Genomic DNA, 116,210 nt, shown 5'->3' with positions numbered 1-116,210 from the left:
ATATATGGTTTAATTTTTAGGTAGTCCTGTGTGGAGACAGAAGGTATGCTCGATGATCCTTCTGTGGTTCCTTCTAACTTGGAATATTCTGTGATTCTGTGATTCTAAACCATGCCATTGATCCAGGAACATTTCAGAAGTGGTGCAGTCCATCCTGGGGAAGACAGAGCTGCCATTTAGAGGTATCTAAACAAGCTGAAGGAATTGGTCAACAGGGATCTTACAAAATTCAACACACTAAAATGATCAGGAAGAGGGACACATGATGTACAAGGTGGAACTGGTTTATTCAGCCTGGAGGTTTTTTCAGCCTGGAGGTGTCAGTGAGTATCAAACTTCTGTCTTCAGCTACCTGAAAGGCGGATCATAATGGAGACTCAACTCCACAGATGCACAGCAAAAACACTAGAAGCAGCTCACAAAGGTTGCGATAATGGAAAGTATGATTGCACGTAGGAAAAGTATTGTTCATGAAGAGGACATCAGCCACTGGTGGAGGTGGCCAGGGCTGGTATAGTCTTCAGAGAGTTCCAAAATTTGACTGGACAAGACCAGTTAGATCTGCTCTATCTTTGAAGTTAGTTCTGTTCAGATCAGAAGGCGGGATGAAGTGACCTCTAGAGATACACGCCAGCTTAAGTCTTTCTGAGATTCTGTTATAAGATCCAAATGCCATAAGCATCAGAGGTCCAGTTGTATGCCTAATTCTTTATTAAATCCAACATTTTTGGATATATGCCATCAGGCATTCCATCCTGTTTTGCTGTGATGGCAGGTGTTAACTGAAAGAGTAAAAACAAGGTATAGGAAGGAGCTTAGGGTAATTCTGTTTGGAGAGGATCAGATGTCCTGAATAAGGGCAACATGATTTTTCATACACACTTCTTAACACTCTGTGGGGCAGAGGTGAAGTTCTGTGAGATCTGCATCACTCAAAGACAAGGATCCATTGATCATTAACCCAGCCACATGAGCCTCCTTGGCAGACTTTCATACAAATGGACCTTGTGGAGATGTACTTAGTGCAAGCCTGAAAAAGGCTTTTCAGGACATATCCAGGTGGTGACTTAGTATCCAAACTGTGATGCATGAGACAATCTGCAGAGGCTCTCTGAGGAAAGGAGGATTTTTCCTCACTTCTGACTTTGAATAGTGCAGCCCCTTTGACTTAAAAGAAAAGAGGATTGGGTGGGACATTTAATAGTCTCTGGAGGCAACACATTCTCTATGCTGCAGAAGCAGTACAGGCTGAAGAAAGAAGCAATAGAAAAAGAGAGTGCAATAAGGTGTTAACAGATGGGCAGAATGTATGTGCTAACGGGAACAGAAGAATGAGCAATCCAGCGTGTGTGACTGTGCTGCAAACCTTAATTCCATTCTTTTCCCGCAATACATGTACCATTTTCCATTCCAATTCCATTCCTACACAGATCTGTGTGACTCAAGACCTGTTTTGATACCTTTGTCAAGGTAGAGTTTTGCATGTATTTCAGACAGTTCCCATTTAGGACAAACACACTTCTCATATGCACCTGAATAGTCCCCTGAAAAGCAGGCCCTCAAAGTGCAGAATTCCCTGAGAACCGCCTTGGCTCTCAGGGCCGCTAGCTGGCCCTCTGCATAGTGATCTCAGATTCCTCCTTTTCCACATCTTCCTATTCCCATTTTGGGTGGGTCCTACCTAGATCAGCCCCTTCACAGTCTCTCCATCACCAGGCACTGAAAGGAAATGCTTCAGAGAAGACTATCAAAGGAGATGGTTACCCACATTCACCCTTGAAGAGCTACACTAGGCATGTATGTCCAGCTTGCCACCTCCCCTTCTACCTTCACTGACACACTATGGGTGAGCTCCTTTGCCTACCTTGCAGTTCCTCTACAGCTCTCCATCTTTTCCAGCTTCAGTATTAATTTTCAACTATAGCAAGTATTTTAGTGACGCTATTTACCATAAAATCAAATAGCGGATGATTTGGGTTCAGACAACTAATTTCTCTGAGATGCAGATGTCAACAGATGGGCAGCATGTGGGACCTGGTATAGGAAGGAGCTAAGAGAGATGCCTTCATACTGTTTTTTCTCCTAGAGTTACTCACCTATGATGTGGTGTCCCTACATGCCACCCCTCAGGCTGTTGCCTTGGAGCAGCAGGCAGACTCCAGGGGTGCTCTGGCTGCATACACTGAGGCTTAAACTTCCCCCAAGCTGATATGGGGAACCTTACCTCCTCCCCCTCCCTAGCCTCCCAATGCCCTATAACAACACTCAGTGGACTCACAGACCCCCCCACCTCTGACCCAGACCCCTGATCTCCATCAGTGTCCCCAAGAGCATCAACCTTTATCATCAGTGATCCTGTGGAGGTGTCTTTGTGTCTCCTTGGGCTGTGGGGTAGGCTGTACCTGGGGTTTACTCCTATGGGATGTTAATGAGATGGAAAAGCCCAACACAAAGGACACAAGGTTGTTGAGGAGAAGCAGCATTCTAAGATGGGATGTAGGGTCCAAGCTCAGCCCCGCACCAAGGTGTGGGTGAGATTTCGAGTCTTCTGATGTATTTAGAGAACTTTCACAGCTAGATATTTTTCATGGGAGGGTGGTCTCCTGGTTATGTTAACCGAAGGCGTGGAGCAGAAAGAACAAGCCACAATGTGTGGCATATCCAGAGCTACCCAGGCCTTATTTCTGATAACTCTGTAGTAGTGCTTAGCAAGATGTCTCCTGGCACTACTGCTGTAGTATGCTCTGGATTTAGCTCCAAATGCCTCTCTTTTTTCTTATCAAGGGAGAACAAGAGATTAGCCCTCTTCACAGCACATCGTGAGACTCGCCCACCTGTGGAAAGCATTTTGGACTCCTTGGACTCACATCACTTTTTTCGTATTTAATCAATGAGCTTTACAGTCAGTAAGACTTGTTGTTTTTGTTTGTTTGTTGTTATTTTTTAATTTATTTGAAATGTTTTTCATCAATGCAGCTCTAAAAGCTAACCAGGTTCACTGGAACACTCAAAGCAAGGGGAGAAAAAGGTTCCTAAAAGTCTAAAGGAGATCAATGTTCCTTGAGATGTCTCTGCTGCCAGGAGAAAAAAAAAAAAAAAAAAAAAAGCGAATGTTTTGGGAATGGTGCTTGGTGTTTCAAATGACTTAAAAACACAAACATGGATCACTGTGCTCATATTAGAGCTTGGCACAGTATGCCTTAATTTGTTTATATTTTCTTTGGTAAAACTGGAAGCTTGGGGGGGGAGGGGCAGAAAGTCTTTAAAGAGGTTCATCTAAAAGGACAATAAATATGTGGAACAGTGAAACAAACTCTGGGCAATTCAAAAAACATTCCACTTGACCTCAAATAAACTGTTTGCTTTTGAAATATTGGTAACGAATTCAGAAGCAATGATGAGCTGAGTTCTTACAACTGCTTAATAGTCCATGTTTTTAGGGGAGCTTGTGGTCTCTTGTTTCTTCATGAGAGACGTTGATTTTTCTCCATGTGTTATCATCTAAAGGGTTACCCAGCCTGCGAGTGTAATGAGATTGCAATAGTGTGTTCATAGGATTGATTCTGTAATGCACAAGAACACAGAGGTTTTATTTTCTAAAATTTCTATTTATTAAAGATTATCACATAGCATCACTAGCAAATATACTATGACTAAAAGGCAAATGTGTACAGAGAACAGGCTATTACCAGGAAGCAAATATATACATGTAGTAGATATTGAGAGGATAGCACTAATTAATAGTAGCAGCAATTAGAACTAGTAGGAAAGCAATTGGATGTAGTAAAAGTCAGTAATATAACTGCAAATACAGATTAGTATTGTAGGTTCAACAAGCATCAATGCTATGTCAGTGAATACATGTTATGGATTACAAAACTTATCAATACTAAAACAATCAATATGCTTATGATACTTACCAAGACTATACTCATGACAGATTATGAAAAATATTATAAAATTACTAGTACTAAGTGCATCAAAACAATACCAGAAAACGTGTGTGTCAAATCACCCTAAAAAGTGTCTAATTAAGACACTTAATTACCACTCTCCATCACCTTTGAAAGGTCATGGAGAACAGGGGAGATGCCTGAGGACTGGAAGAAAGCCAATGTCACTCCAGCCTTCAAAAAGGGCAGTAAGAAGTATCCAGGCAACTATGGGCCAGTCAGCCTCACTTCCATCCCTGGAAAGGTGTTGGAGACGCTCATCCTGGAGGTCATCTCCGAGCGTGTGGAGGATAAGAAGGTGATCAGGAGTAATCAGCATGGATTCAGCAAGGGGAAATCATGCTTAACCAATCTGATAGCCTTCTCTGATGGGATGACTGGCTGGTTAGATGAGGGGAGAGCAGTGGATATTGTCTACCTTGACTTCAGGAAGGCTTTCAACGCTGTCTCCAATAACATCCTCATAGACAAGCTCAGGCAGTGTGTATTAGATGAGTGAGCAGTGAGATGGACTGAGAACTGGCAGACTTCAAAGCGTTGTGTTCAGTGGTGCAGTCTAGTAGGAGGCCTGCAGCTAGCAGTGCCCCCCAGGCGGTCAGTACTGGGTCTGGCCTTGTTCAACTTATTCATCAGTGACCTGGATGATGGAATGGAGTACACCCTCAGCAAGTCTGCAGATGGCACAAAACTGGGAGGAGTGTCTGATACAACAGAGAGAGGGCTGTATTGTCATTCAGAGGGACCTGGAGAGCCTGGAGAGCTGGGTGGTGAGGAACCTCATGAAGTTCAAAAAACACAAGTCCAGGGTCCTTCACCTAGGGAGGAATAACCCCATAACCAATACAAGTTGGGAGCTGACCTCCTGGAAAGCAGCTCTGCGGAAAAGGGCCTGGGAATCCTCGTGGACAGCAGGTTAACCATGAGCCAGTGATGGGTCCTTGTGGCCAAGAGGGCCAAAGGTAATTTCTATGTTTCAGCTGAGACAAACAATAGATGATGATGTTCTATTCTCTCTGACAAAATTTTACTCTCCAGACTATTTTCTCCTTTGCAGACAATAAGCTGTTACAGTTCTTTCATTTTACCCTTATCGATGTTATCTTCAGGTTTTTAGGTACACATCTACACCTAGGAAGAGCTATGCCTTTCAAGGATGCTCTTGACTCATAGGCCTGGTTCCCAGGCTGCAGTTCCCAGACTGGCATGCATTTGCTTCTGTCAGTGTTTTAGCAGACATTTTTGAAGACATTTTCTGACAGTTTTTCCCATTCTATCCAGGTTACCTTTATAGTTGCTCCCATGATCCTCTCAGAAAAGGCAAGGAGGCTTCTCATCTTCTAGTAGAAGTGATTTCCATAGTGTACGGTATTCCTCTGTGAAACAGTAGTTTTCCCTCTATCTTGTGCTAACAACATTTTTCCTGACATCCTGGAGCTTGCTGACCATCCGTTTTTATGATCAGGATGCTTTTATAATTTTGCAGGGCATGATTCTCCGAGAGTATTTCAGTAAGTACCTTTCTGGGAAGGAGATCTGGTGATAAGAAAACTTGTTGCTTTCTTGCAGAAGAGAGGTAGGCTGTCTTTGTGATACCAGTGTATTCAAGCTGAACATTTCTGTAACCCTTCTTCAGAAATCAGATATTTGAGCGCACCAAAGTTCTGTCCCTATGGATGACATCAGTATTCTGCAGGAGATATAGGTTGCTAGACAGCCTATAAAATATGAAATACTCTATACCGGGGATGCAAATCCTCAGGCACTCACTAAAGCAGATAGGATTTTCCTTCCTGGCAGAGTTGGATGACTGTGTCTCATATAGGAGGGTATGTTCTAAAAAATGGCTGCTTTGGTCCCACCCTGGTGAGCCTGTCAGAATACCCTCTCCTTCTACTTGGCAAATTCAATAGTCAAAAGCAAGTGGATCTGGTTTTAATAGCCTGTGTGAGACTGTCGGCAAAGCTGTGCCAGTTTCCACTGCGCTCTATTCCACTGTCTTCTGCCTCATGCTTGAGCTGGGCAGTTAACAAAGGCTTAAATCCCCTGTGCAAGGCTTTACCTACTTTCATTTCAGAGTGTTTACTTTCTCTAAATCTGACCTACTGGGCTCCCAGAGCACAGAACAGGGTTTGTAAGGACACAAACAAAGAATGGAAGGAAATCTGTGCCATGGTGCTGGAGATTACAGTCCTTATTTTCAAATTCAAAATATGACAAATCATGCCCCAGAGATCAGATGTGAGAATCATTTGTGGATCCTGTCAAGACCGCGACATGAAGGTTGGACTAGATGATCTTAGAAGTCTTTTCCAACCTAAATGACACCGTTTCCCACAACATTCTCCTCAAAAAACTGTCTGCTCGTGGTTTGGACTGGCGTATGCTTCGTTGGGTTAAAAAGTGGCTTGATAGCCGGGCCCAAAGAGTTGTGGTGAATGGAGTCAAATCCAGTTGGAGGCCGGTCACTAGTGGAGTCCCCCAGGGCTCAGTACTGGGGCCAGTCCTCTTTAATATCTTTATTGATGATCCGGATGAGGGGATTGAGTGCACCCTCGGTAAGTTTGCAGATGACACCAAGTTAGGTGCGCGTGTCGATCTGCTCGAGGGCAGGAAGGCTCTGCAGGAGGATCTGGATAGGCTGGACCGATGGGCTGAGGCCAACTGTATGAAGTTCGACAAGGCCAAGTGCCGGGTCCTGCACCTGGGGCGCAACAACCCCAAGCAGCGCTACAGGCTGGGAGATGAGTGGTTGGAAAGCTGCCTGGCGGAGAAGGACCTGGGAGTATTGGTTGATAATCAGCTGAATATGAGCCAGCAGTGTGCCCAGGTGGCCAAGAAGGCCAACAGCATCCTGGCTTGTATAAGAAGCAGCGTGGCCAGCAGGTCTAGGGAAGTGATTGTGCCCCTGTACTCGGCTCTGGTGAGGCCGCACCTTGAGTACTGTGTTCAGTTTTGGGCCCCTCGCTGCAAGAAGGACGTCGAGGTGCTTGAGAGAGTCCAGAGAAGGGCAACGAGGCTGGTGAGGGGTCTGGAGAACAAGTCTTACGAAGAGCGGCTGAGGGAGCTGGGGGTGTTCAGCCTGGAGAAGAGGAGGCTCAGGGGCGACCTTATCGCTCTCCACAGGTACCTTAAAGGAGGCTGTAAAGAGGTGGGGGTTGGTCTGTTCTCCCACGTGCCTGGTGACAGGACAATGGGGAATGGGCGAAAGTTGCACCAGGGGAGGTTTAGGTTGGATATTAGGAAGAACTTCTTTACCGAAAGGGTTGTTAGGCATTGGAATGGGCTGCCCAGGGAAGTGGCTGAGTCACCATCCCTGGAGGTCTTTAAGAGACGTTTAGATGTTGAGCTTAGTGATATGGTTTAGTGGAGGACTTGTTAGTGTTAGGTCAGAGGTTGGACTGGGCGATCTTGGAGGTCTCTTCCAACCTAGACAATTCTGTGATTCTGTGATTCTGTAAACGATTCTGTGGTTCTGTGAAAAACATGCTGCATTCCCATCATAGCAGATGCTGGGCAAAGTCGTGTATTACTGGCAGGAGTTGTGTAAATGGTTTTGTGCTAGTTTAGGACATATAAATGTAAGCAGTAATTTATCACTGTTAGCACCAAAAATCCATCATGATTCTCATGAATTACTGTGAGTAAGGAAAAAATGTTGTAGTCTTGTTTCCGGCCCTGTCTCTGCTCCTCTCTCTTTTTGTTCCTGACTGGACTCCAGGGATGGAGCTTGGACATAGTTCATTACTTGCTATGTCTGTGGCTGTTGGAGGACTCAGTTACAAGTTCCCAGCTCTGCTCACTGTGTTCAGACCCTGCAAGACTTCACCCTGTGAAGGCGAGGGGATGATATCTTCTGGGGCTACCCTCAGCTCCTGGCACAAGGGCCCTCAGAAAGCAACTGGTCTTTGCTGTTCCATGATGCTCTGTCCTCTCCAAAGCCTGCAACAAAGCTAGCTTAGTGAAACTGAAAGAATATCCAAATTAAGACACCACTTCAGTAGCCATTAGTGCTCTGGAGATTGTCTTCATGTTCTTGCTTCCCTTGTACCACCATTAAAAAAAAAAAAAAGTCTTTGTAAGCAAAAAGACTCTATTCTACATCTTTGTTTTAGTCTTTGCAATAACACTTCATTTGATTCTGGCTCACCAGGCAGCCAAGAAGTTGAAGAGAAATTTTGGATTGTTTTTGATCTGTGGGTGGCTAAAGTTGCCCATCCCTCTGCAGCTGGGAGAAGGAGTTAACATTGGGTGTTAGGTGCTCAGGTAGGGCAAATCATTTTTCTTTCTCCGGTTAAAATGATTTGCATCAGCCCAGAGAAACGGAAAAAAAAAAAAAAAGAAAAAAAAAAGTAGTGCTTAGAGATACCAGAACTGTAGTAAAACAAATCGAGGCTTTAGCAGGGCTACTGCCTATCATTTTTCTCAAGTATTTTAAAAACAATTTAAATGTTTGAAGATGTTGCCCACTTTTAGTCATTCAAATATACAGATTTTGTCCATCTATCCAGATGCTTCTGTCAAGTGTTGATAGGCGTGATATGTAGCATGGTAGAGAGGAGATAGGACCTAAATAAATTTCCAAAGCCATGACTGCTGGTGGTGGTGTTGGGATGCATCTTTTGACAAGACTCATCAAATCTGTTCTGTTGTTTCTCTACTCAAAAGAAGTGGTGTTGAAAGAGATCTCAGTGATCAACTATTCAGTATCAGAGCTCACAGGTGACCAGTGTCACATTGTCCTATTTTTCAAACCCTTGATCCAGCAGTGCTTTTTATCCCTGTCAATCCTACGGTAAGGCTATTCTGGACATTCACTGATCTCATGGCAGGGCACATTTGATTTCCAGGGTGAATCTATCCATGAGCTACAAATCCATTTGTTTTGAGTCATCCTTGTCTTTTAGGTTAGGTAGCTCAGCCTTTTTTTGCTTACCCATCTAACGTACCCTAAAGAAGAGCTATGATTCAGCTGCTGCTCTCTCCCTTTTCGGGCCCTGGGGTACCACATTCTCAGGATTGTGATGGCTCTTTTGAAACACAGGAAGAACTAAGCAGTGCTAACTTTGCTAATTGCTGCATTACATTTTTCTGCCCACAGGTACTGCTGCTGTCTCTGCACAGGACCTTTATGGTTTCATCTTGTCTTTGATCTTGCTCGTGGTCTGACCTTCATCTTTCTGTCTCAAAATGTTCTTTTTCATTTCCTGTTAGAGGAAGAGACTAAGTCCATTCCTGTATGTGGAAGAATCAGATATAAGTTTATTGAATCCTGTTTGCTCACAGATTGCCAGAAAGACAAATTTTAAGGAGAGAAAAGTGCCCAGTGTTTCAGCCAAAAGACTTGCCTCCATAAAAAAAGTAAGAGCCTGAGCTGAAGATGCTGTCAGATGAATTAAAAGCCCCCAGTATCTGCTACTACTGCACTCTCTGTGATGCTGCCTCTTCATTTTGTACAATATAAATACATGTTCTGCTGCCAGACTGGAAGAAGATAATGCATTATGACTAGCTGATAGATATTTTGTCTTTAGAACAGCTTGAAGTGACTTGCCAAGATGCCCCGTTATAAACACCTTTCTAGCATTTCCCAGCATTCAGCCAATATTTTGCTCTTCTACTCATACAACACAGCATGACAAAGAAAATCAATCATGCATTTCTCAGAAAACCCACCTTCCAAGGCTGAGTTCTAAAAGCTAACTCTAAACAATGCCTCTGTAATTCACGGATTTCAAGACTAGAATTTTTTTTTGATAGTTTATTTTGACTTGGCAGCAAAGTCAGAAAATGTCCTGTTGTCCCAGCTTTATCATCTCTCTCCTGAACAGACATGTTGAAGAAAAAACCAAGCGTGGTTGAGTAGTCATAGCTACTGTCAAGTGGTTCACTAGCCTTCAGTGCAAGAGAGTCTTTGGAGAGGAAACTTCTAACCCTGCTGTCCAGATCACCTTTTGTTTGTTTGTTTCCCTGTAAACTGGAATCATATTTAGCCTTCTCTTTTTTTTTTTTTTTCCAGACATGGTCCATAACTCGTGAGACAGGGTGGGCAGTGCGGTGGTTTTACCGTGCTAGGCAGCTGAACACCACAACCACTCTCTCACTCCCCCTCCTTAGAAGAGGAGGGGAACAAGTAAAGAACAACTCACGGATTGAGGTAAGGATAATATAATTAAAGGGAAAAAATAATTATTAAGGAAAGATTATTATTAACTAAACAATTTAACTAAAGGGAGAAAAGGGAAAGGGGAAAAGGGAGGGGGAAAGGGATAAAAACAAAACAAAACAAGTAAAGGCTGTGTGGAAGTGCAGAGGAAAGAAATTACTCTCTACTTCCCACAAATGAGCGATGCTTGACCACGTCCTTGAAGCAGGGCCTCAACGCACATAGCTGGTGTTCAGGAGGACAGACGTTTTCGCAACGAGAGCCCACCCCTCCCCTCTTCTTCCTTTTTCCACCTTTTATTGCTGCGAGTGACACCACATGGTATGGAATATCCCTTTGGTTGGTTTAGGTTAGCTGAAACACCCCTAGTCTTTGAATTGCAGGAAGGTAAACAATCGTTCCCTTTTTGTCTTCTCTGCAATTGTAGTCCTCTATTCATTTTTCTTCAAACCCAAAGACTGCTTATCTATTTAGCTTCCTCTCACTGCAAAAACTGTCCTTTGCCTGATTATCCTTTGTCCTGCCTTTCAAAGACCTTTTATCTGTTTGAAATAGGAGTACCAGAACTCCACCCAGCAAAGATGCATACACACGAGAGACAATGACATGCATGTAATTGCATGTTTTGTTCTCTGTTCTTCTACCAGCAATTCCAACATTTGAATTTGAGCTACAGCTGAGCACTAAGGTGTTTTTTTACAGAAAAACGCTTCCCCCCCTATCCCTGCTACATGTTAATAGATTGACAATAGATTGTCAAATGCTCACCCCAGTGTTGAGGAAGCCAGATAAAAGCTGGAAATATGCTAATTTTGTCATCCAGAGCTATACTGCACCAACTCTGGATGTCTCATGCTGCATGTATGCACTGCTCTGTGTTGTAACGGTCACATATACTTGAGCTCAACATGTTCCACCAGCTGAAATGCAGCAGGACCGAGCAACTAGCTGTTGAAGATGGTGACACATGTCCTCAGGTCAAATTTAGCTGTTTGATAAAACAAGGAAAGCTACAGCAAGAAAATGTATTTGAACTCTTCATCAAGGATGATGTTATTAGCACATGCACTAATTTCTGATGATTCATCAGGGACAATGATACTAGGAGTCATACTGAATAACGGTAAGACCAGCATTTCCTCATTGTGTCCTCCTCTGAGAAGCTCCAGAGCAGTCTCCTGTTGTGACTCATGTACTGGTCAGGCAGTGTTCCTCATGGTGGCATGCTCTTTTTTCTCACACTGACAGCGTATGTAGGAGAGCAGAAGCCTCTCTTAGTCATCTGCCAGTATTTGGTTCAACTGGTTTTTCCTTTTCCTGACAATACCTATTATTATTCATGTAGCATTTCTGGAGGGAATAATTAGCAATGCAGTCTTTGTGGGAATATTTGACTGAAGGATGGGCTGAGGCCTAGAAGTTCTGGGATTTGGGATTCATGATGTGATTCACCTCTTAAAAACGAGAAGTACAGACCTCCTCTCCCTGCAGCCTACCTCAACGTGGGACTTCGGAACCCTCTTAAACATGTAATAGAAGGAAATGTTCCAGTTAGTATTCTTGCTGTTCCAACAGCTGCATCAATCCAGACACTCCTGAAACCCTCCCCAGATGATTTTCTCAGTATCCTGTGTATGGTCTGATGATGCAGCAGAAAACTACAGAGAGGGTGCTGCTGAGCAGAGCTGTGCTGTTCCCTCTCTCTCCTCCCATACAGACCGTTGCTTCCCTTCGCAGCACTACTACTCTTCCAATCCCCAGGGAGCCAGTTCAGGCAGCTGAACTGACAAAAGTGTAATCCTATTTTGATGGTCAAATATTTTCTGCTGTTTTGGCTCCTGTGTGGCCTGTTTGCCTGTTTGGCTCCTGTGGCTCCTGTTTTGGCAAAGAGAGAGGCAGTGTCTTTGGTGGTGGCAAGAGGATTAGCTGTCCTGCCTGGAGCACCACATTGTACCCTTAGTCCAAGGGTCAGAACTGTCTTGAAGAGTGTTTCAAGGATGGGTAATAAGAGGTCCAGAAAGGCTGACTGTGTGCCATTGGTTCAGTTGCATGGAAAATACTAAGACTGGTTCTGAGTGCTACTTTATATTAAAAAAAAAACCAACAGTATATTCTTAGTTGAGCACTCATGTTTTGCATTCTTTGTCCTTTTGCATTTTCTACTTGCCAGGTTTCAATGTTCCTGTTTTGCTTATGTACTCACCGAAAGCACTCATTAGGCTGGCTTTAATTAGCACTTGGCCTGCAAATTCTGGATAGCATTTGAAACCCTAGCAAAAAATTCTGACAGTTTATTTTACCAACTGTATAGGATTGCTATAGGATCATAGGATGACAGGATAATTTTGGATGGAAGAGCCTGGAAGGGAACAGTCATAACAGTTAGCTTAGGGCTTTGGGACGTCCTGAGAGGAAAGTTCATCTATGTGGACACTCACTTAAATGACAGAGGAAACTTTTCATATATCCAAGCTAAAGTCAACAATTTTTGACACTATAACCTGCAGGGTAAATTTAAAATTAAATATTTAACTGCATTAAATTAAATTAAATATTTAACCGGTGAGTTACAGCCCAGGTAACACACGTTGCAACTATTTAAAATAACAAAACTATGCAGAGATGCCTGGAGAAGCCCTTTCTTTACTGCTTTTCCTGCACCAGTGATGTTTTCATTATTTTAATTGCTGAGTAAATTATGGACTCCAACTCAGTTGTCCCCAGAACAACTCTAGAGATTAGCAAAAGTCCCCAGGTTCCTGTTGAGGGAAACTGAAAAGCACAGCACAGTTGGATTACCTTGGCTCACAGCTTTTTTAAAAATTATTTTTATTTTATTATTTTATTATTTTTATTTTTATTTTTTCAGCTATAAAACAGGCTCAATGCTGAAGGTTTAAAAGAGGAAGCTGTAAACAGAAGTTTGGGGAACAGAGCAGACAGAATACAATGTTGCTTTTCACTTACAGGAAGGCAAAACTTGCTGGAATGTACAAATAGTCGCTTCAGAACCAAACGCTTGGAAGTCACCTGTTATCATCTATTAGAGAAGGGATCAACTTTGACATAGAGGGTAAAGTCTGCTTTGAATCAAATAGCAAAACTCCCCTGAGGACCTAATGACAGCATCCTTTCTAACCTACCTAAGAGTTTTTTTCCCTTTTGTGATGAGTCAAGTGTAAACTGACCAGACAACGAAAAAGATGGATCTGGGCAGCTGTGAAATACATGCTGATTCGGTAAGTTGTAATAGAAATATTAAGCTTTATCTGTATGAATGGAAATAATTGTGTATGAAAGCACCAGAAGAAACACCAGGGCAAGTACTAAGTGTTGTACTGATAACCAAGGGATCAAATTGGTAAACACTGAGAAAAGTGTCTTTTGGATCAAAACAGCATGCAAATGAGTTCAGCAGATCACTCACACTCCAACAATAGGAATAGCAAGAAGGTGTGGCACCTTACATATACTATTCCTCCTCCTGTTATCCTGACTGGAAGGCAGAGAGCTGCTGTAAGATAACCAAAATGAGGCAGTGCAAAGAAAGGGCAGCAACTTTGAGATATATGGAGAGTGGAGTAACCACAATGCCTGTTTACGCTTAAAGGTTGTGAAAAACGTGCCCAAAACCCAGCCCACCAAGGAGAAAGGAGAGACACGTTGAGGATATGGTAGTGTCAATTGTCTTCCAGCTCAGATGAGTGATCCTATCCAGACCACCCTGACGGATGTGTCTTGGTGCCTGTGAGTGTGTGGGTGTGAGATTTAGACTAGGTAGAGTCAACTTAGAAAAGCTAAACAAAATAAAATCCCCCTCCCCAATAAGATCTCAAGCTGAATTTTGTCACATCAATCTCCAATACAAGGAAACCATATCACCCAGTAAAATCAGAGTTAGAACAGCCAGCATCCTGGGTGGGAGCAGAGTGGTGGTGGAATTGCAGGTCATGGCTGGGAAATAGCTGCTCTCTGGGACTTCTTGGCTGCTGTCGCAAGATTACCAGATCAACTGAGAGAGATGGAGGTGATCTGGAGTCTAGGGACTACACTTCCAGTCAGACAGTGGACGTACCTGCTCCACGTTGATGGCCCTGTTACTTGTCCTGCCTTTCAGAATGCAGGCAGGACGTGCCTTCTTCCCTGCACAACAAGTGTTCACTCCTGAAACACATCTTGTGCTGGTCTCCTGTGACTGGGACATAAATGTCTATAGGTAAAGCCCCCTGGTCCTTCTGGCACCAGATTTTCTTAGTCTTTATGGGTGGCACAGAACAAATCCTATGCTCTCGTGTTCAGTATGTAGAGGTGCTCCAAGGCACCCTGCTCTGGGCAGGGCAGTGACATGTGTAACAGAGTCCCTCCTTTTCCAGCATGGTAGTTGTGCTGCTTCCCTTACATCAGGGCTCAGACTGGACACCTGAAATGAAAAAAACTAAGAAGCAAATTCTTATAGATTCTGAAGAAGAGAAAAAATGTTCCCTTGGAACAGAGCCTCAGCATGACAATTTTCCTGACATTTTGAAACAGAAGCATTTCTGACATTTTCAGAATGATGACTTTCTTTTTTTGTGTGTTTTGCCTCCAAATGATACTTTTATCTAAAAATCATTCTAAGTGAAAAGTAAATTGTGTCAAAAAAGGGGGCAAATAAGCTCCTCCCTGTGCATCCTTCCCATCCCTGACATGGAGAAGGCAAACACCATGTTTCAGATCAAACAAAATATTTTGCGTTGGTCCAAAAAGAAACATTTCTGGTTTTCATTGCTGATTAAACTAGAATACCTACATATACCTGCTGATATTTCAGTGAAAGGTGCAGGAATCTATTTACACAAGTGTTCCTATGCCAGATCAAACCACGTGTCTTCGGGTTGAACCTTGAAAGTGGGAGGATCTCTAGTGAGAGATGTACGACTTATCCTCATGAGATGCACACAGCTCCTCTCTCTATGGCTTTGCCTCAATCTTCTGCCTGCACCTGAGGAAGACACTGACAATTCCCCTCACTTGTGATGAATATCTCTGATCCATGGTGAAAGAGCCTGTGGAAGTAAGTCATGGTGTTGAAGGAGGACAGTACAGGGAGGGGATGCAACTCCCCCAGGCCATGCTGAATGAAGAGTTCAGTAGGAAAAGAGGCTGGACTGTCCAAGTGTGAAATGGGCCGTTGCACAAGTGGCCCCAGAGCTGAGCAGGGAACAGAGCTAATGAGCAGCAAACAGGGATGAACTGAGAGGCCCAAGGAAATACTTCATAGTAGGAGAGACACTGTGACACTCTGACACCAGCCTCTTCATCATCTTAGGCAGCTTTGGCACATGCTGCCTGTCTCTCCCTAATGGCTGGTGGACTAGGAATAGCTCTGGACTTTATGCAAGCAAATTCTGAAGCTGGAACAACATGGATGTGAAATGGTCCCATGGCTCCCTGAAAAGGAGAAACTATCACAGGAAGAGAGGTTGGCACCACCACTCCAGGAAAAACTGGTGCAGAGCCTGTTTTGACTCCCAGCCCACTGCTCTGCTCCCATGAAACCTCAGCCAATCTGATCCTGTGAGAGTCTTCCTGGGTGTTCATTCCTTATGTCTGCATAGGTCTACACACTCCAGAGTCTGCAAATTTGATTTCAGAGTGACTGGATATTCCTGAACTACAAAATGTCTGTTTTCTTTATTGCTAGCCAGATGGGTCTTTCTCATTGTGTGTGAAGCATTTGGTGCCTTTAAGGAGGGTAAGGCACCAGAGTCTGAGTTTGTATGGTCATATGGGATGTTCTCTGCCATAGCAGAACTTCGAGAAAGCTGGATCCTTTATAAAAGATGTCTTATCTTGCATATAAACCTGCTCACAGGCAAATAGGATACATTAAAGATGTGAAGGAGCTTGCAAATCAGCTGGTTGTAAGAGCTCCCCCAGCCTCTTGCAGTGAGTGAGTCAGAGCACATGGACTCAGGACTGTATCAGGCATCTCCAGAGAACACAGCAAGAAGTGCCGGCTAATGTTTTCTGCCCAAGAAAACTGGCACTAATAATTTGGATGCACGCCACCCAGTTTCTACTGAAAAAAAACCACAACACAAACACTCCAAAATGTGAGGAAAAAATGGGCTGTTTGGCTGGTTGGGATTTTCACAGACTTTGAAGTAGCAGGAGGCTTTGATATGAATAGCTACTTCAAGTTCCTTGCAAACTTTTAAGTCCAGTAAAAGAGCCAACAGGCTAGAACTTGCTTTCTCAAGTCTTAAACAGATAAGAGTGATTGTCTCCAGGTTTCTAGGTACCAAGTTCAGGAAAACTGTTTTCACACTGGGATTTGTCAGGCACTGGCAGAGGGGCCTAATGAGGATGTGGAGGCTCCATTCTTGAAGATATTCAGCATACAAGCTCTCAGAAACCTGATTTAATTTCAAAGTTAATACAGCTTCAAAGCTGTCCCTGCTTTAGGCAGGTTGGTTGGATCACATCCAGAAATCCCTTACAATCTACATTATTCTATAATTCTGCAATTCCCAAAAGAATAGCACAGAAAATTGTAATAAATTGGCCATTCAGGTTTTAACTGAATTCCCAAGAGTTTCCATTGCAAGAAATACAAGGCTGTGATGGATTTTACTTTGTTTGTTTGTTTGTTTGTTTTCCCCTGATAGTTCTTGCCAAAAGCGTTGCATTCATGGCTCATCTTGTGCCACAGCCCTCTCCACACAGGTCTTCCCTTGAACAGTATCTTCAATTATTGCTATACACAATTCTCTCTTCATGAAGCTTAACATATTTGACAAAATGTTGGCATGCACTTCTCCCAGTGACAAAATTTGCAGCTAGATTTTTTTTTTTGTTCTGGCATAGTGAAGAGAAGAGAAGAGTGATTAAAATACAACATTTCTGTAAATTGGTCATTGTAGAATTAGAAAATTAAGGTCAATGTATTTTTAATATAACCAATGCAGTCATCTTCATCTTTCCATTTTACAGTGGGAAGAAGACTCCAAAACCATAGGTGGAAAATAAAAGAGTTTTGAGAAATATTCAGTGAATTGGATGTTGCAAAAATTCTCCTGTATTAAACCACTACAAATCCCCCATAAAGTAACTGACTCCTCTCAGGATAAGGCAAGGACAGTTCTCCATCTACAAGCTACGCATTTCTATTTGCAGTTATGTTTCTCAAAGCGGTGAAAATCCCACCTCTCCTCTCAGACATCTGCTGATGAACTCTAAGAATAGGGGGAAATTGTAAGTCAGGTGTGGGTTAGAACAGAGCCCACTTCTCTAAAGTACTGAATCCCATGTATGTTACCAGCTGGTCTCTTGTACATATAAATGGCAGACATGTCTCCTTTTATTTCATAATAATTTTATGCCTTCATGTCTTTTGCAACCAAAATCCCTCACATTGGGATTTATGAGTCTACTACACATTCTTATGCTTCATTTTTTCCATTTCTAAAGCAGATGATTAAAGATTCTATTTTAACCTTTGGACTTGGACCTACAGATACCTCAGCCAAAGTGGCTTTAAAATGGCAACTTCCAGGACATCCCAACACCACTGACTATGTATATGTGTCTATTTCTAACAAGTAATCATAAAAGGACCTCAAATGTCTTACTCTGACAATTCCCTTGTAGAGGTTTGCAGTGAATTGAACCCACCTCTGGTACTAGGCAATGCTTACAGCCATGGAATACTTGGGTGATACAGCACTGATCTTTAAGGATATGGGTCAGCTTTGACACAGTATGAGCAGTTTCTTCCTGTCCTTTCTTCTCACTCCTGGGACAGGTAGGGACCTGCTGCTTCTGCAGAGCCAGGGGAAGGCGCGCAGCCTTGGGACCAATGCTGGCTAGTCTTCTGCAAGGTCATCTCACTACTGCCCCCATCCCTAGTCAGTGAGGCAGATCACCTAACTTCAGACAACTGTGGCAGAAACACAACACAGGCAGTCACACTTGGCATCTTTCATAGCCAGGGACAGAAACAAGCACAGTTAGGATGTGATTCATCTCTTGTATCTCAGCTATCTATGACTCATCCTCTAGATTCAGTGACTAGATTTTGACTGACAGCAAAGGAAGCATAGAATTGGTCTAGATGAGGTAAAGATGCCCCCTTTGTAGTTATTTAGACTGGATAAGATGACTTGTGTCCAATAGGAGGAAATCCTGCTGAGAGGAAAGGTAGGATATAGCATAGCTATGCCTGTGGTACCAATAAGGTGGGCTTCATATAACTGCAAAAAGGGCCCTGCTAGGTGTGCGAGAAGGACAACACTGGTGGGATACAGCCAGGGCCCTCGTAGGTGCATACTTTGCTGTGCAGTGGACTATATAGAGCAAGATCCAGGCTGGTGTGCTATCTTAGGGACAGATACTGGGAATGTCCTAAAAAGCTTTGGTGACACTGCCATTGGAAAATATCAATGTCTGTTCTATTACTGGTACATTGCAGGTTTTACTCCAGAAAAGTGAGCTGATGCATAGCACTTGCCAGAACAGCTTGGTTCAGACTACAGCTGTCTCCAAGGGGAGCAGATGATTGACAGAGCTCCTTCACTCACAAATTCTGGCCATGAGTGCTTGGTTGTTCACCTCCTGTTGCTGCATTAAGAACTCCTTTTCTGTTGACCAAGATGGGGCCTTTGGACACCTAGGATATTGATAGACTACAGTAATGAATTTATAAATAAAGCATCATTACTGATAAATACATGAGATAGGGTCATTATAATTTAGATCCACAAAGGCTCAGAAAATGCACACTTCAGGCACAACCAAAATTTGTGCTGATTGTAAGCCTTTTTTTTTTTTCCCCCCAACTCAATTCCAAAAAATAGTTACTGAAAAGGGTGCAAAATATAAAGGGTACAAGTGGCTTTACAAGAAGCATGTCTCCATGTGAGATGAACAGGTACATGGTAGGCTGGGTGATGAACTGACTCCACGGTAAGGCTCAAAAGGTCATAGTCAATCATGTTACATCTGGCTGGCAGCTGGTCACCAGCAGTGTTCCCCAAGGTTCAGTTCTAGGGCCAGTCCTGTTCAACATTTTTATCAATGATCTGGGTGCAGGAGTGGAGTGCATCCTTAGTAAATTTGCTGGTGATATTAACCTTGGAGGTGCTGTTGACTCCCTAGAGGGACAAGAGGCCTTGCACAGGGATCTAGGTAGATTGGAGCACTGGACAATCATCAACAGAATGAAGTTCAACAAAGGAAAATGACGGGTGCTGCACCTGGGGAGGCGTGAGGCCAGACACAGATACAGACTGGGAGATGAGTGGCTGGAGAGCAGCTCAGCTGAAAGGGACCTGGGGGTGCTGGCTGACAGCGGGCTCAATGGGAGCCAGCAGTGTGCCCTGGCAGCCAAGAGGGCAAACCTGATTTTGGGGTGGCATAGGGGTGGTTATGGGGTGCTATGCCTGTCACTGACTTTTAAACACAGCATAGCCAGCTGGTCAAAAGAGGTGATTCTCCTGCTATAGCTAGCATTGGTGTGGCCTCACCTTGAATATTTTACACAGTCCTGGGATCCGGAATAGAAATAGGATGTTAAGATACTCGAATGCATCCAGAGGAGGGCAACAAAGCAGGTAAAAGGGCTGGAAAGCATGTCCTGCAAGGAGAGGCTGAAGACACTGAATTTGTCAACCCTGGAGGAAAGAAGGTTGAAGAGTGACTGCATTGCTCCTGAGAAGTAGAAATGGAGAAGGAGGTGTTCATCTTTTCTCCCTGGTAGTTAGTGGTAGCAGGTGTGGGAATGGCTCAAAGCTACATTGGGTGAGGTTCAGACTAGGTGTTGGGAAAAACTTCTTTACGTCATAGAAACTTCATAAGACCCCCCGTACATGCTTCCTAGAGGTGGTTGATGTACCGTGCCTGTCCATGATTAAGAGGCACTTTGATAATTCTCTTAATGATACATTTTATCTTTTGATCAGCCCTGAGGTAGTGTGACAGTTGGATCAGATGATCTTTGTAGGTCTCTTCCAACTGTTCTGTTCTGTTCTATTCTATTCTATTTAAATAATAATGCTCTCCTGAGAAAATGCTCATGAGCAGCAGGGAGCGCATCCAGTGCCCTGGTTTAGGTGGTCATTCTGTTCGGTACAGGCCTGTTAGATCTAACTCTGACTTGCCCACACTGCATACGATGCTATGGCACCTGGATGCACCATCTGAGCAGAATTAAATGCCTAATGGAATTAGAGTGTATGGGAAGGAATCACAACCATACCTCATTTTCATTTACTTTCCTATGAAGCTTACAGGCTGATGGTTTTTGGACAAAATCCATTTTGGTTTCAGAGTGAGATGTGCTAGGGTTTGACATTTAATATGAATTGGTCTTCTCTTTTGTACCCTCTGTCAGAGCAAAGGATGGGCTTGTTGCAGGAAAACGTTTGCACTGCATATGAAATATTGACACCCCACTGCCAGTAGAATGAATCAGAAAGAATTTTGTGGGAGTGAAGCTCCAGTGCAGATTAGGGATTGAGAGCGTGTGCGGAAGAGTGATATTTTTAATGCTACTATCATAAACCTAATGAAATGTCAAATCTCTTTTTCCTATCTACTTATGGAGGAAACTCCATGAAATACATTCAGCCTTTGTGGTTTATCACCAAAGCCAGAAAAAGCAAATGTATTTATCTGATGCAGTGTTTTGATACAGGTTTATCACAAGGCTGCATGGTTCTTTTTGTCTGTTTCTCACACCACCTAAAGTAGGTGGTGTTAATCTCATGTCTTTGCTCGGGTAATTCCTGTGTAAATCTAATCTCTTTGATTACAACAGGGACAGATCAACCTCCTGTTCCTGAGAGACTGAGGCACTGTTTCTGAATGTTCAGGTAACCCCCTAAAATAAATGAAATACAGCAATCCTAGTAGTGCAGATCAGACTGAGACAACTGGCTCTTGGATGCAACAGCTAGCTGTGGTGAAACCTTCTTCTGTGCTGCCTCTCAAGATTACCATCTGGGACAGGATAAGGATCATCTGCACCACCAACAAAAGCTTCTATGGCCGGATTTGCTCTGGCACTTGGCTGAAGTGCTTAAGTTAGCAAAGACACCGCAGGGAGATGAGTACTTTCAGCTGATGATTCAGATCTCTTATCCACCCTCCCAGGAAGACAGCTGTGCTGTCATGGATGATCCTCTCTGTAATTTCCATGCTGTGTTAGTGGCAGTTCAGCAAGGACAGAGCTCACTCCACTACTTTTGATGCAAGTAGGTTTTGTTTTTTTTGAAAAAAAAAAAAGTGATCCTTGCAGGATACTATTCAGACTGGAAATGGCTTCTGGCCTTGTCCACACAGACTGAGATGAAGAAGGTACAAGGAGGTTCAGGTGGATGTTGTGCCAACTGTGCAACCAGGAGGGTGGTCTGCAGTTCAGAGGAGGGACTCTGCCATGGCCTCTCAGTTTCCATTGTGATGGTGCTCTAGGGGGCCAAGTGCCATTCAAGTCTCCTCCCAAATGGAGGCACATGGAATGAATAAGAGTGCTGACCAAGACAGACATTGCTGATAACAGCACACACTCTCTGGGTGAGATTGGAATGCAGTTGGTGAGGTTGAGAACAACCTGTCCATGCACATCCCACCAACGGGTGACCCCAGCAACCTCCAGAATCATAATCTTGGAAACGTGTGGTCACCTACCACCCAGAAATGTCAGCTGGAGGCTGGGTTGGTTTGAGTCTTCTGCAGAAACACTATTTCATCCTCTGCAGCTGATGCCTTGGGGAAGGGGCACTACACTGACTCTTCCCAGCTGAGGCTGAACTGCATTGCCTGTTCTCTGCTGAGAACGAGTTGCTATGGGAGGCTCCTTGGCTCATGTCAGTTCATGCTCCTTTGCAAGAGATTTTGCACAGAGAGCTCACACACACTTGTGGGGGTGCTGATGGTGTCTGATTTTCTTATTTTTTTTTTCTGAGAACTGTGGTTTGTGCTGCTTGAAATCCATCACGCACCCTCCCGCCCCCTGACCTTCTGAGATCTGGCCTGGAACAGTAGCCCCTTTCTTGCTCCAGAAGGATATCTGCTTTGCTCATTGATGACTCTAGAGGTTGAGAAGCCACCTCAAGGAGCAAATATTTGGGATAAATGTCAACAACTGCTCCATGCAAAAGTGTAGATAGCTTATTAGAAATTCAGTGAAATACAGAATAACATCACTTGTCTCACAAAAGTCTTGCAATGTTCTTTATCATTGCAGGAATGCTGCTCTCACTGTGGCAGTGTTTGATGCAGCAAAGACCTGTCAGTTACTTGCAGTGTCATTTACATGCCTTGTTAAGCCTTGTTCTAATTCTAATGATCATGTAACACAAAACAGATTGTTTTGTATTTTCTTGCTAATTGCTCCTCAGAGGAAGGTTTTCTTAGGCAAACACAGATGATTTTTTACAGCTAACAGTGTAATGGTGTAATTTGTCCATCCCCACAGCATCTGTGTTCTTTAAGACATCTGAAGTGACGGCACCCTGCCTTCTCAGGAAAGTGAACCTGATACACATAGCAAAGTAGCACAGCCCTTGTCTAGCAACAAGATTGCCTTGACTCTTTTCTTGTTCACATATCCATAGATTTCAGAGATGTTGAAGCTGAAAATCTCTCTGGAGTTTTCCTCCTTAATGACATAACTCCATCCTTCTTGTGCAGCACCTTGTGCAATTTTTTTTTCCCTTAAAATATCTATTCTGAAGCTGTGATTCCTTAAGATAGAGCAGAATTCTGACATGGGCATGGCTAGTTGCAGGCTCGGGTCTCTGCATGACTATGTCAGGCTACAAAGTTATGAAGACTATTTCGTACCTGTGGGGACGCTGGAAACCATAATCCACAAGGAAAGGCCTGAAAGAAGAACAGGATTCTAGCAAAGCAATTCCTACAGGTCCTTAACTCTCTGCCTTGATACTGTAAGATCATGGGTCCATTACCTGAGTGTCTAAAACAAGCTAGCTATTAGCAGTTTCATTTGCACATCTTGTTAGATTCTTTAGGTTTCACAAAGATAAACCATGAAACAAAAGAAATGTCTGAGCATGTGTAGCTCTCAGGAGGTGAAGCCTGAGTGACAGCTGTCTGTTTTCCGTCACAGCCCATTTGAGAACTAAACAGTATCATGCTTTTCACTATGGGCATTGAGAGGTGAACCAGAAGTTCCAGCAAAAACTGGATGGCAGCTCTGTGGCTCTGGGAAGGTTCTGAGTACACAAAATATTCCATTCTAAATATCCAAAGTTCTGCAGGCATAACTGCTATAAAGAGTCATGTTTAGCTGTTGTCTGGCTAGTCTCTAGGCTGTCTGTCTGAGTCCAGTTCTCACCAGGAAGTCATCTTGAAAAACACCCTAGAAATGGAGATGCTCAAAGAGACTGCAGAGCAGATATTAGATATGCATTTTATACTTGTTTTCTAGTTTCTCTAGTTGCCCGAATAATCATTTTCTACCTATTATGGTTTCAAAGTATAAAATACAGTAATTATTACGTACGGAAGTCAGCAGTCCAGCTATTTCCAATGAAGCAAATGTTAATAAGAGTGTTCAGCAGTAAGACAAAAACCCAACCAACAAAATGCTACTGAATGATTAATACAGCTTCTCTACACACAGGACAGCTACCAGGATTACACAGGATATTTTCAACAGAGCAACTACATCTGCAGTGAGAACAAGCAGGGAGAAACTGATGGGATGACATGTCCCAAATGCCTCCGTGCACTTTCTTTCCACTGATTCCTTTCTTCTCAGATGAATTGCTTCTGCTAAGGGACTGAAAACTGTCCCTGAGCTCCAGGATGGAGCCAAGTTAGCTCTGAGACTCCTGCGTTCAGGAGCTACTGGAACCTGTAGCCAAGCAAAACTTGCCCTCTTGCTCTCTCTACTCTTCCCTCCTTTTTCCATTAACTTTTTTGGGAACTGGAAGAAGTGTGTCTAGTTTGGGACAGCAGAGAAGGCAAGAAAAAATCTAGTCTGCTTCTAGACCCAATGTCAGTACAGTCAAGACACTGTGTGACAGCACTTGTTGTCCTTGCCCTTGGAGAAGGCATGGGTGAAGCCAGAATCACAACAGGGTTGCACATTTAGTAGCAGCTCTTCAGGGAAGCATAAGCAAAACAGAGGACTGGCAGATAATCTGAAAGCATCAACACCAATCATATGGTGGTGTTTGTGTCGCATATATTGGAATCATAGCATTACCATGACATCAGGAAAGAGCTCATGTTCACAGGTATCACACAGACTTTCTAACTCAATAAAACCCACGGACCAGCTCAGTTCTTCATACATGCCATTCTTTCCCTGTCAAGGAATGTCCTGGTTTCAGTTAGGACAGAGTTAATTTTCCTCCTAGTAGCTGGTAGGGTGCTATGTTTTGGATTAGGATGAGAAGAGCGCTGAGAACATGCTGATGTTCTAATTGTTGCAGAGCAGTGTTTACACCAGGCCAAGGACTTTTCGGCTTCTCGCTCTGTCCTGCCAGCGAGCAGGCTGGGGGTGCAGCAGGAGCTGGGAGGGGACAGACCCAGGACAGCTGACCCAAACCGGCCAAAGGGGTATTCCATACCATCTGACGTCATGCTAAACAATATATAGGGGTGGCTGGCCGGGGTGGGGGGCCGGCTGCTCGGGAATAGGCTGGGCATCGGTCAGCAGGTGGTGAGTAATTGCATTGTGCATCACTTGTTTCGTACACATTATTAGTAGTAGTACTATTATTATTATTATTATTATTATTATTATTATTATTATTATTATTATTATTATTATCTTCCTGTCTTAATAAACTGTCTTTATCTCAAGTCACAGGCTTCACTTTCCCGTTTCTCTCCCCCATCCCAGAGAGGGAGGGGGGAGGGTGAGTGAACAGCTGTGTGGTGTTTAGCTGCCAGCCGGGTTAAACCACAACAAGGAATCTGCTTCCATGTGCCAGAATCCCCTTCCCTTTTCTGGCCACAGCTTCAGCCCACCAGAGAGAAATTCCAGAGTTTCCTGCTTCCCATGGAAAGAAAGATAGAGGGACAATGTCTGACACAGTGACCATGGCTCCTCTCACCATAAGCATGAGAGAAAGATGGAGAAAGGGTGACTGGACTTTTTATGTCATGTAATAAGAGTATAGTGAAGGAAGCTGAGGAATGGGGTGAAAGTTGAGCTTGCCAGACGGCAGACCCCCACTCTACAGGCTGAGCAGCTTTCTGTACAGTGGTGCTCGACCTTTGTATCTCCTCACTGGATCAAGCCCTATTGCTTTGCAGTGTTTTTCTGTGGACAGTGTTGGTTTGTGGAGCTGGAGTAGAAGGACTGGGAGAAGTCCTTTTGAGGTAGCAATCCTGGCTCAATCTTCCTTTTCAATGGGACAGAGGAAGATTGGAGGGCCAGGGCCCTGGCATATCTCCTCCCTGGTACATTGCTCTTGGTTGGCACATTAAAGCAGAGTTGTGAATGCAGAGCTCCAAAGGAAGGTAGTTGGTTTTCCTGCTCTTCTGCAAGAGAGATGCTGGGGACAGCGATGCAATGGAAGATGCCCTAGTTGCACTGTGGAAGTGCTGGGCGAAGCTGAGGGTTTTGCCTGGTCCAGAGCTTCCCTTATAGTGAACATTCACAAAAAAGTGCAGTTGCCCAAACCCAAGGAAGACCTAGGTCAGATGAATCACTTCCTGGGAGAGAATCTACTTTGATCTCCAAATTTGAGAGAGAGATGGATTTGATGGGTGGACCGTCTGGTGGACAAGGAATCGGCTTGAAGGTTGCACTCAGAGAGTGGTGGTCAATGTCCAAGTGGAAGCCAGTGATGGATAGTGTCACTTGAGGGTCTGTGCTGGGACTGGTACTGTTCAATATCTTCATCAATGACATAGACAGTGGGATCGAGTGCACCCTCAGCAAGTTTGCAGATAACACCAAGCTGAGTGGTGCAGTTGATACAACAGAAAGAAGGGATGCCATTCAAAGGGACCTGGAGAAGCCTGAAAAGTGGGCCCACGTGAACCTAATGAGGTTCAACAAGTCAAAGTGCAGGGTGCTGCACCTGGGTTGGAGCAATCCCAGACACGAGTACAGACTGGGAGAAGAACTCATTGAGAGTTGCCCTGCAGAGAGAGATTTGGGGGTTCTGGTGGTTGAGAAACTTGACATGAGCCAGCAGTGCACGCCTGCAACCCAGAAGGCCAACTGTGTCCTGGGCTGCATCAAGAGAGGCATGGCCAACAGGTGGAGGAAGGTGATTGTCCCCCTCTGCTCTGCTCTTGTGAGATCCCACTTGGAGTCTTGCATCCAGGTCTGGAGCACCCAGCACAAGAAAGATGTGGGTCTTAGAGTGGGGTCCAGAGGGGGGCCACGAAGATGATCAGAGGGTTGGAGCATCTCTCCTACAAAGAAAGGCTGAGAGAGCTGGGGCTGTTCAGCCTAAAGAAAAGAAGGCTCTGGGGTGACCTCATTCCCATTTTCCAGTACTTTAAGAGAGCTTATGAGAAAATGGAGAGTGACTTTTTGCTCAATCAGAAAATGACAGGACAAGGGTAAGTGTTCTTAAACTAAAAGAGGATAGATTTATATTACAGGTTAGGAAATTTTTCACTGAACAGGTGGTGAGGCACTGGAACAGGTGATGTTGTGGATGCCCCATTCCTGGAGGTGTTCAAGACCAGCTTGTAGGGAGCCCTGGGCAACCTGATCTAGTGGGTGGCATCCGTGCCTATGGCAGGTTGGGGTTGGAACTAGATGATCTTTGAGGTCCCTTCCAACCCAAGCTATTCAATGATTCTCACTGACTTTCCAGGGTGACTCATTTGGACATCTAGAATGCAGAGGCTTAAAGCAAGTGATGTCAATCCTGCTTCATGAGAAAAGCAAAACAAGGGAAAGCAGAACAAGTAACAAGATAAACAAGAAAAAGAGGGTGAGACTTCACCCACAGTAAGGACAATGAACTGCAGGGAGTGCTGTGCTCTACACAAAGCAGTATGTAGCAACATGCCAACACTAGTTTTAAAAGGAAGACGTATGCTCTGTTCCTAGCTAGAAATAGGAATCAAAAGAGGGAAATGGAGCACCACTCCTATTTTCTTTACTTCTTGCAACTTGTAAGGAGACTGTCTATGGGAGAAATCCCTTCCAACAGCCAGGATCTTGCCATTGTGAGAACAGGTGTCTACAGACTGCTGGGTAGCAGCTGAGGAGCTTTCCTGCATCACAGAAGATCTAAAGTGATTTCAAAGTGAACTTTTTCTAGGAATATAGCATAAAGCCAACTGACACTGAATATGCATGATTGCGGCCTCAAAACCCAAAAAGAGCAAGGGATGGGTGAGTATTTGAGTCCCACAGGCAGTTATGGTGCCACTTCACTTCATCCACTTTTCCAACAAATTTCACCCTTGGTAAGATTCCAACTGTGTGCGCAAGTGTTAGAGTTGGCACAACAAATACAGGAAGGAAGTAATAATTAGAAAATATCCTTTAGAGATTCACCAGGCAGTGGTCTAACAGATACCAGCTCTACTTCATTTTGTGGATTCCACCTTGCTCTTTGGCAATATTCACAAATCAGGAGCACTGCTAGGCTAGCTTCAGCTCAGCAATTGCAGTTCTCTGGGAGCAGCACTTGGAGATCTCCTTCTGGATGAGGGTTCCCTTGTGCTTAATTCTTAAGATAAGTAATATAAGACAGTCCTTGCCTTCAGTCATATGACTTGAAATATGCAGGAAGATGAAGCTTGAAATGCAGGAAGGTGAAGCCCAGGCACAAAATGGAGAGTAATTTTCTGGAGTTAATCTTACTCTAATCAACCTAATCCAGGCCAGGCTGCCTCAGCAGGAAACATATGTGCAAATATGGGGAGTTACGTGGCATTGTTAGGGAGTGCTGTGGCTGCATGGGTCTGTGCTAGTGCTTGCCCCATTGCTGTGCTGATCCCTCCTTTTCCTAGAAGGGGCCCAGTCCCAGGGCCGTTCTGCCTGTCCAATTGCAATTTATCCCCTGACTGGTAACTAGGAAGCACAGACAGAGTACTCTGGATTTGGAGTTGGTCTGTTTTGGGGTCCACTTGTTTAGGTCAGCTTTGTCTTCAGCAACTTTTTCTCCGGTGTCTTTGGATTCTCCAAAAGGAACAGGTCTTTGACCTGCCTGTGTGCTGCTCCTCAAAGGCTGTGCAGAGACAGCTGCCATCATCACTGGGTATCACAGCCCTGTCTGTGGCGCTGTGGGCCAAGCATTTTTGTTCATAAGGAAAAATAAGAAGTATCTGCTCCTTTACTTGACATTTAAGTGTTATTTTAATGCTTAGCTCTTTTTATTTTATTTTATTTTATTATTTTTTTAACCATGATTAAATATTTCTGAGATATTTTAAACAAGAGTTACTAAAATGAACAATGTCTTTATCTGTTGAACTTCATGAGCAAAGCATTTATCTACTCTAGCTGTCTACTAGAATTTTAAAAGAAGTAAATTACTAAATTCCTTAGGTGCTAAAGCTCCATTGTGAACTGCCTCAGTATGGGCGGGGGTGCTTACTTAAACTTCTTGGGAAAAAAATGGATCAGACCCAGGGGAAACATCCAAAATACCTTACTTTAATGACAATGCCAGATACTGAAGCAATTATTCTGAAAGCACAGAATTTAAATATGATATTAAAATGAAAGTAGTTCTATAGTTATAAAAAGGGAGATAGTAATAGTAATAATAATAATAATAAAAAAGAAGAAAAAAACCACACAAAGGTTATTAACATTCATGAACAATAGAAAACAGCCCAGACTCAGATGTTATCTAACATATCGTACAAATATAACACAAAAGCTCAATAAGTAGCCTGCTGTCCTTATTGTCAACATTCACCTCACAATAAAAACAACCTAGTTGCTTTGTCTGTCTCTTTGTTCAAGGAGCTAAACAAAGCCCTTCTTACTTCTGGGTGTAAGGGCTCTAGTTGTCAGACAGCCCTCTGGTACAGATTCCCAGTGAAATAAGAGGCTGGCTGCTACATGGAAATATCATTCCTAGAGGTTACTGCTATGGCTCTGGAGGGAGCGTCACTGCTGCTAGATGTTGGTCCCACTCTGCCTGGATGTACATGTACACATGTAGTCATGCCACAGTAGTCCTGGCAGGGAAGCAACAACATTCATATATTTATTTGATCTTGAGGTAGGCCAAATCAGACCAGGAACAACCAAGGCTGCTGGGCTCACTCCTAAGACCGGACAGTCCATACTCTGCTACTGTTGGGAAGGAAAGCATCTATTTTGTCTTTGCCTTCCAGCTAACACTGACTAAGGAAACAGTTTCCCACCCTGTAAAAAACTCAAGATTTTAGCCTTTCTTCTGCATCAAGGGAATAAAAACCTGAGCCTTTTGGAGTCAAACACCCAGGAGCTGCGCCTTATAGCAATCAACAATCTAGCCATCTGTCTGTGTCCCAAGGACCTAGGGACCAGCTGCATCATAATCTTGGCTCAGACAGCTGAGGCAATTAGAAAGTTGTGAGAAAAAGGGTTGAGAAAGTCTTAGAGTTGTGCATGACAGGAAAAAAAATTAGAGAGGTAGGACTGCTGAGATGAAGAACAAGGTTTCAGTTTGATAAAACACCACCATGGAAAGGTATAAGAGATCAAGAGAACATCCAGACAGGTCAGTGTCAGCTGAACTTAGGGTCCATTCTAGTGAGCTGCAGAGGTCAACTGATGGCTGCTTGGCTGGATAATACTATTTAGTGTTGCATTAGGGTGGCAAGCAGATCATTGCTTAGCCTAACAGCTTATTATATCTCAGGTTTCTTTTGCATGCATTAGCCAATTAATAATTGCTTCGTACTTCGAAGCTGTATATCACCTGCTTGCAGCCTCTTTGCAAATGGTTAAAGGTACCCAAAGAAAATCATCCAAAAAAGAATTGTTGCATCTGTAATCTCGGGAAGAGAGAACAGAACTGATATTTTGAATAAATGATGTTCCAGACACATGATTTTCTCCTGAAAACAGATATTTTGGTTCCTATGAAATGTTGGCTTTGAAATGAACTGAAATATGCTCAGAAAAACATGCCTTTGGAAACTCTGCAGCTTTCTGCTTTGTACCTTCAAAAAGTAGGTTCAATGTGAAAAGGAATAATGCAACCAGCCATGTGAAGGTCAGATAAATGGAGGCAAAGAGAAAACTCAATAAAGCTTTTTTGTGTGTCCCACAGCCCATGGAAAAGTCCAGATCTTCTCCTAAGGTCCTCCCTCAGACAGCACCAAATTACTGCAAATGTATCTGAGCTAAACTGATGTACAGCTACAACTGCACTAAGACAGGAGTCTATAGGCTGGGCATCACCACTACACTTTTGTGACTGCCAGCCTTGCCAACACAGATATATATTTTTTCCTAGTGTTAAAATAAGGAATGGACTTGTTTCAAAGGCTTCTTTATCTGTAAATCTGCTTGTGTTACTGGTGCACATTCATACAGTCTCTGGGCATGTGCACAAATTCCCTCTCTGTGCACCAGCTCCCCACCCCTCCATGCCCCGAAAGATAACATATCTCAAAGAATAGTTGCATTATTTTTCTAAGCAGGACATTCAACACAGGATATTAAATACAGCACTGATTTTGACCTTATGAGTGAAGCGAGCTATAGCTGTTGTTAGACAAGGAAGTGTCTGGGTGATCAAAGTCAGAGGGAAAAGAAAATGGAATTTTTCTCTTCTTTTGAAAATATCTGAAAACCGTCTTGCACCTCAAAACTGTCTCATTTTCTAAGCCAGTCTAAGAAAAGTCACCAGCCAGAACCTTTTTCTGCATGGAATTCATGCTTGTGAAAAACATCTAACATCTACAGGCACTGGCACAGGAAAGCAATGATTTACAGCACGTGAATTCCCTGTTCCCACTGAGTGACTGACAGGACAGCAGCGAGACAGCTCATGATGGTCATGGACCTGTGACCAGCTTGCACTCTCTTGCAAAGCCCTGCAAGATTCCCTGGAAGTATCTCTTGCCTGAGGGTGGAATTTGTTCCTCAGGCAGAGATGTAAAAGACCAACCTCTTTCCTTGCATATCGTATCACACCAAACACATTTCCACCCACAACACCTACATTGTTTGGAAGGAAAATAAACTGAGAGGCATCTTCTCTAGACTTTCGAAGAAAAGCTATTGTAGCTACACTTGTCTTGTTCTGTCTCTAGGAAATTCTGGAGTCTCAAAAGATTCACTTCATGTCCTCTCCCTGCCTGGAAGTGAAGTGATGCTGTAGGGAGTGATTTTTATTTATTTATTTATTTTTTTGATAGTGCAGTTTGCTGATTCTAGGTGAAAGCTCTGGGTGTAAACTTCAGGTGAAAGGCTGTAGCTTTATGACTTAAACAACACAGCCTCGTCAGTGCTAAAAATGTGTTCTCAGTCCTAAATTACAAGGGAGAATAGATGAAATGTTGTTGCTCCTGGGCATAGCCAGCTATCTGAGGTGTTGAAGTAGGGACAAAACCTTTTGGAGACCATGAAATTCCTTCTAAGTCTGACCTCAGGGCAGCTACAGCAGACTTGTATTCCAAATCACAAAATTCCTGAGTACAAATGAGTTTCAGCCTGTCAAATTGAGATACTCTGGTGTAGATGACAAAGCCTGGCTATCAACAGTAGTAAGTGTTCAAAAAACATGAAATTAGCTGTTTTTTGAAAATAATCCAATATGTAAATTAGCTGTCAAAGGGAAACGGAGACAGCTGGTTGGCAGCGTCTAATTTAAAATCTGTTTAAGACCAAATGATATGGCAAAAGGGCTATGACTTTATCATTGCTGTTCCAATACCTTGGCTCTACCTGAATTGCTTTTATATAAACGCTTTGTCTAGCATGAACAAAGTTACTGCTTGTTGAAAAAGAAACAACAACCAAAACCTTTTATTTGACAGCAGAGACCAAATGCAGAAAAACAAACAAACACCTTTAACTGCATCTCTCAAAAGAGCTGGAACTAACACTCTTGGTCTCTTGACTTTGGATGTAGGAGGTCTGCACTGCTACAGCAGGGCAATGAATCCTCAGCCTGAGGCACGCAGATGTGTTTTCCACTGCAGCCGTCTACTCAAGCCCATCCAGCGAAGCATTCAAACCCATGTCTCCTCCAGGCCACGGGCTGTGCCTCTACTGCCTTGGGACATCACCATTATCTTGCCGAGGCTGTTTCCTGAAATAACCTGCTGATATAACCTGAAATTACGAGGGTCAGCGACGCTGCAGCCCGCTAGAGCGACGCTTCCCGACACAGCACCCTGGCTACGGCTCAGGCGGTGCAGTCAAGACCTGCGGGTCCAGTGTGGGGACCACCCCGCAGGAGGGAGACAAGCCCACCCTTCCCCCTCCCCGCCGTGCAGGGCAGAGCAGCCCCGGTGCCCCAGCCGTCAGCCCGGGCTGCCCCTCGCGGGCAGGCGTGGGCGCTCCACGGGGCGCCCGGGGACCGGCGCCGCCGGCAGCACCCGGCTCCCCGCTCCCCCGGCCCAGCCGCTCTAGCTGCGGCAGCGCGGGCGGCAGAGCTCCCCCAGCCCGGCCCCCGGGGCTGAGCGAGCCGCGCCGCCGCCGCCGCTGCCGCCGCGCCCGCCCGAGGAGCGGAGCCGAGCGGAGCGGCGCGGGACGCGTGGCGGTGGCGCAGCCGAGTCGAGCTGGGGCCGCCGCTATTTAGGGCGGGCACGGCGGGCGCCGCCACAGCCAGAGCGGGCGGGCGCGGGACGGCGGGGGCGGCAGGTGAGTGCCGGCCGCGGGGCGATGCCGGGGAGGCGCCGACGGGGCGGCCGCCGCCGCCGCCGCCGCGGTTTGGCCCGGCCGGGCGAGGGGGGAGCCTCCCGCGGTGCCCGGTCGAAGTTGGCTGCTGCGGCGGGAGCCCAGCGGGGACCGGGGGGACCCCTGCCGAGGGGGGTGGGACGGGAAGCGCTCCGTGGGGCTTCTCCGCCGGCGTCGCCTCCCCCCGCCCTGCCGGCCCGTCGGCTCCGGGGCCGGGCTGGCCGCCGTCCCGCGACCCCAGCGCCGGAGGCCGCCGCCGGAGGGGCTCGCGGAGCGGGGCGGGCGGAATTTGCAGGCCGGGGCCTGCGGCGGCCGCCCCCGGCCCGGTGGGAGCTGGTGTGCCCGCGTGGGCCTGCGCGCTCCCCGGCCGCGGGTGAGCGGGGAGAGCTGGCGGCCGAGGAACAGCGGCCGTGGACGTGAGCACGAGTTTATCTTTAAGGGAAGCGTTGTGCTCACAAGCAGTTTGGAGTTTTAAATGATTTACGTTTTGATATTGCAGGTCTCCTTCCCCATTTATACAGTGATATTTGGTAGATGAAGTGAACCGCTTCGGAAGTGTAATTTCTATGTGAAATGATCTGGAGGAAGCCTTGAAACACGGAAAACCGTGTCTCAGAGATCCGTCATGTTGGATTGGTCCTAATATTGACCTACGCCATCCTGATTTGTACCACGAGTGACCCAGCAGTCTGGCTTCTTCCTCTCTCCTGCTTCAGGTATGATGGCGACCAAATGTCACTGCTGTTGTGGTGCTAGCATAAAGCCAGGAGCCCCCATTGTAATGTTATACTCCTGGAGTCATCCTGTTCTTTCCATGTGCATGTACCTGCTTGGGTGTGAGCTGGGGTTTCCAGTTCAAAACTGTCACTTGGAGCCCTTGTTCTGTCACTGTATGTCACTTGTTGCTGCAAACAATGGATGTGAAACACTTTTGGGGATGAGTTTTAGTACTACAGCAAAGAGCAGGAGTTCCAGCAGAATTATAAAACAGCCAAGGACAAGGTTTGCCAGCCCTGGTGGTGGCCAGCAGTGATCATGAGGTAGTCCTAATTTTTCCAGTATACCGTGGACACCAATATGTGAGACATGACAGGGGCTTAAAGGAGAATAAAGTTTCACCAGAGAGACCTTCTCTTCCCCAGTTGTAAGCCTGATGTAAACTCCAGGGAAGAAACGTCCTTCACAAAACTAAGTGGGCAGCTGCCTTCAGAACAGCGGAAAGGTACCTTTGCCAGTAATTGTAATTTCTTTATTGTTGTACTGATGTCAATGGAGTGTTAAACAGGTCATTCCAGGAAGCAATGGCTGAGATCCATGAGGTTTCTCAGGACAGATGTGTTTTTTGTATTTACCCCAAAGTTAAGATGGTATCATAACAAAGAATTTAGCTTGTGCATCATACATTCTTCTTAAATATTAAAATGAACAAATATCACACATATTGTCAATCTGTTGTTTTTCATGTTGCCCGTAACTTTTTTCCCTTTTAATCCCAGATCCTGACTCTCAGAATAGCATCATCACCAGACATCACTCTTAGTTCTCCTGAAATCACAGATTGTTCTGTCTCCTTTGCAGCCAGTGGTCACTCCCTATATCACACTTCTCGTAGGCTAGAAGGAGATCGAAATTGAGCACATGTAATGCAGGCATGTGTGAGTAAATGGCAGAGAATCAGAAAATAGAAAAATCAAATCTGCTCTGTGGTGTGAGCAATGCTGGTTCACAGCATTTTTAGAGTTCTGCAAAGTATATTTTTAAATTCAAACATGTCAAAATGCAGGAAGATGTGATGGGCCTGGCTGCTTTCAGTGTCTTTTACAGAGAGTAAGCATGATGACAGTACACTGTCCTCACCTAAATGCAGAACAAAAATCAGTGGCAAAGTGCTCCTACCTGGCAGAGTCACGGAAATGTTCCTTCCTCCTGTTCATGCTCTGAAACAGTGAAGACTGGGAGCCCTGGTTCCCTGAGGCACCCAGTGAGAAGTTGTTATAAGCAGTTGTGTCATTCCTTACCAGTCGGTGCATCACAGTACCATAAAGCTGAGTCCTGAGCCAGTTTCAGATTTGAACTATGGTGTCCTGCAAAGCTTGCACAGTCTTGGATTTTGGTTCAAGTTTACAGTGTACTGAAATAAAAAAAAATAGTATTTGCACTGTTTTACACAGGGCAAAAGGCCCTTTCTAATCCATTTTGCTTCCCCAGTACTGGGCTGTTGGAAATCGTGTTTCAGAAAGATTGTTTAAGCTACCCTTAAAAATTTCTATGACAGAGATGTCACAGTGTCTTCAAGCAATTCTTTTAAGAGCTTCACTACCCTTACCATGTGCAAGGTCTTCTTAACAGCTCAGTTTTCCTTGGTGCAGCTAAATCCCTCTCCTTTCAGTGATATTAGTCATAGCCGTGGGGAACAGACTTTTCCTTCCTGTTCTGCAGCAGGCTTTCATGCATATGAAGTCTGTTGAACATCTCCAGCTGTGTCCTTTCTAGCCCAGACATTCCTGTTCATTCAATTTATTCTCATATATTCACTTTTCTAAAGATCCTCACTGCTTTCCTTTGAGCTCTTCCAACGCGGTCCATATCTTCTTGGGAACACAGTGCCCAAGGCTGAACACAAGGCTTCCATTTAGCTTTGTTCAAGATGAACAGATTAAGATCTATCTGAGGTCCTATTTAAGAATAGGACCAATCTACCAAAGTCTTTGCCACTTTAAAGGGGTACAATATTGCTGACACTGATGACAGTACATGTTGGTCCTACACTATGCAGAGCTGTTATCTAGCTTGTTACACTCCATCATATGCTAGGACAGCTGCTTATTTTTACCTGAACTAAATACAAATCATAGAATCATAGAAACTCAAGGTTGGAAAATATCTACAAGATCATCTAGTCCAACTGTCCTCCCATCACCAATAATACCCACTAAGCTATCAAATCATATCTCATAGCACCTCGTGCAGGTGCTTCTTGAACACCGCCCAGGACGGTGACTCCACCACCTCCCTGGGCGGGCCGTTCCAGTGCCTGACACTCTTAGAGAGAAAAAGTTTTTCCTGATATCTAATCTAAATCTCCCCAGGCACGACTTGTGGCCATTTCGAGTCCTATCATGAGTTACCTGGGAGAAGAAGCTGACCCCCTCTTCACCACAACCTCCCTTCAGGAAGTTGTAGAGGGCAATGAGGCCTCCCCTGAGCCTCCTCTTCTCCAGACTAAACAATCCCAGTGCCCTCAGCCGCTCCTCAGAGGACTTGTGTTCCAGGCCCTTCACCAGCTTTGCAGCCCTTCTCTGGACAAGGCTCCAGGTCCTCGATGTCCTTCTTGTAGTGAGGGGCCCAAAGCTGAACACAGCACTCAAGGTGCAGCCTCACCAGGGCTGAGTACAGGGGGACGATCACCTCCCTGTTCCTGCTGGCTGCACTATTCCTGACACAAGCCAGGATGCCGTTGGCCTTCTTGGCCACCTGGGCACACTGCTGGCGCATGTTCAGGTGAGCATTGGCCAACACCCCCGGATCCTTTTCCTCTGCACAGCTTTCCAGACACTCTGCCCCAAGCCTGTAGCATTGCATGGGGTCGTTGTGGCCAAAGTGCAGGACCCAGGCCTTGTTGAACCTCATCCCACTGGCCTCTGCCCATCGACCCAACCTGTCCAGGTCCCTCTGCAGGGCCACCCTACCCATCGGCAGATCGACAGTTCCCCCCAACTTGGTGTCATCTGCAAACTTATTGAGGGTAAACTCAATCCCCTCATCTAGGTCATCAATAAAAATATTAAACAGGATAGGCCCTAGTACCGACCCCTGGGGGACACTGCTTGTGACGGGACGCCAGCTGGACTTAACTCCATTAACCACAACTCTCTGGGCATGGCCCTCCTGCCAGTTCTTTATCCAGAGAAGAGTATACCTGTCCAGGCCACGGGCAGCCAGTTTCCTCAGGAGAATACTGTGGGAGACCGTGTCAAAGGCCTTGCTGAAGTCTAGGTAGACTACGTCAACATCCTTTCCCTCATCTACCAGTCTGGTCACCCGGTCATAGCAGGAGATGAGGTTGGTCAGGCAGGACTTGCCTTTCATGAACCCATGCTGTCTGGGCCTGCTCCCCTGGATGCCATGCAGTACAAATACCTTGTACTTGTTCTTATACTCAAATTTGATCTTCTTAATTTTGTTCTCTCATATGCTAAGACCTCTCCAGTGTTATATCACTGGAAGAAGCATACCATCCACTTCACTAACCAAGCCATTACTGAAAGCAGTGCCAGCTGCTGGGCCTTCTAGTTCCCATCACAGTAGAATTACATTCTGCGTGTGTGTAGGTAAACCCGTGTGCTCTCTGACACATCTGGCTGCCAGTTCTGGATGAGGTCATTCAGCCCAAGGTTGTTCCCAGTTTCTTCCTGAATTGCCTCCAGAACAGAGGGTAAGGAGGAGCAGGATAAATGAATGCTTTTTCCAGGAAGTGTAAGGCCATGTTTCTGCAAATGTGCATATTGACTTTATTTACTAGGTGGGGAAGCGCTGCATCAATGGTCACTGTCTTGCCCTCTGAAACTACCTCATTCCCTGTGTTGTCAGTAAGGGGAAAGATGGGGAGTGAAGGGCATGTGGGTGCTCTGATTAAACATATGTAGTTAGGCAGATCGATTCTACTATTGTAGCTTGTATTTTTAAGTCATGACTGTTTATTTCAGTGCAAATATCAGCACATCAACCAATGCCTTCCGAATCCCTCTACAGGCAAAGCTGCATGATACTGTGTGTTGCAGAGCTGTGCGTGGAAAAACTGTATTTCTTCTGGAGTTCTGGACTGGAAAAGAAAACAGGCAAATTAAAAATGGCTAAAGCATAAAAGTGAAACTTGGTGCATTTGGATGGCCCTGAGAAACTGTAATGGACCACTGTGCTTAGAGATGAAGTCTCATGGGAATGGCAGCATACCTTGAAACCGAGTTGAATAAAGCATCAACAGATGATCTGCAGAGCAGAGCACAGTGCAGTGCTGAACTGAGCACAATTAGTTTGGCTGGAGCCTGCAAGTATTTTTCCTTCTTTGTATCTCTTTCCAGCATCTATGATTATGGATTACAGCTGATTATAAAAGTGCCACACATCAGTGTATTATCAGTATTATTCTCATCCTAAATCCAAAACACAGCATCATACCAGGTACTAGGAAGAAAGTTAACTGTATTCCAAGCAAAATCAGGACACAGACATGCCAGGTCAGGCCTTCTGTAGCAATAAGACTGTCCAGATCAGAAACACCATCACTGTACGTGGCCTGAATCCCACTTTGCAGACACTTGGGTATGGCTGTGTTACAAAGGCACCTCTGGGCTTGTCTGCAAACCCAAATTCACTCTGTGCCTCCGCTGTGCGCAGGTCAGCTGGCACTGAGAGGCCTTCAGTGTGATGGAAGACTTGGCACAAGGCTACTTCTGGGCATGGGCTCATGCAACCTCATCTTTGCATGCCTATGTGCTGGGCTTCACAGGAACATTTAGTTGCCCATATGTGCCTAGACATCAGTCACCTACATTTGAGCTAATTTTCTGAACTTTCTTTATAGTCAGAGGAGAGAAATCAGTCCTTTTGAGATGAGATTCATCAAATTGTAAGCAACAATATGATCTTTCCTCTTGGTAGTTAACTTAGGTCAGGTGATTGACTGACATGTAGATGACATCTGTGATATATGCTGCTCAGTTGTATGAATTGCATCCGATGTGTTTAATCTCACACAACACTATATCTCATCAGCCCTTACAATTCCACTTATTGTATGGTATTGAATAATAATGGGAGAGGAAACACGAGGAAAGAAAGTCATTGGAGATGTCTGTCATATTTGTCATCAGACACTGTAAGACTGATGGAGTTTAGGTAATGCTAGAGCTAAGTGCCCTAGCTCCTTCCTCCAAAGAAATCATGGTAACATACGCTGTGCTATAGCATTTACCAGCATCACTGCTCACTAAATCCCAACCTTTCTTTTTGATAATGATAGAATCATGGGATGGGTTGGGTTGGAAGGGGCCTTTAAAGATCATCTAGTCCAGCTCCCCTATGATGGGCAGGGACATCTTTCACTAAATCAGGCTGCCCAAAGCCCCATCAGAAGTCATATTTAGTTAAAAGATATATCAGCAGTTGTGGCTTGGCAGTTAGCAATGGGCTGGATAGCTTGTACACACTGGGGGAAGAGAAAGTACTAAACATTGCCAGTACTTGCTTGCTAATTACCATAGTTGCTATTTTAAACTAGGACGTGCTTTTTATACAATTTAGCACTTAGAGTATTGTTCTCTGTATCAAAGAAACAAAATAAGCATACCTGATTTACTTTGAAATAGTCACAATAATCTTAGCATTAGAGATTTAATTGTGCTGCATGAACCGTGCTAGAGTGAACATATGAAATATCATGTATACTTCTCTGGAAACATGAACTCTTTTGTACCAGCTCCCCTTACAGTCAAGGAGGAGAGATGCTCACCCTGAAGGGTGGGTTATTCAAGCTGTCTTAGCAGCTGACCAGCTCTGACTCTCAGATGTCTAAGTGGACTGTGATGAATCCCACCTCAACTTTCTTATTTGCACATGATACATCACTGAAGTAGGGGACAAGGAGAGGAATGCTGAAAAGAGTGTTCATATTACTGAACTAATAATAATCAGTAGAAAACATTATATCCATAGCAAACAGAACTGATATATCAGTGTAGACCTAATGTAATAAAGCTAAGAAAATAAAGTTTTTGTAACAATAAGTTTAGGAAATACACATTTTAATTTGACTAGCAATATAATGCTATCAATCAACAGTTAATCTATACTTATGGTATATGAGATTTGTAATTTCCTAGTATTGGTTAGATAACTGATGAAGTGCAATAGCATGTTGAATTAAGAAATGCTGATGAAGTCATCTCATAGCAAATAAAGGTCAGGAAGGTGCAAAATAGCTATGACCGGAGTATTAAAGCTCTACTTCTGGAAATAGGTCCAAGTATTAAAAAGTTGTTTGGTGTTGATACACCTGAGATCTCACCTGAGATCTCAGAAATGTCTTGAATAATCAGAATAACAATTCTAGCCAGTAACACAGTTGTCTTGCTGCTCCCCATGAGAAATTCAGGTGCAAGGTTGTGCTCCTGTTGATTCAGCTCAGTGTCTAAAGAATTTTTAATCATTTATTCTACTAACGCACATACTTGCTACAAAGGGAATCAGGATCCTGTGAAAAACATCAGGGTGCATGTGAATAGACCTAGGTACATGTATAGATGTGATGCCTACACAGGCAAGTGCCTACACTACCTGCCTGATGGGTAGGCAGGAGGAATTCACCCTTTGTGCTGCACTGTGAGAGGCACCCATAGGGCATTGGCCAAAACGAGGCCCCGTGCTGTGTGCCCAGAGTGCACAGTCCAGCTTCATGGCTATGGGAGAGGGAGGAGAGCAGGTTGAGACCATAAGGAGTGTCTGCTCCCTCCTGCCAGCAAAAGTGGTCCTGTGCTCTGCAAAACCATGCTCAGTCCTCCAGGCAGGAGCACAAGACACCTGAGGGGAACATCACTCTGCCACACACAGTGGGGGTGAGAACAGCGGAGCAAAGAATTGATCTTGCCTTAAGTGCTGAGTGACATTACTGTGGCTTTGAGGGCTGCTGCTTCCTGCAAGTGCTTTAGGCTTTTCCCAAGAACTGTGACTTCTAGCTCTCAATCATTGCTTTAGTGAAAAACAAACGAGCAATTGCAGTTGTGCTCATTCCTCTTTCCCAGGGACAGGGCAGCTTGTCCCAAGCTAACAGGGACAGTTTTTTAGATTCCCCTTGTTTTGCTCTTAGTTTAGTTCATGTACCCAATGCTGAAATGATTTCCTCATCATATGAAGATACTTCTATTCGAGATTACTCTGTTTTCTTTTCAGGTTGCTAACAGTAAGTTCAAATGGCTCATTAGCTTGTGTGTAATGGACAGCAAATAACCACAAATAACCACCATTGCTGTTCTTAAACTTTCTCTCCAATATATTTTTTTGTTCATTTATGATAGCAATGTGGCAGTCGTTCCAGTACATGGTGCTACCTAATTCTATTTTATTGTGCAATGTACATGTGTATATTTTTTTTCTTTTCAAGCTTATTCCATCTCATCTATAGCCTTTGCAAAATGTTGTTCCTTCCCATATGTGTTTCAGACAGCTTAATCCAAAGCCAGGAATCTAGTTAGGACTATGATCACTTTTGCAGCATATCCAGTCCTTCGTACTGATACATGCAAACCTAGTCACATTCCATTTTACTGATTTTACCACCTTTTGACTTCTACACAGTCTGCATTTTCTGTGGACCTAATTTTTCAGTACAATACACTGTCACGTTACTTTGTTTTTCTCCCAGAACATGCATCTTGATTTGACTATGTTCTATGGACTGGCAAATTTCTATAGCTTCTTGAGCAAGTCTTGTCTTTGGTTTGTGTTCTGGTCTCAAAGTTGGACTCCGCAAGCACTCTAATGCTGTGTACTCGAGTCATTGTCCCTAGTATACAAGAACTTACTCAGAAACGTCTCCCTCTTTTGAGTTCTCCTATGAATGTCTTCTTCAAAAATACAAGTATTGTTAGGAGTGCCATCTGCTGTTTGCTAGGTCACACAGAGTGTGTCTTTGTTACTGGTCAAGGTTTGAGCATGACAGAATATGTAGTTTATTTAGGCAAGATAGCAGATTCTATGTTTAAATGAAAAATTAAAGCCAGTTATGAAAAGATAGGAAAGCAAATGGATTTTCATTGGTTTCCTGAAATTTAGCACCGTTCTCAGCCATCCCTGGCTGTTACCCAGCTACAAGGTAGAGCATGTACTCTCTAATTCCTCTGACTTCAGTGTGAAGTTAAAAGAAACATTTTCAATTTCTTAAAAGATATTTCATCATGTTCTCTCCTTTTTCTGCTCTATTCAGTGAAAGAGCAAATTCTGTATTTTCATTTGAATATATATATTTCTGCATATACTACTTACCTCACACCAACACAGATATTCATGGGTTCACCAAAGCATTCTCTTTGCACCTGAGCATTGTCAGAATGTGTTGTCAGCTGCATCATAAAATTGCTTTCTGCAAAAATCATCCTGATGGTAGCTGTACTCCAGAAGGGACAGGAATGTGTCCTGACTTTGTTTATGCTGTGGACTAAGTATCTTCAGAAATTTTGGGCATCTCTCCTGCCTCCTGTGCACGGGCTGCCGTTAAGTATGTTCATTGTCCACACGATGGCACTGTTATAACTATCTTTTGGTGCTGTTAACCTCATGTTTGCAAGTGTGCCTACCTTGTCACAGTTTAGAGTTTAAAATGGAGCAACATCTCTCCCTCCCTGCTTTTCCCTTTCTGTGTTACTATAACTATAGAACTGAAACACAAAGCAACTTTTCAAAGGAAGTACCTGGCTTTAGGTAAGCACCTTGGACTATGAAAACATTATTAACATTATTGATGATAACAGTGGTTATCACCAACAGCTAAAATGTGTTCTCTTTTCACACTGAATATGTGCCTTGCTTCAGCAGATCATGAACTGTGCTTTCCATTTGTCTGCTCAGTTAAACAGCAGTGCACTGTCTAAAACTGTCTCTTAATTTCAGTATTGTTTTCCTGTGGTGATGTTCTCTTTTCTTCTTTTTGATGAACTAAAGAGAACTCATCCAATCTCTCCAGGATATCAAAGCATTATTACACACATCCTGGACTTAGCCTGGAACCACTGAATGTGCAGACAGAGGACCTGACCAAAAGGTCCTTCCCCTATGCAGCCTTCAGTACTTTACTTATAAATGAGGGACACAGTCATCCCAGACCATGTCTTGGGTGAAGGAGGGAGACAGTCACAGTCCTGGTCTGTAGTGGCCCTGCATTTGGGACGTGCCACTCTCACCCCACTGGCTGCAGAGGAGACTGCTATGACAGAGCTGTTCGCTGAGGTTGTATCATCACTATGAAAGATCTTTACTTCAGGATCACTCTGTACCTTGGTTTATCCTCAACCTCACTGTATGGCTCTAAGTTTGCCTTATCCTCCCTTGACTACCAAATCTGCGTGCCATTTTGGGGACAGTAGTGTGAATAAACCAAGGACAGGTTTGGCCTCCTTTGCTCTGTGCCATTCCAGAATGCTCATGTAGCAAGACTTGCCTGCCATCATCCAACACAATCCTGGAGTTTATTCCAAGCTATCCATTATATGTCATGTGTTCTGCTATGAAAACCTCATCCTGGTAGGCTGTAATATCACCTTCAATTCATTTCGTGCAATTTGAACTGAAAAAATACCCACATCCCATGGCCAAGGGCACCAGGAGAAGCCCAAGAAGAGGAGTCAAGGACAGTGCTTATGTAGCCAACTCATTTGATAGGATTTCTATCTTGAGAACTGTGGGTGAAAACCTACAATGCATTGTCTGGTAGAGAGACCATACCAGAAAGAGCACCGTGGCCTGACGGCTTCAGCACTGCAAACATAACTTCAGGTACTGCAGCTAAGGGCCTGCAATTACCCACACTGTAGATTGCACATAGTGAAGGCAATTGTACTATCGAGAGAGGGTACTTCAGTTTTCACTCAGTGCTTGTCTTCTCATGCTCCAGAGATCATCTAAACCCTGTCTAGGCAACACATCCCACTGGAAGATTGTTCTCAGCTGAACATGCCAATGGCCTCTTCATCCTTTTGAGCTCACAGTATTTCAGGATGTGTATGTGTTGTAAATACATTTGTGTTCTTCTTTCCTTAATATGTAGCTAAATGTTTCACCTTGTATTTGCCTATATTAAGTTTAATCTAGAGATTGCTTTAGATTTTTTATTCAATGTGTGTAGATTAAGAAAACTAATTATTTTCTTTCTCTGTTTTTCAACAGGAAAATCATTTGTCTCTATTCAGGATTTTTTTTAGTTAAATAAAAGGTAAATTAAATATTAAATTATTGGGAAGACATTCATTTTAGCTGGATAATAACTAAAGTTAATTATGTACTAGCCAGACCACTTATCTTCGGGGTACTCAGCCTCCTCAACCGGAAGTCCGGGACAGGTAGTGTAATAACCCCCCCACAGCTCAGGTGGAAACAGAGACCAGCTGCTCCACCTGAACTGTCACAAGTCCATGGGGCCAGATGTGATCCATCTGAGGGTGCTGAGGGAGTTGGCGGATGTGATTGCCGAGCCACCTTCTATCATCTGTCAGCAGTCATGGTCAACTGGAGAGGTCCCAGATGACTGGAGACTTGCTAATGTGACGCCCATCTGTATAATGGTCATAAGGAGGACCCAGGAAAGTACAGGCCTGTCAGCCTGACCTCGGTGCCAGGAAAGGTGGTGGAACAGGTCATCTTGAATGCAGTCACACAGCATCTGCGAAACAGCCAGGGGATCGGGCCCAGTCAGCATGGGTTCATGAAAGGCAAGTCCTGCCTGACCAACCTCATCTCCTTCTATGACTGGGTGACCCACCTGGTGGATGAGGAAAAGCCTGTTGACGTAGTCTACCTAGACATAAGCAAGACCTTTGACACAGTCTCCCATAGTATTCTCCTGGGGAAGTTTGCAGCCCGTGGCTTGGACAGGTACACGCTTTGCTGGGTTGAAAACTGGCTGGATGGCTGGGCCCAGAGAGTGGTAGTGAATGGAGTTAAATCCAGCTGGCGACTGGTCACCAGTGGTGTTCCCCAGGGGTCAGTGTTGGGGCCCATCCTCTTTAATATCTTTATTGATGACTTGGATGAGGGAATTGAGTGCACCCTCAATAAGTTTGCATATGACACCAAGTTGGGGGGAAGTGTCAATCTGCTGACGGTAGGGTGGCCCTGCAGAGGGACCTGGACAGGTTGGGTCGATGGGCAGAGGCCAAGGGATGAGGTTCAACATGGCTAAGTGCCGGGTCCTGCACTTTGGCCACAACAACCCCATGCAATGCTACAGGCTTGGGGCAGAGTGTCTGGAAAGCTGTGCAGAGGAAAAGGATCCGGGGGTGTTGGCCAATGCTCACCTGAACATGCGCCAGCAGTGTGCCCAGGTGGCCAAGAAGGCCAACGGCATCCTGGCTTGTGTCAGGAATAGTGCAGCCAGCAGGAACAGGGAGGTGATCGTCCCCCTGTACTCAGCTCTGGTGAGGCCGCACCTCAAGTGCTGTGTTCAGCTTTGGGCCCCTCACTACAAGAAGGACATCGAGGACCTGGAGCCTTGTCCAGAGAAGGGCTACGAAACTGCTGAAGGGCCTGGAACACAAGTTGTGTGAGGAGCAGTTGAGGGCACTGGGGGTGTTTAGTCTGGAGAAGAGGAGGCTCAGGGGAGACCTTATTGCCCTCTTACAACTTCCTGAAAGGAGGTTGTGGTGAGATGGGTTTCAGCCTCTTCTTGCAGGTAACCAGTGATGGGACAAGAGGGAATGGCCTCAAGTTGTGCCAGGGGAGGTTTAGTTTTGAAATGAGAAGTTTCTTTTCAGAAAGAGCAGTCAGACATTGGAATGGGTTGCCCAGGGAGGCGGTGGAGTCACCGTCCCTGGGGGTGTTTAAGGAAAGGTTGGACGTGGTGCTTAGGGACGTGGTTTAGTGGGTGATAGTGGTGGTAGGGGGACAATTGGACCAGATGATCTTGGAGATCATTTCCAACCTTAATAATTCTGTGATTCTATGATACTAAAATACTAATTTTATCTGGAGTACTGTTTTTTTATATCAACAGTAGTGACTGCCAACTCACATAAATTAAGAAAGAAAGTCTCTGAAGCAGGGAAGTACATTCAAAGAAACTTTTAAAAGTAGATCCAGAGCCCCTGATTCCTAAACACTTATGTATGCATGTAACCTTGTTTTCATAGCAATCCACTAAATTTGACATTTATTTATAGTATATGAAGTTAAATCATTAAGAAAATGTGTAAGTCTTTGCAATAGCAGAGATATAGGTTTTAAGAGAATTTTATGTCCATCTGCATATCCCCAGGCAGAGCAACTCCCGGTCAGTTTTATTCAAGTAGCCCAAGAACTTGTGACTAATGGAACTGGATTATGGTTATGTTTAAGTACTACACTATGAGCGTTTATTTATTTATTTATTTATTTATACTTTGTGGTTTCATGCATTATATTGTGTAGAGGTACCTTACTGCTTGTAAGGGAAAAAACATTTTGACTAATTATTCTGCATAAGTCCCTGGTGATAATTTAGGATATAGGTAATATATATTAATGTCTGCACAGTGAATACCCAAGATAAAGTTCTAAGTAGGGAACAAAAATACTGTCAGCCCACACATTCTCAAAATGCTCAGGGAACTAAATCTCCCATTTTATTCTGAAACCAATGAATGATATTTAATAGCTGCCTTGCAGGATTATTGATGTCTGATAGATGCTGCCCTGCCAGTCAGAACATGTAAGAGCTACTCAACATGCTGTACATATTTCTTGGTCAAAGATTCACAACCAGAGACATAGTGTATATGCACAAGTGCAGGATTTTATTAAAATTAAGAATATATGATACTTATATTTTCAGAAATACTTTGGGCATCGAGAACCCAGGTAGATATGGACTTCTATGATTAGAATCCATTTTCCATTTGTCATTTCCATTATCCATTTCTAAGGATTAGAATCCATTTTCAATGGTTTGAAAGTAGCCCCGATGAGGAAGGGCCTTGGGGGTGTTGGTTGACAAGAAGCTTGACATGAGCTGGCAATGTGCATCTGCAGCCCAGAAAGCCAACCGTTTCTGGGGCTGCATCAAAAGCAGTGTGGGCAGCAGGGTGAGGAAGGCGATTCTCCCTCTCTGCTCTGCTCCTGTGAGACCCGACCTGGAGAACTGCATTTAGCTCTGGGGCCCCCAGCGCAAGAAGGACATGGAAGTATTAGAACAAATCCAGAGAAGGGCCACAAAGATGATCAAGGGGCTGGAGCACCTCTCATGGGAAGACAGGCTGAGGGAGTTGGGGTTGTTCACCCTGGAGAAGAGAAGGTTCTGGGGAGACCTTCCAGTACCTAAAGGGGCCCTAAAAGAAAGCTGGGGAGGGACTTCGACAGGGAGTATAGTGATAGGACAAGGAGTAATGTCTTTAAACTAGAAGAGGGTAAATTTAGGTTAGATATTCAGAAGAAATTCTTTAGTATGAGTGATGAGGCACTGGAACAGGTTGCCCAGAGAAGCTGTGGGTGCCCCATTCCTGGAGGTCTTTAAGGCCAGGCTGGATGCGGCTTTGAGCAACCTGATCTAGTGGGAGGTGTCCCTGCCCATGGCAGGGGGGTTGGAAATTGATGATCTTTAAGATCCTTTCCAACCCAAACCATTCTATGATTCTGTGAAATCCTGCAAGCTGTTTCTTTGTCACAGGGTATAGAAACCTAATCTGGACTGCTTTTGAAATTGACTTTCAGTCATGTTAGCCTTATTCGTGGGACAGGAAATAGCCAATGCACTTTAAGTAAGTGATAAATATCAGACTGGAGAATTTTTAGTAGATTTTCTTTTTCTTTTCCTTTGAACACACCACAGAAAACATTGTATGTTTATAAAAATGAATTCAGTAATTCATTATCTTTCAGGCATTGTTTAGTTTCTGTTAGAACTTTTTCCAGTGTCAGGGTGTCTGACTGGTATTTTAAAGATTTATAATTCATTTAACTTCCGACTAGTTCATTTGACTGGAAATACCATGCTTCACAATTTCCCCCCCACCCTCCCACCCTCAGCAGTGATTGATAACTGTTGGAAGTAATAGGACTTCTTATAGGATTGTTCATGTACTGGTGAGTGGATGGCATGCACTTAGTTTTATTTCACATTGTTGGAAATTATCTAATACTGAAAAATGGTTGTTTCTTGGCATATACGGGGAAAAGCTCAATATTACATTTTGCAGTAAATGAAATCAAGATTGGATTTGGCTTTAGTCTTTAGGTAATACGGTCATTGTCTTTAATATTGCTAATCAGTCCGTCTCATGTTTTTGGTTTAGGTTTTCTCCTGTGTGGGATGTGTGGTGAGCCCAGCATTCAGGTAAAGTGCCTTCTTAGACTCTAAAAGTGTAAGCTGTGAAATGACGTACTACTGAGTCAGAGAGTCGGAGGGATGGTAAAGGTGAAATAAAACAAACAAACAAACAAAAAAAAACAACCTGGAGAAGATAAAGGAAACTTATGTTTGTAAGTGGAACTTTTATTTCTGGCCAAAATGAACAATAACAAATCTACGTGATCAGATGATGCTAAGCCAAAGAGCTCGATGCAACTCAAGATCCAAAGTGCAATGGTATAAACAGGGGTTTTCAACCTCTGCTTAAAATACATAGAAGTCCATTTGCACTTGCCAACTGCAAGACAGCTACGCTTTCCAAAGAGATCTGACTAACTGTCTACAAACCTAATGTCTGTACCTGGCCAGTTTGCAGAAATTATCATAAAGAATAGTATTACTGTACACAGTGTACAGTGTTTTGGGGAATAGTCAAAATGGCTTTTGTAAAGGTAAGTTTGCCTCACAAAACTGTTGAAATAAGTAGGAAAAGTTGATGATTATATGGATTGGTTGAAGTCCAAATTATATAATTCCTTGGATTTTTAAGAGACTTTTGCCAGAGGCTCTCAAAGAAGGTAAATAAAGAAGGCTTAGACTACCTGTGATCTGGAAAGTATGTGAGTACTGAGGTGATGACATCTGCTGATGAGACAAAGCTCTTCAAGCATAGTAAAGACAAGGACTGACTGTTCAGAGTTGCAAAGAATGTTAGGTTAAAAAGTGGGAGAAGGGACAGTACAGAGAGATGCAAAAAGTGAGCAAACAGGAAAGAAATCCTGATGTTACCACTCATGTCCTTGGAATTATATTAATTGGGGCTGTTTAATGGAAATGTCAGATGAATGGTCTGTGATGATTAAAAAAGTAAATCTCAGGAACTGTTAGGAAAGAAATTGAGAAGAGAACAGGAATATCATTATGCTGCATCGTTAATCTGTGGTGTATCCACATCTTCAGCTGTGTTATTCTCGTCCCTCTGTCTCAGAAAGAATGTATCAGAGCAGAGAAAGTGTCAGAAAAATGCAACATAGTTGAGCTGAACCTATGGGCTTTTGTTGGAGACACATGACTGGATTTCTTTGTTTGCTATGGCCATTCTTATGTTTAAAAGTTCTTATCTGCTGAGCCTTTGCTCAGTGTCACAACAGTGTACATTACGAAGAGGGGTGAGCCGTTTTGGAAGAAAAAATCAGAGAGTAATAGTTTAGTATTAAATACGAGATTCTTCTGGGTCCCCTTATTGAAAAAATACACCTAAAAAGAAAAAGCATCTCTAAAAATAAGTCTGACTGACAGAAGGTGGATGTTTACAAAAAAACCCAACAAAACCAGAAAGTATTGTATATTATGTTAGGACTCAGGAGCTTGAGGGAGGCTGTTTGACACGTTAGTGTTTCATGTAGAATATATGATGTTCTTGCTCCACAGATTCCTAACCAAGTGAATCTCAGTTCTCTATCAGATGCTGTGAAGCTGCACTAGTTATGGTTGCTAGAGGCATTTTACATCCATGGTTGGGAGGAAGCCAGCCTGATGGTTATGTTCTTGAAGAAGTTCAGCATCTCTGCTAATAGCCCTCGGATCATGCTTCAAAGCTGTTCATGACCAATATTCAGGATTTCTTTCAAGAAAGCGTGGGCTGGTATAATGTAAGTGACGTTCTGGCACTTGTGAGTGGGTCTGATTAAAAGATCTCAAGGAAATCTGTTTTAGGATGTTCTCTTAAGGTCTGTAAAGATTTCAGGTTACATTACGTGAATCTAAAGAAATGTATGGAAAGCCCGTGGTTTGTATACGTAGATACCTCAACTTCCACAAATCCTGTATCACCATTTTGGACTAAAACATTCACTTTCTTTCTCCAGATCCCCTTAATCAGCCATATTCTTCCTCTTTTGAGGGAATCACCACAAGTCATTACAATCATTCACCATGTGTGCGTGATCAGGAACATCTCAGTACTTGGGACATTCTGTGAGCTTCAGCGCCAATGCACTGAATTCTGGTAACCAACACCGGACTTCAGCATTTGAAGACTGAATGTGTTGAAAAGAAAACCAGAATGGTCTGGAGGAATAAATGAAAACAGACCTTTGCACTGTTCAGAAGCAGGTCCCGATTTACAAACCTGGCAGAAATTATGTTTACAGCAGGAATCCAGACAGCATTGTATTATATCTTGAGTGCTCTACCAATAGAGTCCTTTATAAATATCAAAAGCCTGACATTCAGATATTAAGAGTGGAAGAGAAAATATTCTTGAGGATAGCTTTGTCCCCAACACTGGGGCATCAGTTACATGCCCAGATATTTCTATTTCAGCCTCCACTTTTCAATATTGATTTATGCAGCTTTGTAGAAGATAAGTTCAGAGAGAAGGTGCAAAGTTCATAAAGAATGACTTTGCCTTCATATACTTAGAAATTTCAAGATGAAAATGAAAAATGCTTGAATTTCAACTTATAGTACTTCTTGTATTATACAGCAGAATCATGTTTGGATGATTATGTTAACATTTTGCTTTAACAATAGCATCACATAAGATGAGATGGAAAATCTACCTTAAGAGAGTACCTCATCTACTGTGCAATCTGATGTTTTCAACAAGTTAATATTTCTTCACTGTTGGACTCAAGTATGAAAAGTTCTATTTCAGCAAAAAGGTGAGCATTTTTCTTCATTGTCCCAGAAAGATTACATTGGAAAGTGAAATCAGTACAGAGGATGACTCAGTATAACCTTTCAGCAGAGCTCTCTCTCCAGAGCTCAGCAAATAAGTCATTAAATTTTACTGAAACACCACTGGCTTTGGATGAAAGGACACTGTTAGGGCTGAAGATATCCCTGTCAGTCCTTCTGTCTGTCATAACTTTGGCAACGATCCTTGCAAATGTTTTTGTTGTTATTACAATTTTTTTGACTAGAAAGCTCCACACACCTGCAAATTACCTCATTGGCTCCTTGGCAGTGACTGATCTTTTAGTGTCTGTTCTAGTGATGCCCATCAGTATTGCTTACACCGTCACCCACACATGGGCCTTTGGCCAAGTGTTGTGTGATATCTGGTTATCGTCAGATATCACATGCTGCACAGCCTCAATCCTACATCTCTGTGTTATTGCACTGGACAGATATTGGGCTATCACAGATGCTTTGGAATATGCCAAACGCCGGACTGCTGGCCGAGCAGTGCTCATGATTGCTGTGGTCTGGATGATTTCTATTAGTATTTCTGTGCCACCATTTTTCTGGAGGCAAGTGAAAGCTCATGAAGAAATTGCAAAATGTACAGTGAACACAGATCAAATTTCCTACACAATTTATTCCACCTGTGGAGCTTTCTACATCCCAACTGTGCTTCTCCTAATCTTGTATGGTAGAATTTATGTAGCAGCTCGATCAAGGATTCTGAAGCCACCCTCATTATATGGGAAACGATTTACTACTGCACACCTGATTACTGGCTCTGCTGGGTCTTCCCTCTGCTCCATTAATGCTAGCCTTCATGAAGGGCATTCCCATTCAAGTGGATCCCCAATACTTATCAATCATGTTAAAATAAAACTTGCAGATAGTATCCTTGAAAGGAAAAGAATTTCTGCTGCAAGAGAAAGGAAAGCCACCAAAACTTTAGGCATTATTCTGGGAGCTTTCATTTTCTGCTGGCTGCCATTTTTTGTCATGTCTCTTGTCCTGCCAATCTGTCAGGATGCATGTTGGTTTCATCCCATCCTACTGGACTTTTTTACATGGTTAGGTTACTTAAACTCATTAATCAATCCAGTCATTTATACAGCTTTTAATGAAGAATTTAAACAGGCTTTCCAAAAACTTATACATTTCAAAAAGTGCTCATCTTGATCCTCTCCTATTGTGTTACTGACTCTTGTGCAATCTTGCAGCCTCCCCTGAGATTTTCTGTGCTTTGATTCCTAGGGTATAGAGCGGTAACTGCCATCTCTGCTGCCCTGTGCTGTGCATGTAACTGGGAACTTCTTGCCAATTTGCTTCTTTCTGTCTGGAATTCTGTATATCATAAGAGAACTTGTCTGTGGTCTCTCCAGTGATCGTTTGTATATGTAAGATCAACATATGAAGTAAGGTTTGTAACAAATGAAAGACTGTGAATCAGAAAGCTAAGTTTTGTTGATGAGATGGCACATACTACCAAGTCTGGCATACCTTTGTAACCTGATGGGAGCAAAACGTGTGCATATTTGCAGGACTTCAGTATTTCTGCTGTATATTATTAGCAATTTATGTAGGCTGAGAAAGTTTCTGGAGAACAGGATCTGATGCCTGTATTTTCTATAGCATGTGTCCAATCCATTTGAAATTGATAAAACCAGTAACTTTTTCAGAAAACATGTGACACAGCCTGCCTGTAAGCAGCAGGGCACAAAGTCATAGCAAGTATGTAAGTTCTGTGGACACTTCACAAATGTATTCATTGAAGCTACACTTCTGGTAAACTGCAGAAAGAAGACAGTTTATTTGAAAACATTTTTACACATTTTATCATGAGTAGAATAGCCAGTGCAGAAATACTGCAAAATAAATAGCATGAAGATTACTGAAAATTACCTTGATTTTATATGTCCTTTTTTTTCTTTCTTCTTTTTTCTTTTCTTTTTCCCACACCCAATCTGAAACAAGAAAATATGTTTAGTACCAGTGTGGAATGACTGGGACATCAGAATGGAGCCAGAAGTCTTACTCCTCAGTTCTAGTACATGTTTATTCCATACCCATAGAAAAATGAAGCAGCGCTAATTCAGCAAGGAAAGCTGAACTTTACTGTGTCTAATCCATGGGCACTCAGACTCCTTTAGGGAGCAACTAAGTGCTTAAGAGTGAGACAATAAAAACCTATTTTTTTAAGTCTTCATGAGAATTGAGAATCTTTAAATGATACGTAGAAACTGTGAACCCCTGGGAAAACATTGAAAGATGTGGGCAACTGAGGACTGAAGTCTTTAGATAGGTAAAGGTCAACTGCCAAGAGGAAGGAAATAATCAGTTCTCCATATTCATAGAGAGCAAGACAAGAAAACAGGGAAGTAGAAGGCAGAGAATTAAGTGAAATATCAAGAAAACCTTTCTTACAAATTAAGGTTGTTGGAGTAGATATGAAGTCACTATTTCTGTAAGTGTTTGAGAACTTGCCAAATAAACTTCTGTCAGAAATCATGATGTCAGGATTCTCCTCTGGGGCAGTGGAAGTGGAGTACGTTCCCTGTAACTTCTCTGTCTCTAGGATTATTTCCCGTTTTTGGAAGGTGGGAAGCTGGCACATGGAGGATTGCTCCGGGTCTTGGCTGAAGTCTCAGAAAGGACAGCACACTAAGTGCTGCAGCCCACATTTCATTAACCTTTTTAGAGTCACTGATCATGTTATAGCAGAAATACATGCTCATAATGCATATCAGTAGCATGCATTGCTTTGAAGGAGTTATCCCACCATCCTTCTGATAACTGATCCAATTCTCAGTCTGATCAAATTCAACTCCATCATCCACTGCCTTGGCCATCCCAACACACTCCACCACAGGCCACATCCATCAAAGCAATTCAGCCTCTCCTTTGCATTTCTTTCACAGCCTTTTTCTTGGTGGTGGTGCCTCTGATGAGAATTGCACCATAAAGTAACGTAGTGGAATGACCCACATACTGCAGGATCAGGCAGAGCAGTTATGTAGATCACAGAATTACAGTCCTCTCTCTCTAGTTACACACAAAGGGTTTAATTGCCACCCTGCTTGGAGGAGCCTTTCCATTTGGCATTAACACAGCAAGACAAGATTCGTTTTAACATGACCCAGCAATGTTGCCAGCAGTGGCTGACCCCCAGAACAAAGAGCACCCTGGAAAGTTTCCTGCAGTCTTACAAGCACTACTACGAGAATGTCTGCGATATGACATACCCTCGTTCCCTCAGGAGTCCTTTCCCATCTCCCACAATGACAGTCACAGCCTGAAGTGTGTATAACCCCAGAAGTCACAGTATCAGACTGTGTAGACGTTTTTTTGCTCTACGGGAAAAGGTTTCCTGTCATGAAGACACTGCTTATTTGTGTAACTATTAAACTTCCCCTCCTCTTCCACAGATGCCCTTCCTGTGTTGTCCATCCTGCCTGCATCGTGTGCTTTCTGGATGCTTGTGTTCAATCTGGCACAGTCTTGTGGACACAGGGAGAGCAGAAAATACCAGGAGATGTACAGAGAGTGAAGTACACAGCTTTAACTGCACAAACTTACCTGTTTTACAGCTTGAAAACAAAACAAAACAAAAACAACCAACAACAACAACAAAAGATACTACTAGGGCAAGAGGATAAAAGGTAAACCAAGAGTCAGGGTCAGAGCTGGAAGCCAGAATGAAGGTCTTGGTTCCTTAGGGACTTCAAGGAGAGAGTCAAATATGTTTTTTCAGCAACCCCTCTCACAATCCGGCCAGCATAATCCTGACATGTCCTGCTTTATACCAGCGTCTGCTGAGAGCTACAGGCTTGCCTTGCCACAGAATAGAATAGAATAGAATAGAATAGAATAGAATAGAATAGAATAGAATAGAATAGAATAGAATAGAATAGAATAGAATAGAATAGAATAGAATAGAATAGAATAGAATAGAATAGAATAGAATAGAATAGAATCAGTTCAGTTGGAAGGGACGTACAAAGGTCATCTGGTCCAACTGCCTGACTTCTTTAAGGCTAGCCAGAAGTTAAAGCATATTATTGAGGGCATTGTCAAAAAGTCTCCTGAACATTGCCAGGCATGGGGCACCAACCACCTCACTAGGAAGCCCGTTCCAGTGTTTGAGCACTCTCACGGTAAAGAAATTTTTCCTCATGCCCAGTCTGAACATCTCTCGGCACAGCTCGGTGCCATTCCTGTGCATCCTGTGATCAGTTACCAGGGAGAAGAGACCTCCCTCTGTGCTCCCCCTCCTCAGGGAGTTGCAGAGAGCAAGGAGGTCACCTCTTGGCCTCCTTTTCTCTAGACTAGACAACCCGTGTGTCCTCAGCCTCTCCTCATAGGACATGCCTTCCAGCCCTTGTACCTCCTTTCTTGCTCTCCTCTAGTTGCTTTCAAGGACCTTAACATCCTATTTCTATTCCGGATCCCAGGACTGTGTAAAATATTCAAGGTGAGGCCACACCAATGCTAGCTATAGCAGGAGAATCACCTCTTTTGACCAGCTGGCTATGCTGTGTTTAAAAGTCAGTGACAGGCATAGCACCCCATAACCACCCCTATGCCACCCCAAAATCAGGTTTGCCCTCTTGGCTGCCAGGGCACACTGCTGGCTCCCATTGAGCCCGCTGTCAGCCAGCACCCCCAGGTCCCTTTCAGCTGAGCTGCTCTCCAGCCACTCATCTCCCAGTCTGTATCTGTGTCTGGCCTCACGCCTCCCCAGGTGCAGCACCCGTCATTTTCCTTTGTTGAACTTCATTCTGTTGATGATTGTCCAGTGCTCCAATCTACCTAGATCCCTGTGCAAGGCCTCTTGTCCCTCTAGGGAGTCAACAGCACCTCCAAGGTTAATATCACCAGCAAATTTACTAAGGATGCACTCCACTCCTGCACCCAGATCATTGATAAAAATGTTGAACAGGACTGGCCCTAGAACTGAACCTTGGGGAACACTGCTGGTGACCAGCTGCCAGCCAGATGTAACATGATTGACTATGACCTTTTGAGCCTTACCGTGGAGTCAGTTCATCACCCAGCATAGCATCACCCAGCTGTTTGTCTCACAGTTGGAAAATTTGTCCAGATGGATGCTGTGAGGGAAAGTATCAAAGACCTTACTAAAATCCCGAAAGATTACGTTTATCCTCTTCCCTTCATCCACCAAGTGGGTGACCGTATCATAAAAGGAGATCAAATTACTAACTTTCTGCAGGACTTTCTGTTCATAAACCCATGTTGCTTATGCTTGGTAATAGCTTTGTTCTTCAAATGCCTTACAATCTTCTCCATAACTTTTTGAGGGACTGAGGTTAGACCGACAGGTCTGTAGTTTCCTGTCTCCATGAGAGGTCTTCTCTCATGCCCTTTTTGTTGGTGGTTGTAACACTGACCAACTTCCAGTCAGCAGGGACCTCCTCAGACTCACCAGATCTTTGGTAAATTGCAGAAAAGGATCCAGCTATAACATCTGCTAACTCCTTCAATACTCTGGCATGAATGGCTGTCAGGCCCCGTGGATTTATGAATGCTGAGCTGATAAAACAGTTCCCTTAGAATTTTGGTGACCACAGATGGAAAGTCACTGATCCCTCAGTCATGGTCCTCCAACTCTGAGGACCGGACAGCCCAAGATCTGTTGTAGCTATTAAATGCTGAGGCAAAAAAGGCATTAAATGCTTCCACTTTCTCCTCATCCTTAGCTGTTAGGTGACCATCTACTTCAAATATCAGTCCAATGTTTTCCTTTGACCTCTTGCTATTGATGAACTTGAAAAAGCCTTTTTTGTTGTCTGATAACTTCATGTTGCCTAAGGCAGGGCTTGCCTTCAGACTGGTCCCTTAAGAACTACTAATCCTGTTCCTACCTCATGCTCCAAGGCATCACGCTAGCAGTGAGCCCTAAGGTCACGGTGTTCCTGCAAAAACTTGGCAGCAAAGCTGCCACTTGGTTGTCCAAGTAATACTGAATTTTTGTCTGCATTTCACTGAGGGAGCATCTTCTACAGTGTCCTTCAGGTGTCCTGATACCTGGTTCTAAACTTGAAATCAAAGACTTGGAGTAGCTGATGCCAACATTTAATTAGAAATACCGATAGAGGCAATGATAGCAAGTGTATCAGTCCTTGCTCAGATCTGAGGACACACAACACACTAACAGAGTAATTCACTTGGAAGGGACCTCTGGAGGTTGCTAGTCTAAAATCCTACTCAAAGCAGGGCCAGTTGTGACATCAGACGAGGTTACTGAGGGTTCTTTTCAGCCTTCCAAGACTGAGGCCCAAAACTGGACACAGTCATATTCTAGATGTGCTCTAACAAGTGCTGAGTAGAACATAATAATCACTTCCCTTGATTTATCAGCAATGCTTCTGTTAATACAGCCTTCTCTGCTGCCAGGACACACTGCTGACTCCTGTTCAGCTTGCTGCCTACCAAGACTCCCAGGTCCTTTCCAGGAAAGCTGCTACCCGTCCAGTCAGTACTCAGCCTGTTACATTGCAAAGGGTTCTTCCTTCCCTGGTGCAGGATTTTGCATTTGTCCTTGCAGAATTTCATAAGGTTTCCATTGGCCCCTTTGTTAAACCTGTCTAGGTTTCTCTGAATGGTGGCTCTGCCCATGAACGTATGGATTAGTCTCCCCAGCTCATTGTCATCTGCAAACCTGAGTGCACTCTGTTGCTTCCTCTGAGCCATTGATAAAGTTGTTAAACGTGACAGATCTCAAAATAGTTCTCTCTAGTACTCTGCTTGGTATCAAGCTGTCCATCCATCCTGACTACAACATCCCAAATTGGTTACAAGAATATTGTGGGAATCAGTGTTGAAAGCCTTACTAAAATCACAGTAAAGAACTGACTTGCTAAAGTTAACAAGCTGGCCAAAGTTATAAGGAGAGCTTTAAACTAGACTTAGCAGGGGAAGGGAATGGAGTTTTGAGTAACAGAGAAGAGCCAGGAGCTACTGATGTATTAGGAACCAACACTGAAAAACCTGTTAAAGTCCTCAAAGTATGTTCCTCTAAAAAGGTGACAGGGTTGATAGTCCAACTGAAGTGTCTCTATACTAATGCATATAGCTTTGGTAACAAACAGAAGTTGGAAGCCACTGTGTACTTAGAAAGCTATGACCTAATCACTACCACTGAGACATGGTGGGACACGAACCATATTGAACATACACAAGACTATGGGACCCAACAAGATGCATCCCAGGGTCCTAAGGGAATTGGCTGATGTGGTTGCTAAACTATTCTCCACATCATACTTGAAAAGTCCTAGCTGTCAGGAGAGGTCCCCAGTGACTGGAGAAAAGGGAATATTGCACCCCTTTTTAAAAAGGGTCACAAGGAGGATCCTGGAAACTACCCACCAGTAAGTCTCACCTTGGTGCCTAGTAAGATCATGGAACAGATCCTTCTGGATGTCATGTCAAAACATATGGAGGATAGGAAGGTGATTAGAGACAGACTATATGGCTTCACTAAGGGCAAATCGTGCCTGACTAATCCAGTGGCCTTCTAAGATGGACTGACTATATCGGTGGACAAGGGAAGAGCTACTGATGTCATCTGCCTGGACTTCTGTAAGGCCTTTGATACAAATTGTCACCTGAACATTTCTCATCTACACAATGCGAGGACTTCCATGTATCACAAAACCACAGATAATGGTCCTTTGAGAGGCTAGATGGTCCATTCCCATTGCCTCATCTGGATCAACTATATTTTTGTTCTTCCCTTGTCTTGCCTACTTCCAATGATGAACAGAATGGCAAAATATCGTAGAATAGAACATGATCCACTACTGTTCTTTGGGCAATTACAAGACACTGTCATTCAAGAACAAAGAAACTGTCCCCTTTCTTTGATTATAGGCTAGTTCAAAAAGGCATATGGTCCAATATTACACCATTGTCAATGCTGGTAAATATTTGGTATAATGCTTCAGAAATTCATATTTGAAAAAAAAAAATGATGTGGAACTAGCATAGGAAAACACTAACTAAGGATCATAAATGAAAGATAAATAACATCACACAGCTGAAAGGAGGAGGCTGTTATGTCAGAGATCAATGTCCATATTTACCGTGTCATTAATCGTCTGTGGATCACAGTCAAGAGAATACAAATGCATTTCAAAGAAGGCACACGAGAGCTGCGTGATTTCTAAGAGCCTCTCCAGTTAAACTCTGGTAATATTGAGCACAAAGGTACAGTAAAACACTTTTTTTTTTTAATTTGTAAAGAAGTACATATTGTGGTTGTTCCAACACATAGTTATTTCAATGACAAATTAGAATTTATTCAAAACAGAAGAATTAGATAAATAAAAGTCAAAGCATTGTGTGTTCACTGCAGAACTCTGCAATTAGATTTCAGTGCAGGATATTCCAACAACTAAGGAAGAAGACATCTGTCTTTTTTTCAATTACCAGAACTTTCCCTAGGACCTTTCAAAAAATTATAAAAAGCAGTCTTGCGATGACATTAGCTAGCTTTCCTGGCACTCTCAAAGGCATCCTTCTGGTCTCATGTGTATGCCTAATTCAGCTGATATTTTTATGATGTCTGCTCCAGGAAGGGGTGAAATACCCCCTAAACTCAGTTGACTTTAATGACATTTCCACTGCCTTGGAAGAAAGACTGAAATGAGACTTGAGTCTGTACTGGAGTTGTCTAACATATTCAGACAAACCTAGCTCTGAGTGCATGCAAATCCCGTTTATTACTGCCAACAGCAACCACTACCCATTATGCTGTTCTCCCGATATGTCAGATTCTGTCTTATGATGCTGGTGAAGACAGAGATGAAGAGCCTTGGTCTAAAGATGATGTGGCACTGTCACTGTAATGCCACAGCATATGCTTTGTTACCAGGAGGAAGATGGTATGAACTGAATATGACATTGTCCTGTTTCTGATGTTGCTGCTTGCTTCTCAGAGATCAGTACCTTTGTTGCTGTACCTTGATATGGTTGTGGGCTCCCAGGGGACATCATGGTAGAATCTTGTAACTACAACATAGGAGTCAATGTTTCTTTTTTTTCCCCACTTAACTGTGTTTATTCATATTCCTAAAGTCTGTGTGGCACCTAGCATAGCCAAGGCTCCAGCTCTGTCAGAAGCTTTTAGAAGCTAATTCAATAAATATTGGGATCTTATCATGACCCTGATGTTAATACTTAAAGGTTGAAGCCCTGCAATCAAGTAATAATGTAAGAATTTCAACTGCCATTAAAAAAAACTTCTCATCTTCCTTGCAGAGAGCAACAAAAAATTTTGTTTTGATGGATGCCACTGGCTCATAAACCCGTGGGCTGATTCAACTCACTAAACTGGCAGAAAAGTATTCACTTCGTGTTAATTTTCTGCCAGTTTAATGAACAGAACAAATGCTAGAAGTGGTGCAACAGAAGCAGGACAGACTCAAAAGTAGTTTCAGGAGGACAGGACAGAACTGCATGTATCATCATTAGCAAGCTGTTAGATCAACTTACATACCTCATTTAAATTCACCATAGAAACAGCAAGTACAGAACAGAAAGAGCATCTGAAAAGTCACTTCAGGCACTTCACAGACTAGATGACTAGATATTTTTCATAGCTACTGAGAAATCTGTTACCCGTGAGCCTGTCTAATCCCTTTTCCTACTCATATCTCTGGTGTTTGTGGCATCCTGTGGTCATGCACTTCTCATGCTATCAAGCAGTGCATAAACTGCAAGAGCTACTTTTGTTTGTATAAACCTGCTACACCCTTCTGTTGTCAGACATGCTGACAGTTTCTGTTGCTTCCCCATACTATTCATGATTTTATGGGCGTTTCATCTCCCCTCCCCCCACCTCATTTCTGGTCACATTATTTACACTCTGCACCCTTGGGAATACACAACCTTTTCTGCCAAGTACTATAAGAAGAGGAAGCTGCCACGCCACAGTGACAGTCTTTGAGATAAGAAAGAGACCTGGGGGAAAGAGATCACTGCTTCCCTCCCAACTTTAACCCACTCTGCTATTCATATCAAGCGCACAAGCACAGTGACCTTCTCCAGCCCACCCTAAGCACAGCACCAACAGCATAACCTCTGGTGTATCTTCTCCTCCCTCGCCCTGTGCCTCTGCATCCTCTTTCCTCTTCCTGTTCCAGCCCCTGCGTAGCTTGCCCCGCTGCTAGTTCCCTTTACTCTTCAGGGTGAGTTGGGCTCCCTGACTTTGTTCTTGTCTCCTCTGCCAATTTTTGGCAAAAGGTTGCCTCTGTTGCCAAACTTTGGCTCAGTATTCCCCACTGCAGCCCAGAGCTAGGTCTGCCTTCAGCACTTTCTTACGTCCCCACTTGCCCCTTTCTGCCATTTTGTCTGATGCTTCCATTGGACGCACTAAGTCCCCACAAATAAGAAAGGAAAAAAAGTGTTCCTTCCCCTCAGGACAGCTAGAGCTTCCTTATTTCTCCTCATTTCCTTTAGGTCATGCATCACATTTCCTTTTCTGTGAGAAAACTTTCTCTAACCCTACAACACAGCTTTTTTCGCCAGCGTATCTCCTCAGACAGCTGCAGGCCTGTTGCCACATCCATGGTATCGTCAGCTGCAGCCATGCCACTTCCACCACAGTGGGTAGGGCGTCTCCCATGCTGATCCAGAGGTCTGACACACTGACATTCCCTGGTTTTCCAGTCACTGTCTCTTCCTCACACTGGAATCCTCACCTGGAAGCTGGTTCAGATACAGTTTTGGTATCTGAACCTTCTGGCTTCTTTGTTCTTCTTTATTTCTCCTTAGAGCTCAGCATGTTCCTCAGTATTTCCCTCACACCTCCCTTGACTGCCTCCCATCAGTTCATTGTCCAAATGCTGCTGACATATTGTGGCACAGGAGACTGAGAAGCATCCTCCATAGCCCATAATGAGCATGACTCTGTTGATTGCATTAATCAGAGAATCATTTAAGTTGGAAAAGACCCCTAGGATCACCAAGCCCAACCATTAACCTAGCACTGCCACGTCTACCACTAAACCATGTCTCTAAGCACCACATCTACGTGTCTTTCGAATACCTCTGGGTATGATGTCTCAACTACTTCCCCAGGCAGCCTGTTCCAATGCCTCACAACCCCTGCAGTGAAGAAATTTGTCCTAATATCCAACCTAAACTGCCCCAGCGCAACTTGAAGCCATTTCCTCTTGTCCTTTTGCTTGTTGCTTGGGAGAAGAGACTGAATGCATGATGAGGACTCACTAAGGCCTGGGGCACAGGTACAATGGCCATCTCTTGGCTTGAAAGGATGGGTGCTGATTTTCCAAAACTCAAAGCAGAATGCCAGTACTACCACTAGAAACCTGTCTTCCTCAGATACCCATCAATGGCTGCTAAGTAGCCTACCTGGGTGCCAGGAGTGATCCCGCACAGACCACTGCAGCCAACTGCTAACAACAAAAGCAGGTGCGATCCACACAGATGATACTGAAGGATACACCAAGGAGAGAGCCTACGGTGGGGAGACACATCCCACTTTCTGGCCCTTCCCTTCTCATCCTCTCCTGAATGTTGTCCCCCTGTATCCATCCCAGCACCCAAACCTCCATAATGTTGGGGGCTGAACTGGGAACAAGGATAGTAAATGCACACTGTGAGACCAATCACTCCCTTCTGCCCTAAGAGGATACCTCCACAGCATATCAGAGGCGTGGAGTTTTGAGGAGATAACTGACCTTGTCCTCCTGGAGACTGTGGTACAGGAGTCTCAGCATCCCTGGTCAGTGCTAGAACAGTGTTTTCATCCCTGGGCTCCAGGGGGGACTTTTCTTCAAGAGCTGTGACTTAGCTGCCATTTCCAAAGCCTAACCTCTGCCACCCTGGGGAAACTTGATAGTGCTGCCAGGGGCCATGAGCTGAGCTCTGGGCCTTTGGGATATGCTAGAATGACGAAGCATTTTGGTGAGCCTTCAGTAAGTATGAGCATAGCCAGCCAATTGGGGGTGTCAGCCCAGCCCTGCTGCAGGTCCCACTCATTACATGCAGCCTTCTACACCTGGCACCCAAGATGATGGTGCCGAACCTGCTGGCAGAGATGGGCCCTTTGACTAGCCCATGTCCCAGAATGGATCCCCCAGGCTTCTCCCACCAGCAAGGCACAGGAGCCAACAGGTGGCACGTTGTCAGGGAGCAGAAAGCACACATTTTTCACTTGTTTTTTGTTCCTTCCTTGTCCTTGGGGAGCAGTTCAGTTCACTAAATGGTTTTCCTGGTCATAAGGGCACACCATGAAATGTCAAAAAACAACACAACTAAATGTCTTAGGTGAATCTTTGTACTAACAAGATATATCGTATCACTGTTGTGTTCTTGGTATTGCATTCCTGCAACTCCATGTGAACACACACAATATTCTACCAGAGCATTACAAGATGAATCACCTAGCACTTGAAGCATCTTCCTTTGGCATTGCCTGAAATTTATTTGGAATAAACTGGAATATATATACATAACAGTATTGTAATAAATATACAGTATTGGACTATAGCTAACACACCTACTAGTAAAAGGGGACAATGCATTATAAGACTTCCAAGTCTGCCTGCGGGCTGGAAGCACTCATCAGCTGCTGACCCGATCCTCCTTTGACCTAAATGGGCAGTTCCAGCCCAATGCTATACAAAGGCATTGATAGCTATCACTCTCAGTGTCCATCATCACACCACCCTCTAGGAAAAACTCTGTATTACGTCACTCCTGGGGTTTTGCTTAATAGCAGAGAAATACTTTGAACAGCTTTTTCCATTTGGTGCTGGTCCATTTGGACAAGGCCTTTTGTCTCCAGCTCCATCTAAACATCTTTGGGTTGCACATACCTGTGGTGGTTTTACTCATCTGAGCAGCTGAGCTCCACCACAACCGCTCTCTCACTCCCCCTCCTCAAAAGGAAAGGGGGAGAAAATAAGATGAAAAGGGCCCAAGGGTTGAGATAAGGACAGGGAAATCACTCAACAATCATCCTCACGTGTAAAACAGTGTCAGCATAGGGAGATTAAGGTATTTTATTGCCCATTACTAACAAACTAGAGCAGTGAGAAACTAAAACACCTTCACTCTACCCACCCTATTCTACATCCTCCCCCTGAGCAGCGCAAGGGAACGGGGAACGGGGGCTGCGGTCAGTCCATGACACAGTCTCCACCGCTCCTTCTCGGTCCCTCTCTGCCCCTGCTCCCCGTGGGGTCCCTCCCACGGGATGCCGTCCTTCCCGAACTGAGCCTGCGGGGGCTGCAGCTCTTCAAGAACTGCTCCCACACGGCTCCGCACCACGGGGTCCATCCCCCAGGAGCAAACAGCTCCAGCACGGGTCCCCCACGGGCGGCAGCTCCCCCCAGACCCCCTGCTCCTGCGTGGGCTCCTCTCCATGGCTGCAGCTCCGGCCCGGGGCCTGCTCCTGCGGGGGCTCTCCACGGACCGCAGCCTCCTCCAGGCCACCTCCACCTGCTCCACCGGAGGCACTAAGATAAAGTTAGCTCCGGCCGCGCCCCCGGGACCGGCCGGGCGGGCAGCGGGGCCCGGCGGGCGCAGGGCCGCCCGGCTGCGCAAGGCCTGGTCCGAGCCGGCAGCCCCACGCCCGGCTTTCCCCCAAAATGGCCGAAGGTCCCTCACCGGCTTCTCCCAACTACGGAGAAAGCGAAGGAAGCCGTAGGATCTGGGCCCGGGCGCCGGCGGAGGGCGCCGCGGGGCGGTACCGCGGCCGGGCCGGCTGGCACGGAGCAGGAGCAGGGCCTAGGCCCGGGACCCCCGCCCCGCCCCGCCCCGCCCCGCCCGGCAGCGCCGTGCTCCCGCCCCCCGCCCCGCCAGCCCTGCTCCCCCCGCGGTGACGCCAGGCGCCGCCCGGTGCCGCGGCCCGCCTCTCATTGTCAGCGGCCGGACCCGCAGCCCGAGCCCGAGCCCCGCGGGCTGCGGCTGCCCGAGTCGCGGCGCGGCTGCCCCAGCCCGGGTCGGCCCGGCGGCTGCCCGCGCGGACCGAGCGCGCCGCGGGCGGAGGCCGAGCGCGGCCGCTGCCGCTGCCCAGGTAGGCAGAGGTGGGCGCCGCGGGCGGGCTCGGCGGAGGGTGGCGGGGAGGGCCGCGGGCGGGCGGGTGCCGCGGCCCCGTCCGGAGCCCCGCGACGCCGCCGCCTCCGCCCGACCGGCGGGGTGGGGAGGAATTCGAGGCATCCGCTTTGTCTGCGCTGCCGGCAGACCGCCTTCCAGCCGCCCGCGCCGGGCGGGTGCCGCGGGACCGGGGCGCCCGCGGCGTGGCGGCGGCGAGACCCCGACCGCGGCGAGGCCGCGCTGCCGGGAACGGCCGGGCCGGGCCTGCCCCGCCGCGCCGGGGCCTGGCGGGCTCCGGCACTGGCCCCGCGCCCGGCCCGCCCGCGCGGCCCGCGGCGGTCGCTCCGGGGAGCTCGGCGAGAGCAGTGCGGCGCCCCGCGGGGCTGCCCCGCCGCCGGTGGGAGCCGCCCGCGGGCGGGCTCGGGCTCTGCTCGGTTGCCTCCGAGGAATCTCCCGAGCTCCTGAAGCAGCCGTTCACCCGGCGGCGGGGACGGAGCGGGGCCCGCGGCTGGCCGCGGGGTCGCGGCGCGGCCGGCCGGAAGGCACACGGCCTTTTCGCCAGGCTGGAGCGCTGCGGGTACTCTGCAAAGGCGTGCGGAAATTCACCGACGTTTTGGAGACAAATAAATGCCTAATACACGTCCAACGCTGGGCGTAGGGTTCTCTGCTACGGTTATCGTGTAGTTGACCTTCTTGAGGTTTCTAGACGCTTAAGGCATGGGGTTCCTGTGAATAGCCATCAGTTTTTCTTTTTTTTCTCCTGCAACTATCTGCCTGCTTTCCTGTCAGTTATTTATCTGATTTTTCCTCTCTTTCCCAGCCCACCCGCTCTTATTTATGATGAATAATGTTCTCCCTGTTATGTGTGAGCTTCTCTGATGCTCCCTTGTTAATCAGGTTAAGCCCTCTTTGCTCCCTTGTCTTGAGGGAATTCATTGATTTAACATCACAGAATCTCCTTTCTTTTCTCCTCATAAAACTTACTAAAATACTGCAATTGGCTTTGCCAGGTGTCACAAGTTGTTGGTATGTAGAGCAAGTGGAGTAGCAGACCTTTGGTGGTTGTCCTTGGTGACCACACTTTCATTGCAAATTTGCATTTTATTTTCTAATGCTGCACTTGAAGCCTTTAAACCAATCAAACCTAAGTTAAAGTGACCATACCAACTAGTCAGCACCTTCTGATTAGGTGTAGTTGGATTAGATTTTAATAGGTGCATAAATGCTATTAAAATTCTCCACAAAGTCACTGAAAATAGTGCTCACAATTGCAGCATGCATTGAGGTTGTTTCTTATCAAGTCTCTAGTTGAACTGAGAGCTTCCTGGGCGGAATCTCTCCTAAGCGGTACTGCATAGTGATGATAGTAAAAGGGGAAATATTTTACAACCCTGGAGTTTTCTTCGGCATTCAGGATTTAGAAAAAATGCAGTTACTTACCATATGCCTACGGTCTTTTGGCAGAGACACGCATTTCCTTGCGTACTGGATAATGAAGAGGGACAGTATTCCTCTGTATTTCTACTACATGTGTGAGTACAAAACCAACAATTATATGCTTTGGTTAGTTAATAAAGCCCATGGCCAGTCAATGTGTTTCAGTAGGCGCAGTGTGCTACGTGGCCATTTCACATCGGTGGTACTTGCAGAAGCATAATTCCTCTATTGTGTCGGATCCACGGCAGTAAGGATGGCTGCACTGGCTCCGGTACTCGAACTCTTCCCAGTACTGATTAAGCTTGCTCATACAGCAGAAAAGGATCTGCTCTCTCTTCCTGCGTTTGCTGCCTGCCAAGCTGTTGAGCTGGACAGGCTCCCAGAAGGCTCCAAAAGGCGCTGGGGAACACTGGCTGTGTGTGGGGCTGCGGAGCAGGACCCTGCTCAGCTGTGGTGAGCACAGCCCCTGTCTGGGGTTGTGCCCTGGCAGCTGGGACTGGTTGGGTCACCTAAGCCCTCTCTAACAGGCCAGGCCCTGGAAGTGGAGGAAAGCTTGGAAAGCTGTTTGCTGTGTTTCTTTTGGGCATGTAGCTAAAAATTCCTGAGGGCAGGAGTAAGTCAGGATAAGGAGATATGGAAGCATAGAATAACTTATGAGTAGGCAGGTCCTTGGTAACTAACTTCCCTGCCTTTGTTCTGGTCCAAGTGGCCCTTCAGCCTCAGCTTTCCTTTAATCCTTTTAAATGGTAAAATTTTCTTACTCCAGTTAAGGGCAAGCTCACTGATTTCTACTTTATAGGAAGCCAAAATATGTTATGGCAACATGGTCTCTTTGCTAGCTCATCTGGCTTTCTCTGTGCTCTGAAAATTTGGCCCAGCTGCAAATAAGCTACTGAGTTTATGTATTTAACATAAGTTAGTAAACGTAGACAAAAATAGATTTTCATGCATAAAGAGTACTCTCAGGTCTGGCTGTGACCAGAGATGGTAATTAAAAACAAAACAAAAATAACAGTGTGCCTTACTAACAATGTAGGCCAAGTTATTTTGTTCTTTTGGATGAGCTGGTGATTAAATCTTTGAGCATGATCTAACCCTAGCATTGTACACAGGTACTCTGAGATTGTGCTCGTCCTCTGTGAAGCCATTCCTTCCCACCAAGGGCAGTGGTCAGCAAGGAAACAAATGAGACATACCTTGTTATTTTCAGAAGTTTTTCAAAAAGTCTGGTTGGTGTAACTGAGCCAAATCACAAAATGGAACAGTTTTGATGCAAACGTTAAGCGCAAATGAAGCAAATAATCCTGTTTAGGAGGCCATTTGCTTTGGAAGATTGACATGATGATGATCAGGAGCGGCAGCATGTTTTGCACTAACTACTGCAATGCAAGTGATGGGAACTCTTAAAACATATTGGAAGGAGAGCACTTGTGTAAAACTGTTGTACAGTCTTTTTTCTTAGGTAACATTTGGATCTGTGTATGTGATGCAGAAAGCACACATTTTGAAATACTTGGTGACAGCTGATAAGCAAGTGTTGCTTGCTATTGCTTCTTCCATCTCTGGTGCTGGTGGTCTGCTTCACCTTTTAATACTGTTATTCCCTTTGCTTTTCACAGCCTATATTTTTTTGAGGTTTTTGAGTACTTTAATTTGATCTCTTCTACTGTCAGTGGTCACCAAAGGTGGGATTCATTGCACCCATCCCAGACTCGGCTGTTTGCCCAGATGAACAGACAAAGGCAGACTTCTCCATCTGCTGACCGAGGTCACCCATTGCAGACACTGTGGATGGTCGGTCATATCTCTAGAATTGAGGGCTTGGAGTTGGTGACAGATTCAGTTTGATGGAAAAACCCATGAGCAATTGGTACCCGTGTGTACCGTTCCTGTGGAGGTGGTGGGATTTGTGTTGTCTCAGCAGCCTGAAAATCAGAGTGTGTGAAGTATGGCATTGGATTTTAGCCAACAAAACGTGCCAGTTTAGGTCTTACCCTTTTTGTGTCTCTGTAGGTTTTGGCAGTGATGTTCCCCTGTAGGGGCCCTAATCTCAACAGATAAGGGGTTGTAAGGCACAGTTCAGTCCTCTGTTCTTTAACCCTCAAGCAGGGTGGAGTAAGATAGGCAAGGCTGTTTGTTGCACCTGTCTAAGTGCACTGGCAGTAGACACAGGAGCACAAACACCATACACAAGCAGTTTCTATTTCCTTCTTGGTGAAACAGAGCTGAGACTATTTCGGTGCTTGCTCATAGGGGTTGTACAGCAAATGTAGTGTTTACGTTACTGAACTTTTGAGATTCTCATAGAAGCACGATACAGAAAGGTAAATGCACTCTTATAATGAAGGGTTGAAAAGATGGAGGGTTTTTAGAAAGTTTAAATTAGTTTTAATATGATACTCAGCCTGCTATGCAGTTTTTTGCCATGAGTGTTGTGTCTGTAGCAGTGAGAGCTGGATGAGTTGTGCCGGTGGTGGAACCCATTAGGATCCACACCAGTAGCCCAGGGAATGAAATGGAGCATTTATCTGCTTAGGAACAAGGTTGCCAAAATACAGTGCTGTAAAATGTAGGGAGACATCAGCTGCTAAGTGATGTTTGTCTGTGTGACAAACAAATGGGAGCTGATGCTTGCTGCTGCAACTTGGAGGAGACAACAGGACTTCTACATTTTGTCCAGTCACGGTTTGGGGAAATGCTAGGTCAGTGCAGGTGGGCATGGTGGTTGAGGGAGGTGGGTTTGCCTTTCCCCTCCTCCTGGCAGCTTTCTCCTCTGGGTGCTCTTTCCAGTTCTCCCCCAGCTGATGCAGTGTACAGCCATGTGGCAAGAGTGGATCTGGGTGAAAGTTAATTAGCTGCCCCCAAGCCCCTTTAACCCTGCCTACTTCTGTCCTAGCAGAGGACACTTGTCGGGCTGGAGAGGGGCAGCGTGGGGGTAGAAGGCACAAGTAGTGTCAGGCACAGGGCAGGCCTGTCTAAAAATGACTGAATCATCAGTGTGAGGATCTGTTCTGGACACTGTGAGGTCAGTTTTGCAATGTTAATGTTCCCTGATTGTATTAAGGATTGCCACCTGCATGCCCCTGTTTGCATCTGCACCATCACTTCGCTTTCGTGGTGACTTTGGGCACTCTGTGTTTGGGAAGCTGCAGCTCACACAAAGCGCTGTCCACACTTGAGCATCAGTAGTGCAGACTTCACATTTAGAGCGCTATAGTGGAAAAGTTACTGTACTTAAGTCCAAACAATTTTGGCCCTGTGTGCCAGAGCTTCACTGGATTCAGCACACCTCAAACATTTTCTTCTCAAAGTAACTTTTGAGCCATATCATCTGGGGTCTGATTGAACTTAGGCCAGCAAAATCCACTGGTCTCCCAGACTCTCTGGAAAGCTGCTAATGCATGCATGTATCTTGTGCAAGGGGAAGGCTTCCCTCTGCCGCTCCCCGTCCCACTGTGACTCGACACTGGCCGTTCTGTGCTGCCTCGTCCCAGCGCTGCCCAGCCCCATGGAGCTGGGAGTCCGCAGCATGGCTGTGCTTGGTGCCAGCCCTCGTTCCTCCCTTCGAGGCAGAAGCAGGCTGGCCGCCTGGTGCTGCGGGCAGGTCCTGCTTCTTGCATGCGGTGCTCTGGGATGAAGAGGACCTGTGCTCCCTCACCACCCCCTCGCAATCTGCCCTGGCTTGGGGAGAAATGTGTGGTGGTTTTGCCTCCTTCATGTCGTGAAGGGAAAGTGTAGGCTTTGATTTTTATCTGTTCTGCGTGTACTGGCCACTGAATGTAAACATAGTTCTGAATTTACCTAGCTAATTGGTTTTTAAGTCATAGGTGAAGTCATAGTTTGACCTCCCATATAACCTGGGTATCAGACTTCACTTAGTTTCAAATTGACTCGTTCACCTAGCCATTTTTGAGGTTTGCAATTTTAAATTGCAAACTTGATGGTTCTCTGAGAGGTGGTTGGTGAATATAAATACGATCTTTTTGCAGTGGAAGACCTTGTTTCTTGAGTGGATTTGTGATCGCTTGCTCAGAAGGAACGGGACAGATTTCATTCAGACACCCTGCAAACACCTTTGTGGCTGAGACCAGACAGATCCTTGAGTGTGCGCTGCCTGTCTCTGAAGGAGCAGAGCAGCAGGAGGAGGATATGAGAACTGAGGCTTTCTTAGCCCTGGTAAGAATGAACTTTGGTGGTTAATATTACAAAGCCCCTGAAGCTTGAGGCTCATGTGTCAGGCTGCACAGTAGGAGAGAAAAGCTTCTGCTTCTGTAGGAGGTGATGTGAGAGGGCTGCCCAACCTGTGTCACAGCATAGCAGTCATCCTGCCAGGCAGCTGAGGAAGGCTCCCGTGGCTGCAGCACAGCACCTCTCCCGCTCTGGGAACCCACGGACAACGTGCAGGTCAGCCCAGCACTCGCATCTAATGCTACAGGAGTGGGCAGCAGCAAGTGTGCTGAATCAGAAATACAACTGCCATAGTAGGAAAGGTAGAATAGAGGCTGGCAAGAAAACATTGTCACTGTGTGTCAATAGTCACCCGTGTCAATAGTTTTCGGGTTTGTGTTTCAGTCTTTGGGCATTTTAACTGAACTCTAAATGGTAGCTTCATCCTAAGCTGAAAACGTGCCTTTCTACATGACTAGCTAAAATGAACATAAGCTCGAGCAGCTTTTTAGCTCTAACCCATTTGTCTTTACCTCAGCTATTTCACTTACACATTTTGCTCTGTTATAGTATGCAATCCAGACACTTGCAGAAAGGTAAAACTGTTCACGGTTCTGCAGCAGTGTAGCACTCTGCTTCTTGGCATTGTCAGCTCTTCCACATAGTGCCTGCGTGCAGCACATCATACAGCTGGGAACGACGGATTTTGCTGCAGTGCTGCAACCTCGTCACGTGTTGAAGCAGCATCTGTCAGACTTCGTTTTCATATTTGCTCTCAAAATTTTTATATAAATTGCCTTTATGTGTTATCCGGGTTTTAAACTACTGCACTGGCTTGTGGCTTCCCTGCTGGGTGACTTTGAAAATCACAGGCTACATTTCTAAAGCTGAAAGGAGGCTGCAGAAACTCCAAGCTTACGCTGATCATCTGATTCCGCTGCAGTACTTTCAGCTGCTTGTGCCTTTGAGGTGCCTGTGCCTCACGTGGGAGTGCGGTGGGTTACCTTAAAGGGAAAATCTGATGAAACTGCTTCAAGAACTTGTTGTTACATGTGATATCTTGGTGGAATTTACCAGAATAGAAAGGAGATTCCTGACCTAGGATCTGGAACAGAGCTGAAAAAACATTAATTCCTCAGGTAGTGTGAATCATTTGGAAATACGTTTGTTTTTACTGGAGAACAACGATTCCTGTATGATGATAAGTAACTGTTAGTACTGCATTGTGGTAAGAATTTTAACTGAGAGCAGTTGGGAAATCCTAATGAAGCTTCCCACTCCATTGTTTGTATCACATCCTGTATATCTATTGTTTGGGATTGTTTTTAGTGTTGAATGTGTTGTTAATGTCTTAACATAAAGGTATCCTATATAACATGCAGTTTCTCTGAGATTTGGCTATAGAATGTGATGAAGTATTTGCAGAAGCTCTTAAATTCTCTTGATGTTGCACTTACGTAGTTTTTTTTTGCATTGGGCAGAGCAAAGCAATGACTAGCACAGTTTGGAACAGGGCATTTCTTTTTATCTGAAACAAATTGTCAGAGACGCTGTGCAGGAGAGAGTGAGTGCAAAATGATCATCAGTGATTTGGAAAAGCTATGAAACTGAGTTTTTGAAGGTGAATGCAGAAGCAATGCTATAACCTGCTGGGGAGGCAGGGGGGACCGTTCTCCTGCAGTGACTGGAAGCTGGGCTGTTTGGATGCTGCGGAGTGCAGACAGCAAAGGTGAGCCCCAGACAGCTGGGTTAGGGATGGATGTAAGGTTGGCTTTAGGCACAGGCACGGTAAAATAGCAACTGCTGTGTGCAGAAAAACAGTTGTACCCTGTTGTCTGCTTTGGCTGTTCTGTAGTCCTGGAAAGCGTTGCTGTCATTGGGAATGGGTTGTCTCCGGGGTGGGATGACAGGTCCTCCCAGCATCAGCAGCAAGGCACCTTGGCTGCAGCACAATTCTCCTTGAGCCTGGGTCACCTTCCCCACATTTCCCAGAGCAGTGGTGGCAGCCAGCCCTGTCCTGCAGCACCCTTTCCCTGTCTGTCTTTAAACAGGAACTTGCTCCTAAGCCCCTACCCACAGATCCATACCATTCACCTTTCAGTTTTGCCTCCATTGTCTATGTTTCAAGCTTGTTTGCAGTGTAAGGCATTTTTTTTTCCTCTTTCTTTTTAAGAGAGATCTCTGTCCTGCATGCCTTCGGCGGCTGCTGTGACTGCTGGAGTGTGTGTGGCTCAGCATGGTCCTTCCCTCTGAGCCCATCTGTGCTGTGTGTACGCTGGCAGGGCACACAGGCTCTCTGCAAAAGAGCCCCTGGACAGGAGTCAGCAAAGCCTGGGCAGTGCAGTTGTGAGGGCTGAGCGCGTGCTGGGCTGCATGAGCAACAGCACAGCTGACAGGTAGAGAAGGACGGTTGTTTTCTGCTCGGTGCTGGTGAGATGGTGTCTGAAGAGTCATGTCCTGGGTCTGAAGCGTCCAGCCAGGGAGTCACGGAGCGTTGCTGATACAGCTGGGGAGCTCGAGCATTTGGTGTGGGAGGTGAGGAACTGAGGTTCCTGGAAGAGGTGAGATGAAGGGGGTGTCTGATCCCCTTCTCCTGGTGGGGGTTATGGAGAAGAAACAGTCGAGCTCACGTCAGTGGTGTGCAGTGAAAGGATGAGAGACAAGAAATGGAGATTGGTCAAACATAGGACAGGGTCCCAGGGGTTGTGGTGTCACAGTCCTTGAAGATTTTCGCAACTTGATGGAGCCATGAGCAACTTGCTGCACCTTTTGATGCAGCCCCCTTTGGAGCAGGAGCTGGACTAAGCTCTGTGGTACCTGGAATTAAGTTCATCACCTTAGTGGCAACCTAGACGAGACATAAAATGTAGATTTCCCATTTCTTCCCTCCTTGGTAGAAAGGAACAGCGCTGGGCGGGAAGCTGTGTGGTCCCATCTCAGTACAGCCAAGCCTGTCCTTCCTTCCTGTGAAACATCCTTCCTTCCTTCAGTCCAGAGAGTACAAGGGGGAAAAGGACACAAAAATAACAACACAAGGGAGTGAGGTTAGCCAGCCATGCCCTGAAAAAGTGCTAGAGGGAAACCCTCTGCTGCCGTTTGTGGCTTGCATTTGATTTTTCACTCTCCACTTCTTAAATGCCTTGTCAAAAAAGCATATATCCTCTCTTGGCTCCGATCTTCATTTAGTAGTGGGTTCAGATAAATTAATGCTTGGCATTAAGCATCATTAGCATCCTGTGTAATGCTTGCAGGAGCACATGTGCTTCGGGAGCAACAGAATTTGCCCATCTTCTGTACAGAGTGCCTGTTGTCCATTGTCCATCAGATGCCAGTGGACTTTTAAAAACGTAAATGCAGGGTGCCTGAGAACTGCTTCTTTCTTATCAGTGAGGTATATCTAGATTGTGGGTTTTCTATCAGCATGAAACTGAGAGTTTGGAGCAAAGTTTTTCCATAGTAGTATTGAATTGTTTAGGCATGTTGAACCCTCTCAGCTTTGGCCTTGTGGACATGAGGCTCATAGGAGCTCAGTGAACTTCAAAGTTCATGATGTATTCAGTCCTGTGGGAGAAGTACCACTCAGCACCTTCCTGCTGGAAATCCTGGCCTGCACTTCTGACCCACAAACAGCATTTAAGCTGCTTGCTGAAGGAGGCAGCTGGACATTAAGGAGCATCTTCCCACTGTGCAGTTACAGCTTTTCTTTCGTAGAGTCAGTGGCAATCCTAGTCAAAGGAAGCACTTTCTGCAAGCTATGGAGGATAACAACTCAGATCCCTTTCTGGATAGAGGGATCAGGTGTCCCTTTGGCCATCTTCTACATTAAGGAGAATCCCAACAGCAGCTGCTGAATCCCTTGTCCAGTCATCAGAACTCAGACCTCAAAGTCAGGTAGAGCATCAAGCCTTTTACCTCATTGTTCTCAGACCAGCAAAGAGGCTGTAGCACAGGGAACATGTTTGGTCTTTGCCTTCTAGTACAGTAAGACCCTCACTTCTTTTGGCACTTTTCCCAGCCTCTGGTGCAATGTCCCTTGTATGAAACACCCATCAGTCTTTTGCAATGCTCAGCTTACAGGTGAAAACGTTCTGTCTATGAATTCATCCAGGATTTATTTTGAGCTTGCCATTTTCAATGGCCTGATTGCCTCATATCATCTTGGCAGCTTCTTTTGGAGCCTTCCTGTTGTCTGTGGAGGGTGACAGGAGGGTGTATGGCTCGTGGCCTGGCTGCCCGCACTGTTCTGGGGCAGCTGGACCGCATTCCTGAATTTCTCTTTCCATGGCTGCCTGTGGGATGTGACGCTGCAGCAGGTGTCTTCCAACGAGGGGCAGGGACCCCTAACATTACAGGGAACGTGTTGGGTACCGACACCTACAGCAGAAGAGCTGCTTTGGAAAAACACCAGCACACCTGCAGAAATGCTGCTCTGCTTGGTTTGTACATGTGCTAAATTTTCTTCTGGGTTCTTTGCAGCGTGGGGCAGACAGCATCGCGCTGTCTTATTAGTCTTTGAATGTCAGTTTTGAGGTTAATGTGTTTGTCTCCATGGCTATGAGTACGCTCTCACAGAGCCATAAAAAAGCTCCTTAAAAAGATCCAGACTGTCAACTGTTTGTAAAAGTTATTTTTTTTATTACTTGAGGGTATCTTCAGCAATAAATTGAATACAAAAGACTCCTGTTAGGGTCTTCTAGTCTACCCAGCTGTCTTCATTGCATAAATCACATTTAACAGAGTGACATAAACTACTGAATACCTCCTTTGACTTTGCACTTGCCAGTGAACAAAACTGATATATTCTAAAGCTGCAGGCTGGGAGCTTTGGGGAGAGAAAGGTCTGTCATTATAAGGAAGTCCCAGCTTACAGTCAGTGTTTGCGGTACAGCTAGAGGACAGGGTTCCCAGGGGTTTGACTTGGGAGACCTAGAAGGATTTGGAGACTATTCAGTGTGTTAACCAATCAAACTTCGTTCACAAGTTGTGAAATGCTTTGTCTGAGGTCCACCTAGTTCAGATGACTTCAGGGAGGAATCACTGCTTTGCTGCATGTCTGAGTCAGTGCCTGCAGGCGGGCGAGGTATCTGCTGCTCCTGTTCAGTGGCGCGGCTGGGCTTCGTGGTGGCTGGTCATGCCTCGTCTTGCCTGCTGCTGTTGTGCCGTGTCTGGATGGCACGGAGAAGGGCTCTCTGGGAGCACTGCCACCCAGTAAGTGTTTCTGAAAGAGACCCTGATGGAGTCTTGGTTTAGTGACAGCAGCCAAGGTCTCCCTTCAAAGTGGAGCATGGGTTTTATGAATTGCAAAAGGAGCAGATGGGAGGTGGTGCTGCAGAGAGCTCTTCTCAGTTTGCTGAAGGATTCCCTTTGAGCAGCTGAAGGATGCTGCTGGAGCAGGTGATCCGGCAGTGACGTAGCCTAAACTGGCCAGCCTTCATGGCAGAGGGGTTTCAAATGGTGGACCACTTCCTTCTCCTCTCTTCATTCCAGCAATGTTCACCCCTGGTGTTCCTGCTCTCACTGAGCTGAGGAGTGCTGCTTGTCTCTATCTGCTCTAACAAATGCTTGTCCAAAATCTTTAGTGTTTCTGGTGCTGCTGGGCTCATGCACATGTGTGAGCTGACGCAATTCTGCCACGGTTGGCATGTGTGCATGCACGGTGCTGCAGGTAAAGACAACCTTACCACAGGAAGTTTACAGTTCAAATCAAGTCTCAACCCTAGTTAGCTCTGGGAGTAACAGCCACTGCACCTGTAACCCAGTTCATCCTCACTGGCTTCTTCAAGGCACCCTTTCACCGGTGCACTGTTACTAATTGAGCCTTAGTCCAGCCCCACGCATTTTGGCTGCAATTGCATGTCGGGGCAGGATGCTGAGTAGGACTGCAGAAGTGCTGCTCTCCAGACATCCTAATGCAGTGTTCTGAAATGGTGCCAGCAATGGTATGTTCTGGATCTGCACTAAGCAGGGCAAGTATTGAATTTATAGCAGCAAGGCTGCATCAGAGGTCAGCCAGGCTAGGGCAAGCTTCTTGCAAGCTAGCCAGGAAGATGGTGGTGTGCACCAAAGAGGGATCCACACAGTAACAGCAGCTTCACAGGGACTTGAGGTAAAACTTTTACTGTATTTTGGGATTCTAATGATTATGTTTAATATAAGGAATGTTCTTGTTCATTGGTCGATTAAAAATGTTAATGATTTATAAAGGTGGACCTACAAAGGAGCAGTTAAAATTGGCCGTAATCTTTTTCCCATAAATAATTTGCTGTGTTGTCATTCTGCTTTCTTTTAAAATTATTCTGGCCTGTAGTTGCATCTAGCTCTGGGGATATTGCAGGAGGACACATGGGTGGTTCTCAAAGATATACCTGTGGTCTTTCTCAACACTGGCACAAGTACTCGTGGGTACTGAATTTAAACAGACTGTCTAGTTCCAGATATCTGTTGAGGATTATTGAAGGTTACTGAATTAAACAGCTATTAGTAAAGATCAAGGAAAAATGAAAATCTATAGACATTTCTTTAAATCTGAGTGATCACTTCATAGAATCACGGAATCATTAAGGTCGGAAAAGACCTCCAAGATCATCTGGTCCAACCATCCCCCTATTACCAATGTCACCCACTAAACCACGTCCCTAAGCACCACGTCCAACCTTTCCTTGAACACCCCCAGGGACGGTGACTCCACCGCCTCCCTGGGCAACCTGTTCTAATGTCTGACTACTCTTTTTGAAAAAGAAATTTCTCCTCATTTCAAAACTAAACCTCCCCCGGCACAACTTGAGGCCATTCCCTCTTGTCCCATCACTGGTTACCTGCAAGAAGAGGCTGAAACCCATCTCACCACAACCTCCTTTCAGGAAGTTGTAAGAGGGCAATAAGGTCTCCCCTGAGCCTCCTCTTCTCCAGACTAAACACCCCCAGTGCCCTCAACTGCTCCTCACACAACTTGTGTTCCAGGCCCTTCAGCAGTTTCGTAGCCCTTCTCTGGACAAGGCTCCAGGGCCTCAATGTCCTTCTTGTAGTGAGGGGCCCAAAGCTGAACACAGCACTTGAGGTGCAGCCTCACCAGAGCTGAGTACAGGGGGACGATCACCTCCCTGCTCCTGCTGGCTGCACTATTCCTGACACAAGCCAGGATGCCGTTGGCCTTCTTGGCCACCTGGGCACACTGCTGGCTCATGTTCAGGTGAGCATTGGCCAACACCCCCAGATCCTTTTCCTCTGCACAGCTTTCCAGACACTCTGCCCCAAGCCTGTAGCACTGCACGGGGTCATTGTGGCCAAAGTGCAGGACCCAGCACTTAGCCATGTTGAACCTCATCCCTTGGCCTCTGCCCATCGACCCAACCTGTCCAGGTCCCTCTGCAGGGCCACCCTACCGTCAGCAGATTGACACTTCCCCCCAACTTGGTGTCATATGCAAACTTACTGAGGGTGCACTCAATTCCCTCATCCAAGTCATCAATAAAGATATTAAAGAGGATGGGCCCCAACACTGACCCCTGGGGAACACCACTGGTGACCAGTCGCCAGCTGGATTTAACTCCACTACCACTCTCTGGGTCCAGCCATCCAGCCGGTTTTCAACCCAGCAAAGCGTGTACCTGTCCTAGCCATGGGCTGCCAGGAGAATACTATGGGAGACCGTGTCAAAGGCCTTGCTGAAGTCTAGGTAGACTACGTCAACAGCCTTTCCTTCATCCATCAGGCAGGTCACCTGTTCGTAGATGAAGATGAGTTTGGTAAGGCAGGACTTGCCTTTTGTGAACCTGTGCTGACTGGGCCTGATCCCCAGGTAGTCCCACACATATTGTGTGATTGCACTCAAGACAATATGTTCCATATCCCTTTTGTAACTGTTCATGTTTTATTTCCTTGTGCCATAACATCAGTTTGAGGGTCTGCGTGGTGCCTTCCAGAGATGCTCGGAACTAGTTCCTGCATGCACAGACTGGAAGGAAGCATGGGGCAAATTGTAAAGAGAGGACAGGACTCAATTCCCAAAATGTAGGTTGGTTGGACACTTGTTTCAGCTTTTCACAGAGGGTTTTCCCTATTAGTACTGAAGAGGACACTTGTGAGCTGTGGATCACCGTCATCAGTGCTGCTTTATGCTTGTGTCATCCTTTTGATGGGTTGGCCCAGACCTTCCCAGACCCAAAAGGGCAGTCATTCCTGGGAATGACTCAGGAGTTAGCACAAACAGGGACTGTCCTGTTTGGAGGCTAATAAGGGTTGATCAGACAGGGGTTCTCGTTCCACACTAGTTGGACTTGGGGCCAGAGAACAGATCGAAGCAAGGCTAATGCACTGATACCCTTAAGCACTCTCTTTTGTCAACAGCGTAACAGTGGCATCTCTAAGGGGCCATTCGTCTAGACAGCCTTAGGCAGCAGCCTGGGATCAGAAGATCAGATGAACAATTATTTGACAGTGCTGACCACTCTTTTTTTTTTTTTCCTTCCCTCCACTCCCTTTTTTTAAAAAAAAAAATAAAAAATCTATGGAGAGTGTCTGGACTCCTATATTGAATGCACAGCTATAAAAGGGTAAACTTTGGGAACACAGGTACTGTCCAAGGAGATGGACTGATCAAGCAGAGAGCTTAGTCAGATTCTTTCTTCAACCTGTAAAAAGGTAAGGCTGGGCAGGACCTCGAGGTCGGATTTCCTAGCATAAGAGAGCTGGGAGGGATACCAAAGGACTGCCCAGCTCCACTTTGATTTTCAGTGGCAGCATAGCTACCTGTGACAGCGTGGTGCTGTGGCTGAGCTGGGCACTCGCTGCTGACGTTTTGCTCCTTGCCACGTGTTGCTGAGCCCTGCATGCAGGTGGATTGTGAGCTCTGAATGTGGCACAGGAGCAAGCCCAGCAATGAGCAGCACAGGCTGCTTGCAAGCAGAGTTCCGCAGCCAAGCACAACACAGCACTGCAGTCACGTTTGTAGTGCAGTACTGAGCTGCCTGCTTTGTCTGGCTGATGGCTGGATAATAAGGCAGTGTGTATGTGATCATGTGGCAATGTAGCTTAGCCCAGGGCATAGCCCTGTAGCACAGCATGGAAGATAGTATGGTGTCTCAAGCCACATAGTCCTCAGAAAAAAAAAAAACAGAAAAGCTACATCCCCTGCTGTGTGTACTGCTCTTGTCTTAATGCATCCGGAGTGTTACTTGGCTTTTTCACAAAAAGATGACTTGTAAGTAGGTGATAGCTTGTTCTTACCTCTTTGTTCTCCTGCTCTGAGTACACCAGTTCCCATTTAGGTTTAGGTGGTTCACTTGCCAGTGATACAGGACTCGGCCCAAGGAGAGTCTCAGTTTGGGTTTTGAACTACTACTCCTGTGTGTCAGGATTATTCTGTGTTCTCAGCTTGCCATTACTTGGTAGCATCTCTGCGTTGTTTCAGTCTCCTTTCCACTCCATCACACGCACTGTTAATGAGACTGCTGAACTGACCACAGGAGAGGGATTGTGGAGGGAAAATGTATGAAAGGAAAGATCACCCTGTGTCTTGTATTCTCACCCCAACAACTGTTGCTGGCCATGTTCAGAGATGTATTTTGGACTACCCAGACTGTTGATCTCTGATAGCAGTTCTTACAACCTCTGTGTCTTTACCAGAAAGACTGTTTTTTTAAAACTGAACAAGGGTACAATTTCTAAGAGTCCTGGGCCTTCTTGCTCATTGTGGTTTCATCTAGTGTGTTTCCCTGACTTTGCTTATGAAGATCCATGTGGGAGACAGTGTCAAAGGCCTTAATAGTCAAGATACCTTACTTCTGCTGCCCAGAGAAGCTGTGGATGCCCCATCCTTGGCAGTGCCCAAAGCCAGGCTGGATGGGGCTTTGGGCAACCCGGTCTGGTGGGAGGTGTCCCTGCCCATGGCAGGGGGTTTGGAATTAGATGATCCTTAAGGTCCCTTCCAACCCAAACCATTCTGTGATTTTTCAGCTATCCAGTGCAACCCTTACCCAGTTTAACAAGGGTTAAAGTTGTTAGCAGCACTGCATTTGTACTTCCCAGTTCTTTCCCTCTCTTCACAAACTTAAGTTGTTCCTACTTCAGGAGGCCAAATATGAGAAGCTCCCTTAGCCTCAGGTCAGTCTCCCTTGTGAGAGTTCAGGCTAGCTAGAATGATTATATGTCACTTGCAGATGAACAGAATCTTGTTTATTGAGGCTCGCACAAAACTACCTACTTCATAAATAAAGATATGCAAATTAGGATGTTAAATTATCTGTTGACAGCTCTGCCTTGAGTTGTGACATGAGGCCCTCTGTGAAATTGTGTTGCTGCCTCCTTGTAGGGCTTCCACCTCCAGGCAAGTGTGGAGACGGAGCCCTTCTAAAATAGCAGATGCTGAACAACAAGGAATCGAGCATGAAGCTACCTGTGTCTAGCTTCAAATTGTGTTTTTGTTTGGTCATTCATGATCCTCTTGGATTTAAAATGCCAAGTTTTCTATGAAGGATAAGAGCAGGTCATCTGGGTCAGTGTGTGATAGCTTCAGGACTAGAGGACTGCTGGCAGACCTGGATGCTGGCTTTGCTTTGGCTTCACCTTATAGCTCTGCCTGCCTCTAAGAATGCACTGAAGGCCAACATGTCGCTTAGATGAGCCAGTTCTTTACACTTAGTGTTAAGCTATGCGGTTGTGCAATGGGGGATAGAAGGTTTTTACATCTGGTAGAAGTCATAAAGCAAAGCATAGCTACTGCTTTGCCCAGTGTGCCAGAGATAGCAGAGACCTGTCGATGACGAGCCATTATCCATGGTTTCCATCTCTGCCTTAAGTATTGCTTCCCCCAGTGCTTTTGATGCAGATCTGGCAGGACAGACCTTTTCCTCCTTTTTTGATTATAAGCTGGGCTCACCTTTCCTACTCAAGGCCATTATGTTTCCTGGATCAGACCACAACTGTATCTAGCCTAGTATTTTTTCAGCGGCCAAGAACAGGGCACTAGGGAAGAGTGTGGATACAGGGCAAACCTGCAGTAGGTTGGTTCCTAAGTGCTTTTCCAGCCCTTTGCAGCACAGGCAATTACAGAACTGGATGTTGCTTCTGTGGATTTGCTATCCCTCAAAGGATGTCTCAAACACGTGTAAACTTTTAGCATCCACAGTGCCCTGTGGTAGAGTTCAGCATCTTGTCTGGATGTCACAAGGAACAACATCTCTCTTTGTTTGTTATGACTGCAGAGGCAGTGAACATTTGATCCTTTTCCCTCTTTTCCAAACTATTCATAATTTTATAGATTTGTCATATTACCCCTGAATCATTTCATTTTCCAGGCTAAACGATTCTCATCTGTCAGTGATTTCCTCTGCAGAAGCCATAATCATCTTTGTTGCATATCTTTTCTAGCTGTCGGCAAAGGCTGAGATGGGACCAGAACTGCAAACAGCTTTGGAGATGCTGGCACACCATGGAGTTGATACAGCGGGAAATTAATGTTTTCTCCTTTTTTATACTGTGCTTCTTTACTAGTAACTCATAATACTGGACTTGATTTTTGACCACTGTGGAGCAATGAGCAGTTATTTTCTTGGCACTACTTCTGGTTGACCCAAGACCTCTTTCCTGAGTGGTTGCAGTAAGCTCAAAGCCCACCATTTTACATGTCAAGTTAGGATGTTTTTTCCATATGCATAATTTTATGCTAATCTACACTGAAATTCAACTGTCATTTCCCTGAAGAGACTTGGAAGGCCCTTCCGTAGCTCTTCACAGTCAATTCTTGTCTACCTTATCCTGAGCTGAGAGTGTCTTTAGTTGCTTTTAGTGACACGGTAGAGGAATGATTTGATGCAGCGTGGCAGCAAGTGCAGCTGCTGCATTGCAAGTGTCACATGGGAGCACCAACTTCTCCAGGACGGTGTGAGTTTAAGTTGAAGTGCAGATCCAGGAAGGTTTTTGGAGGTAAACCATTTCTGCCGAGATGCTTATGTAGGTGGGTGCTATCAAGAATTCCATTATGTTTATCCTTCAGAAATTCTCCTGGAAACTGTGGGCAGTCAGAAGTCTTACTGATGGAGAAATGGTGCTTTCTTCTGTCTCACGCTTTCTCAGTCCTGTGCTGCTTATTTTCATCCTTGTTCATACCTTGTACTCCTTTGTGCTGGCACATTTTTCTGGCCACTATTTTTTTCCTTAATGAAGGTCATTTTAGCGCAGACAAGTCCTGTGTGAATGTATGGGATAGGAGTGTGTGAGTATGTAGTGGAGGGTATTATGCATCTGGGAGTGAGAAGACATCAGATCTACCTCAGCCAGCATGCTCAGGGATGTCCCAAAGTATCCTAACACTGCAACTGCTCAAGCAGTCAAAGTGGCAGCAGACCTAATACTTGTTTAAATGGCCAAAGCAGAGTGAGTATAAGGATCCAAACTGATACCAGAAAGGAAACTCCTGAGCGTGGACCTCAGGAAAGAGTTTATAAACCTTGTCACAAATAAATAGTGAAAGAAATAGGACCCTAGGGAACCCTTGAATGCACGCTATCAAATGGTACCTCTTTGGTTAGATTACCTGAAAAAAAAATGGAGAGTGTTGGTTTCCTTCTGGAGCATTATGCGTCCTGAGAGCAACATACCTGGCAAGAAAATTTTCAAATGCTGTTTTATTTCAGTGGGGTATACAAAACAATGTTGAAAATAGGCCATGGGGCTAGCTTTGCAGCAGTGCATCAAAAGATCAGCCAAGACTGGTGGGGAAGGCTTAATAGTGTTGGGATTCAGCATGATGCCTTACACCCTTTCCTGAGTGAATCAAACATGCTGCTGTGGCTGGCAGAGTTGTGGCAGCAGCAGGCAGCCTGGGTCCCTGTGATTAAGGATGATCAGCAGAGCTTCTGCTTTCTTCTGAAATATGCTTTGAGCCATGAGGAAAGCAGCCCTGCTGGTCCTAGAGAGGAAGAAAAGAAAAAAGAATAAGTTAGAAAGCTAGGAGCACACGTCGTCATGTTGAACGCTGGGGATAGCTGGGATTGCATGGGTGGGGATGAGAGACTTCTCCCATTTTTCTCCAATTGTGCTGTTGAATGGTGCGTGCTGGGAGACCTTAGCAGGTTTTCTTGTGCGTAGTCTCCCTGTATGTCTGCACTGCAGCCACGTTGCTGTCTTAGCCTCCAGACACTGGTGCAGGTGTGGAGTACAGCTTCTTTTGTACCTGTGCTCTTTCTTTTTCCAAAACTCTGCTCTTTCCCAGCTTCTGTGATCTGCTAGGAGCTTGCTGAATTGCATTTCTGTGCCAAGGCTGGGCAGGCACTCATGCATAGGTTGGTTGCCTGCATGCCCTTTCATTTCTGTTCAAGGCATATGGTCCATTAGCCAGCGCAGTGCAATCAGTAGCTATGGCAGCTCTCCAAGCTGTTCATGTGGCAGGTGTAAAAGAGCTAAAAAACTTCCATTTTCCACTTACTGACTTTATTGATTGAGTTCCTCCAGTAAAGAAGCCACAGAAATAACCAGTTTTCTGTAGTATTGTGTCCATGAGCTCATTTTATGGGAGGGCTTCTGGAGCGATCCCCATTTTTCTGCAGGATTTGTAGGATCTGTGTGGAAACATCTGGATTGCTGAGCAAGCCTTTTGGCCAGGAGAGCTCGCAGCAACTAAAGGAGTGGTTCTGCAAAGGTGCTGGCTTGGATGTGCTTCTCCTACTCATTCAGGAGAGTGGAGTATACCCTGTATCAGGTGAGGTGTGGAGAAACGTGCAACCCCCTGTAATTTGCATGCCAACAGAGATACTTCATTGCACATGTGGCTAGGGTATAATGCTGAAGAATGTGAAGGTTAAAGTTGCCCATGTCTAATGAATAAAATGATGTGGAGTACTTGATGTTGATCTTATTAGGCATATGGTAGCAGGGATGCCTTTCCCAGTTCTCTAGATGCTGCTGGATGATAAATTGCTTGGGTTTACATTTTTGGGTACTGTAGCCCATCTGTGGTATGGTGCTTGTCAGATGTGCAGTGTTATTCCTGCCCTTAGGGCAGGACTGACCCTGTCTGACCCGGATAGGTGTTTGGGGCAGGACAGGAAAAGAGCCCAAGAAGATGGCAGGAGATCTGCTGGATCAGAGCAAGGGTTTACCTGTCCTGTGTCCTGTCTCCACAGCAGTGGCTAGAAGCGGATTCCTAGGAAGGAGGTGGAAGATAGGTCTTAGAAGAGATTTCACCATATGCTAACTATCTAGGGAAAACAGAGCTTTAAGAAACAGAGAGAGGTAGACTGAAGTGATAGGGGTAGAGGAAAAGGAACAGGGATTCATCAGCAGTCATTCTAGCTGATTCCCATTGGTTTGTGTTTTACAAACAGCAGCAAAGAGCACCTCTCTGTGCTACTCTCCAGATTTTATAGCTCTGCATTAATACCTCCGCCCCCATCAGCTGCCCCTGTTTCAGACTGAAGGGGCTGAACCTGGGCAGTGTCCTTACACACAGCATTTCTGAGACGGGTGAGACAGAAGCCTACAGCACTTGAGCCTGAGTAGTGGTTTTCCCTCCTGGTTTATATTATTTTTCTAATACTCTCTTTTTTTGTACTGCTATTAACATTGAATGGATGTCTTCATAAATACCACGGTATCCCTGAGGAGCCTCTTTCGTTGAAAGGGGCAATGCTGAAGAATTACAGATTAAAAACAATGACAATTGGGTACAAAGTAGACAACAGTAATGAACAAAAAAGCTGGCAGACAGTTAGGAAACTTCAGAGAGAGTGTGAGGCCCTCCTAGGGTGTTTATCCTGTGGCTTTCAGTTAGTCTGTGGGTGGTTCAGTTCCAGGCTGCACCTTGGTGCCAGAACTTGTTATGGGGGTGAGCAGAAGTGATGGTGACATCTGTAGTCCCTAAATTCCTGGCAGTGCTGAGCCTGGCTGAGGCAGGAAGGAAGGCTGGAGGGGTGAAGGAAGTGGAAGACTTCAGTGTGCAAAAAAAATCATAAAGGTAGCACTGAGCTAGGGCTGCTTTTCCCATGCTGTCTGCAGGGTGCTGCCAAGTTTGTGACTTGCTGGAGGGATGCCCACATAGTGTTTGTGAAATCAAATGTAACAGTAAAATCTGAGGACAAGTAGCAGCATGGGACACTGAGTCAAAGAAGAGCATCTTCCTCAGCTTTGATTTGAGTGCAGTATGGGACATTTTTCTTGAAACTTTGAAGGCAGAAAGGTCTGTGATGTAACGAGATCCCCAGCTGTCCCACCCACCCACTCTTGCCCACAAAAAAGTGTTGCTAAATTCAAATACAGGGCAAATGAAGATCTTCTCAAAAGAGATCACTTGTCTGCTGCATGTGCAAGTCATTTTTTGACACCTGGCAGATAGGAACAGCATGCTGAGAGGCTTTAAAAGTATTGCCACATGTCTGATCAATAGCTCCAGAGCACAGGTAATTGCTTGCTCCAGGGTTTCCAGTGAGGGGACGTCACCAGCTGCAGAGCTCTGATGCTTATGAGGGGATAACCACCATTGTGTGCTGTTGGAAGGAAGATGCTGAACCTAATGACTGAATGCTCAAGCTTGGTCTCAGTGAGCCTTCACTTGTGAACGTGTTCAGTGCAAGGCAAGCAGGAAGGGGAGCCAAAGGAGAGTGGCAGGTTTGCAGAGAAAGGCAAATTCTATGCTGGGCATGGTAAAGCAATGGTGACTGTTCAAACCCCAGCACTGCCCCAAGCACCTGCTAACTCTGAGCAACTGGGGGTGGCTTTATGCTCTGCTACTTTCAGAATGGCCCACCTAGCTCAGGTCCCAGTGTAGAGGAAGTTCTCTTACAATGCTGGGAGCAGAGCAGCACAGAGGAATTCAGTGGGTGATTGGAGTGCCTGTGTAGGGTCTGTGTGACTTGGTGACGTACCAGATCTTCTCCTGTATCTGCAGAGCCTGCTGCAGTCTCCCACACCTGCTGTAGATATTGTTTGGTGTTCTTGTTTTAGTCTCCATGAATGCTGTGGTCGCTGTGGTTATTTTCGGCTGCAGTCTCATTTCACGTCTCTAGTCTAGCACTGTATTAGTCAATATTCAAACCATTTCCAGATTGTTTAGCTTGTTCTGACTTTTAGAATTTCCTCTCCCAGCAGATGCAGATGTTTCTGAGACAGTTTAGCCCCCAAAGTGCAGACATCCCTAAAAGTCACTTGGCATTTTGCCTTTTTGTTCAATGGGGCCAGGGTGCCCTTTTCCCCACTGTGTAAGCAAACACATCATCTGCCTCTCTTCAGCTGCACTGGGACATTGTTAGATGCCTGCAGCTGGTGTGCAGGATTAATGACATTCCAGTCTTAGTGGACTTTGGCTCTTATTTAGTCTGAATATCTTTTTTTAATACTTTTTTTTTTCTGGAGTACTTTTCTCCTGTTCCCACGACTACATATCGTTGCATGCGATCAAGAACAGGGTGCCAGAAGGAGCTCATAAAAGGCAAAAGCAAATTAGAAACATTTTCCTTCCTTCCGTCTTTAATTGACTGAAGGCTCTGGTCACAATATCCTTACCTGCTACAACTGGTGACCCCCGTGTCCTTTTTCTGTATAAACGACAGAAAAATTTTGCTTTACAAATGGAAAATGACATGCTGGACTTCTCCCAGCCTGTTCCACCCTGGGGCAGGAAAGAAAAATCCCACTGATGCTCTCATCATGTTGAACTGTGATGCAGACATGAATTGTCAGTAGCATTACCACCTTTGAGCATGACATGTTCACACTCCCTTGCATACGTATACAACACCAGAAACCCTTTAATTAAAACTACAGATGCTTATGCACACAGGGCAGATTCCAACTAACACACCTAACCTACATTTCAGGTGGAAATGTGCCAGAGTGTGGTCTAATCGATTTTCCCCCCTAACCTGTTTGGCCAGACTGCTAAAAGGAATCCCCAGGTTTTGCTGATGTGTGTCTCTAGGGCAGTCCTTGTGCCTGAAGTGACTATCAGGCTCCTAGCATTACTGACTACGTACGCTGGTGACCTATGTTGCCTAAGGCTCCCATTCCCCAGGTGTGCGCAAACACTCCCAGCATTGTGCTCAGTGCAAAAATACACTTCCCACGGGTATTCTGAGTAATGGTTTAGCAGAAAATAGAACAGGGAGGATCTAAGCTTACCTAAGCATTTGGAGAGGTGGAGGAGGGAGGAGTGTCAGGTGTATGTCCCATCCACAAGAGCATGGACAATAACTCTACTCTGTCTCTCCCCTGAAACTAGACCACTCATCAGCTGTGGAATGCAGAACTCGGCCTGTCTGCATCTGACAGTGTGGAGGACCCCGAGGACTCCAACTGCAATGGGGCAAATTGCGATTCTTGACTCTAATTATAACCGTGTTTTAAGCTATGGACTTTCTGTTGGTTGTGACGAGTGCTGTTCTCCAGAGACTGCTGCGAAACCCTACAGCTTCAAGAAGAGAAGAAATAAATGAAAAAATGGCTGTAGGCCAAAGCACTAATAATTCTCATTCGTCTTTAGGATTGGCTAAGGCTGAAACTTAGTGTATGGGATGCTTCATTACCTTTTAATGATTGGTAACGTAGCAGACCAGCAGTGCCACCAAGGGGGGCCTGGGCTCCACCGATCACAGTGAGGGAGTGTTGTTGCAGTGTCAGAGCATAAGTAAAAAGATAAAACAGACAGATTAAGTGCAAAATGTGTTTGTGCAAGATAACAAAGTCCTCTAGTACTTAGCAGATGTGCAGCTGGCAACATGTCTATCTTGGTTTAGTGGAGAGGATAGTGAGAGTAGGTGCCAACAGTCATTCCCACATGGGCATGTTGGGGATGTCCTAAAGCTTGTGGGACTCCATTACCAACAAGCAGTCAAACCAAGGAACAGGAAATGTAGAGTAAGATGCTTCTGTGTGTTTGGAGAGGAACACTGTCATGCTCCTAAGGACTTCTGACAGAAATTTTCTGTACAGGTCTGAAGTAGTAGTTGTTTAATTACAGTTCCTGAAAGGAACGATGGTTATCTCCCGATTCATAAAGAGTTTCAGCTAGCACGAGTGTTTCTAGCTAAAAGCTTTTTGTCTCCATTCCCACAGGTGTGAAATGACTGTGTGTGTTTTGTGCAGGCAAGTTAATATAGCCCCAGCGGAAGGTTATATTCAATGATGCCGCTAAAGAAATGTATACATAAAGCTGTAGCTAATGATGAGCAAAACCGAGTGTGCAGAAAAATATAAATTTAAGAGCATAGCAATTGGGAGAATTGGGAGCAATCGTGAAAATACTCTAGTAAATTAAATGTCTTGAATACTAAATTCTCACAAATGTCTAACAAGATGCCTTGGCCAAAACTGTGGCTGGAAGACAATCTGTGCTAAATAGGGGAGAATAAAAATGATAATGTAAATTCAAAAGAGTGTTAGGAAATGCAGGTACTTGATGGGGAAAACCAGAAAGCCCAAATGGCAAATCCATGGGGAAAAGTAGAACTAGAATGAGTCGTTTAAATAGCAAATTCTGGTAAAACCCACAGGCAGGGGTTCAGCTACTTACACCACGGGACTCCCTTTGAGAAACCTGGTCTGCTGGGGGCTGATGGGGTTCACCTATCAGAGATGGGGAAGAGCATGTTCTGTCATAGGCTTGCCAGGCTGGTGAAAAGGGCTTTAAACTAGGGTTGCCGGGGGAAGGGAACCTCAATCCATCCTGCTCCTCACAGTCTGATGCCAGTGCTAGTGATAGATGTCCAGAGCCTGGAAAGAGGTCATGGGTCAGCAGGAGAGCACCTGAAGAGCAGCACAGAAGAATTCTGGCCACTCCAGCCAGTAAGTCAGCTTCATCTGGGGCCCAACTTAAACTCATCCTCGCCAACAAGGAGGAGCTGGTGGGGAATGTGAAGCTCAAGGGCAGCCTCGCCTGCTGTGACCATGACATTGGTGCAGTTTAGGATCCTGAGGGCAGCAAGGAGGGAGCACAGCAAGCTCGCTACCCTGGACTTCAGGAGAGCAGAGTTTGCCCTCTTCAGGGATCTGCTTGGTAATGAACCAAGCACGTGACATGTAGCATGTGACAAAATGCTGGAGGGAAGAGGAGCCCAAGAAGGCTGGTTGATATTCAAGGACAGGAACTCAGGGGTGAGGTATCCCAACAAAGAGGAGGTTGGGTAAAAACACCAGGAAGTTGGGTAAAAACCTGCAAGGATGAACAAGATGCGCCCAGCGAAACTCAAGCAGAAAAAGAAGGTCTGCAGAGGGTGGAAACAAGGACAGATAGTCTTGGAGGGATACAAAGGCATTATTCAAGCAGACAGGGATCAGGTTGGGAAAGCTAAAGCCCTATTAGAATTAAATTTGGACAGGGACACAAAGGGCAACAAGAAAGGCTTTCATAGGTACATTGGTGGTAAAAGTAAGACTAGGGAAATGGTGTGTCCTCTCTGGAAGGGAAATGGGAGACCTGGTCACCTGGGATGCGGAGAAGTCTGAGGTACTCAATGACTTCTTTGCCTCAGTCTTCACTGGCAAGATCTCCAGCTACATAGCCCAAGTCCCAGAAGGCAAAGTCAGGAACTGTGAGAATTATGAACCACCCGCTGTAGGAGAAGATCAGGTTCAACACCAGCTAAGGAACCTAAAGCTGCACAAGTCCATGGGACCTGATGAGATACATCGATAGATCCAGAGAGATCTGGTGGACGTAGTTGCTAAGCCACTGTCCCTCATATTTGAGAAGTCATGGCAGCCTGCTGAAGATCGCACTGACTGGAGGAGGGGAACCATAACCCCCATTTTCAAAAAGGAGAAAAAAGGAAGAGACCTGAGAAACTACAGCCCAGTCAGTCTCACAGCTGTGCCTGGCAAGATCATGGGGCAGATCCTCCTGGAAACTATGCTCAGGCACGTGCAAAAGAAGGAGGTGATTGGTGACAGCCAAAATGATTTCACTAAGGGCAGATCATGCCTGACAAATCTGGTGGCCTTCTACGATGGGGTTACAACATTGGTGGATAGGGAAAGATCAACTGACATCATCTACCTGGACATATGCAAAGCATTTGACACTGACTCCCATGATATCCTTTGTATCTAAATTGGAGAGCCATGGATTTAATGGTTGGGCCACTTGGTGGGTAAGGAACTTGCTGGATGGTCACTCTCAAAGAGTTGCCGTCAATGGCTCAATGTCCAAGTGGAGATCAGTGATGAGTGGTTTTCTTCAGGGGTCAGTACTGAGACCAGTGCTATTTAACATCTTTGTTGGTGACATGGACAGTGAAATTGAGTGCACCCTCAGCAATTTTGCTCATGTATGTAATAAATCACATCAGCTGTGGAGCACTTGGGGAGTTCCAGGGCCTTGTCTGGTAGAACTCTTGAGTACCTTCAAAGAACAGAGATTCCGCAGCTGCTCTTGGACTCTGTGCCAGTATTTGACCATGCTAGTGGTGAAAAATAAATTGTGCTAATATCTACTTGGAATTTTCCTTGCAGTGTCCTTTGCTGCTTGTCTTTTCACTGTTCAACCAGCCTGACTCTGTCTTTTCTACACCCTCCCATCTGGTAGCTGCAAACTGCAAAATGTCTTTGTCTTCTCTTCTCCGGGCTGAATACAACCAGTCCCTTCAGTGTCTCCTTGCATGTCCTCTGCTCCAGCCCATGGCCATCTTGGGGTCTCTGCTGGACTCACCCCAGTACATCTGTGTCTTCCTTTTACTGGGAAGCCCCAGTAAAAGGAATACTGCACTCCAGATGTGGCCTTGCAAGTACCAAAAAGAGAGGAGGTTCACCTGTCTCAACCTGCTGGCTTCACTTTTGCTGGTGCAGCCCAGTTTATGGGTAACCTTCTTTGACACAAGGACGCACTTCTAACTTTTGTTCAACTTTTCCTCCTCCAGGACCTCCAGGTCCTTTTCTGTGAAACTGCTTTCTAACTAGCCAGCCCCAGCCTCTCCTGGTGCTTAGGGCATTCTGTCTCAGGAGCAAGATTTGGACTTCTCTTTGCTGAGGCTTCTGTCCACCCCTTTCTCCAGTCTGTCCAGGTCCTTGTGAATAACAGCCCTGCCCTCCAGCATATCAGCCATGTTCCCCCCACCTTCCAGTCTGGTATCGTCCATGAACTTTCTGAGATCACACTCCATCTCATCATCTAGGTTATTAATAAAGACATTAAACATTATCAGCCCCTGAGGGACACCACTAATAAATTGTTCATTATAATGTATTTAAATAATGCTCAACTTCCAGATTGCTCAAAGATTTTCTTAGCCGTATCTTTCAAGACATTCAAGCTAGTCCATTTAAACAGGAGAAGGTGGAATTTGTACACTAAGGGTAAAAATTCTCTCATTCAGAGAGATGCTTACTCCAGGACAAGTTCTCATGCACAAACTTGCAGTGGGACAAGGTGAGTTACATCTGAATTACTTTTAATTTGCAAGTAATCACAGAACCAAAAGCTGGTTTAGGTTGGAAGGGACCTCTGTAGGCCATCTGGTCCAACCTCACTTCTCCAGCAGAGCCACGTAGAGCCACTTGCCCAGGCCATGTCCGGATGGCTTTTGAATATGTCAAAGGAGGGAGACCCCACAACCTCTCCGGGCAACCTGTGCCAGTGCTCAGTCACCCTCACCATAAGAAAGTATTTCCTGGTGTTCAGATGGAACTTTTTGTGTTCTAGTCTGTGCCCATTGCTTCTTGTCCTGGCATTGGGCACCACTGACAAGAGCCTGGCTCTATGGATGTGGTCCACCTCCTTTGGATGGCTCTATATGCTTTCATACTGCCCACATTTGGGATGTTATTATGCCAATCTGTCAGAGACCAGATTTATGAAAATATTTAAGCAGTGAATGAGATTTTCATGGTGTGATTCTGTCAGTTAAATTCAGTTGCAGTTGATTTGATCTACACTGTCTTGTAAATCCAGCTGGTTGCTTATTTGCATATTGGCTTGGGTTGGAAGGGACCTCAAAGATAACCAAGTTCCAACTCCCCTGCCATTGGCAGGGATGCCACCCACTAAATCAGGTTGCTTGAGGCCTCAACTAACCTGGTCTTGCACACCTCGAGGGATAGGGCATCCACAACCTCTCTGGGCAAACTGTTCCAGTGTCTCACCAGCCTCATACTAAAGAATTTCTTCTAGATATCTAATCTAAATTTCCTTTCTTCCTGTTTAAAAACATTCCCCCTTGTCCTGTCATCATCTGATTTAGAAAAAAAGTCGCTCTCCATATTTTTTATAAGCCCCCTTTAAGTACTGAAAAGCCACAATGAGGTCACGCCAGAGCCTTCTGTTCTTCAGGCTGAACGGCCCCAGCTCCGTCAGCCTTTCTTCATAGGAGAGGTGCTCCAGCTCCTTGATCACCTTTGTGGCTCTCCTCTGGACCTGCTCTGACAGATCAACATGCTGGGGGGCTCCAGACCTAGACGCAAGACAAAGTGGGGCCTCACAAGGGCAGAGCAGAGGGGGACAATCACCTCCCTCAACCTGTTGGCCATGCCTCTCTTGATTCAGCCCAGGATGCAGTTGGACTTCTGGGCCACAAGTGTGCACAACTGGCTCATGTCAAGCTTTTCATCCACCAGAACCCCCAAGTCCTTCTCTGTAGGGCTGCTCTCAATGAGTTCTTCTCCCAGTCTGTACTCGTGTCTGGGATTGCCCTGACCCAGGTGCAGCACCCTGCACTTGGACTTGTTGAACCTCATTAGGTTCACATGGGCCCACTTCTCAAGCTTGTCCAGGTCCCTTTGGATAGCATCCCTTCCTTCTGTTGTATCAACTGCACCACTCAGCTTGGTGTCATCTGCAGACTTGCTGAGGGTGCACTCGATCCCACTGTCTATGTTGTTGATAAAGATAATAAACAGTACAAGTCCCAGGACAGGCCCCTGAGCAACACTACTCATCACCGGCCTCCACCCAGACGTAGAGCCACTGACCACCACTCTCTGGGTGTGACCTTCAGGCCAATTCCTTGTCCACTGAATGGTCGACCCATCAAATCCATATCTCTCCAACTTGGGAGATCAGGATGTCATGTGGGACCATGTCAAAGGCCTTATAGAAGTCCAGGTAGATGACATCGGTCAGTCTTCCCTTGTCAACTGATGCAGTCACTCCATCACACAAGGCCACCAGATTGCTCAGGCGTGATTTATCCTTGGTGAAGCCATGCTGGCTGCCTCGGATCACCTCTTCGTGTTGCATGTGCCTTGACATTGCTTCCAGGAGGATCTTTTCCATGACCTTGCCAGGCACAGAGGTGGTGCTTACTGGTCTGTAATTCCCAAGGTCCTCTTTTATTCCCTTTTTAAAAACGGGAGCAATGTTTCCCTTTTTCCAGTCACCAGGGAGTTCGCCTGACTGCCAGGACTTTTCAAATACGATGGAGAGAGGCTTGGCAACTACATCAGCCAATTCCTTCAGGACCCTGGGATGCGTGGCATCAGGGCCCAGAGACTTGTGCTTGTTCAGTTTCATCAGGTGGTCTTGGACCCGCTCTTCGCTTACGGTGGGTGGGACTTTGCTCCCCCAGCCCCCATCTGTGGGTTCAGGGAAACAAGAGAGGTGGGAAACCTGACTGACAGTGAAGAATGAGGCAAAGAAGTTGTTGAGTACCTCAGCCTTCTCCATGTCTGTTCCTACCAGTTCTCCCTTCTCATCCATCAGAAGGGGGACACTCTCCTTGGCCTTTCTTTTCTGGGCAATGTACCTATAGAATCCCTTCCCATTCCCATTCTTCTCATCCCTTGCCAAGCTCAGTTCCATCCGTGCATTGGCTTTCCTGATCCCATCCCTGCACATCCAGACAGCATCCCTGTACTTTGCCAGGCCACATGTCCCTGATTCCACTGCCTGTGTATTTCCCTCTTGTGCCTCAGTTTGACCAGGTCAAACACATAGTACATAAATACGTGTCCTATCTTCCCTTTTGAATGTTATGAGTCAGTACATCTTTTGACACGTTGCTTTTCAAATAGCTTTGGGAAAGCAGGTCTTGCTGCACACATACTTTGAAGAGTACTACTGTATGGTTCAGTGTTGGGTTTTGTAGGTAAAACTCTATGGCCTGTGTTTCTTAGGAAGGCAATAGCAGCCCTTTGTTCTTTGGGATTCCTCCACAATAAATATATTAAAAGAAGAAAGTAGCGTAGTGTAAAAATAATAAAACACCCTATTGATAAGAGGCTTGTGAGGCTGGGATTGCTCCAAGGATGGCATGCTGCTTGGAACTCTTCTAAAGAATACAAAAGCACTAGACAAAGCACCAGATCCCTTATAAAGGTGTACAAGATGTAGGGAGCTGTGATGGGTTTTCTTTATCTGAAATTTGCAGATTTATGACTGTGAAGTATGTTAATTAAATCTCATCCAAGAGATCTGTCCCAAGTCTGGTTGTTTAGAAATGTGCAACTCTTCACTGAGAGCCTTCATGAGTTAGGATTCTTGTCATATCCAGAAATCAATCTTTACTTGGGATTCATTTCCCATCACTTTTGCCATTTAAGCCTGAGCTGCTTATTCCCCTTCCATGGAGAGAGGTGGAGGGTACGTTATCTGGTCTTCTAGAATCTGCTTTGAGAATGAAATGAATGTCCTCTGAATATGCCATGCCATTGTCTGGAGAACATGACCAACTCAGATATATAAACCTTGTAGCAGTGTGACTTAAAGCAGAGAAATCCCACCTTAGAAGGCCAAAATAAGTTGATTTTCGTAGTGTTTATCCATCACTGTATTCGTATATTAAAAAGCTTGTGATATATTAGCAAAAGACAACAGAGAGGGCTTTAACTTTGACTCAGTTCTCACAGTGTGTGAGTTGTTTTTTTTTGTTTTTTTTTTTTTTAGCTTCTGAAATCATTAGTTATGAGTCATTTCTACAGGAAAGGTTGGGTCAGATAGAAAAGGAGCTCAAGGCCTCAGCGACTCTAGGCAGGGGGAACATGTGTACCTGTGTGTGGCAGCAATTTGGCTGTTTGGCTGGAATATGAAGGATGTCCTTGTGGGGCTCAGTGAGGCTAGGAATGTTCCCACATAGCTTCTGCAGAGTTCAAGGTGGTTATGGGAGATCCCAAAGGGCAGTTGTATGTGATTTACCAAGCCACACAGAGCCCATCGCTGGTTTAGCTACAGACTTCAAGGGTTCTGAAGATCCTGGAGATGTTTGCTACCACATCATAGGATGTCTTTATCTTAGAAGTTGTCCTGTATCACTTGCTTCAAGATCTTTCAACTGTTCCCTATTTGATGCCTGTCAGAGGGGTAATAAATATAATAAATAAAATAACTACTCTTGAGAGACATCAAATAAGATACAGGACATAGGATACCCCAAAAAAGTTTTGAGAAAAAATGTTTCAACACCCAAGGAGCAGATATTTGGTGCCATAATCAGGTGAGATTGTTTTGGGGAGTCTCCCAAGCACTGAGAATCCCACTGTCTGTTTGGTGTTACAGACTAGGTCTCTCTCTTCAGAAGACGACTTATCAGGGCAGTCTGGCTGTTTTTGAGGAAACCAGGTGGAGTACATGGCAAAATGTGAGGATGGACTGTGGGGAAATGAGTTTTATGTGACATGAGGTGCACCTGGGGGCCCATCATTTCTGATTTGTTGGGTTTAAATGTTCCCTATGCAACAGACAGTTAACCAGAGGGCAGAGGAACCAGCTGCCACAGTTAAAATTTTGGAACCATTAATTCTAAATATAAATCAAAGGTGAGATCCCATCAGAGCAGGTTGTTTGCTCTGCCTCTGAGTACTCTGGCAATGAGGTAAGTCCTGGTTATTGTCTCCTACAGAGGAAGATTTGAATAGTTGGGAGGCTTCGAAGCCTATGAGAGAGAGCTCTCCAGTGACCCCAAGCTGCTGTTGAGTGGAACAGTGAATTTGGCACAGAAGACAGGATGCAAAGACAAGTGGTCTCAGCAGATGCAGTCTTGGGAGGGCCCTTAATTCCAGACATATGGGAAGGTTTATGGGGAAGGCAACATCTCAGAAGGTCCCTTTGACCTTGAAGGCACGTATTCTGGGATTCTTCTGCCATGAGATCTACCATTCCCTCACCATTTTCAGAATTAATTACTGAGTTCAATTTTCAGTTTCATTCAAAGATTTGAATTTTTCTTTAGAAATCAGGTTCTCCTCTGGGATTCTGAGCAGCCTCTGGCATCAATGACTCTTGGGATAGTGTCTCAACATCCCTCTCCTGCTCTTTGTGACCCATGGGCTCTGACAGTGTAGCCTGAAGGTCTAATTCTTGACTCTTAATTCCCGCCAAGCTCTTCACCAAGCATTACCAGGTACAGATAGAAGGGCAGGTAATTACCTAGCCATGGTCCCAAATCTGCAGGAACCAACTTCGGGAGGGTGATTTGGAACAAGTTAGTTTAAGGGTGGTTTAGCTGCAATAGTGCATCCCTTCCCAGGGGTCTGTGCCCATAACCCCTGTTCTTCCTGTTGTAGATTCCATCAGACCATGCCAGGTCACTGCCCAGGGAGATAATTTATTCTCAGAAGTCCCCTGTCTTTGAGGGCAAGGGCCTCTCTCTGCAAGCAGTAGCTCACTGAACTTGACCTACTGCTCTTCATGATGCAGCTTCCTAAGGACCCCGAGGGTGTGAGAGGAGAGATTCAACTCTATCTAGATGACAGCTGATTCTGCAGGAATAGAATAAGAAGGAGGAGAGGGAGATCCAGCTCCCTGACCCCTCTGCGCACCTGCCTTTGGAGGTATCTTCATTTTCCACCTTTTCTTAAGACGGGGGTTGTGAGGCCAGTCTCACTGACAGAGCTTGCAAAGCCGCTGTGATCTTTCCATGGTGAGGAGCCTGTCACTTGGAAACCAGAGCTGTTCCCCAGACTGGTGCAGTGCTCACAGGCAGCACACGGCCCTCACCTGCCGAGCTCTGCAGAAGCAACCTGCAAGAGCTGTGGCCTGAAAGTCAGTGCTGTGCACAAGCACTGCTGAGAGTCCCACATTTGAGCCCATGTGAAGCTCCTGCAGGATTGCATCCTGACAGCCAGTCTGAAATGCAGCTGCTGTTACTGAAGGCTGGGTCTGACTGTGCTTCCTGACTGGTGCCTGACGCCGAGTTAACCATTAACTCCCTTTCCAAGGCATGCTGGGAACAGTGTTGTTTTTCATGGTGCTGCAAAGTTGCTTTGCCCTTTCTTGTGACATTCTGGTGACGTTTCTTGATGGGATCCTGCCTGGGTCTGAACAGCCTTTCCTATTTGCAGCCAAAGCTGTCGGCCGCTCAGCAGGGCTGTGGCCTATGTGGCCTTTGTGGTCTGTAGGCAGCGCAAGGGAGGGTGGCTCAGGCGTGGGATGTGACCACCATAGTGAGGGAGCGGACACGTGTACAGCCAAGTCCAGACACCCCAGTACATACAGGGGGCCCGAGGTTCCTGTTCATTTGCTCTTTACAGTGCTCCTTTCAGCTTCCTGGTGTGCGTGAGACTGAGCAAATATGTTGGTGAGAGTCATCCCGCAGAAGAGGGACCACAGGGTGCCTGGTGTGCACAGCGGGTGCCTGATGCATGCCGTGGGTGTCTGATATGCACTCAGGGTGCCTGGTGTGCATGGCAATTGCCTGGTGTGTGCCACTGGTGCCTGTTTGCACTGCAGTCCCCTTTGCCCATCAGGAAATGAATCACCTTCGATCAAAGGCTTTGTGCTGGGGCACGGCAGTCTCCTTTACCAGCACTGTCTCCTCCCCACATCCTGCTGTTCACCTCTTGGCACTGTGAAATAGGAAACTCCTGAGCGTTTCCTCTGCAGAGAGCTCCGACAGAAATGCTGGAGGCCATATCCTGCTTCAAGACAGCCTGAGCAAGGGCGCAGGTCAAAGAGCTGCAGTCACCTCCCCTTCCACATGCTTGCATTAGCCCTTGCACGCTCACTGCATGGGTAGGATGTACCTGAAGCCCAGGACAGGACATTGCTGATGTTGAGAACCAGACGAGAATACCTTATCCTCCCACCTCCATCCGGGCTACCCCATGCTGAGCACAGAAGGGCCGTTTGAAAAAAGCCCTGCCATCTCCAACCTGGGAAGAAAGCTACATTTAGTGTGTTGGAGCTTGCCCGTATACTGTAATTGCTGCTCATCATCAGTGGCAACAAGGAACAGAAGCATGAGGATTTGCAACTGCTCCTCTCTTGGGTGGGTGAATGGGTGACAGCTGATGGCACCGACAGCTTTTGAAACAGGAGAGGGGAAACTTGAAACTCCATTGGTACAGTGTCCTCGGGACATAATTACAACCCAGGTAAAGTCTGATGCCAAGTAACGTCGGCTGCAGGAGAAATACTGGAAGCGATGGGCAGTGCTGGCTGGCAGCAGCTCTCAGCCTTCACCGGTATGCTGGAGCTCCCTGTTTCTTGCTGGAGCAGCCAGGCAAGCTGCATGCAGCAGTCCCTTAGCAGAGACATGAGGGAGCTTCTCCCTTCCCTCACCTCTGTGAATCAAGGCCATGCACAGCTAGTGGGGGGGGCCTGCATGCACTGAGAACCGCCTGCTCGGCCTTCCAACCCCACTTGCTGTCAGCCACTGAATGTCTGGGGGTCTGTATTTTCTAGTTTCCAGGTCTTATTTATAGTCCATGAGTCTCCATCTGTAAGGAATCTTCAGGAGACATGAATGGCTGAGATGAGAGTCATTAGTTGCATAGGTACATGACTGTGTAGGGACCTGGCTCCTGCATGTGCCTGACCCAGGAGCCTGTGCAAAGGCAGGCTTGTATCAGCTGCTGACCCTGGCTGTGAGGGGCTGCAGGGTAGGCAAGCATTGCCTGTGCAGACAGCAGAGGACACTTCCTTCATCAGCTATTGGTAACAGACTATTTTCTGAAATTCTGTATAACCAAAGGGGTCCTTCACAGTTTATTTTTTCCTAATTTAGCACTCAGAAACACGTTTAATTTTAAAAAAATCATATAAATATTTGTATATGTATGTATATGCATATCACATATAATATGTGTATTCTGCGCTTCCCTACTCATTTTAAGTGTTTTTTCTTTTAGGGTGAGTTGCCGCTCTCCAAAGAAAGTGTAACATAACAGGAATATACAAAGTGTTAAGCACCCAGACTGAGCAAAGCTTCTACCTAAAAGGAATAAAAAATAAACATGGCAGAATTTACAGGTTATAAGGAGACCTCAAATCGGCATCTACGATTCAAATTGCAGAGTCTTAGTCGTCGCCTTGATGAACTGGAGGAAGCAACCAAAAATCTCCAGAAAGCAGAGGATGAGCTGCTTGACCTCCAGGACAAAGTTATCCAGGCAGAAGGCAGCAATTCCAGCATGCTAGCTGACATTGAAGCCCTACGGAAAAGAGTGCTAAAGATTGAAGGCAAGGATGAAGAAATTAAGAAAGCTGAAGAGCTGTGCCGGTTAATGAAAGAAAAACTTCAAGAGGAAGAGAGCCTCACCCGAGAACTGAAGTCAGAAATTGAACACCTGCAGAGGAGAATGGCAGAGCTGGAGAAACTGGAGGAGGCCTTTGGTAGGAGCAAGAATGACTGCACACAGCTGTGTCTTAGCCTCAATGAAGAAAAGAATTTGACCAAAAAGATATCTACAGAATTAGAAGTACTTCGAGTGAAAGTTAAAGAACTTGAAGCATCTGAAGACAGGCTGGATAAAACCGAGCAGAGCTTAACGGGTGAGTTAGAAAAACTGAAATCTTTAGCACTAACCTTTATCAGTGAAAGAAAACATTTTAATGAAAGAGAAAAGCAGAATGAGAAAATAATCCAGGAGCTAACACAGAAACTAGAACAAAACAATAAACTGAATAGGGCAGATCAAACTAGAAATGCATCCAACTTGCTAGAAAGGTCATCAAATAATCTCCTTGACAGAAATGATTTGAGAATTGAAGATGACTTGACTTCTGCATTGCCTTCTAAAGAGACCAGAAGGAAGGGAAGTGTGGATTACCTAAAACATGTAGAAAATGAAACCAGGAATAAATCAGAAAACCAAAAGAATAAAAATCAGGAAGACAACAAAGTGAAAGATCTTACCCAAGAAATTGAGAAACTTAAAACTCAGATCAAACATTTTGAATCTTTAGAAGAAGAATTGAAAAAAGTGAGAGCCAAAAACAATGACCTGCAAGACAGTTTCTTGAGTGAACAGAATAAAAACAAACTCTTAACTGGTCAGTTAGAAGAAATAAAAATGCAAATAAAGAAACAGAAAGATCTGGAAAATGGAGAGGTTGAAAATGAAGATAGCTTTTCTAGCAGGGGAAAACATGACAGACCTAAATACAGAGGTGTTGCAACAGATTTAACAGCCACCAAGCACAAGCCAAGGGAGGTTTCACCTCAGCAGCGCCGGGAAAGAGTAAAGAACAGAGATTTCTCCTTCAGTAATGACAGCTACAGCCATGGTGGTAAGCAGGTACCCAGTCCGAGTTTCATGAACAGAAAAGCAGGAAAAGCATCCAGTGTGGATGCTGCTGCAACAGATATGAAAAGACTGGAAGAGAAATCTTCAGTTTCCACTTTTTCATCTGGTCAGAAGGAAGCCTCCATCATGCAGAACGAGGGGAAGAGACCAAAGGAGCAGCCATCTGTCCTCAGTCGATACCCTCCTGCTGCACATGAGCAGAAATCTTGGAAAACACCTTCTAAACCCATTGGTGACACAGGCCTGAGATCCAAGGCTGAAAAGCCATCTCAGACACTCCGGGGCAACTGCCAAACCAGCACTGACATACGGGATGACAAGTCGAGCAAAGGTGAATTAGTGGCTTCTTTAGCTGAGAAGCTGAAAACAAGCCAGGCAGAAGTTAGTGACTTCTTGGGGGACACACTGCTCCCCAGGGGTAATTACTCCTCTTCCAATGGCATGGCATCAGCATACAGGTACCACCTCTCCTCCCACACATTGGCATCAGATTGCATTGGCACTAAAACAGAAGCAATGAACACCTTTGCAGCATCACACAAGCAGCCCTTAGAGGGAAGGGCTAAAAGAGCAATAATTTCCCAGGAAGGAGAATTCACAGACATGTCACTTGAAAATGCAAAACCTTCACCAACAAAGCGTTCACATCACTCAAGGAGTCAAGAAGACATTCTACAGATTCTTACAGGTCCTGATAAAGAAGACACAGAGCAATCTTCAACTTCAGCAACAGATCATGTAAATGCTGGCTTAAAAACAGACTCCAAAACCATCCGGAGTAGTCATGACAAACTTAATTCAGATGAAGAAACAGGAAGAAGCAAAAAAGCAAACACTCAATCAGATTTTGAGACAAGGAAGAAAGCCAATTCCAAGCAGTTCTCCAATTCCAGGGGAGTTTTTAGAGCATCTCTCTTTGAAAATGACAAAAACACTGTACATGATGAAGACTCCACCAAGTGTATAAAACCATCAGATGCCAGCACTGGAGGATTTAAATCCAGAAGGTCATTCAGCCCAAGAGAAGCTCTGAGATCAAAAGCCATCATTAAACCTGCAATTGTTGAAAAGGACATGAAGGCAGTCATGGGAGGGACTACATCTGAGGCAGAGTCAGAAAAACAGAAGTCTAGTTTTAAAACGGTAACAAATAAAATGACAAGCAGCATCACGATCTTCCCCTCTGAGCCAACAGCTCCAAGGCCCAGTGCAGACATAGCAGCAAAGGAGAAGCATGTTACCACCAGCAACATCAGAGTTGCTCTGAATGAACCCTCGCCAATAACTAACAATCTCTCCCCACCCTTCGAGGTATCAGTTAATAGAAGTGCTCTGAAATTATCTGAGGCCGACAGAATTGGAGAGGCGGCTCTGAGAGGTAGAACAGAAACAGTGGTCTCCAGAAGCAGCATTGTAATAAAGACTACTGAACTCTCAGAGAAGAACAGTGAGTTGCCTTCAGAGACAATCAGCTCAAAGAGCCATGGCTCTTCAGATGCAGTTTCATCTGAAACAAAACATGTGACTCTGAGAAGTTCATGGAGAACAAGACAAGGCTTACATTCCGTGGAGGACTCTCAAACAAAAGTAGAGAAAAATGCAGCTTCCAGTACTACAAACAAGTGCACGTCCTCAGTGGACCTCTCCGAAATGGAAGGGAACAGTGCACGAACAAACTCCTTGGAGCAGACCTCAGCAAGAACCAGTGCCACAGCTAATTCCTGGAATGCCCCTGAACTGGGGTCCCGAAGGACCAAAAGTAACTTAAGTGCGTCAGAACTGCTAACGCGCAGGAGCTACACCAGTGATCCTACAGTGGCTGCTACATGGCATCAAAGTACATTACCTGTAAGTGTGTTACATTAAGCGCTCTTGCCTTTCAACTTGTTTTAAAGTTGTCTGTTAGTTGTAGGGCACGTGATTTGGAATTCTTACAGCTTATTTCCTGCCCTTATCCAACTCCTGTCAAACTCAGTGGAGTATCTTGTAAAAAGTATGTGTAAAGAAATCTAGATTTCTTGAAATTAGATCTACTTGCACTGTTCTTTTAATGCTATGTGAATAATAACAAACTGATGTCTATTTGGTCTTTCCAAGATCAGAGAAGATACGGTCACAGCGTATGTAGGATATGATGTTTTTCAGAGTGGCTTTGCATGGCACAGTCAGCTTGGAGAACCACCAAAAAAATGAGGCAAACGAGACTTTTATAGGCTTGTGCCTCAGGGCAGCTTTAGCTCTGTTCGGTAAGGGCTGCATGATTTCCCGCATGCAAAACCAGAGCCACTTCTGGACTCTGGTCTGGAAATGCTTCCTGGACATCTCCTAAACAGACCGGTGATGGCTGGTTACATGGGAGGGTTGCTACCTCCTTGGTCTGTATCAATACACTATCTGAAAAGTGAGAGCCACAGGGGTGGCTTTCCTCCTTTCCTGTTCTTTTGGGTGTTACTAATGAGGAGTCCACCTGAGTGGGGGCAGAGAGTGGCTGGTGAGATGCACTTGCCAATAGAGTTGCAGACCCCAGCGTATTTTAAATCCACCCACTGGCACCAAGTGGCCCTCCAGTCTGTTAAACCATGTGCTGATTCCCACTGCACCTACTGCCTCTGCTCTTTACTTAAAGCTAATCTAAGCAGCCACTTCCATTTCCAGCCACCTAGGGGAGCCTAGGTGAGTAATCTGATAGTACTGTTGACAGAGGGGACAAATTCACAACCAGATGATTGTGGCATTGACAAAGATGAGATGGTGCCAATGTACAAAATCATTCCACTTCTCTGGCAATGAAAGGCACAGAACACTTTGCACCATTGCATTTACTCTGTATAGTCTATTGCCTAGCAGTAAAATGTGCAAGTTGGCTTTCCAGCTGTGTTTGGACGCTAAGAATGCATCAGGCATGATTGCTGGCATTCATCAACCTCAGTGAACAACCTAAATTTCTTGTATTGAAGGGGACAGTGAGGAATGGGATCACCCAGACAATGTGCTTGAATGGATATCATAGGGAGAAAGGTCTGTGCAACCCTACTTCTGTTACAACTGTAGTTGTGAGAGTCCAAGCGACAATATTCTCCCTGGCCATGGTCACTGCTGTGCTACAAGCAGTCTGCACTTCTCTTCCATGAATCCAGGCAGAACTGACAGTCTCCTTTTGCGTAATGTTGCTTAGGAAATGGGAGAACCAGCCCTGGGCCTCCCACTGGCCCAGGAGTTTGAATTCATGGTACCCACAAACATGAGTCTTGCATCTGAAGAGGCCCTTCCTTGCAGCTGGGCTAGCATGCAGCCAGTCATGGAGCCCCAAAGAGAAGGTGAGAAGACATCTGCCTTGTTGGCCAAACGGCTTAGCTGAGAACAGACGATCCTTTCCTCTCAGAAGATCTGACTGTCCAATTTAACTCTTCTGAACATGGTAGTTCAATGTAGTGCAACCCAAACAGTTTTTGACAGCACCCTGAAGCAAGTCAACCTCACTAAGCTGGCAATGCTTTTAGGCATTTGCAGGATCTGTTGCTTGCAGGGGGGAAAAAAAAAAAAAAACCACAACTCGGGTAGGCAATGATGTGGATGTTCACGGGCTACCATGCTAGCTAAGGAACAGTTCCCAGAAAAATGAAACTTTAGGCATTTGCGTATTTTTCTCCCGTATTTCCCCTAGCAGTACATCCAGGACTGAGTGTAGGTCTGCAGCACAGTCTGCAGGTGGTCTCAAGGTCAGTTAGCTCAAATTTGCTTGCTGTGCAGCATGCATGTGACAGCTGCTGAAGTGTACCTTATAGAGAGCGTCCTAACCTCTATGTGTCTGACTAGCTCTGATGAACTCGCTAGCTTCCATCCTTGGCCATATGTGGAGTGATAGGTAGGCAGGCAAGCAGACGTGGTTAGTTCACACAGGGCTTTTGAATGTTGTGTTATGTCCCTCTCTGCATCGTACCTAAAAATAAAATCACCCAGATACCATGTAGTCAGTAGTCTCAATTCATGGCCATAAAGTAAGTACATTAATAGCTTGTAAATGAGCAGCATGAAGTTACCCTGAAAGACTGGAGATACACAGGTATACCAGAGCAATCCAAGTTTCATTTATTTGTTTTTGGGCAGCTCAAAATATTGTTTATGCCCTCAGGAAAAAAAAAAAAAAAAAAAAAAAAAGAAGTATTTGCCTTTGAAGGATATCTTTAAATTACTATCAGAAGCAGTCTTTTTCTGATGGGATCTGTGTTTCTGATAAAGGTGTTCCTGTTTCATTGGTGGAAGACTCAGCACTGTTCAGTGCTAACTAACACTGGGAGCAGCTTTCCACATTCAGCTTTCCTGTAAAGACGTCACTGTCACCCCCCCCCCCCACCCCCCCCACCCAAGCTCCAATAATCAAAGTCTCAGATTGCCTTAAAAATCCTGTTTTGAAAACACAGGGTTGGTGCTGGTTTTGTCAAAACACATCGTTCTGTGTTCTCTGTGAGACACTCATTGTGTCTGATTGTTTGCTGCAGCAGAGCAGGAGGCTTAGCCCCTGCCTCAGCCTGTCTTTTGGGTCAGATCCAAACCGAGCACGTGGAAATAATTCTTGTAAGGAGATGCCAGGCACAAGGTGTAAATTAAGCCTTCGGTTTGTTTTATTGCTGATGTACGCAAACAAGCTACACAAGCTCAGCTTTGAGCAATATTGCACTACAGAAGCTCTTCGGAGCTCTGCTTTGGATAGGTGCTGTAGGATCAGCTGTAGGCACTGACGGATGGATGTTGCAGCTTGAAGACTTGCTCCCTCTAGTGCTTACAGGCAGCTTCTCTGGGCTTTCATGAAAGACGAGGAGATGCAGCACTTCAGTCATTCTGATGATCTGTGTTTCAGATAATGAAATAAGTATTTCTCTGGCATGATATTTGCTGAAAATTTGCAGTGTCTGAGTTAGTGCAGAAGTGAATAACAGGAAACTGTTATTAAGCCGGCAACTGTGCAAGATATGTGTTTTTTTTTTTTTTTTCTTGTGGCTGTGATATTAATGTGACTGCCTTGGAGTTGGGTGGTGTGCCACAGATGTTAGATTAAAAACCTAAAGGTAGGCTTTTCTTCATATGTACCTTATGGGGGTGGAGGTCTCATGGAAGTCTCCCTGACGGTATCCAGGGATGCCCGCTCTCTCCTTTCCTCTGCTCAAGGATTAAGAGAAAGTGCACCCATCACCACTGTATCCTTGCTGACTCCACATCAGCTTCCAACTCAGGCAACCAATCATGCCATATTACTGTTTTTTTTCTTTCCTTCTTCTTTCTTTATACCTCAGTAATTTTGTCCGAGGACTTGAGTGTGTTCTGTGTGAATTCTAGGGTGCGAGGCATTGGTGTTACTATCTGTTCAGAGCAGCTTCCAAGATCCTTGTCAGTGTCCAGCCGATTTTTCTCTATAGTGCCTCTTGTGCTGAGCCACACCAGCCCCGCTGTGGTACAGTCTGAGGAGGCCCTCTGACACGTGGTGGGTGGCCGGCCTGACTGTCCTGGCTGAGTTCCTCACCTGTGAAACTCTTCGAGACCAGAATATGTCTGGTTTCAGTCATAAACCTCAGGCGGCCTGACGGCAGAGATTGCACTGACATTATGAGATGCTCAAGGGGGTGGAGCACCTCTGCTTATTCCGGTCACCTCAAAAGACATCAGCTGAATCGGAAGGGAGGTGCCCATCCTTTGGTAAGCTGTCCAGGTTCAGCAAGACACCAATATCATGAAATTAAAATTCTCACCTCACTTTTAATGGACACCCTGGCCCACCATGGTTCTCTCTAGCCCACAGTCTGTCAGAACAATCAGTTGGAGGTGCCAGCGTGACCTGTCCCTTTGTTGTGCCTGTTCTCTGAGGTGCCGCTGCTGACATCTCCCTTTTATTGTGAAGTTTGGGGCATAAGAAGAAGAGGTCAGGTCTAGTATTTGCTAGATGCCTTCCACAGCAGGGCCAGATCAGCAGGTGTTTGCCATCCAGGCATAAAACATATCACAGCTCTTTGCTGAGAGCTGTGCCTGTCTCAGAGGTATCTCTGCCAGACACAGAGACTGGTGCCTCTCTCTTCCAGGCTGTTCCTTTTACCCCAGGGCCAGGGACTGAGTTTGTTCCACCAGCATCCAGCAGCATTTGCAGGACTGTGCACTGCTTGTTTCAGCAAACCCGATATCATCCCCAAAGTCAGACGATCAGATACGGCTTGCAGTGCAACACCAATTTTTTTTTTTTATTTTTAATATTGTAATTGTATTTCTGTAAGCAAAATATAAGTTCAACATTACAATGATCTGTTTTGTATCTGATGTTGATGTGACAGTGCCTGGAACTGATGTGACAGCATGCTGGAACTTGTGGATGACAATGTTCTCAGATGAAGTTTTCCAGACAGTGACATCAATAACAAAGGCACTGCCGTCTTTCATTTCCAGGGAACTGATGGGTGAATAGGGACACCTCACCTCTGCAACTCACAGCAGGGTAGAGGCTCAGCAAAAGACACAGTTGTCCAAAACAGCCTTGAGGCAGACTGTAGGCACCTGAATCCCAGAGTCTGATCCCATAGAGGTCCTGGCAGACATTCAAGAAACCATTAGTGAGTTTGAAAGTACTGTTCAGATGCCTGTACTGGGAAAAACAGTGTAGGAAACTCCCACGTCACATCCTCATTGCCAAGAAAATAAAAGATTCAGGTTACTGGTCATCTCCCACCCATGGTAGCTAACACAGTTAATATTTTTAAGAGATTGCTTGATTCACTAAACTGGGATTTTCTGCTGCCAGTAGTCCCTCCTGAGTCTCATGGATCAATCACAAGCACTAAAGGCTCACAGCTGGACAGAGGACTCAGCACCCAGAACTTTATGATATAAATTATTGGATGGATTAAAAAAATTCTCTGCGAGCATACATGTGAAGACTTCCTAGAGCTGGTCTGGTGGCCTGGACACCCTCCTTGCCAAAAGTACTCAAACCAGAGCCTCACACTGCAAACCTGGGACCAGGAACCTGGAGCTATTCCAGACCTTGCTATAGCCCAAAATCCTAATTGTATAATCCTATAGTCCAAATCCTCTTATTTTTCTTCCCACAGGATGAAAACAAAGATTTTGTGCCCAGTTCCAGAAGGAAACAGTTTGGCTCTTCTGAGTACCTCTCACAGGTTGACACACCAGGGAAAAGGCCAGCCACCAAGATGGAACTGCAGGATGCCGAGTCCAACCCCTACCCACCGCTGAGTCTCCAATCAGAAGAACAGGTATGCAAGTTCAAGGCCCATGTATAAAAGAGAGTTAGAAGGCAAGAAGCCATCATCTGAACTGACCTGTCAGTAACATAACTCAGTGAACTGCTTGCCCAAATGAGGATAAACCTCTCAGGAGAAATCCAGTCTTAGATTAGTGCTTCCCAGAGGTGGAGTGTCTGCATCACTTCAGTAAATTACTAGTATTTCCTATGCTGGTAAGAAAAAAAAACAAAACAAACAAAACTTATTTTTCTATATTAAATTAATTTTAACTATCTCTATGGCTAAAGGCATCCTCCATGGAATAAAAGCCACTGCACCTAGTCATCCCCGGCCACCTGTTTTATATTGGACACAACCAGAGATGATGTGGGGAGACAAAATCAGCCATGGACTTGCCTCCTTCAGCTTGCTGCTGTACCACTAGGGTGCTTGTTTGCTGCTACATACCTGCTGCTCTTCCTGCTGAGCACACATTTCTGGCCACACAAAGAAGTGGAAAAATGGCCTACCTTATCATGGCTATCATGACTTCTTCCTAGAAAAATGAAGAGCATGCATATCCCAGCCTCTTCACAAGGGGCTACCTTTGGAGGAGGCAGTGGTCCAGATGGACTTTCAGTCCTAGGTGCACAGCCACAAAAGACTGTGTGAAAGACTGAAATTTCTCCTGGCATTTCTTCTTCGGCTGTGCAGCTGTACAGAGCTCAGTGCATTGGTAGTGTGGATCCTAATTTCTTTTAACAAAATATGAAGTGGTTTTGTAGGGGTTTCGGCACCTCAGCCAGTGGCTCCAGCACTGTAATAACATTCATTGCATCGCAACATGAAATATTTGTTGGCTGTGGTTTGGAGCTTATCCAGCATGCAAACCCCACAAGATCTGACTGCCAGTGCTACAAAAGCACACCAAAGGCTGCAAGAGTTAAAACTGGTTTTTCCATTTTATGTGTCAGCCCCAGTAGGAAATATTTTTATCAAACCAGTCTTCATTGCATCTTACTGGAGGTGCACAGAAGTTGCTGAGTCCTGATATGCAAGCAGCAGGACTGTGAGGCAACTGAGAGCCCTACACAGTCAGAGAGAGCACGGGGACACAGTCCCAGCTACACTTTGTACACCACAGTTACGCTCTTGTGATCACCAAGATGTTAACCACAGTGACATTCATTTGGTTAGACGCAGACATCTACCTGAGGCAGTGATGCCTCCCTCTCTCTGCACAGACTGAAACAGCTGTAAATGAAAACTTGAGTAAAGTCAGGTCACCATAACATACATCATTTGTCAGTTGGTGCTTCCATGTTGACTAACAGAAGCCTGAACACCTTGCACTTGGAGGCATGCTCTACAGACACCTGATGTTAAATCAGCTCAGTATGAGCCATGCTGTCAGGTGTTATGCATCACACTTGCCAGATCCATGTGTCCGGTGTAGAAATGGGTGCTGAGTATGCTATAGCATTAAAAAAAAAAAAGATGATGGTAAAAGCCTATGAGGAGCTGGGCTGGGTTATTCTGCTTTGAACGTTCCACTGTAAGGCCTGGCAGTCACTGTCTTCCAAACTGATCCTGTCACTGTTCCCCCACTGCCCTACCATCAGGCTATGCTTCTGTTGAGCATGGGATGACTGCCTAAGGGCAATCACAATACTTTTCCCCAGAGCAAAAATGCTGCCAGAGGCACCCACAGGTCCTGTTCAATCTGTGATGCTGCGGGGTTCTCTCTTACAGGGTGCCTCCCGTGCCTACCGGACAACGTCTAGGAGATGAGTTGTACTCCCACCCAATGAACACACAGGATGGAGCAAGAGACAGGATCGTACCAAGCTCACAGGTGTCACACCTGTTTTTCTTTAACCTCTCCAGAGGCTTCAGCCAGTCTGAAACCAGTTTTCTAATGCGATTTGTGAGGTACAGGAACTTTACCAGTGATTTTTTTTTTTTCTTCATTGCTGAAGAGGCAGCTGCAGAGACTTTGCTCAGGGGACTCCCACTTCTCATCTCTGTACCTGCAATCTTAACCTTCTTCATAAAACAGTAGATCTGTCTCCATATGGAAACACTGACTTGCCATAGCCACTCTTTCAAACAGAATGATGGTACGACCTGGACAAGAGAGAACATCTCATTATTCACCTGCATTTAGACAAGATGCAGGAAGTATCCCTGCAACGGCAGTCCACCAGCCTGTGAAAGCTGTCCTACACAGCTCCACAACTGAAAGCTTTCAGTTTCCAGTGAGAGCTCACACTCTCCTAAATACACATTTGTTGGCTTGGGTTGTGGTCACCCCAGTACCTGTGTTCCTAGCATGCTCTGTCTGTAGGCAGGAAAAAAAAAAAAAACATTCACTGGTTTTACACAGTAACAGGAAAGGAGCGCAGAAAATGTTTAGAAAGTTTCTTCCCCCATTGCTCACTCTCTCTGCAATAAGCTTCGTATGACCCACTTAACCACCAGCTGAGCTCTTGCACTAAGTGAGCCACCGAGCCAAACCAACAGCAGTCACACAACAGCAAAAATTTCTCCAGGCTTGGACTAGGGTGCTCTTTTGCCCAAAACTTTGCGTCCATCATGCTGTACAGGCAACAGCTCTGCTGCTCACTCTAAGCCATTGAGCTCCAAGGAACAAAGAAACAAGTGCTTTTCTTCTGGCTTGAGAAGTAGAATGTCCTTGTTCCTTCCAAAGCTGGGGGAAAACAGCAGGATTAGACCCTAAACTGAGCTCCAGTATGGCTACTTAGGCAGCCTTTGTCTGTGCCCCTCTTCAGGATATGCTCCCACCCCCCGCATCAGCTGTGTCTGGGGACTGAGGTATGGTCAGAGACTACAGAGGTACAGCTCCTTGTCAGTGCCCACAGGCCACTGACTGCATCAGAGTTGGAGGAGTCATCAAGAGGTGCTCAGGTCTTGGAACAGCATCTGCCCTAAGCAAGGAGATTGTACCCGGCTCACACACCGAAGCTCTACCACTCCTTCCTTTACATTCCTCCAGGGTTGGCCCATGGCTTTCCGGTCTTGTACACAACCACCATTGACTTCCCTCACTGGTTTCTTCTGCTTGTCAGAAACAGGTGCCCCTCTCCACAGAGGCATGAGGAAGATGATACAGAAGGGAAAACCTCTACTGTTTTGGAGGTGCTGGGTGAACGACTGTCATCCAGCAGCTCCCACACCCGAGTTGCCTCCACAGTCATTCTCACAATCTTACCTTCCAGGTGAGCAGCTACCACAGCAGCGCATGTACAGCTATCCATATGTGCACATCTATATGCTGCATCACCTCCTTGTCTCTTGGAATTATATGCCTCAATTCTAAGAGGCAAAAGGAAAAAAAAATGGAGCTGGTTGGAAAATATCTATGAACATATAAGGAAAATGTTTCAATGACATGTGTTTGTTTTTTTTTTAAATAAAGTTTGTTTGGAGGAGGGGGAAAAAGATTATTTTTGAAAAAAGTTTCCCCTCATAAATTTTAGATGTCTTTCCCAAATGTATATTTTTTGCAATCCATTTTATTCTTTTATATTTCATGACATGTATACATGTTAAGTTGTATAACAAGACAAAAAGATAATGCTTTTAACTTAGTACTGTGGCAGCTTTAATAGTCTTAAAATTAAATTATATTAATAAATTATATCAGCTGCTCTTACCACTTCATGACATGGCAGTGCTAGTAAAAAAAAAAGAGAAAAGGGATCTTTATAAATATCAAGTATTAAAAAAAGCCAAAAAAACCCACAAACTCAAAATCCAAACTAAAAGTAAAGTAACTGAAATTCTGCAATTAAACTCAGATTTCTGAGATGCCTCTTTCCTCCCTCCCCTGCAGTATTTGCCAGGAAATGCTGAAAATGGGTGCATGTTTTGTAATCTGACGCCACTATGGACTTTGTAACTTGTTTGTGAAAGTGCGATACATACCCTGTTCATCTTGCCTTGCTCAGGCATTGACTGTATGACAGGAACCTCTCCCCCTGGCGTTACTGGGATTTGTTACTTGAGTGGTTTCAGTTTCCTTGCGTCCTCATGCAATCTCGCAGGCTTTCCACAGCTGATGGCCAGCATTGCAACCTGCCCAGCTGTGCCACATCCCACCCATGCTTTCACAGGGCTGGCTTGCAAGGCTTTGTCAGCCTCATGAAGCCACATTCTGGCTTTCTGCACCTTCTTTTCATGTTAAAGGAAATGATTCCCTTCCATAAAATATGCTGCCTCATATAAGATGCCTAACAGGTCCTCCGCTGGTTACATAGGAGACAGTGCTTCAAAAACCCCTCGAAGCCAGCGCAGCTGGTCTGTAGAGAGCAACCCGAACATCTGGAGCAATTTTTTGAACCTTGCAATTTGCATTTAGGAGGATATACCTACCTCTTCAGCCATCCGCAGTAATTATTTGCCCCAATTTACATTCCCAAACCTGTTTAGTAGCTGGTCAGCCATATGATATAAGACACAATTAGAGCTGCTGTGAAAGACTGCTGCAGACTACCTGCTTGGCATTGCAGTACTGTCCTATAAAGCAGAGTTAGTTGTTAAGATGTCACCTGTGACACTTAAGATGTCTGTCCTGTGACACTGATGCTAGAGACTCGGTTTAGTTTAAAAACAACCAACTAAAACAGCTGGACAGCACATACACACTGAAGAGGATGAGGATTGCTTTGAGCAGCCAATGTATGGCTTTTCTCACAGTGACCCCATCCTGCTGCAGGACAGTAGTCTACATCTAATAGGCTGCTCAGGTTCCCTCACCCACCCACCAGCCCTCTCCTTCCCATGCAGTCCTGGCATGGCTGCAGTTTACCATTGTGCTTCTGAAGCTCCATCTGGGGGAACTGTTTTCATTCCTGGCCAGCAGAGCTCTACATTGCTATGTGACATTCCAGGTTGACACAGGCTTCCCTTGACCTAACTCACAAAAATCTAGTTAGTATGTTGTCTTTTCAGCCCCACAGCTCACCCCAATAATGCAACTCCATGTCTGGAATGAGAAAGGAACAGCCACCAACAGCAAGTTGTTGGTTTCTCCCCTTCTGTCAGCCAGGGCTTGGCTTTCCCTTATCCAAGTGCAACTGGAGGACTTTTCCTTGCTGCTCAGCCAGATCACACTGTGCCAGGAGTCCCACAGCTACAGACCCAGGTCTTCTGGCCCTGTCTGCTCTCCTCAGGTGCTTCTCACAAATTACATCTCTCCTTTCTCCAGCTTCCATGGCTAAAGTCAGCACATACCTTGAACTCTTGCTTATAGGCTCAGTGTAACTGCTTGTAAATAAAGATGTCACTCAGTATAGACCAGGTTGTTTTTACCACAACTGGGATTAAGTCTGAGAGAAAACCCTCTGTAAATTTGAAAGGGGCCATGCCCTGTAATCATGAGTGCAATAGGAGCTGATGTATTATTAAAATTATAGCAATGACTTCAGGAAACACAGTGTGTTTTACTCAAATTGCACACTTTTTTTGAACAGCTGTAAAATAGAATATATGTGTAAATATTGCCATCACTGAAGAAATATTTGTAATTTTAGCATATAAATATAACAGGCTTTTTAGTGGACGTGACACCAAGAGGCTGTGTATCAAGCATTATCAAGCATTCAGATAATTCCAAAATTGTAAACGTATTTGCTGTACAAAGGAAGTGTCAGCGCTTGCTTCTTCCAAGTAAACAGAGACATTGTCCCTTTTTAGAGAACCAGTGGCTTTTCCCCAAAAGGCCAGTGGCAGCTTGAGTGGTTAGCAGCTTGCTGCTTCATGGAATGGTTCCCTCCGTGTCTGGAAATGACACTGCAGCCTACAGATCGTCACCTCTCCATCCACTCAGGTTGCATGGAGCGGGGACAGTTTCGCAGTGCAACCGTCAGTGCCTCGTGTTCAACTGCAGCTTACTGGACACTGATGGAGAACTGCTGTCCACCTGCAGATAATACCTCCAGGAAAGGAAAACAGAAGGAAGCAGAGGCCAGGGTAGTGCACTTGGTGTTTCAAAAGACACTTGACATGAGCGATTTTTTGCTACAGATTGAAGCAATAGTCACATTGGTGTTATCTCTAACATAGTAGACCTCATCTCTGCCACCCTTGCACATCACTGGGGCAGTCAAAGCACTGTGCCAAGGTCAGCCTTCAGTGGACTGCTATATACATGATGAAATGTGAAGCCATTGTTCGCAGATGCATCTTATGGTCAGTAACCTAGGGACCCAAAGGATAATTGTTGTAGGCTGCCCAACATGCAGTGCCGGCACCTGCCTTGTGGAAGCAGCAATCCATGCTGCATGGAATGTATTTTTAAGAGAAAAAAATATCTATTTTTTGTATTTGTAGACATATACTTGGGCTGGGGCAGCTTAGTTAGAAGACAATAAAGAAAGAAATCTTTTCATAATCACAGACTCATCCAAGTTAAAGAAATTTTCCAGGTTATAGTATTGCTTGTTTCCCTAAAGCAAACTTCGTGTCCAATAGAGCTATCAAGCACTGTTTCACCCGAATCTCTGTCAGCATGCTCAGCAGAGGGAAGCCAGCTCTTTCCTCCCCAGGCTGCCCATTCAGTGGATACAGATGGTGCTCACCTTTTACTAGTTACAGTGCTCTTAGTCTGCATGCCAAATGTAAACACACTCTTTATCTGCATGTCTCTCCTGACTCAAACACTGTCAGCTCTACAGTATATAACCAATAAAAATCTCTTTTTATATGTTTGTGGTGTGGTATTTAAAGCTCTGTTTGAATCCCTACTGACAGTGGTCATTAATCAGAGGTATTAATGTCCCTTGGTGAAGTGCAAAGACACCTTCATCTTGCAACAGTGTATGTTAATGCTGATTCTGACTACTCCATTCTTACTTTTTTGCCCTGTACACATATCCAGACAGATCTCAAACACCCATTCCTAGGCTGCATTTAAAGGCATGGGCAGTACCTACACATGGAAAATGAAGTTGAATACCATTCCCCACTTATACTGGATGACGTAGGCTTGCATTGCTGGGAGCAGGTTTGAGGAAGTGCATTCTTACAGAGGGAAACAAGCCACTTGCTTCGTTAGATTTCCTTTACTCAACCAGTATAGACTGTAATGAAAACAAAATCTGTTTGCCTTTCCCTGGAAGAACTGAGAGGATACAGAGGTCAGAACAGGTGGCAGCCTCCTTTACAGTTCCTAGTTTAGTGCAGTATGTGGGTACAGTCTACAAAAAAAATAAGCATTTTAGATACTGCAACAGTACCTGCCATATAAACAACCGGCCCCCATAATAACCACATCAGTAGGGAAGAAATGTGTTAATTTGTAAGAGAACTTGTGTACCACACTTTGTAAGGAAAAGAGCTTTGTCTGATCCATCCGGTTTGGATGCAGCTCCAGAAACTGAACAATTAAACATGTTACTGGTGTTTAGTGACATTTTAAGAGCCATTCATAGCTGTCATTCAGCTGCTACTCCCTAGGCAAAGCTAATTAACTAGAGGTGAAGGCTACAAACATTCCCTCTGTTAGGCATTTCTAAAAAAAAAAAAAGTGATTTTTGGCTTGGCTGAGTACTCTTCTCTCCCAGTTAACACAGGCAGTTATTGAGCATTATTAAAGAGGTTGTTCTGAAGCACTACAGTAACTACAACAGACATGCTGCTGTGTCAGGCTTGCCAGGGACAGCAAAGATCTATGGATAGTACAGAGTTACTATTGGTAGCTTCCATGTCTGCTTAAAGTCTCTCCCCTAAAACACATGCTCATAACCACAAGGATGGTTCTTTTTCCTTGTTCATAATTCAAGGCTAGGCTCACCACTCCTGTATGGGGACACTATAGTATATGTACTTGACTAATGGACCACCTATACCATACCATTGCTGCTTAGCCATGAAACTGCATTCTATTTTCTTTTTGATCAGTCATGTCTGTGTGCTCTGCTGGTTTTCTGTAGTCTTCCTGCTTCATGAAAAAGAGACCTTTTAATCCACAGCAGGTTTGCTGGCCGAGGTATCTGTTTTGTTAAGTCAGGAAAACAGGTTGTCTACCCTTGCTCAAGTGAAACACCCTTAAAAGTGATAGGAGTGGGGTGATACAGTGTCTAGAAAAGAACAATGGAATAACAGTGAGAAGCCCCTTCACAGAAAGGTGCAATTAACACAAACTTGACGGGGCCCAACAAACAATTTAATAAAAAGAGATCTAAGACTTTTGGTCCACCAGAAGATCCAGAGGTCAAAACTA

At 45.3% G+C, this 116,210-nt stretch overlaps 2 protein-coding genes and 1 pseudogene across 10 annotated transcripts; 2 read left to right on the top strand and 1 right to left on the bottom strand.

Annotated features, from left to right (window-relative positions):
• The first annotated feature begins 31,955 nt into the window (after positions 1–31,955).
• Positions 31,956–54,078, top strand: HTR1D (5-hydroxytryptamine receptor 1D). 6 transcript variants are annotated; one of them, XM_066982522.1, is made up of 6 exons: positions 31,956–32,866; positions 33,402–33,618; positions 43,838–43,883; positions 47,932–47,972; positions 49,419–49,639; positions 50,523–54,078. In XM_066982522.1, exon 6 carries the CDS (start codon positions 50,715–50,717, stop codon positions 51,849–51,851), a length of 1,137 nt encoding a protein of 378 aa, XP_066838623.1. In that variant the 5' UTR covers positions 31,956–32,866; positions 33,402–33,618; positions 43,838–43,883; positions 47,932–47,972; positions 49,419–49,639; positions 50,523–50,714; the 3' UTR covers positions 51,852–54,078. The 6 variants fall into 6 exon arrangements, with proteins under 6 accessions (XP_066838623.1, XP_066838621.1, XP_066838624.1 ...); XM_066982520.1 differs by having other exon boundaries at positions 49,856–54,078; XM_066982519.1 differs by lacking the exon at positions 31,956–32,866 and adding an exon at positions 33,165–33,318 and having other exon boundaries at positions 49,419–54,078.
• Positions 54,079–64,548: 10,470 nt separating this feature from the next.
• On the top strand, positions 64,549–114,692 carry LUZP1 (leucine zipper protein 1). 4 transcript variants are annotated; one of them, XM_066982751.1, is made up of 6 exons: positions 64,549–64,737; positions 66,222–66,289; positions 70,184–71,500; positions 99,342–102,587; positions 107,831–107,995; positions 109,718–114,692. In XM_066982751.1, exons 4-6 carry the CDS (start codon positions 99,447–99,449, stop codon positions 109,754–109,756), a joined length of 3,345 nt encoding a protein of 1,114 aa, XP_066838852.1. In that variant the 5' UTR covers positions 64,549–64,737; positions 66,222–66,289; positions 70,184–71,500; positions 99,342–99,446; the 3' UTR covers positions 109,757–114,692. The 4 variants fall into 4 exon arrangements, with proteins under 4 accessions (XP_066838852.1, XP_066838850.1, XP_066838851.1 ...); XM_066982749.1 differs by lacking the exon at positions 70,184–71,500; XM_066982750.1 differs by lacking the exons at positions 66,222–66,289; positions 70,184–71,500.
• LOC136786911 (uncharacterized) lies at positions 76,273–77,902 on the bottom strand (annotated as a pseudogene).
• Positions 114,693–116,210: the final 1,518 nt, after the last annotated feature.

The sequence above is a fragment of the Anser cygnoides genome, chromosome 24, assembly GCF_040182565.1.
Source record: "Anser cygnoides isolate HZ-2024a breed goose chromosome 24, Taihu_goose_T2T_genome, whole genome shotgun sequence".
Classification (NCBI taxonomy): domain Eukaryota; kingdom Metazoa; phylum Chordata; class Aves; order Anseriformes; family Anatidae; genus Anser; species Anser cygnoides.
This window is presented reverse-complemented; position numbering and strand designations above follow the sequence as displayed.

Excerpts from the sequence above, each read along its gene's own strand:
- HTR1D (XM_066982523.1), top strand. The coding sequence starts at position 50,715 with ATGACTCAGTATAACCTTTCAGCAGAGCTCTCTCTCCAGAGCTCAGCA.
- LUZP1 (XM_066982750.1), top strand. The coding sequence starts at position 99,447 with ATGGCAGAATTTACAGGTTATAAGGAGACCTCAAATCGGCATCTACGA. Across the intron at positions 102,588-107,830 it reads GGCATCAAAGTACATTACCT|GATGAAAACAAAGATTTTGT; the intron begins GTAAGTGTGTTA and ends TTCTTCCCACAG. Across the intron at positions 107,996-109,717 it reads GTCTCCAATCAGAAGAACAG|GGTGCCTCCCGTGCCTACCG; the intron begins GTATGCAAGTTC and ends TCTCTCTTACAG.